Consider the following 136,195-nt stretch of genomic DNA (forward strand, 5'->3'; position numbering starts at 1 on the left):
TTCAGCTTCCAGCCTGGATGAGTATATCAACAAGTGTGTTGATATTTTTGTACCAAAGAGAACAATCTGGATGTTTCCAAAGTAGAAACCATGGTTGAACCAGGAGATCAATGCTCCACTGTAGTCTTAGACTACAGCATTCAAATCATAAATACAAAATAATCTGCAGATGCTGGGGTCAAAGCAACACTCACAACATGCTGAAGGAACTCAGCAGGTCGGGCAACGAAGGGTTCCGGCCCGAAACGTCGACCGATCTTTTCCACTGATGCTGCCCGATCTGCTGAGTTCCTCCAGCGTGTTGTGAGTGTAACGTTCAAATCAGCTGACCCTGACCTTAACAAGAAATTGAGATGTAATCTCCATAAAACTATCAGATGCCAATACCAACCCAAAATTGAGCCCCAAACCAGCCATCAATTGTGGCAGGGCTTACGGCTTTGTCACGGAGAGGGAGAGGCTAGATTGATGTTTTTATTAGGCTTCTCTCTCTCTCTTTATTAACTCCCAGCTAGAGTAGCGAGAATGGATCCCAGGTTGGTGGTATGCTCCTCATGCAAGATGCATCATCTGCGATAAGTGCATCTGGCTGCAGCTCCTTCCAGACCATGTTAGGTAACTGCAGCTGGATGACCTATGGCTTATTTGTTAGAATGAGGAGATGTTAGATAGGAGCTACAGAGAGGTAATCACACTTACAGGAGGCAGATAGCTGGGTGACTATTCGGAAAAGGAAGGGGACGAGGCAGATAGTGCAAAGTAGCTCTCTGGCTGCTTCCTTCAATAACAAGTTGGATACTTTGGGGGGGGGGTTGTTGGGTGAGGGAGGAAACAATTTAGGAGGGGAAAGCCACAGATACCAGGTCTCTGGTACGGAGTCTGGCTATGGGGCAAAGAGGAGAACAAAGGTGATAGGGAGTTCAATAGTTAGGAAAACAGACAGGAGATTCTGTGGAGGTGTAAGAGACCCTCACTTGGTATGTTGCCTCTCGGGTGTCAGGGTCAGGGATGTCTCAGATCAGGTCCACAACATCCTAAAGGGGGAGAGTGTGCAGCCAGATGTTCTGGTAATTATTGGTACTAACAACATCATTCAAGTTCAATTTATTGTCATTCAACTATATACATGTACAGTTGAAATGTGTACAAATGTACACTTGCCAAATGAAAAAACTTTAGTTTGGACCAAAGTTCACAACACAGTATATGTAACACACACACACACACACACACACACACACACAAAGGGTAAAAATAGGATGATATAGCAGTTGAATGTGTGGTCGAAGAATTGGGTTACGGAGGTCAGGGTTTTAAATTGGTAGATCTTTGGGAACTGTTCTGGGGAAGATACTGTATGTGTTGCACAAAAGGGATAGTTAACACTTGGACTCAAGGGGGACTAATATCCTGCAGTTGCATTAGAGCTGTTGGGGAGGTAAAACTAGATTGGCAAGAAGATGGGAACCAGAGAGATAGGTCAGAGATGGAGCAATCACTCTATTGGAAGTATTCTATAGACAACAAGCCCCCTCCCCTACCCTCCGAGACACATATCATATTAGCACATCGGGAGACAGATTTTGGAAAAATGGCAAAGATGTTGTCATGGGTAACTTCAAGTTCCCTAATATTAAATGGCACCTAATTAATGCAAAAGGTATAGATGGGGTGGAATTTGTTAGTTGTGTCCAGGAAGGATTCCTGACACAATATCTAGACAGGCCAATAGAGGAGAGGCCATGCTGGATCTGGTACTAGACAATGAACCTAGTCAGGTGACAGATCTCTTGGTTGGTGTGCATTTCAGAGAGAGTGACCACAACTAACTCCCTGATCTTTAGCATGGCCCCGGTTAGTGATTACAGCAATTGGTATGGGGAATTATTTAATTACGGGATAGCAAATTATAATGCTACTAGGCAGGTACTTGGAAGCGTAAATTGGGAATAGGTTTACTCAAGGAAGTGTACAATGGAAACATAGGACTTGTTTAGGGAGAACATGTTTTGGTGTTCTGGATACGTTTATCCATCTGAGGTAGGGAAAGGATGGCAGTAAGAAGGAACTATATTTGACAAGAGATATGGAACACCTAGTCAAAAGGAAGAAAGAATTATACTTAAGGTTTAAGAAGCAAGGATCATACAGGGCTCCAGAGAGATGTAAGGTAGCCTGGAAGGAATTTAGAAATGGGTTTAAGAGAGCCAGCAGGGGACATAAGAATGCCTTGGCAAGAAGAAAAGCCCTAAGGTATTCTACATGTACAATATGTGAAGAACAAGAGGGTGACTAGAGTGAGGGTAGGACTGATCAGGGATGTAGGAAGAAACTCGGTTGGTGTTGGAGAAGACGGGCGAGGTTCCTAATGAATGTTTTCGTATTTATCAGTGAGAGGGACCTTGACCTTGACAAATGTGAGGTCAGCAAAGAAGACGCTAGTGTGCTGGAACATGTCAATGAAGAGGATGTAGTGTAAATTTTGAAAAACACCAGAATAGATAAGTCCCCAGGGCTGGATGAGACACACCACAGGTTAATACAGGAGGCAAGGAAAAAGGTTGCTGCATCTTTGGCGAAGATCTTTGCATCCTCACTGGCCATGGAGTAGTACTAGAAGATTGGAGATGGGCAAATGTTATTCTTTTGTTCAAGAAAGGTAATAGGGATAATCCTGGGAGGTATAGTCTTGCGTCAGTGGTAGGCAAACTATTGGAAAGCATTCTTAGAGACAGGATTTACGAGTATTTGGAGAAGCATAGTCCAATTAGAGATAGTCAGCATGGCTTTGTGAGGGGCAGATTGTGGCTACTGAGTCTGAATTCTTGGAGTGACAAAACAAATTGAAGGTAAAGCTGTGTATGTGGTGTATACAGGTTTCAGTGAGGCACTTCGCCTGGACCCGACCTTTCTGATTTGGCACAACAAACCTCGGGTCTTCCTCACTCTCGGCGATGAGCCCACTGCCTCGTCTCGGTTCTCCCACATTGAATCGCCTCCAAGTCCACAGGGAAATCACAGACCATTGCTTGCGATGATCATTTACTAGAGAAAGAGAGACTAACAAAGTATTTAGTTTTCCTTGTTTCATCGGCCACCAGCGATAAGTCACAGATTCACCAGCACCATCTTAAAGCAGAAAGCAGGGTTAATGGCAGGATTCTTAGCAACTGGCGAAAGAGAGGGATCTTGGGGTCCATGTGCATAGATCCCTCAAAAGTTGCTGCGCAAGTTGATGGTGTATGGGGGCGTTTGTCTTTATTGTTTTGGGAATTAAGTTCAAGAGCTGCAAGGTTATGTTGCATCTCTATAAAACTGGTTAGACCACACTCAGAATATTGTGTTCCATTCTCGCTCCCTTATTATAGGAAGGATATGGAAGATTTACAGAGAGTGCAGAGGAGATTTACCAGGATGCTGCCTGGATTAGAGAGCATAAACAAGCTAGGATGTTTCTCTTTGGAGTACTGGGTAATGACAGATGACTTGATAAGAGGCATAGATAGAGTGGGTAGCCCAAGACTTTTTCCCAGTGTGGAAACAGGATAATTTTAAGGGGATTGGAGGAAAGTATAGGTGGAATGTCAGAAGTTTGTACAGAGAGGGGAAGGTGCATTCAACGTGCTGCTAATGGTGGTGGTGTTAGAGACAGATACATCTGGGACATTTAAGAGGCATTCAGGACATTAAGAGAAAATGGAGGCGATAAAGGAGGAACGGGTTAGTTTTATCTTAGTAGGTTAAAAGGCTGGTGGGCCTGTACTGTTTTAAACTAAAATTGGACATTATCAATTACAGCAGCACGTCACTTCCCAATTATCTTAACACACTCTAATCTTGTTTCGTACATGAGGGAATTAGTATGTCACCATCCACCCCAACAGCCTCTGGTACACCTAAAGCTCAACTCAGTCATTGTTGTGGACACACAATCATTCTTACAGAGAGTGAACCCATGGATGACGTCTGGCCCGGAGAGTGTCCTGTGTGGTTCAGCTGGGAAGTTCATCACTGTTCTACTTCCTCGCAAAGCTAAAGAAATTTGGCATGATCCCATTGACCCTCACTAATTTTTAACAATGCACCAAAGAAAGCATTCTATCTAAAATAACATATGATTTGGTATGGTAACTGCTCTGCCTGTGACTGCAAGAAACAGCAGAGTTGTGTACACATCATGGAAAACAGCCTCTCCTCCATGGACAAGAGAAAATCTGCAGATGCTGGCAATCCGAACAACACTCACAAAATGCTGGAGTAAATCAGCAGGCCAGGCAGCATCTATGGAAAAAAGTACAGTCGACATTTCAGGACGAAACCCTTCGGCAGGACTGGAGAAAAAAAAAGCCGAGGAATAGATTTGAAAGGTGGGGGGAGGGGAGAGAGAAACCCCAGGCGAGAGGTGAAACTTGGAGGGGGAGCGATGAAGCAAAGAGCTAGAAAGTTGATTGGTGAAAGACACAGAAGGCCATGGAGGAAAGAAGAAATGGGGGCTGGGGGGGGCGAGGTGGAAAGGAGCACCAGAGGGAGGTGATGGGCGGACAAGGAGATAACAAGACAAAGAGACAAGGGGGTGGGAAATGGTGAAGGGATGGGGGGAGGCATTATCAGAAGTTTGAGATTTCAATGTTCATGCCATCAGGTTGGAGGCTACCCAGATGCAATATAAGGTCTTATTCCTCCAACCTAAGTGTGGCCTCATTCCGACAGTGGAGGCCATGGATGGACATATCGGAATGGGAAGTAGAATTAACACGGGTGGCCACTGGGAGATCCCGCTTGTTCTGGCAGATGGAGCATAGATGCTCAGCGAAGCGGTCTCCCGATCTACGTCGGGTCTCACCGATATACAAGAGGCCACACCGGGAGCACTGAACCCAGTATATGATCCCAACAGACCCACAGGTGAAGTGTCGCCTCACCTGGAAGGACTGTTTGGGGTCCTGGATGGTAGCGAGGGAGGAAGTGCAGGAGCAGTTGTAGCACTTGTTCCGCTTGCAAGGATAAGTACCAGAAGGGAGATCAGTGGGGAGGGACAAATGGACAAGGGAGTCGCGTAGGGAGTGATCCCTGTGGAAAGCAGAAAGTGGGCGGGGGGGTATGGTGGGTGGGAAAGATGTGTTTCGTAGTGGGATCCAGTTGGAGGAGGCGGAAGTTTCGGAGAATTATGCGCTGAATGCGAAGGGGGTGGTAGGTGAAGACAAGAGGAACCACCATGGACTGTCGATACTTCTCATTGACTGGGTACAGCAGCAAGCATAATCATAGATCTTACCTACCCTGAACACTCCCTCTTCCCCCTCCCCCTCCCCAATGCAAAAGCTTGAAAGCACGTACCACAAGGCTCAAGAACAGCTTCCACTCCGCTGTTATTGAGGGCTCTCTTGTACAAATATCCACATTATGATCTTTACCTGCACTGCACTTTGTCTGTAGCTGTTGTAATTTATTCTGCAATTATTATTTTACCTGGTACTGTACTACCTGGATGTACTGTGTGATGATTTGATCTGTACGAACGGTGTGCAAGAAAAGCTTTTCACTGTGCCTTGGTGCATGTGACAATAATAAGCCAATTCCAATTGCACCCAGGAGTGAATTGAAATAGTTTAGGCCAGAGAAGTAACAAAATACGATAGTGACGTTAAGGAGGCGTTTACAGAGACATGATAATATGCCGAGAATGGAAGGATATGGATCAGATAAGATTTAATTTAATATGCATCATGGTAGGCACAGACATTGTGGACCTGTTCCTATGCTGTATTGTTATATTTTCTCTTTCCCTCTACAGTCTGAAGTCACTTTAATTCAGTGTTTATGAATGAAAACAGCCTGCATGTGATTCCCAGTTGGGGCAGCTTGGTTGCTGTCCGAGACTCTCCAATTGGTGGACAGAGCTGTGCAACATCCTCTCTTCCCCCCTTCTACTTCCGCCGCACTCCTGTCAACATGGCTGCCGCTCCCCAGCAGGAGCCCCTCGAGGAAGAATTAACCTGCCCTGTTTGCTTGGAGGTTTTCACTGACCCTGTTATCCTCAGCTGCAGACACAGCTTCTGCCGAGCCTGCGTAGAGAAGGTGTGGAAGGAGCCTGACTCTGGCATTTACGCCTGTCCGCAGTGTCGAACAGGTTCCACGGTTCGGCCTGCCTTGGAGAAGAACTTCCAACTGGCAAACATCGTGGAGAGGTACATGGCTCTGGAGATCTCCAAGGACGCCGTTCCCTGCAGTTACTGCACTAACAAGAAGCGCTCCGCCGTGAAGAGCTGCCTTCAGTGTCAAGTGTCCATGTGTTCCACGCATCACGAGTTACATAGCAATGCAATGCTGAAGAGTCACCCTCTCACAGATCCCACGGCAGACACGGCGATGGAGAAATGCACCGTACACCAGAAGCCACTGGAGATCTACTGCAAGGATGATGCCGTCTGTGTCTGCACTTTCTGCGCTCTGCTAGGAAGCCACAAAGGTCATGAAGTCATCAGAATCAGCGAGGCAGTGAGCGAGCTGAGAGTACGTGTACGCGAGTGAAAGTGTACTGCTTATTACTTCAATATTGTCTTTTACAAGTTGGAATGACCGTGTTTCTGGTGTTCTCTGTTAGAATAATTTGGAAGAACAGCAGGAGAAGCTCAGGGTCAGTTCTGACACTTCACAGGCTGTTCTGAAAGATCTTCAGAAAGAGAAACAAGACGCCTTGGTGAGCAAATCGGTTGTTTTTGGGATATAAAATTAAATTTCAAACTTGCATGGTGTTGGCATCTGACAGAGTTTTACTATTACCTTTGAGTCAGAAGGTTTTCATGAGCCTTTCTCTATATGCTCAAGACCATGATCTCAAAATGAAGCGGCAAAGTAAAACCCCCTATTCTCTTCCACATGGGTATAGATAATCCCACCACAGTTCTAAAGAATACTACACCACTTGAAATGTCAGATGGCTTGGTGAGCTGAAAATCTGATTATCCAGCGCACTCAGAACTTTAATGATGTCTGACTTGCAGATCTTCCAGATTTTTGGATGTCATTTTTATTAGTACTCCCAACACACTATTAGTTGATTTTTTTAAGCTATTACATTTTACTGTATTAGAATAAGTTTCCAGAGAATCAGGTAAATTCAAAGGTAACACAGGAGCCAGGGCTCCAGTGAGTGGAATGAGAGTGTGGGAACCAGTGCCTCAGTACATGAGAAGGGAGTGCTGTAAATATAACCTGATAAGCCAAAATCCAAATCATCAGGATTTCCAAATCAACAGCATAGAGATTATCAGGGTGTATTATAATATCTGTGGAGAGGAAAGAAAATAGGTTGTTGACTTGAACTGGTGAAACTTTGTTCCTCCACAGATGCTGCCTGATATGTTGAGTATGTGTTTTTTTTTTCAATTTTGCAAAATCTACAGTTGTGTGCTTTATGATGATGGAAGTTTTCTTCTGCATTTAATTCCACCATTTTGTTAGAATTAATAGAAAAGGTATTTATAGTAGGTTCTGGTAATCTTGGAAAATTCCAAGGGCATTTGCTTCACTGTTTTACTTCAGCCAGTTAGTTCCTTGTATAGTGCAGTAAACAAGAGAACCGGTGTGTGTACAGTAATTGTTCACAAACAGTAATGAGTTAATTACTGGATAATCTGCTTGGACATTGATTGAAAGAAATATTGACCAGATCATTAGAATGTTTGCTTTAATCTGTAGTAATGTGTCCCCATGTGAGAATATACCAGGACCAGTACAACATTCCCTCTCAACTAGGGGTGTAGGCCTACAGTTAATTGCCCCACTGGAGCCAGTAAGTTACCAATACCATAATGAACTGTGAGTACGGGATCTCGATTGTGCAATCACTCATATTTCCTTTATGAAGGAATCCATGGAGAAGAAGAAAGTAAACATTGAGAAGAAGTACAAGGCACTCAGGCAGCAGATTGAAGAAGAGGAGAGGGAAGCTTATGAACAGTTGGATGAGGAGCTGATTCGTGTAATGTCAGAGATTGATGGCAGGATCCTCGCTCTCCAGAATTTGATGAAGGAATTTGAAGAATCTATTGCCCACCTCAAAGATCTTTCAAAGAAGAATGAAGACATCCTGTTTATTGAGGTAATGGGAAAATACTTTAATGATTACAATTAAAGTTGACTGATTACATTGGATTACTTTATTCCTTGTTAGCATATGTTTCCATTGTGTAGAATAGTGAGTAGTTTGTTGTAATGCTAGCCTGATTGTGTGTAATTTTTATCTTCCAATTAATGCGTAAACTTTTCCTTGTGAACAGTGGTGACTGATAACCAATTTATTTGTCTCAGCACTCAAACAGTAGCCAGTTGTGAGCTGAGGCAAGGCGAAGACGAAGTGACTGCAGATGCCAGAAGGACTCACTGGGACAATTGACATCTGTGGTGGCATGAGGTGTAAATTGGAGATTTGGTGTCAGAAGGGAGAGGGAACAGGAAAGGCTGCCAGTATGAGGAGGGGAGGGGAGAGGAGAGGTAGGGGTGTTATTGGGACGGAGTCTGGTTGGTGATGAGTGGAGCCAGAAGGGCAAGTGATCATGGGCAGAATGGACGGAAGCTATCTTCCTCAGCCCTCAGTGGCCTCTGCGCTGCCCAGCTGCCTATCCGCGGTTGGATTCTGGATGGATCCTTCCATTTAAGTACAGTATTAGGAAAGCTGGTGCTGAAATTTGCAGCTCCCCCAGCATACTGGGTTTGGCAGATGGGCTTATTAATGTCAACGTGTACTGAGGTGCAGTTGTCAACTTTGTTTTGCATGCCGTCTGTACAGATCATTTCATCACATCACTACATCACAGTCGTACAAGGGAAAAGCAGTAACAAATACAAATACAGTGTTACAGTTACAGTGATCTCTTCTTCCTTTTAAATAGTCTGAGGAACAACATGTATTTGAACGCATGGTGGCTGTTTTGAAATCAAAACTGTGGCTTCTTTCCACTGTAATCTGTGGCTTCATCACTGCCATAACAAATCTGTTTTGTTTCCTTTTCCCAACCATTTCCTATACAGTATGGAATCCTGTTCATGCTCTACCACCACCCCCACTGTCTATCTCTCATTGCATTATGCTTAAAATCTCTGTACATCCTGTTTACAGACAACTGTCAAAGGAGGAGCTTAGTGTTATAGTTTAAAATTCCTTTCTTTATCACTTTAATTCCTTAATAATGTCTTCTCCATCCCACTGCCATTAATGTTTGACATTCCTTTGAAGCACTTTGGCACCTTCTTTATGCTGAGGTATGTCATGGGTAAATGTGTGGTGACTGTTCTAACACTGATGGCCACACTTTAGGATGACCTTCCCTCTTCATATTCTATTTTACTTGCATCTGGTGGTGGTTTCGGTGCACTCAACGCCGTGGCCTGGGTTCGATTCCTAGTCAGAGAACACCACGTTTATGGGCAGCGTGGTAGAGCAGTGATTAGCTTAACACTCCTGCGCTGCTAGTGACCCTGACTTCATTCTGCAAGTAGTTTGTACCCTGTGGCCTCTTGGACGTCCTCCGGGTGCTCCAGTTTCCCAAGACGTACGGGTTGATAGGTTAATCGGGCCAGAAGGGCCTGTTACCGTGTTGTATCTTCAAGTAATATAAAAATGTTTTCTGTTTCTTGTTTCAGGAATTTAACTCTGTTTCTAAACGGTAAGTAGCAATTCGTTTCATAATATTCAGTAACTCGATACTTATCACTAACTAATCTGCTATTTTGTAGGGAAATGTAGCGTTTGATCCTGTGAAGTGTATCTCAGGTGCTTATGACATAAATGTAGTGACCCATAGCGGTTGCAATTAACTCAGAGTTGACCAATTGCAAGCTGCAGTTCATTGCCATAAAGCCGTCCTGTGTATAAATGCGTTTCTATCAATGTTCTAGCAGTTTGATGAGATAAAGCTCACGTTGTCTGGTTGTTCGTGCTGTTTATATTTTGTAATGAACTGTGTTTTGAATGTGCTGTAGTAACAGGTAAAGGAGGTGACGGGATTGGGGGGGTATACAATTTGGTTAGTTCTCTACTAGTATCACTGTGTAATGGTGGTTGCAAAATAATATGTTTGATTCTCACCCCATCTGACACCTTAAACATTCCTTCCATTCACTACCTGCAATGGCTGCGGTAGATGCCATGTACAAAATGCACGGCAGTTGCTCACCTAGACTGTGCTGACAACCTCTTCACAAACCCAGGGCAGCATGCCAGCAGGTTTCCCTCCAAGTCACAATCCAACCATACTTGAAATTGTATTGAATATCAAAAGATCAGCGAATGCTGGATATATGAAATGAAAGCAGGAAATGTCAGAAAAGCTCCCTACGTCAGTCAGCACCCATGCAAGGAAAAGTGGCAGAAAATTAATGATAAATGTAAATCTGTAAAACTGCATTTGTTGTATCTTTCCACAGATGTGCCTGACTTGCTGAGTTTTCCAAATGTTTTCTGTCTCCATTTTGGAAATGTTTTGCTGTTCCTTCAACATCTTATTCCTGGAACTCATTCATGGGAACACCTTCATGAGAAACTCCTTAGTAGTTCGAGAAGCAGACTTCACCACTGACTTTTCAAGGGCATTTAGGGAGGGGTAATTAATGCTTGCCTTGGCAGGGCTGTCCACAGGTGGTATACTGATATCTGCACCTGGACTTTGGAACAAGAGTTCCGGGTTCGAATCCAGCCAGCTCCTTGCACACTTTCCATCTGTGCTGGGTTGAGCATCAGCTAACAACTTGGCCTCATAAAAAAGACAAACGCTAAAGAAACAGCAAGGTTACCGCCCGATGCGCCAAACTAGGTGTGGAGAGGAACTTGGCAGAGCTGTCCAAATCTTCGGGATTGATTATAAGCATTTGAAAGGCTGTATTGTTTTCCTTGTTCCAGAGGCTGGCTTCACATTTTATATTCTAGGCGTTGACCCTTCTGTCTACAATACAAGGTTTGACATCTGTGTTCTGCTGCCTGTAATATGAGCAAAATGTATGGTACTCATTCCTTATTCTAATGACTGATCCAGGCACAGCCATCTTTACCAAACAATAGTATTATGAAGCAGCGTGGCGTAGAAGTAGACGTTATGCCAGTCAGTCTCACAAACATTAAAATAGATACCCCAAGTTTAGTAAGAGAAGTAGAATTATGTTTTTTGGCTAACAATACAAATATTGTTCACTTAAGATCTTGACAGACTCCTTTTGAATAAATGAGGTATGCTGCTTGTCACTGATGGGTTTCAAGTGAAGCTAAGACTAGTTGAGATGGATTTGAGAAATTTAAGCTTCCAATTTGCCAAAATACGTAACATTTTTCTGGGATTAATTCTGCATAGGAACCTCCTCAGTTTTTACGAGATGCAAGATCCTGCAGATGGTGGAGCCTGGAGCAAAACACCAAATACTGGGTGAACTCAGCAGGTCAGGCAGCAACTGTGGAGGGAGATGGGCAGTCAATGTTTTGAGTTTGGACTGCTGAGTTCTACCAGTATAGTTGAAGGGTCTTGACCCAAAATGCTCATTGTTCAGATGCTGCCTGACTCACTGAGTCCCGCCTGGAATTTGTTTTTTCCTTTGGATTTTATACCCAATCTCAGATTTGACAAATAATATTGTTGTGGCTTGATGGAAATGTTTGTTTTTTCTGAAATTGAGACAATTTTTAAATAAATCTTTGCATAGTAACACTCCGGCCGTAATATTTGACTCGTTTTATCATTACAGCCACACTTCATGCTGTTTTTGCAACATTTATTTTCAGGTTCAAGGATGTCTCGTTGCCATTTATACCCACAGCTTATACTTCAGGTGAGATGCAAATAACGGACCCAAAACCATGCACAGATAAGGGACCTGAAGAGGTGAAGGACAGAGAAATGATGATCAGGCTGTGTAAGTACTCTACAAAAATCATTTATTTAAGCATCTTGCTGTAGGACATCATCTAGTTGATAAACTTTGCTTCCATTTGTCATATATTTTGATTGCACTTCTTTGCCAATATTGTTCATTTGCATCCCGTTTTGCTGCTCCACAGTAGTAGAGCAGAAGGCAGCCACTGGAGACTTCTGCATTTTGCTCCAGTTTCCATAATTTCTGCATGATGATAATGCAGAGTCACGCGGCATTGAAACAGGTTTTTCATTGGGCAAGGTAAGACCATTAGAAATGGGGCAGAATTAGGCCATTCAGCCTGTCAGTGTGTGAAGATGAGGAACCTCACTGTCTCCCCGATGACCTAATCTGCGGGAAGTGCACTAAGTTGAAACTGCTGATAGACCAGATCAAAGACATGGAAGAGTATTGGAATATACTCGGGATCATCCAAGGTGCTGAGCTTATCATAGATGAGAGTTTTAGTGAGGCGGTTACACCTAAGCTACAGGCAGTGGATAGATGGATGACCACCATCGATCCGTAACCTGCATCTAAGGAGTGTCGGCAGGCAGTGCAAGGTTCCTCAGTGGCTATTCTGCTTAATAATATGTGTTGTTGGGAGGTGGGGAAAATGATCTTTCAGAGTCCAGCAGCTCTAGCCAGGTCAGTGACTCTGTGCTCAGCTCTGAGGCAAAGATGGGAATGGTAAGTCAGGCAAAGCAATAGTGATGGAAGACTTGACAGTGGGGGGTGGGGGGAGGGTTTGCAGACGGGCATTTCTCTGGCAGCAATCGAGACTCCAGGGTGGTGTGATGCTGCCCTGAGGCCAGGGTCAAGGCTATCCGGCAGCAGGAAAGGACATTCTGAGAGGGGAGTGTGAGCAGCCAAACGTTGTGGTCAGTATACTTGGGAATGAGGTCCTGAAGCTCGATAAATTAAAGAACAGGACTTCCAGGGTTGTAATCTCAGGATTACTACCTGTGCCACATACTGATGAGGTGAGAAATACATAGTGCAGATCAATACATGGCTGAGGGTCTGGTGCAAGAGGGAAGGCTTCAGATTTATGGTTGGCTGGACTTTTTTCCAGGGTAGTGGAACCTGTGCCAACAAGATGTTCTCCAGCTGCACTGGAAGGAAAGCGATATTCCCGCTGAGAGGTTTGCTAGTGCGACCTGGGAGGGCTCAAACTAGAGTGGCGGGGAATGGGAATGGCTGCAGCAGGTAGTAGCATTAAGGGCAAGAACGATGATGTGACAAGTAAGACTGAGGAAGGACGGTAAGGGACTTGGTGGGACTGGGGAACTAAAATGTGTTTGTTTCAACAGCGGAGTAAATTGGTTAAGGGAGATAAATTTGGAGCAACCTCCCCCCCCCCCCCCACGCCCCCCACTGTCAAATTTGGTTCAGTACATGGAACTACGATGTTGTTGCCATTACAGAAGCGTGGTTGTGTGAGGGACAGGACAGGCAGCCCAATGTTCCTGGGTTTCCTTGTTTTAGACATGATAGAAAATGGAGTAAAAGATGAAGGGGTTGACTACTGATAAGGAACAATGTCACAGCAGTACTAAGGGAAGACATTCACAGGCAATTTGGGTGAAGCTTAGAAATAGGATCATGGCAATAATACTGATGCGGTGAAACAGGCCTCCCCAGTGGCCATGGAGAGGTGGAGGAGCAAATATTTCCCATATCTGTTTTCTGTACTCCTATTGTAGGGGACTGTAGGACCGGAGGGCACAGCCTCAGAATAAAAGGATGTCCCTTTAGAATGGAGATGAGGAGGAATTTCTTTAGCCAGAGAGTGGTGAACCTGTGGAATTCATTGCCACAGACGGCTGTGAGAGGCTGTGGAGGCCAAGTCATTGGGTGTATTTGAAGTGGAGGTTCATAGATTCTTAATCAGCGAGGGCATCAAGGGTATGGGAGGGACACGAACTCCATGTGGAGAGCACTGGAAGTCAGGATTGAACGCTGTGAAGTTGCAGCTCCGCTAGCTGTATCATTGTGCTGCCCTTTCCCTGGTACCCATGGAGACATGGATTAGGAACAGCAACTTGTACGTAAATCAATCTCTGAGTAGTGGGAGGCATTAAAGAACGATATTGAAGGTGTTAAGAGTAAGCATATTTCCACAAAGGAGGAGGGTCAGAGAGGCGTGTGGGAGCTCTGATGCATAGAGAAAGAGGCGATGAAAGAAAGTGAAGGCCTGGATTGATTATCAGAGTGCAGTGAAAAGGAGAATGTAGAAAGCACAACAAACATACTAGTGAGTAAAATTTCATAAAATGAAAGTGATGAAAGAGCAAGAGGACAACTAAGGAAAAAGCAGACCAAAAAGGTAACCAGATTGTGGAGTCCGATGAATATGTTGGGCCTGTTTTTGACAAAAGAATGGGATGATAGCAGTGTTGTATAAGATGAATGGCTAAGCTAAAGTGGAAACCCAAGTGTGGTAGAGAAGGAAATTGTAGAGTCTGACTACAATTCTTCAGTTCCTTCCAACTAGAGGAATGGTACTAGAGCATTGGATGACTGCAAATGCTACAAAAGACAGGTGGAGATAGACTGATTACAGGCCAGTTAGTTTAACTTTTATCGACCAAGTTATTATAATCCATGGTGACTCAATGACACTTGTTGTCACTAAACTAGGTGGGATTGTGAAATGTGAGGAGGATACAGAGAGGCTTTGAGTTGAGCCAGTGTGTAGATATATGCTAGCTGCAATACAAGGGAGATTAAAGGAAAGGTGGGCTATCATTTAAATGGTGATAAATTGGAAAATGTTGATGATCAACGGGATTTGGCTGTCCTATAAGCCCTTCACTGAAAGCAAACATGCAGATGCAGGCAAGTGGACAAGACAAATGGTGTGCAATGCACACAAAGTGCTGGGGGAACTCAGCAAAGTCAGTCAGCATTGACGCCGGCTGATTTGCTGTGTTCCTCCAGCATTTTGCGCACGGTGCTCGAGATTTCTAGCATTTGCAGAACTCCTTCACTGAGTACTGGAACCAGGATGTCTGGCTGTATAATATGAAGTCTTAATGAGATGATACAAGATATTGTGTACAATTTTCAGCAAAGGATGTAATTGCCATTGAGGAAGTGCAGCAAGATTCACCAGATTAGCTGTTGGAAAGGTAGGATTTTTTGAGGACAGTTTGGGCTAACTAGCTATGTATTTGTCAGCGTTTAGAAAAAAAATAAAGGAGATCTGCAGAATTCTGACAGGGCAGAAACTAGAGGGCACAGGTTTAAGCTAAGAGAGGTCATGTATAAAGGGGACTTGATGGTGGGTGGTGGATAATGGGAAACAAGATGCCAGAGGAAGTGGTAGAGATGGGGACAGGTGCATGGGTAGGAAAGGTATCTGTCCCAAATGGAACTGGCTTTGGTAGGCAGTTTGGTCAGCATGGACAAGTTTGGCTGAAGGGCCTAATTTCATGCTATACAACTCTTTTGAGGATGACGCTAACTTCTCCTGTCATTCACAGATGGACAAACACCAACTCTGGATCCAGACACAGCTAATCCCTACCTTGTCCTAACAGACAATAACAGAACAGTGTCTGCGTCGAGCCAGATACAGTTGTTTCAGAGAAGTGCACAAAGATTTGATCGATGGCCTCAAGTGCTTGGTACTGAGTGTGTGAGCTGTGGCCGATCCTATTGGGAGGTAGAGATCAGGGAGGGAGGTGGAGCCTGGAGCGTTGGAGTTTGCTACACAAGCATTAACAGAAAGGGGGAGGGGGATGATTGTCTGCTGGGATTTAACAACAAATCCTGGTGCATCCATTCTGGGCCATATGTTCTTTCAAGCCTACACAATGGGAAAAAGATTGCAGAGTTTCCTGGAAATCCCTCCACGGTGGGAGTTTTTGTGGATTTTGAAGATGGAGTTATCTCCTTTTACAGTGTGTTGGGCAGTAAAATAACCTTGTTGTACACCTTCCAGGGAACATTCTCTGAACCTCTTTGCCCGGCACTGCGGCTTCGAACTGGTGTCACTCTGTCCTTGTCTGCCCTGAAGTAATTTGTGTCAGGGCTACTGTGTAACTTAAATGTCCCACCATATCATTACTTTCTCCAAAAAAACATCTGCAAAACACCAACTTTCATCTCAAAGATCCAAACCTTCTGACCATTTAGCTTTCTCTGTCCGAGACACAGACCATTACAGCCAGGTGCAGCTTGAAGAACTAGTCGACACAAGAGCTTTGGGTCTTTGAAATCCATCTGTACTCCTGAGCTGCATTTCACTCAGTGATTTTGGAAGTCAGCTTCTTGTGGAAGGATCTCCATTCTCTTCACCATGGTTTCACTGAGCAGTACTTTCCAACTGAAACATTTGTACTACACAATTGGTCCCATTCTTAATGGCTGTCTCAATGCTTGTTAAGATCTGAAGTTGTTTTTCCAGTTTCAATACTTCTCTATGATACCCTTATGAACACATTGTGAATTTAAAATATCTGTTGTTTGAGCAGTTTGAAATACAGTATAATTGGATCTTTGAAGGGGAGGCCTGAGTGTGGTGGTTAGTTCCAATGATATGTGGCCTGTCTTTGTTAAAGGAACTTGTTACATACACCTGTTAGGGTGCATTCTCCAGATACCTTATAAGGTAACCATAGCCTTCAGCCAGGAGCAGATGTCGTCAGGTGATTCCCAGCCTTCACCGAGTGTTTCGACCCTTAACCACGACACTCTCCAGTTAGTGGGCCGGCAGTGATGGCCAAATCACTGCCCATCTGCTCCTGGCTTCCAGCTTCTCTCCTCTTGCCTACTCCAAATCCAACAAGAGGCTCGTTCTGCCTCTTCTCCCCTCCTACGAGCTGCTTGTTTTTTGCTCCTTTCACCCAGGCCCAGTATCTAAGAATTAATATCTAAGAATTGTCTTCATTTGGTTTGTATCTCAGTGTTTTACTTCATATTTTGCATCGTATGTTATTGGTCAAGCAAATCAAATGATTCACTTGCAATTGTTTGTCGATTCCAGGCAGGCAGGGGAAAGAGACAGGGTCCTGTTCAGTATCTGGAGCAATCGCATTTATTCTGTCTGTCCCATTTATTAGTCATTTTAAAAGGAAGATAATTAGTCAGATATGTTTTTGTGGTTAGTTATTTGCTGTGTACTTCCGTTTATGTATGTTTCTTTGAAATTTGATTACTGCTTTCACCTCAGTCCAGATGGCTAAATTTAATTGCATATTTGTGTTATCTCAAATACAAAATAATCACAGCAAAGGTGAGCTACCCCATATGTTGCATCTATAAAGTAATATTTCAGATCATATGAAATTTGTTTGTCAAAAGTCTTTTCTAGAATAAAGGTAATTTTGCTTTCATTTGTGAATGACGAGGTGAATTTCCTGTGTTGCTGATGACCCCTGCCCTTTCTATAACAGCAGGTGTAACCACACCAACAGACACAATGTAAAGACACTTGTATGGGTGTCTCATTACTGAGAAAGAATCTTCTCATAAGGAATCTGGCTTCACATTTAGAGTAATTACTATTTATTTCTTGAATGTACTGACTGTGATTGTGAAAATGAATAAGAAAGTAAAACTTTGTGCACTTGTGAAATCTTAATTCAAACAATGTGAGAACTTCCCACAAAGGTTAAGAGAAAGAAACATTTAAGCTGAGTTATATTGTCGACAGCATAGAAAGATGCCATAAAATCTAAATGGTTGATGCTGTCACTCATATGTTTACGTGAGATTCCTGTCTGTCTAGCTACTGTTTCTTTCCCTTCCACATACCCACCCTTAAATTTCCTTTTGCATTTTAAACATGACTTGTTACATACATTGAGTTACACATTTCAACCTTTCTACCTGAAGAAGTTTCTTCATTTAGTTTGTACAATTTCTTCATTTTCCCCTTGACTTTCCCTTCTTTCTACTTCCCCTTTCAAGTAGTTCAAAACGTTGATTAGATCTTTTCTCAGTCTTTTAACCTTGTAATTGTATCCTCTCGATCCTGATATTGTCTCAAAATCTAATGCTTTTAATAATATGGTGCCTAGGAATGTCTGCGATTTACCAGATATACTCTAAACAAGCTTTGAAACAGTTTTTACCTCTAGAAGCAATACCTGGTTTGTATTTTTTTTTCAAATCTTGTAGCTATATTTAGTAATTTGTGAATACTTATTCTATCCATTCTTATAACGCATTCAGTTATCAACTATCTCGTCAACATAACTGCCTTTTACTACCAGATTACCCCAATCAAAACAAAAGTAAGCAGTCATGCTGTGCACTACTGGGTCAAGTTGGGACACCTTGATAGTTTATTTAATGTCAGACCTTGCCAAATGAGATTGGTAATACTTTGTAAAGATGCCTTTTTCTCCATTTTTATTTTTTCTTAGCTCTTCTTCCAATCCACTGATTATGAATTGGGACGGTACAAGAAGTGGAAATAAGTTAATAAGCACTTGTTAAATTTGTAGGATTGTACCTTTCCTTCTGTATATCCTGTATTTGTGCCTGGACAAGATCTTTTAATGAATTGTTGGCTTAATAAAACCCCTCCAAAATAAAAGGCAAGTTTTGATTTTGTCTGGACAAGTCTGCATGAAGTTGATCCTTAGCTTTTGCAAGAATATTTTGTAAGGTTCTTCTGACTAGAATTATGGGATAAGTAGACCTCATGGCTCCCTCTCCAGTTCTATCATCTTGTCATGCACACGTATGTAATTCTTTCATTCTTTCTTCTATGTATTTCTTGAAATGTATATACCAAACCTTGCTGCTTTCTGGGGCTGAAGTGACTTTGTCCAGTTGTTGTGCGTTTTCATACCAATAAAATGCAGGAATTTATTATTCATTAGCACAACCACGTGATGAAAACATGACTTGGTCAAATTAGCCTCTGTTAGTTCTTGAAAACTGTTTTCCAATTAAAGCACCGCAGTCAAGAATGAGGCACTTAGCAGCAGAGGCACAGTACGAACTTGGAAGCTGACAGTTCAGTCTATTTGTTTGCCTTTTGTAGTTTGAAGCTTGAATCCAAAATCTGACTTTGTTAATTCTAATGTAGCTCAGCTCAAGACCGCAGAGACAGTATTGATCCTAGGCACTCTATCTTATAATAGGGAAACCATGTTGTCGTGCGAATTAAGTCACTGGAGAAAATTACTGGTAAATACAAAGCAGTTGCTTTATTGGACAAAACAAGGTACACCAGACATCATATGGAGACACTTTTGGTTGAAAGGTCTGCTAGCCAAAGTGGGGCTCGATATTTTATGTGCTAAACAAAGGACAATTTCATATTTACAATGTATACAATGCTTTCTTTGAAACTACACACAAACTTCACACCTTCCTATTTGCATCCACACCACAGACATCTAAATGAATTTTAATAAGTGTTATCTGGGATTCACGGCTTTCAGGAACACATTGTTCAGAGGTGCACTCTAAATTAAATCCACAACACATATTCAGACGTGAAGACTGGTCGCCAAAGTCAGTTGCTAAATGTAAATATGCTAAAGCCAAAAACCACTCTTAACAGTCCCTGCTCTTGGCCTTTCCCGTTAAATTTGTATCGGGAAAGGCCACCCTTAAGGGCAGCAGAAATGCCCTGCTTCGGATTTCCGCCCCTATTACTTTATGTACATCTACATCTACCCTGGCATCCCTAATGGCTACCTACAGAATGCTGAGCAGAGCGATTGTTGCAGAAATTTGAACAAGTCTTTAGAAGTGTGGCTTCGTTCGTATTCCTGTTGGCTGTTTCCCTGCTGGCCAATTGCAGTTTAATCACATTCCTTGTCTTCACCCCTTCATGCTCTGGTAGCTAAAACTCTCTCTTTCCAGGGGCACCAGCAAGGTAAATGTATCAGGCTCACAGGCCCTCTCATCAATGTACAGGAAGGGTTGGGGTGGTCTCTAACTGAATGACTGCAAGGACCTCTCCCCGGAGGCACCCCCTTCTGAACTGTCCAGTCGATCGTTGGCCTGACCATTCGATGGGGGGGGGGGTGACTGCCTTCATTCGGTGTGTGTGCAATCTTTCTCAGTCTGTCATGCCATCGAAGTTTTGGAACCTGCTGTCTCTGCTTAACTCAAATCCCTCCCCATCTATTTTCCCCAAAATCTTTTCTATTCTACGCTATTCAACTAATCATCTACTTTAAGCAACCAGCCTTCATTACAGAGTACCAGTACCATCACAATTTAGGGTGGTATTCATGGGTTTCTGTCATGCTTTCGGTGTCTTTTGCCTTTCTGTTTACTATGGGTCTGTTCCCATCAACTGTGGCCGGCTGGTGCTCATCTCTTAGGTTCTATGTAATCATGCAGTTACTGGGTACACTTGATCGCTGCTGGGTCTGTGGGAGCAACAAGAAGTTGAATCGTACGGTCTAACCTGAGTCCAGTGACTCCACTGGCTGCCCTGCTGAGTCTGCACACAGACACAAGCGTCACTTGTTAAAAGTACCATCTGGGAGCACACCCTGCCCTTTCAGTCTGCATCTCCATGGACTGGTAACCCCGCTGTGGGAGGACTCTCTCCTTTCCCTCCAGCTCTCTCTGATCAGCAATGTGCTGCTGCTGGTTTACTTGAACCCCTCAACACTAAGTTGGTACAGAGGTCTTTCACATATTGGGTCATTTTACCCCTGGAAGTCCCAGGCTCACCGCAACCCACAATTACCCCAGAAGGGAGTTGTATTACTCGCCCCATTCGGGAGTTGTATTACTCGCCCCAGAAGGGAGTTGTATTACTCGCCCCATTTGGGAGTTGTATTACTGGCCCCATAAGGGAGTCGTATTATTCGCCCCAGAAGGGAGTTGTATCACTCGCCCCATTCGGGAGTTACATAGAAACATAGAAAATAGGTGCAGGAGTAGGCCATTCGGCCCTTCGAGCCTGCACCGCCATTTATTATGATCATGGCTGATCATCCAACTCAGAACCCCGCCCCAGCCTTCCCTCCATACCCCCTGACCCCCTTAGCCACAAGGACCATATCTAACTCCCTCTTAAATATAGCCAATGAACTGGCCTCAACTGTTTCCTGTGGCAGAGAATTCCACAGATTCACCACTCTCTGTGTGAAGAAGTTTTTCCTAATCTCGGTCCTAAAAGGCTTCCCCTCTATCCTCAAACTGTGGCCCCTCGTTCTGGACTTCCCCAACATCGGGAACAATCTTCCTGCATCTAGCCTGTCCAATCCCTTTAGGATCTTATATGTTTCAATCAGATCCCCCCTCAATCTTCTAAATTCCAACGAGTACAAGCCCAGTTCATCCAGTCTTTCTTCATATGAAAGTCCTGCCATCCCAAGAATCAATCTGGTGAACCTTCCTTGTACTCCCTCTATGGCAAGGATGTCTTTCCTCAGATTAGGGGACCAAAACTGCACACAATACTCCAGGTGTGGTCTCACCAAGGCCTTGTACAACTGCAGTAGTACCTCCCTGCTCCTGTACTCGAATCCTCTCGCTATAAATGCCAGCATACCATTCGCCTTTTTCACCGCCTGCTGTACCTGCATGCCCACTTTCAATGACTGGTGTATAATGACACCCAGGTCTCGTTGCACCTCCCCTTTTCCTAATTGGCCACCATTCAGATAATAATCTGTTTTCCTATTTTTGCCACCAAAGTGGATAACTTCACATTTATCCACATTAAATTGCATCTGCCATGAATTTGCCCACTCACCCAACCTATCCAAGTCACCCTGCATCCTCTTAGCATCCTCCTCACAGCTAACACTGCCACCCAGCTTCGTGTCATCCGCAAACTTGGAGATGCTGCATTTAATTCCCTCATCCAAGTCATTAATATATATTGTAAACAACTGGGGTCCCAGCACTGAGCCTTGCGGTACCCCACTAGTCACCGCCTGTCATTCTGAAAAGGTCCCGTTTATTCCCACTCTTTGCTTCCTGTCTGCTAACCAACTCTCCACCCACACCAATACCTTACCCCCAATACCGTGTGCTTTAAGTTTGCACACTGATCTCCTGTGTGGGACCTTGACAAAACCCTTCTGAAAATCCAAATATACCACATCCACTGGTTCTCCCCTATCCACTCTACTAGTTACATTCTCAAAAAATTCTATGAGATTCGTCAGACATGATTTTCCTTTCACAAATCCATGCTGACATTGTCCGATCATTTCACCGCTTTCCAAATGTGCTGTTATCACATCTTTGATAACTGACTCCAGCAGTTTCCCCACCACCGACGTTAGGCTAACCGGTCTATAATTCCCCGGTTTCTCTCTCCCTCCTTTTTTAAAAAGTGGAGTTACATTAGCCACCCTCCAATCCTCAGGAACTAGTCCAGAATCTAACGAGTTTTGAAAAATTATCACTAATGCATCCACTATTTCTTGGGCTACTTCCTTAAGCACCCTGGGATGCAGACCATCTGGCCCTGGGGATTTATCTGCCTTCAATCCCTTCAATTTACCTAACACCACTTCCCTACTAACATGTATTTCGCTCAGTTCCTCCATCTCACTGGACCCTCTGTCCCCTACTATTTCTGGAAGATTATTTATGTCCTCCTTAGTGAAGACAGAACCAAAGTAATTATTCAATTGGTCTGCCATGTCCTTGCTCCCCATAATCAATTCACCTGTTTCTGTCTGCAGGGGACCTACATTTGTCTTTACCAGTCTTTTCCTTTTTACATATCTATAAAAGCTTTTACAGTCTGTTTTTATGTTTCCTGCCAGTTTTCTCTCATAATCTTTTTTTCCCTTCCTAATTAAGCCCTTTGTCCTCCTCTGCTGAACTCTGAATTTCTCCCAGTCCTCAGGTGAGCCACTTTCTCTGGCTAATTTGTATGCTTCTTCTTTGGAATTGATACTATCCCTAATTTCTCTTGTCAGCCACGGGTGCACTACCTTCCTTGATTTATTCTTTTGCCAAACTGGGATGAACAATTGTTGTAGTTCATCCATGCAACCTTTAAATGCTTGCCATTGCATATCCACCGTCAATCCTTTAAGTGTCATTTGCCAGTCTATCTTAGCTAATTCACGTCTTATACCTTCAAAGTTACCCCTCTTTAAGTTCAGAACCTTTGTTTCTGAATTAACTAAGTCACTCTCCATCTTAATGAAGAATTCCACCATATTATGGTCACTCTTACCCAAGGGGCCTCTCACGACAAGATTGCTAATTAACCCTTCCCCATTGCTCAAAACCCAGTCCAGAATAGCCTGCTCTCTAGTTGGTTCCTCGACATGTTGGTTCAAAAAACCATCCCGCATGCATTCCAAGAAATCTTCTTCCTCAGCACCTTTACCAATTTGGTTCACCCAATCTACATGTAGATTGAAGTCACCCATTATAACTGCTGTTCCTTTATTGCACACATTTCTAATTTCCTGTTTAATACCATCTCCGACCTCACTACTACTGTTAGGTGGCCTGTACACAACTCCCACCAGCGTTTTCTGCCCCTTAGTGTTACGCAGCTCTACCCATATCGATTCCACATCTTCCCGGCTTATGTCCTTCCTTTCTATTGCGTTAATCTCTTCTTTAACCAGCAACGCCACCCCACCTCCCCTTCCTTCATGTCTATCCCTCCTGAATATTGAATATCCCTGAATGTTGAGCTCCCATCCCTGGTCACCCTGGAGCCATGTCTCTGTGATCCCAACTATATCATAATCATTAATAACAATCTGCACTTTCAATTCATCCACCTTATTACGAATGCTCCTTGCATTGACACACAAAGCCTTCAGGCGCTCTTTTACAACTCTCTTAGCCCTTATACAATTATGCTGAAAAGTAGCCCTTTTTCATGCTTGCCCTGGATTTGTTGGCCTGCCACTTTTACTTTTCTCCATAGTACTTTTTGTTTCTGTCTCTCTGCACTGGTTCCCATCCCCCTGTAGTGAACTAACCTCCTCACGCCTAGCCTCTTTAATTTGATTCCCACCCCCCAACCATTCTAGTTTAAAGTCACCTCAGTAGCCCTCGCTAATCTCCCTGCCAGGATATTTGTCCCCCTAGGATTCAAGTGCAACCCGTCCTTTTTGTACAGGTCACGCCTGCGCCAAAAGAGGTCCCAATGATCCAAAAATTTGAATCCCTGCCCCCTGCTCCAATCCCTCAGCCACGCATTTATCCTCCACCTCATCGCATTCCTACTCTCACTGTCGCGAGGCACAGGCAGTAATCCCAGATTACTACCTTTGCGGTCCTTTTTCTCAACTCCCTTCCTAGCTCCCTATATTCTCCTTTCAGGACCTCATCCCTTTTCCTACCTATGTCATTGGTACCTATATGTACCACGACCTCCGGCTCCTCACCCTCCTACTTCAGGATATCTTGGACACGATCAGAAATATCCCGGACCCTGGCACCAGGGAGGCAAACTACCATCCGGGTCTCTGGACTGCGTCCACAGAATCGCCTATCTGACCCCCTTACTATCGAGTCCCCTATCACAACTGCCCTCCTCTTCCTTGCCCTACCCTTCTGAGCTACAGGGCCGGACTCTGTGCCGGAGGCACGGCCACTGTCGCTTCCCCCGGGTAAGCTGTCCCCCCCAACAGTACTCAAACAGGAGTACCTGTTGTTAAGGGGCACAGCCACCGGGGTACTCCCTATTACCTGACTTTTCCCCTTCCCCCTCCTAACCGTGTCCCACTTGTCTGCCTCCCGTGGCCCCGGCGTGACCACCTGCCTGCAACTCCTCTCTAGGTATCACTCGCCCCAGAAGGGAGTTGTATTACTCGCCCCATAAGGGAGTTGTATTACTCGCCCCAGAAGGGGGTTGTATTACTCGCCCCATAAGGGAGTTGTATCACTCACCCCAGAAGGGAGTTGTATCGCTCGTCCATCAATAATTCTCAGGAGTTGAGACCTGGCGTGCAGTGTGAGGCTGTTAGCATACTCATCAGGATTCATGGTAATACATCAACACATGTCAGCTGTAGCTTTGGCTAAGGCATTCTTGATTGTTCAGTTCATCCTTTCTACCATTGCTGAACTCTTGGGGTGGTAGGATACATGAAACTGTTGTCCAATCCCTAACACATTTCCTCTATCGCTTTCCCTGTGAAATCTGCTCCCTGATCCAAGTCCACCTGGACTGTGGCTCCCCACCTTGGGAGGATTTCCTGAACTAGATTCCGTGCAGCGGTGCTGCCGGTGCAGTCCCTTGCTGGGAAATCCTCTACACACTCGGTGAAGTGATCCATAATTACTAGACAGTAGCTTTTCTCCCTGCTTTGTGGCAGGGGCTCCGTGAAGTTCATCTGGACGTTTTCCCAGGGTCCCCTCGGCTGTGGCTCATCTGCCAGCTGTAGCTTTCTGCCCTTACCAGGGTTATGCTGGGCACAAATGACACAACAATGACAGGATTTCTCAACATCCCTGGGCACTACCAGTCCAGCTTTGCCTTCCCTGATGCATCACCCCCTGATACAACTTGAGTAGTATCTGCCTAATATATTGTGGGGCCACCACAACCTCTTCCTCCCCGTGGGTCCATAAGACCATGAGACACAGAAGCAGAATTAGGCCATTTGGCCCATCGAGTCTGCTCCACCATTCAATCATGGCTGATCCTTTTCTCCTCTCCTCAGCCTCACTCGCCAGCCTTCTCACCATAACCTTTGATGTGGTGTCCAGTGAAGAACCCATTAAGCTTTGCCTTGCATACACCCAATGACCACAAATTCACCACACTCTGGCTAAAGAAATTTTTCTACATCTCTGTTTTAAATGGATACCTCTCTACCCTGAGGCTGTGCCCTCTTGTCCTAGACTCCCCTACTATTGGAAACAGCATTTCCACATTTACCATGTCTAGGCCTTTCAGCATTCGAAAGGTTTCAATGAGATCACCCACTCATCCTTCTAAGTTCCAGCGAGTACAGACCCAGAGCCATCAAATGTTTCTCGTATGATAACCCTTTCATTCCTGGAATCATCCTTACGAACCTCCTCTTCCTACACACTTGCAATATTCATTGTCTCTTGGTTCTCTGCTGTTTCTTCGCCGTGATGAAATTACGACTGTAATTGAATAGACTCATTGCCCTCCTCGCTCACCGTAAGCTGACAGGGTGGGACATGAAGCTAATTGCTGAACGCCTGTCATCTGACACGTCCTTCCTCCCCTGGGATAGTGTAGCCCAGGCACCGTACGGACTGATTTTAAACCCTCGTCTCGCAGTTTCTCTGAAACACTGGCTACCTCCCCTAAATGACCTGCTTCATTCTCCGAAGCAATTAGTAGATCATCTACATATTATAAACTGGTCGACTGTAAGGCGTTACATTGAGTTTTTTCAAAACCTTATGAAAAATGGCTGAGCTATTGTGGGAGTCTGGTCCATGTTCTCTGCCGAAGGCAAACCGGTCTTGGGACTCAGGTGCTAAGGGGAGACCCCAAAATCCATTGGCGATATCAAGGACTGATACAGGCATCCAGGATTATTGCAGACCTCACCACAAAGGGATGAAACATCGGCGCGGTCTTTTTAAGGATGGCATAGTCTATCGGGCTAGCTGGTGGTGTCATGGCATCAGCACTGGACTTCAGGGCGGATGGTCCTGAGTTCAAACCCAGCCAGGTCCCAACCTGGGCAGCGGCAGTGTCTGCGTGTTAGGAATCTACTTCCGTATCATTGCCATGGAAACCTTATATGACTGAACAACATAGGCCAGTTGATTTAGTTCCTTTTCCACACCCTGAACTGTGTCAGTTTTACTGCTTATGGGGTTTATGGTCCCCCCCCCCCCACTATTTTAACTGGGTTTATCATCACTCGACCACAGTCTAGCCACACTCCACACTGCTGGGAACTGCTGACAGGCGTCATCCTGGCTCCAGTCTCTGATGATCGGGTCAGTTGTGGCTGTGCTGTCCAGATTGTGTATTCTATTGGCTGTACGTGTTCGCTGCCCCTGAATAGACCATATTATTTCTCCGTTTTCCAGTAACTGCGACTGGCTTCTTTCTGCTTTCACTGTTTCCCCTCTTACCCGCCCCCCCCCCAATATAAATAGCCTGTCCGGTTGTTGGCAAGGGTGGGTCAGTTATCGATACAGATGCCCCTGTGTCCACTAACATATCGCATTGCCATCCCCCTAACAACGCCGTTGTGTACATCCGCGGGTCACCAGCGCTGGCAGTGGGTGCTGCCGCCACATCTTTTTCTGACCGAGAAGCCGTCTTCACCATCTCTCTGATCTGATCGCCAGTCAGATTGGACAGACTAGGCGCTGATGGGGGTGAGATATTGCACGCGAGCGGTGATTTACATCAGTTCCCACCCACCCCCTCCCTTTTTTCGGACACTTTCTCCAACCGTGTCCCAATTGGCCACAGCTGTAGTATATCAAACTCCTGGTCCGGCAGTCCCTTGCTCACTGGCACACAAAGCAAACCCTCTGTGATGTCACGGCAGCTGCATCTCTATAGCTACTTAATGATTTCTCTTGTACTTTCTTTGGTCTAGCTCACTGGCCCATGAAACTATTGCAGAGTAGGCCGACCCCACTGCTATCCCCAAATTAAAAACTTCCTCGTCACCCCTCCGTGAATTATCCAACCCTCGTATGCTCGATATTTACGTTCTGCATAATCCATGGCTGTCTTGTCAGCTTTTTGAATCACCGCTATTATCGTTCCCCAGTTACTCTCACCTCCCCCCAGTCACTGCCTCACTTCCCCTTTAAAAGAGCGATATCTTTCTTCATTACTGTACTGGCATTCCCGGTAGTCGCCCAGGTACCATCCCGCACCCCCTAGCCCATCCTGTCCCACATATTCCTCGGGCACTTTGCTTTCACCAACACCTGTATATCTTTAGGGTGCATCTGGTGAATTTCAACCATTTCCTCGAGCTTACGCCAGAATTCCAAATTCCCACATGCGACTTTAAGTGAGGGCAACTCTGACAAAGTGCTCTGTTTCTCCCCGGGGGTGAAGGGCTTATGAATAGTCGTATTTAGGGTCAAGGTCTGGCTCAGATCATCAGGGTTCTCAACCTGACGTTGCCTGACCACAGTGGGTGCCATCTTGACAGAAATATCTGGGTAAAACCGCTCCCTGAAATATAGAACATAGAATAGTACAGCATAGTACAGGCCCTTCGGCCCACAATGTTGTGCCGACCCTTAAACCCTGCCTCCCATATATTTCCCCCACCTTAAATTCCTCCATATATCTGCCTAGTAGTCTCTTAAATGTCACTAGTGTATCTGCCTCCACCACTGACTCAGGCAGTGCATTCCACGCACCAACCACTCTCTGAGTAAAAAACCTTCCTCTAATATCCCCTTTGAACTTCCCACCCCTTACCTTAAAGCCATGTCCTCTTGTATTGAGCAGTGGTGCCCTGGGGAAGAGGCGCTGGCTATCCACTCTATCTATTCCTCTTAATATCTTGTATACCTCTATCATGTCTCCTCGCATCCTCTTTCTCTCCAAAGAGTAAGGCCCTAGCTCCCTTAATCTCTGATCATAATGCATACTCTCTAAACCACGCAGCATCCTGGTAAATCTCCTCTGTAGCCTTTCCAATGCTTCCACATCCTTCCTATAGTGAGGCGATCAGAACTGGACGCAATACTCCAAGTGTGGCCTAACCAGAGTTTTATAGAGCTGCATCATTACCCGTGACTCTTAAAATCTATCCCTCGACTTATGAAAGATAACACCCCATAAGCTTTCTTAACTCCCCTATCTACCTGTGAGGCAACTTTCAGGGATCTGTGGACATGTACCCCCAGATCCCTCTGCTCCTCCACACTACCAAGTATCCTGCCATTTACTTTGTACTTTGCCTTGGAGTTTGTCCTTCCAAAGTGTACCACCTCACACTTCTCCGGGTTGAACTCCATCTGCCACTTCTCAGCCCACTCCTACATCCTATCAATGTCTCTCTGCAATCTTTGACAATCCTCTACACTATCCACAACACCACCATCTTGTTGTCCGCAAACTTGCCAACCCACCCTTCTACCCCCACATCCAGGTCATTAATAAAAATCACGAAAAGTAGAGGTCCCAGAACCAATCCTTGTGGGACACCACTAGTCACAACCCTCCAATCTGAATGTACTCCTTCCACCACGACCCTCTGCTTTCTGCAGGCAAGCCAATTCTGAATCCACCTGGCCAAACTTCCCTGGATCCCATGCCTTCTGACTTTCTGAATAAGCCTACTGTGTGGAACCTTGTCAAATGCCTTACTAAAATCCATGTAGATCACATCCACTGCACTACCCTTATATATATGCCTGGTCACCTCCTCAAAGAACTCTATCAAGCTTGTTAGACACGATCTGCCCTTCACAAAACCATGCTGACTGTCCCTGATCAGACCATGATTCTCTAAATGCCCATAGATCCTATCTCTAAGAATCTTTTCCAACAGCTTTCCCACCACAGACGTAAGGCTCACTGGTCTATTATTACCCAGACTATCCCTACTACCTTTTTTGAACAAGGGGACAACATTCGCCTCCCTCCAATCCTCTGGTACCATTCCCATGGACAACAAGGACATAAAGATCCTAGCCAGAGGCTCAGCAATCTCTTCCCTCACCTCATGGAGCAGCCTGGGGAATATCCCGTCAGGCCCCGGGGACTTATCCGTCCTAATGTATATTAATGACTCCAACACCTCCTCTCCCTTAATATCAACATGCTCCAGAACATCAATCTCACTCATATTGTCCTCACCATCATCAAGTTCCCTCCCATTGGGGAATATCGAAGAAGAGTATTAATTGAGGACCTCACTCACTTCCACAGCCTCCAGGAACATCTTCCCACCTTTATCTCTAATCGGTCCTACCTTCACTCCTGTCATCATTTTTTTCTTCACATAATTGAAGAATGCCTTGGGGTTTTCCTTTACCCTTCTCGCCAAGGTCTTCTCATGTCCCCTTCTTGCTCTCCTCAGCCCTTTCTTAAGCTTCTTTCTTGCTACCCTATTTGTACTCAATAGACCCATCTGATCCTTGCTTCCTAAACCTCATGTATGCTGCCTTCTTCCACCTGACTAGATTTTCCACCTCACTTGTCACCCATGGTTCCTTCACCCTACCATTCTTTATCTTCCTCACTGGGACAAATTTATCCCTTACATCCTGCAAGAGATCTCTAAACATCGACCACATGTCCATAGTACATTTCCCTGCAAAAACATCACCCCAATTCACACCCGCAAGTTCTAGCCTTATAGCCTCATAACTTGTCCTTCCCCAATTAAAAATTTTCCTGTCCTCTCTGATTCTATCCTCTTCCATGATAATGGGAGGAGAAGATGGCGGCGTGACACACCTCACAGCAGCCACTCCAGTGGTGATGTCTGTTATTTTTCAAGTAGGGTGCCATGCACAATCCTGATTTGATAGAGACAGACGTGAGAGCACGGAGGAACATCTGGTGAAACTTCTGAAATGCCTGCTTTGCTGCTGCTGCAACTGTGTGGTCCAGAATCTCTAGAGGAGAAGGCCCCGAATCCTCGGCTTTGCTTGTCGCTCAGCGGCCGGGGCAGGGTCAAAGTGCTCGGCAGAGGATGGTGCTCGGAGAGGCTGTGTCGGAGGGGCTAGTCGGAGGCTCGAAGTTTTCAGACAGACTCAGAGTCCGCTGCGGTCGGGTGCTTCCAATGGTGCTGCATCGGCAAGTTGGCAGCGCTTGGAGGTTCATGGCGGGAAGAGTTCCTCCCTCCTGCCACCTGTGTGGGATGATGAGTCTATCGGGACTTTGAGACTTTTTTTTACCGTGCCCATGGTCTGCTCTTTATCAAATTATGGTATTGCTTTGCACTGTTGTAACTATATGTTATAATTATGTGGTTTTGTCAGTTTTAGTCTTGGTTTGTCCTGTGTTTTCTTGTGATATCATTCTGGAGGAACGTTGTATCGTTTTTTAATGCATGCATATCTAAATGACAATAAACGAGGACTGAGTGTCCTCATAATCTAATCTAATCTAATGGTAAAGGCCAGGGAGCGGTGGTCACTGTCCCCCAGATGCTCGCCCACTGAGAGATCTGTGACCTGACCCGGTTCGTTACCTAATACTAGATCTAGTATGGCATTCCCCCTAGTTGACCTGTCAACATATTGTGACAGGAATCCATCCTGGACACACTTAACAAATTCTGCCCCATCTGAACCATTGGAACTAATCAGGTGCCAATAAATATTAGGGAAGTTAAAGTCATCCATGGTAACAACCCTGTTATTTTTGCACCTTTCCAAAATCTGCCTCCCAATCTGCTCCTCGGTATCTCTGCTGCTACAAGGGGGCCTATAGAATACCCCCAACAGAGTAACTGCTCCCTTCCTGTTCCTGACTTCCACTCATACTGACTCAAAAGAGGATCCTGCTACATTACCCACCCTTTCTGTAGCTGTAATAGTATCCCTGACCAGTAATGCCACCCCTCCTCCCCTTTCCCCCCCTCTCTATCCCTTTTAAAGCACTGAAATCCAGGAATATTGAGAATCCATTCCTGCCCTGCTGCCAGCCAAGTCTCTGTAATGGCCACTACTTCATAATTCCAAGTATGTATCCAAGCTCTCAGTTCATCACCTTTGTTCCTGATGCTTCTTGCATTGAAGTACACGCACTTTAGCCCTTCTACCTTACTACCTTTACACCCTTTATTCTGCTTCTCTTTCCTCAAAGCCTCTTTGTATGTTAGATTTGGCTTTACTCCATGCACTTCTTCCACTGCTCTATCGCTCCGGGTCCCATCCCCCTTCCAAATTAGTTTAAACCCTCCCGAACCATGTTAGCAAACCTACCTGCAAGGATATTGCTCCCCCTCGAGTTCAGGTGCAACCCATCCAATCTGTACAGGTCCCACCTTCCCCAGAAGAGATCCCAATGATCCAAAAATCTAAAACCCTGCTCCCCGCACCACAATTCCCACGCTGCTCAACCATGACAGGTACCAATTAAACAGCACATACTTGAAACCATAGAGTATGTACTCCACAATTTGCCACTTCTGAGCATCCGAACTCACGATGCCTGCTGTATTCCCATAAATCTAACTGTTACACCAAGGCACACACACCCTCTCGCAAATTGTGTCTGCTAAAATGCAGCCCCTGGAACGACTACGCACGCCCCTTCACCCCCACTGGCGTCTCGAACCTTCAATAACAACCCTTCGCAACTGTTGGCTCTGTCTCACCAAGTTAACACACAAAGCTTCGTCTCTTACATAAATACGCACGCACGCGCAGCTGCTTTTATATTTGCCAGTTCAGCTCTCTGTGTTCGTGATACCTCGTGTTCCCGTGTACCACCAGCCCAAACAGATCCAAAGGCGAGCAGTAATTTTTAAAAACACTCACCCACTTAGTCTGCTAAAATCGCTGGCCACACGATGGGTCGCATGAAGGTACCTCACTTCTGACACCAAATGTTGCCTGAATGAAATCATTGGAGAAAAGTACTGGTGGATACAAAGCAGCTTCTTTATTTGACAAAACAAGGTACAGCAGACATCATATAGAGATACTTTCGGTCGAAAGGTCTCACTGGCCCAACATGGGGTTGAATATTTTATGTGCTAAACATCAAAGGACAATTCCATATTTACAGTGTATCTACAATGCTTTCTTTGAAACTACACACACATTTCATACCTCCCGATTCACATCCACACCACAGACATCCAAACAAATTTTAATCAACATTGTCTGGTCTAGAATTCACAGGTTTTAGGAACCCGTTGTTCAGAGCTGCACTCCAGATTAAATCCACAACACATATTCAGACAAATTAAATCCACAATACATATTCAGACAAATTAAATCCACAATACATATTCAGACAAATTAAATCCACAACACATATTCAGACAAATTAAATCCACAATACATATTCAGACAAATTAAATCCACAACACATATTCAGACAAATTAAATACACAATACATATTCAGACAAATTAAATCCACAACACATATTCAGACAAATTAAATCCACAATACATATTCAGACAAATTAAATCCACAATACATATTCAGACAAATTAAATCCACAACACATATTCAGACAAATTAAATACACAATACATATTCAGACAAATTAAATCCACAACACATATTCAGACAAATTAAATCCACAACACATATTCAGACAAATTAAATCCACAATACATATTCAGACAAATTAAATCCACAATACATATTCAGACAAATTAAATCCGCAATACATATTCAGACAAATTAAATCCACAACACATATTCAGGCAAATTAAATCACCAATACATATTCAGACGTGAAGACTGGGAGCCAAAGTACTTTGCTAAATGTGAACCTGCTAAACCCACTAATCGCTCTAACAACCGTATTTCCCTAGTTTTCCCTTAATGTTGTTGAAATGCAATTGGTTGCTGACCAAGATACTTGTACTTAAATAGAGCCTCCTGCAGCATCTGACTGTGCATTGGGTGAGGTACTTGTGCTGAAGGATGTCGCAATATAAATCATGCATTAGGCAGGTTGGGATCCACAGCCAAAAGTGAAGTGACTATTTAAACAATTTTGGCGATCACACTTGGAGATAAATATTGCCTTCAACAATAGAATTGCTCTGCCCTTCAGATGATATATATGGCTATTCAATTCTCTAGACAACTGTCACCACGTGAAAGTGTCCTGTAACTCATATTAGCAACATCTGCGGAGAAGGGAGGAAGCACCAGCGTCTACCTTAAGACCTTTGAATTTGCCTAGCATTTTTCCCCCATTACTACCTCACAAGCATCATTTTCCAGTGCTGCAACATCAACTCTCACCTCCCTTTTACTCTTCATATAATTGAAAAAAAAACTTAGTATCCTGCTTTATATTATTGGCTAGTTTGCCCTCATATTTCATCATTTCCCTTCTTATAGCTTTTTTTAGTTGTCTTTTGTTGGATTTTAAAAGCTTCTCAGTCATCCTTCCCACTCACTTATGCTACCTTATATGCTCTTTCCTTGGCTTTTATGCCGTCCTTAACCTCCCTTGTCAGCCACAGTTGCCTAACCCTGCCATTTGAGAACAGCTTCTGTGGGACATGTCTTTACAACTCCTCCCTTGGAGGGTCAGACACCCTGAGCCAATAGGCTGGTCCTGGACTTATTTCATAATTTACTGGCATAATTTACATACTACCATTTAACTATTTATGGTTCTATTACTATTTATTATTTATGGTGCAACTGTAACGAAAACCAATTTTCCCCGGGATCAATAAAGTATGACTATGACTATGACTATCCTGCACCTTGTGAACTATTCCCAGAAACCTCAGCCATCTCTGCTCTGCCCTCATCCCCACCAATATCCTCCTTCAATCCACCTGGGCAAGCCCCTCTGTCATGCCTCTGTAGTTCCCTTTATTCCATTGCGATACTGATACATGTGACTTGTGCTTCTCCCTCTCAAATTGTAGTATGAATTCAATCATATGATCACTGCCTCCTAAGGGTTCCTTTACATGAAACCCCCTAATAAAACCGGGGTTATTACACAACATCCAATCTAAGATAGCCTTTCCCTGAGTAGGCTCAAGCACAAACTGCTCTAAAAAGCCATCTCGTAGGCACTCAACAAATTGCAATCTGACACCAACCTGATTTTCCCAAACCCATTACAATTGTGACCTTACCTTTATTACATGCATTTTCCAGCTCCCTTTGCAATCTCAGCCCCACATCTTGGCTATCTTTTGGAGGCCTATATGTGATTCACATAATGGTTTTTTCACCCTTGCAGTTTTCTTAACTGCACCTACAAAGATTCAACATTTTCTGACCCTATGTCACCTCTTTCTAAAGATGTAATTCCATCTCTTACCGACAGAGTCACACCACCGTCTGTACCTTCCTGCCTGTCCTCTCGATACAAAGTACATCCTTTGATATTAAGCTCCCAACTATAACCTTCTTTCAGTTGCAACTCAGTGATGCCCCCAACGTCACACCAACCAGTCTGTAATTGTGCCATGAGTTCGTCCACCTTATTCCGAATGCTACGTATATTTAAATACAGCACCTACAGTCCTGCATTATTTTCCCTTTTAAGTTTTGCTTCTGTGGTATAATTTAACTCTTCGCTCTGTCTGTAGTTGTACTCAATCATTAGCTTGTCCTTCCTTACATTGATATTACATTTTACATCATCTACCTGTAAACCTACTGGCTCATCCTCAACTCTATCATTCTGGTTCCCAACCCCTGCTATATTAGTTCAAACCACTCCCAACAGCTCTGGCAAACCTGTCCACAAGGATATTGGTCTCCCTTAGATTCAAGTGCAATCCGTCCCTTTTGTACAGGTCACACCTGCCCCAGAAGAGGTCCTAATGATCCATAAATCTGAATCCCTGTCCCCTTCTCCAACTTTTCAGCCACATATTTATCTGCCACCTCAATCTATTCCTATCCACCCTGCCGCATGGCACAGGCAACAATCGCAAGATTACTACTCTTGATGTCCTACTTCTCAGCTTCCTTCCCAACTGTCTTCTGTTTTCACTTTTTTCTACCTCTGTCATTGATACCCATATGTACCACGACCTCTGGCTGCTCACCTTCACTTTTCAGAATATTGTGGATGCATTTAGAAACATTGCAGACCCTGGTACCTGGGAGGCAAACTACCAACTGTGTTTCTTTTCTCCTCCACAGAATCATCTATCTGTCCCCCTATCTATAGAGTCCTCTGTTATTGCTGCCATCCTCTTTAGTTCCCTACTTTTCTGCGCCACAGGGCCAGACTTGTGCCAGAGGCACGGCCACTGTTGATTCCGTTGTCCCCCCCCCCCAACAGTACTCAGAATGGATTACTTATTGTTGAGGGGGACGGCCACAGGGGTGCTCTCCACTATCTGATGTTCTTCCTTCCCTCTCCAGACAGTCACCTATTTATCTGTCTCCTGTAGCCTTGGGGTGACTACCTGCCCGTAGCTCCTGTCTATCACTGCTTCACTTTCCCTAACAAGCCGACGGTCATCGAGCTGCTGCTCCAGTTCCCTTACACGGTGTCTGAGGAGCTGCAGCTCGATGCACCTGCTGCAAATGTGGCCACTGGGGAGGCTGGTAGTCTCATGGAAAAGAATACTGGCTCTGTAGACAGACCCCCATTCTCTCAAGAGTTAAATAAGAAAAAAGAAATCAGAAATAGGGAATGAACTTGCCTCCGCCTGTTCTCACCCAAGTCCTGCTGAGCCAAAGGCTTACCACTCAGATTCAGACCATTTTCACGATGACCGCTCTGCTAGACCGCACCCCTCTTTTACAGAGACTGGGTTTTTAAAGCTCTTCCCCGTACGCGGGGGTTGCTTCTACTGCTTCTACGCAGTACCCCAATCAAAGACTTTCCCCAATCAGTAAAGCTGATCAACACCTCCACCTACCAACCCACCTCTCCACTGCCCCCACCACCAGTATTTTCTCGTTTCCTGTCAGAGTCACCTTATGTGTGGATACTTCAATACAAGCTATCTAATGTATTTATATTTATTGTCTTTACTACTGTGCTCTTTATCTTATTGTGTTTTTGTGCTGCATCATATCTGCACTAACATTTATTTCGTTCTGCTTTACACTTGTGTATTGGGAGTGACCTTAAACAATCTTGGATCTTGACTTGAATAAGCTAAATAGTGATCTGGATGCATGTCGCATGTCGCTAGGAAACGACCAGCCATCATTAGCTTGAAAAGACAAAGTAAGATTTATGAATTAAAACAATGAAGGCAGACCCAGGAGCTAGTCTTGTGACTCTTCGCTGCACTCCAGTGTAAGGGGTTCAAAACTTCCCTGGTGGTCTATCAGTAGTGCAATCAGTCACGTCGAGTATGATCTTCTCCTGAGGGGTTCTCCTGGTCCTCGAGTGACCATAGCGGTTGTCTGTTGCTGGGTCCTCGGGCGGCAGTAGAGGCTGATCCAGGATCCACATAACCAGAACGTTAAGGTGGATTCCCTTAAAGGAGAAAGCCTGTGTGTGACCTTGTTTAACGTGGGGAGGCAGATGCACGGGCAGCCGCCTTGACAGGTCGGCATCAGGGTCTACGGTCTACTGGCGTGGAATGCCAGACTTCCTCCGCCTTCACTGCCCTGACCTTGAACGCCTAACGATCGAATGCGGGACCGTTCTATTTAGCAAGGGAGTTCGCCCCTGTAATCCTAACCGCAGTTGTCATCCCACCAGCAGCCGATAATAGTCAAGTGCTTGAGATACTGATGCCGTCACCAAACAGAAACAGTCCACTCCGATGCATTTCGTATCATGGTTGGGGATTTCAATCAGGCTGTGTGCTTAGCCCCTCGCTCTACTCGCTTTACACTTATGACTGTGAGGCTAAGCACAGCTCCAATGCTGTATTTAAGTTTGCAGATGACTGCATGGTTGTCATGACAGCAACCTCTCATTCAGTGTTAGCAAGACCAAGGAGCTGATTATTGACTTCAGGAGGAGGAAACCAGAGATTTGTGAGGCAGTCCTCATCGGAGGATCAGAAGTGGAGGGGTCAGTAATTTCAAATTCCTCGGGGTTTTCATTTCTGAGGACCTGTCCTGGCTCCAGCATATAAGTGCAATTAACGGCAGTGCTTCTTCTTCCTTAGGACCCCCCTCCCCACCCCCCCACCGACCTTAGCGCCACGGGTGATCATGGAGGGAGTGCAATCGGTGGAAACGTGCGTAATCCCAATCACCGACATTGAGACGGGTTCCCTTAGGGTGGTCTGTCGTGATGACGTAATACGTGAAGTTCTTTTACCGGGATTTTTCAGTTCCGTGTTTAGATTACAATAAATGAGTTGTTACGTTTTTGCTTAAACACCTCATGTCGTTCATTTGCGAAAACCTACACTGGCTGCTCTAGGATGATTCCAGAGCTAGTGAGCACGTCGGCCAACACAGTCACTTTGGAACTGCCGGAGTTTTGGGAGCAAAATGCCTTTGCTTGGTTTGTACAAGCCGAGGTCCAATTCGCGCTGACAGAAATCTCCTCCAGCAACGCCACTTCTATGTGGTAACGTCACTCAGCAGCGAGAGTGGCCAGTCTACTCGAACACCCCCCCACCAACCCGCACCCGAACACGATAAATACCGATCGCTGGAAACTCACCTTTCACTCCCCCTTTCCCTGCCTCAAAGCTGGCTAGCAAAGTTCCCAACACACGGATACTTGAAGCTGCGAAGCAGGTGATGCCGGGTCTGTAACTCTTGTCACGTTCCCTTTGGTGCGAACGCTAGGAAGTGCCGGCCGCCTTGCAGCTTAACAGTGCCAGCGCATCGGGACATCAGGGGTCTGTGGACACTGTGGGTTTCAGCTGCCAGGGCTGTCTACTGTTCATTACAGACTCCCTATCAGGGCGATGCTTCTTGTGTGACGCGGGTGCTCAAGTGAGTGTGCTGTCGGCAAAAAGAAGGCAAAGAGCAACAAAACCTCGCTGGAGGCCGCCAACAGCAGCAAGACACAGACTGACGGGCACGATGGGTGCCTGTCTGCCTTCGCTGGACAATGTTACACGTGGGAGTTCGTCCTGGCTAAAGCGGCTGGACCTCTGCTCGGTGCAGGTTTCCTGTGGCCCGAAGTAGTGTCGATTGATCTTAACAACTGCTGGCTTGTGATGTCAAGGACATCGGGTCGTTACCCTGACCCCCGCGCCCCAGTGAGTTTCCCACAACGACTCTGTCAAATGCATGTGAGTTTACTGACTGCTGGGCGAATGTCCAAATGTCACCAAGACCACATTCTCCACCACAGTCACAAAACATGGGGTTGAGCACCACATTTCCAGAACTAGCCCGCCAGTCTGCGCCCGCGTGCATAGACTGGGCCCAGAAATGCTGGCAACCGTGAAGGCTGAGTTTGCCAATGTGCAAAGACTCGGCATTGTACATCGGTTGGATAGCCCCTGGGATTCACCCCTCCATATGGTCCCCAAGTCTGAGGGTGGTTGCCGCCCACGTGGTGATCAATGACACTTCAACGAGGTCTGCACTCTCGACCTTTGCCTGGTCCCACACAAAATTTTCTGGCACGTTTCGTTGGAAAGTTATTTTTTTCCTTAGTCAACTTAGGGGCTACAAGCAGGTGCCTGTGTGCTCGGAGGACATTCCCAAATCGGCTGTGAGAACCCCGTTTGGCCTCTTTGAGTTTCTGCAAATATTATCGCGCTAAAATGCAGCGCAGGCTTTCCAATGACTAATGGACTCTCTACTAAAACACTTCAACTTTCTTTTTGTTTACCCAGATGACATACTTGTCAATGCATCCAAATCTGAACATGTATCCCATCTCTGCACACTTTTCGAACACTTAAGCCAATACAGGTGATTATTAACTCTGCTAAATGCCAGTTTGGGTTGTCGCCCATTAACTTTTTCAGCCATCGCATCTGCACAGAAGATGTGAAACCGCTCCCATCAAAACTAGCCACCATTATGGATTTCCCACCGCACCGCACCAGTAAAAAAAACTACAGGAGTGTTTAGACATGGTGAATTTCTGTCTCTGTCGCATTCCGCGAGCTGCTACCCCTGTATAATGCGCTTGAAGGCAATTCTCCTAATCACATGCTTGACTGGTCATCAGGGCATTTGATGATACCAAATGAGCTCTTCCCTTCACGACCCTACTGGCACACCCGCACCTCAATGCACCTATAGCCATTACCACTGACTCTTCAGACTATGCTCTGGGCGTTGTATACGAACTGTTGCTGAGAGGCGTGTGACAGCCGCTCGCCTTCTTCAGTCGGTAGCTCTGTCTTGCCAAAAGGAAGTACAGAATGTTTGACCGTGAGCTTTTTGGTCTCTATGAATGTATTTTGCTAGATTGTCTTAAACCGGCCCAGCAAGATTTGGAGGATTCCGCTACTATGCCCCAGCTGTCCCAACTTGACGCTGAGCACACTAACACACCTATGGACGAATTCCAGACAGGCTCCCAATGCCAGTTTCAGTGAATTCTGGGGGGCCTGTAATGTAATCGGTGCAAACATACATCATTCACAGCCGCCAACATTGAGATGGGGTTCACTTTGAGAGGCTGGTCTGACGTGACGACGTATTACGTGAAGTTCTCCTACCGTGCTTTTTGTGTTCAGTGTTTGGAGCACAATAAATGAATCGTTATGGTTTCCCTTAATCATAAAACGCCTTACACCGTTTTATTTGTGAAAACCTACAATCCCAGCAGGAACAAAGCACAGATGGCAAAACTCCAGTTGGAGTCATTCTCAGGAACTCAGGAACTCCACTGTGACAAGGTGACCATCTTCATGGTGTTCACCATTTGCCGAAAAGTCACACACACACACACACACACACACACACACATCATGCTGGAGGAACGCAGCATGTCAGGCAGCATCGATGGAGGTGAATAAATAGCCAATCTTTCTAGCAGCGACCCTCCATCGGGACTGGAAAGGACGGGAGCTGAAGCTAGAATAAAGTGGAGGGAGGTAGAGGAGTACAAGCGGGCAGGTGATGGGTGAGTGGAGGAATGGTGGGAGGGTGATGAAGCAAAAAGCTGGAAGAGGGTCGGTGGAAGAGATTAGGGATTGAAGGAGGACAGGGGACCATGGAAGAGGAGAACCAGAGTGAGGTGCTGAGCAGATGAAGAGAAAGGGTGGGGGAGTAACCAGAATGAGGGATGGAAAATGAGAGGAGGCGGGGGAAGAAATTAATGTTCGTGCCATCCAGTTGGAAGCTACCCTGACAGAATATGAGATGTTGCTCCTTCAAGTTGACTTCATCGTGACAGTAGAGGAAGCCACGGACAGACATGTTGGAATGGGAAAGGGAATAGAATTGAAATGGCTAGCCGCCAGAGATCTTGCATTTTGTGGCAGGCAGAGTGATAGTGCTTGACAATGCAGTCCCTTATCTGCATCGGGTCTCTCCGCTGGAGAGGAGCACCAGATGCAGTAAATATCCTCAACAGGCTTGCAGGTGAAGTGTCGACTCACCTGGAAGGACTGTTTGTGCTCTGAATGGTGGTGAAGGAAGAGGTTTAAGGGCAGGTGTAGCACTTGTTCTGTTTGCAGAGATGGTTTCCTACAGAACATGGAGAGGAGGAAGGATGGGAAAGGAGAAGGAAAGATAGGCTTAGTGGTAGGATCAAGGTACATATTTCTCTTCCCCTCCTGTCTACTACACTTAGAGGTCAAACTCAAGTTGGTAGAGCAACACCTCATATTCCATCTGGGAATTATCCAACCTGATGGCATGAGCATCTATTTCTCTAACTTCCAGTTATGTAAATCTCCCTCCCTCCTTCTCTCTTTCTATTCCCTCATGCTGATAACTCTCTCACCCCTTTCCTTCTCAACTGCCCATCACCTCCCTCGAGTGCCCCTCCTTCCCTTTCATCTATGGTCCAATGCCCTCTCCAATCAGATTCCCCTTTCTCCAATCCTTTACGTCTTATCACCTCTCAGCTTCTCACTTCACGCCCTCTCTTCCCCCTCAGCTGGTCTCACCTATCACCTGCCAGCTTGTCCCCCTTCCCCTTCCCTATTTTTATTCCGGTTCTGCCCTCTTCCTTTCCAGTCCTGATGAAAGGTCTCAGCTGCAACTTCCACCATTCCTCCCCATAGATTCTGCCATCTACCGAGTTCCTCCATTTCGTCTGCCTTGCTCAAGATTTCCAACGTCTGCGTTTATCACGTGAAGTCACTTTGTGTGAGTTACAATGTTCAAGATGACTTTCATACTGAGGGCAGGTGGGACTAGCGAAGGGATAAGGTTGGGAAACAGCGAAGACACTAGAGTCCGGTCTGGGGTGGGGTGGGGTGGGGATCGGGGTCAGGGGGCTACTGCACAGGGTCGAAGTAAGCTGCAGAAAGTTGTAAAAATAGTCGGCTCCATCATGGGCACATACTTACTGTAATTCAGTTTTTTTTTCATATTTATCATGTATTGCATTGTACTGCCGCCGTAGTTAATAAGTTTCACGACATAAACCGGGGATATTAAACCCGATTCTGAAGGCTATGAGGCGGAGCGACTTGAGGAAACCTCGCCTCCAGCAGTCGCAGTGAAGGCCGGAACGCACACCCGCGGTCACGGCTGCCGGGGGATCTCTAATTGGACGTGCAGGGATGAGCCGGAGAGTGAGCACCTGGTGAGGCTGTTTGGCCAGTTGCCTTTCGCTACCGCCGCTGCCCCAACCCCGGGCCTGCTTCAGCTCCCGCGGGGTGGGGTGGTCTCGTTACCCCTCACTCCTGCCGGCCCCGGTTACCCCTCACTCCTGCCGGCCCCGGTTACCCCTCACTCCTGCCGGCCCCGGGCCCGATTCAGCTCCCGCGGGGTGGGGTGGTCTCGTTACCCCTCACTCCTGCCGGCCCCGGGCCTGCTTCAGCTCCCGCGGGGTGGGGTGGTCTCGTTACCCCTCACTCCTGCCGGCCCCGGTTACCCCTCACTCCTGCCGGCCCCGGGCCTGCTTCAGCTCCCGCGGGGTGGGGTGGTCTCGTTACCCCTCACTCCTGCCGGCCCCGGTTACCCCTCACTCCTGCCGGCCCCGGGCCTGCTTCAGCTCCCGCGGGGTGGGGTGGTCTCGTTACCCCTCACTCCTGCCGGCCCCGGGCCCGATTCAGCTCCCGCGGGGTGGGGTGGTCTCGTTACCCCTCACTCCTGCCGGCCCCGGTTACCCCTCACTCCTGCCGGCCCCGGGCCCGCTTCAGCTCCCGCGGGGTGGGGTGGTCTCGTTACCCCTCACTCCTGCCGGCCCCGGGCCCGATTCAGCTCCCGCGGGGTGGGGTGGTCTCGTTACCCCTCACTCCTGCCGGCCCCGGTTACCCCTCACTCCTGCCGGCCCCGGTTACCCCTCACTCCTGCCGGCCCCGGTTACCCCTCACTCCTGCCGGCCCCGGGCCTGATTCAGCTCCCGCGGGGTGGGGTGGGCTCGTTACCCCTCACTCCTGCCGGCCCCGGGCCTGATTCAGCTCCCGCGGGGTGGGGTGGTCTCGTTACCCCTCACTCCTGCCGGCCCCGGGCCCGATTCAGCTCCCGCGGGGTGGGGTGGGCTCGTTACCCCTCACTCCTGCCGGCCCCGGGCCCGATTCAGCTCCCGCGGGGTGGGGTGGGCTCGTTACCCCTCACTCCTGCCGGCCCCGGGCCCGATTCAGCTCCCGCGGGGTGGGGTGGGCTCGTTACCCCTCACTCCTGCCGGCCCCGGGCCCGCTTCAGCTCCCGCGGGGTGGGGTGGGCTCGTTACCCCTCACTCCTGCCGGCCCCGGGCCCGATTCAGCTCCCGCGGGGCGGGGTGGTCTCGTTACCCCTCACTCCTGCCGGCCCCGGGCCCGATTCAGCTCCCGCGGGGTGGGGTGGGCTCGTTACCCCTCACTCCTGCCGGCCCCGGGCCCGATTCAGCTCCCGCGGGGTGGGGTGGGCTCGTTACCCCTCACTCCTGCCGGCCCCGGGCCCGATTCAGCTCCCGCGGGGTGGGGTGGTCTCGTTACCCCTCACTCCTGCCGGCCCCGGGCCCGATTCAGCTCCCGCGGGGCGGGGTGGTCTCGTTACCCCTCACTCCTGCCGGCCCCGGGCCCGATTCAGCTCCCGCGGGGTGGGGTGGGCTCGTTACCCCTCACTCCTGCCGGCCCCGGGCCCGCTTCAGCTCCCGCGGGGTGGGGTGGTCTCGTTACCCCTCACTCCTGCCGGCCCCGGTTACCCCTCACTCCTGCCGGCCCCGGGCCTGATTCAGCTCCCGCGGGGTGGGGTGGTCTCGTTACCCCTCACTCCTGCCGGCCCCGGTTACCCCTCACTCCTGCCGGCCCCGGGCCCGCTTCAGCTCCCGTGGGGTGGGGTGGGCTCGTTACCCCTCACTCCTGCCGGCCCCGGGCCTGATTCAGCTCCCGCGGGGTGGGGTGGTCTCGTTACCCCTCACTCCTGCCGGCCCCGGTTACCCCTCACTCCTGCCGGCCCCGGGCCCGCTTCAGCTCCCGTGGGGTGGGGTGGGCTCGTTACCCCTCACTCCTGCCGGCCCCGGTTACCCCTCACTCCTGCCGGCCCCGGTTACCCCTCACTCCTGCCGGCCCCGGGCCCGATTCAGCTCCCGCGGGGTGGGGTGGGCTCGTTACCCCTCACTCCTGCCGGCCCCGGGCCCGATTCAGCTCCCGCGGGGTGGGGTGGGCTCGTTACCCCTCACTCCTGCCGGCCCCGGGCCCGATTCAGCTCCCGCGGGGTGGGGTGGGCTCGTTACCCCTCACTCCTGCCGGCCCCGGGCCCGATTCAGCTCCCGCGGGGTGGGGTGGGCTCGTTACCCCTCACTCCTGCCGGCCCCGGGCCCGATTCAGCTCCCGCGGGGTGGGGTGGGGTGGGGTGGTCTCGTTACCCCTCACTCCTGCCGGGAAGACATTTCCTTTACCAACACCACTCCCCCCTCCCCCCCCCCCCCCCAGAGGCCCTGTGAATTACATTCAGGACTGCAATTATAGGGTGACTTTAGAAGTTACAATTTTAGCTGGGGGGGGTTAAATTTCCACAATGATTGCAAATCAGTTGACTTAGTCATTAGTAACACCAACAATCCAGCATCCTTGATGCTTAGATGATGCTGGATTTGCTAATTTTCTGGACCATTTTAATCTCACATTTAAAAAAATGATTTAAAAAGTAATAGAAAACTGAGGTGACTTTAAAGCGAGTGGGAATTAGAACCAACGAGATTCAGCTAAAAGTACTCAAACATACAGGCACACCAGACCTATGCTTTGGATTGTGGGAAAAGTAATATTTCTATCTTGACCCAATTCCCTGCCACACAATTGGCGTGAATGCTGAGTTCATTTGGAGAATTCTTGGGAGAATCTCTTGTGCGCAGTTTTAGTTAAATCCCGATTTAGAGCTTTTTAAATTCATAGAGACCTGCTGCAATTATCTTAATTCCTGAACTGTTCTTGTTTCTGTTTTTCAGACTATGTGCTTACATGGCCTTCTCCACAGGATCCAGCCAGCTGTTAGGTACTGGCAGTTCTCCAAACAAGTGAGAGACTATGCTACACATACAGGGTCTTGCCAATGCATTCACTCTTGGTTCTCAACAGCCAGCATTCTCAGTCATTCTGGGAAATTTTCACTGGACTTCCTCCTGATCCCAAAGAGAAAATTCCACTTTTCGTCCTCTGTGGATACAGAGGGCAATTTACATCCTGTAGGAAAACATTCTGGAAAATTGAAAGCAGATGCTTCTCACGTAGAGAATACAGTTGAGCCCCTTCTGAATCTGGGATTTACCCAGGTTCAAGTGAAGAAACTGCTTGAACTAAGTTCTAGAACTGCTGCACAGGTTCCGCTGAAGGCTCACCCTGTGCTCTGCCTACTTTACAGCCTTGGTTTAAGGCCAGGCGGCATTTTAAAGGTCTTGGAGAAATGCCCCGAACTGGGTAGAATAAAGGACCATCAGCTGCAGTCACGCATTGACAACCTGCGGAAGCGTGGACTCGATGAAGGTTGGTGCCAGTTTCTCTTTCAGATCTTTATGCAGTGGACTGGACGTGGATCTGCTGTTAATGGTGCTCATACTGACCTTTCAGAAATTTGTGGGATCTGCAATGTGGACATCCTCTCTCCAACAGAATTTGCCATTTGCAAATTTCCTTGAGGTGCCTTTAATGCCCAGCAACAAACATAGAGGCAATCAATTTTCCAAAGCTTTTATCTTTCAAGTGAAAACAGTTGAACACTTGCTATTCACCACTTACCATGGTGCTGCCCAACAGTTGGCTCCAAGTTAGTTTTAATTTTATTTGAAAAATGTTCTACACGGCTTCTTTGGCTCAAGTTCTACCCCAATTTATTTGCAACATTAAGGGTGCTACAGAAATGCAAGTTGTTGCTGCAGTACTTACGGCACAGAGGGAAACTATCCTCTCCTCAGAGATCCCGTCAGTCTTCTTGCACTTGTTCCATGAACCAGTCCTTCTGTTGAGGGACATCATTTCAACTGCTCGTTATTGTCCCAGTTTTCAGTTGCTCTCTGGTTAAAGCTTCTTCTGATTTTGCTATTGCATTTATTAGTGCCTGATGTGTTATGGAACATTGATAACATTGGTAACTGATAACTGGGTAAGATCTGAACAGTTCTAGTGTCCGCATAGACAGGATATAAAGGTACTGGAGAATGTGCAAAAGATATATACAAGAATAATAATCGAGTTCTTATCTCTTTGCTGGAGGAAATATTTAAGTGGGAGAACAAAAAACTTGTAACATCTGTTAACACCCAACAGATGACTCTTATTCTGAAAGAATAGTACACATCTGTTCCCACTGAGATATATTTTTACCTCCTTTATGCAGCATACTAAGACTAGGGCTGTTCACATCACACCTGGCCAAGTGTAAATAGTATTCTATTCATGTTTAACAAACTTTATCTATGCTGCTTCTTTACAAATTATGATTTGTTTTACAGTTTCTTAACCTGTATCTCTACTTTTTACATTTGTGTATCTATACCAAATTCTTCCAGTCATCTATGCAATTCAGGCTTTTAATTTTCAAGAAGTAACTTACTACAAATCTGTGATAAAATTGAATTTGGAATTCTTAGAAACTTATATAATCCAGATTTCCTTTCTTCAATTAATTCTATGTAGCAAAATATTCAATTAAGAGAATTGAAAGTGAGTTGCATCTTCTACATTGCAAGTTCAGTGCTTACCTATTGGAAATAGTTGAACTGTACAGCTGGGTGCTGTAATACAGTGCAGAGAATGTAAGGCAGAAATAGGTTAGTAGATTAATTAGTCATGTGACTTGGTTTGTGCAGGCTCATTTGGACAGAAAGGCCTGTTTGCTTAAACCAGTGTTTCCCAAGCATTGTTCTTACTGACTCTCCTCTTAAGCACAATATAATTTCCAGTGTCCCCATAGAGTAAAAGCATGTCTATCATATGCTAACATGAGAAAAATAATTCTGCTTTAAATTTTTATTTGTCTTTAAGCCTAGTTTACACAGTACCTGTGCGCTGTACAGCAGCTTTGACATAATGTGATCCTTGAGCTAGGTGGTTTTTAGCAAGAGTTGAAATATCTAGTTCAAGTTGTGACAGCAAAACCCTTAAGTCCCCACATGTAACAATGTCTAAGCGGTTTCTGTTTTTTGTGAGCATGTTATTCACTGTGCTGAAGCCTCTTTCAACAAGGTAGGAGAATGGAAATGCAATGAAGAGCAGTTTGGCTCCTCTCCAAAGAGCAGGAAACTGCATATAACTTTTGTATTCCACAAAAGCCGACAATTTTGAAAAGCATATTTGCTTCTTCAACATTCTCAATTTTGATACTTTCTTCTTGCAAGCTCTCTTCCTGTTTTTCCACCTTGCAAAGAAATGGGTTAATTACCCAGTCCAGAATTTCCAGATCATTCAAATCCTTGAATTCATTCTGAAAATCCTTCTTCAGTGACTGCAGGTGTAAGCAGTCTAACAAATCACTGTCTGTGAAAGAGTGCAATACTTTCCATGCAAGAAAACTGAGAACATTCTTCTCCCAATATTTCACTTACACATTTCCAATTTTCTGATAAAAGTGGACACTGCACTTTTTGCCTGAATTAAATTGAAATTCTCACCTTGCAGTTTCATATTTAGTGTTCATTTTGTCATACAGCTCAGCGAGGTATGTCACATCTCCACATAGAAGTTCAACCTCATTTCCCAAGCTCTTGTCAGTTTTGAGCAAAAATTCAATGTGTCAAAAAGATCAAAGAAACTTTTTAAGCACTTTGACAGCCAACACAGTGTGTGAAGAAGCATTCAAACTCTTCTCCTTATCTTGTCATAACTGGTGAAATATTCTGCATTTAATAGTTGGAAAAGTTTATGAAGGGGTTCACTTTTGTAAAAAGTTAAAAACAAATATCAACAGAATCAATCTATGCCAAGCTCAAAATGTATATTGAGGATAAAAATATTCCAATTAGGAACATAATTTCTTGTGCAACAGATGGAGCACCATATATGATAGTTTGCCATGGTGGTTTAGTGTCATTCATGAAAAAAGAAATCCAATCTGTTTGCAATCCATCATCAACATCTCGCAGCCAAAGAACTCAACCAGCAACTTTTTTCAAGCTGAACAGAGTGGGTTGGAGAACTAAAGTGACCAGGCAACTGGAGACTCAAGATCACCCTTTTGGACTGAAGGCTGTCACCCAATCTCACCCATTGAAGAGACCGTACTGGGGATGGAATGTAGTGTATGAGATAGGAAGAGGTACAAGTGAATCACTAACCTTCAGAGGAGTGTTTTGGTCCCTGGTCAGTGAAAAGGAAAGGAGTAAAAAGATAGGTGTCACATCTGCAGTTGTATGGGAAGGTTCTGCAAGAAGAGAGTGAGTGAGTGAATGAATCAGGAATTGTAGGTAGGTAGGGGGTGAATACTCCTTGTAAGAGGTGAAACCTGTGCCTGGTGGTTGCATCCTGTTGAAGATGTGAAATTACAGAGGATGATCTATTGATAATGGAGTGGAGTAGGATGGAAGCTGTGAGATAGGAAGGAGCAAATGCAGAATTTGGGAAATAACAGACACAGAGTTAAGCACCCTGTCAACTATGGTGGAGAGAAACCCTGATCTAGGGGAAAGAAAGACATCACTGGTGTGGAACTTTGCTTCAAAATTTAGGTGGCTTACAACCAGGAGGAAATTCTGGGTTAATGCACATCAGGCACACCCCCTCCATGACCTACTGAATAAGCAGCAGAGCAACCTTTCAAATTGGCTCATTCAGCTCTGCTATCACAAGGATCGTTACAGAAAATCTTTCCTACCAAATGCAATAAACATATACAACAGTTCATCTCTTTGCAACAGGAGAACATTCATTATTGTATGAGTCTTTTATTGTTTCATTTATTATCGCACATGGTAAATTATTAGTGTATATTATTCTGTAGTTTATTATTAGTTACTATTATTGCCAAGTTTTTTTTTAAATATTGCTGCCGTAATGAAGTAATTCCCACTCAGAATCAAAACAGTACTCTATTACTATCTGAACTCCACCTCTGGTTCCTGAGTGAGATTTTCATTATGCATTCTTTTTGCAGAGAGACTGCAATGGGTCTTGGTGCATCACCCACAGATTCTGAATCTTTCAGCAAAGCAAGTGAACAACACTGTGCGCTTCTTCAAGGAGAAGTGTATTTTCACAGTACAACAGATCACAGAAATTCTCCAAACTTCACCCAATGTTCTGTTTGAAAACTTTGAAGAACTGGAATACAAATTCCAGGTACAGCAATGAGCACCATGTGTGGGAGTGGATTTTTTTTGTATCTGGTGTACATTACTAAAAATATTTTGAAGATCGTTTTGTGGCCTATTCTTTTAAAAACATTTCAGATTTGATGTTTGTAGAAACTTGTAACATGCCAAGGGAATATTTAATTGTTGCAGTAAAAAAAGTTGTAATTAGTGCACCTATTAATACATTTGAAACTTCAAATTTTAATTCTTGAGGTATTATATTTTGATTGGAACAGGCATGCATTAAAAATTGACATTATAGTTATTGCTGCTTAAAAAATAATCCACCAAATGTCATAAATTCATCTAATTGCTGTTTATTTTTTACTTCTTATTGGAGTAGGAAGACAAAATGATCCCTTCTGTTTGAGACTTCTTGGAAAGTTTGGGAATTGCTAATTTTTTAACAATAACTTGTGATATAAAAACAGATTTACTTACCAACATAGACAAAATCTGTTTCAATTTTACCATTGTGGGGAAATATTCCTGAGTCAAGATTTTGGCCATCTTTTTGTTTGGTGAGTAATGTCATTTTGGTAGTGTCCAGGAAGAATTTTGGTCTTCAGTTTTGTTGTCTTGGTGAACATACTACTCAGTCTATTTAACAGTGCATGTTAGCAGTGAAGGGATGCCAGTCATGATCTAATACTGATCAGTGCATTGATGTGAACCCAGGCTGATGAACAAAATTCTTTCTTCTATGAACTCCAACAATCCTGATTTATTTTCCAAATGGTGTAAATATACATTATAGTTCAATTTAACAATTCTAAAAGCAAATAAGTCATTACAAATGCAAATATCATACCAACTTCTGAAACTTTACAAGGATTAGACTTGATAGTAGAATGGAGAAAGCCAAGAAGAAATCTGATGAGGAGCTTAAAACTTAAAATAATTTGCATTGGGGAAAAACTCTTTCCTCAGTGATTATTAAATCTTTATTATTTCCTTCTGATGGCAGTTGTTAATCTAACTAGCCTGTAGTTTGCTTTCTTTCTCATTGAATTTTATATGAAATCAATAGAAATACGTAGCATTGCTCTTCTGATTTTGTAAAAAATGTCAAATGTCCATAATTGCTGCTTACTTATTAACCTTTCCGTGTTTCATTAGCTTCACTTTTCATCTCATTTCACAGTTCGCATATTTCCGAATGGGACTAAAACAAGCAGCAATAGTGAAATCTGGAATTTTCCAGACGTCATTAGAAGAACTAAAACAGCGCCTTATCTTCTTAGAACGTCTTGGGCATTACCAAACTCCAGATAAGAAGGGTCAGACTCTGATCATAAACCCCAAACCAAAAGACATATTCACCACTACTGAAGATTACTTTTTGGCTAAAGTGGCTATGTCATCTTGGGAAGAGTTTGATACTTTTAAGAAGCTCCTGAAGTGTGAGGAGATGGAAGAAAGAGAACTTGGGCACCAGGAAGACAGTAGTACATCTGAGGAACTGTCTGACAGCGAGGAGGATGAGGAACTTTTTCCAGAAAATTAATGAAGGCTTCATCAGAATAAAATTGTGTTTATTGAAATATGGCTAACAGTGGAAATAAACCAGTATTACAATAAAAATGAATTGGTTTAATACCGATGCAGAAGGATGTATCAGAGATAGTTAAACTCTTTGATAAGCATAGGCCTTTGAGCGTGCCCTACCAATTGTTCCTACTCCTAACATTTTCCTGATCGATCCCATTTACCATCAGACCAGAACAACTCTTACTCTTGAATAGGTTGAATGACTTCCAACTCTCCAGGATAAAGTATTTCAAATGTTCATTACCCCAGAAGAAATTCCCCATTTTCATTTCAATTAGGCAATCTGAGTACAAATTTCTGTGGCACTTACCAGCTAGAGTTGGTCAAGCTGAAAACACTCATTTATTCCAGTTCTCTGGAATCTGTAAGATAAGCCTTTGCCAATACCAATATTACAACAACTGCATGAACTATGTCCAAATAGCTGCAGAGATTTAAAGTACAAGAATTGCCCATTTTCATCGAAGTGCAACTACAGTTCCATAATTGTGAACTCTCCAAATCAGTGCAAGCTGTTCATTCAATAACTGTGGCACAATCTCACTCATTTGGCTGAAATAGGATTCATCTCCAATCACGTGCTGTAACGGAGACTGAAATATGGTTGAATCAGATTGGTGCTTTCACAGATGACTTCAACTGACAAATGGGTAAAAGGCAGATGCAACTGCAAATCATTACAATTTTTTTTTATATATATATATATATATATATATATATATAGACCACTAAATACAAACACATGTAATTTAAGGACAGAGATACAGTTTTAATAATACCTGAACCTTTCAAAACAATATAGAATATTACAATTTATGTAATTTTGATGTTCCATTACTACTAGCATTATGTTTGGCAAATTTAGGATAATGGTGAAAATAGTTATTGCCAGACTAGTCAAGAAGATAGAATTTGAAGTTGTAGCTCAGCTGTGCACACTATTTAAGTAAGATAGTGTAACAGGTGACCAGTGGTGACAGAAGTGTGTGGCAACCCCACATGGTGGTAGATTCATCATTTTTACTTCTTCCATTTGAAATTAGTTGCATTTAAGAACATTTCCAAAGTGGCTGTTACAAATCACAGTGAACCAGCAGCCACTCCAAAAAGGGAGAAACAAGGTGCATAGGAACTGGTCCACTCCAAGGCTCAAGTGGTCAGATGAACCAAAAACAGTCATGCTTGTACAAAACAAATACTAAGATTTAAATGTATGATCACAGTGTCTGTTACCATGTCCACCACTAGTGCTGGGTTACACTTCTAAATTTTCAAGTACCTTGGGTACTTATGGCATGTAAGTTTCCATAAAATAAATATAAAACAACCAGAGGATCTTGATGGTGAAAAGACAGCCAGAAGGATAATTTTTCCATTGTAATAAAATTATTAAAAAGGACTGTGTACATATGTTCACATCAGCTTAGCATATTTTTGTTATACTGAAACAACAAAAAAGTGCTATGTGAGCCAAGTGCAATTAAATATACTATTCATCTGGAAAGAAAAGTATGATGAAGAGTTTTATGTTACAATAAAGACCAAATCCTTGTGTATACTCTGTCACATCTGATCAGGGAAACAGTTCAACTATGGCAAATTTACAACAGTGTGCAGAGGTAAGGGCAAGGAGAAAGTGGTTAGCAAGAATGGCATCAAATTCTGAAATGTACAACAATACTATGCTATTAGAATTTATTGCCATTATTTTAACAAGTATTTTAAAATATTAATCAAATGATTTACATTGCCAGTAAGGAAAAGGTCCACTGATGCACGATCCATAGCCAGAGAGAGTTGCATCCTTTAAGTTTCTAAGATAGTCTCTTCATATTCACCATCTGTTGTATTTTTAAAAATAACCTTAAGGGCCCCAAATTTAACAGGGATTTCTACCATCTGTGTTGGATGGAGTAGATCATGGTGGTCCTATAACTGCCTCAGGTCCCAAGGATAGAAAAGTTACAATTTTTGGACAAAGTGCATAATATAAGTAGGATTTGACAAAATCCCAGCCACCACACCTCATTACTCAATTTCAACTCACACAGCTGTCTAGGATGGCTGCCGCAAAACAGTAGTTGTTTAAGTTTTGAAAATTATATTAGCCACATTAGATCCTACTTTCCCCAGCAGTTACTCCTTTCACAGGAATAATGGGAAGCCTACTGTTTCTAATATATTTAAAGTACACACTGTGCAGACCTTAAAAAATGTTAAAACTGAGTTGCAAATGCAGCCACCCATGTCCTGGTTTGGTGTGGAAGAATTTCTTCAGTCCTGGCTATTCTACAAAGTCAGACTGCAACTCTGCTGGAGATGGCAGTGTTTCAGGCACTGTGTTCTCATCATTTTTGTAAAGACCACAGTGCAAGTGTTCAGCATGGAGGTTATCTGCAGAGCAAAACTTGTCAGCTCTTGCTTCATTCTCAGCGCTAGCAACATTCAGAGGGGGAATGAATGACCCGTGGTCGTCTCCAGCCATAGCACAGCAGCTTGTAGGTCCTGTTTGCAAACAGTACAACGGGTGAATTAGATATTAACAAGTTTTACTTCCTCACAAGCGTGATGGCCATTGCATACTCATAGCACTTAAATTCCTCAAGGAGCAGTTTCATTGTTTGCTATGTATTTCTGGGTGGTGGTGTGAAAGGAACAAGCTCTTCCACTTCGGCTGGGATGAATGTTGTTGGCTGCAGTTAGCAGCTCTAATTGACTTTCAGCTTGGAAATTTTTCAGCCATCAGAGTGAGCTGCTGAACACAGAATAAAGAGTGACAGGTTTCACCATTCTATGGCCAAGCCAAACCCAATCCCACTTAGCATCATTAAAATATTCTGTTTAGGAATTAATTCAATGTTCATATCTTCGTAATTTTAACTTTTCATTAATTTGAATGGATTTTAAATGAACTAAACTCTGAAAAACACTTAGTTTTGACAGGAATACAAGTCTCTGACCCCTGCTCTGTCTTCAATCATAGCCTGCCTCGAGCATTCCATGTCTAAACCACCTGAAATCCTGCTGACTGACTCTGCAGTACTCAGGCCCAGCATGGTTGTACCTTGTCTTTGCATCAAGTGAGTGGGACTCTCAGCCACCCAAGCCCAGTGCAATGTGACTCACTGAGTTGTTTAAAGATTTTGTCTGAGGGAGAAATGGAAGACCAAGAGCAAAACACACCTTCACATTAAGATAGAAAATAAATTCCACATTATGCCAAATAAATGTATGTAAAATTGTCAGATTATAGCTGTTACCCTGTAGATTATCATTAATTGTGATTTTTGTGTCTGCTTCTTAAAAGACAAGTTGCAATTATTCAACTTGAGTTTACGGGCTGACAATTTTAACATTCCACATACTACTGAATAATTTTAGAACCCCCCTAAATGTAAATATCAAACTACTTAAAGGCAATAACAGAATAACAATTAAGCTAATATTACTCTTCCCTGACAAGAACAAAAAAAGCATCTTTTGTTAAGTAGTGAACTTACCCACCCAAGATTATAGGTGAGTATAATATATCCGTAAAGGCAAACTATCTAAGGAATAACAATGAGATCCCAGATTTTCACATAATTAAGACTCCAGGTGTGATCTTAAACTGTGGAAAGTAGCAAGGCTGTATCAATCAGCATAGTCTTTGATTTTGTGAATGGACAAGGGAACAGACAAGTTAAAAAGTCAAACAGGAGGAAATCTGCAGATGCTGGAAATTCAAGCGACACACACAAAATGCTGGTGAACGCAGCAGGCCAGGCAGCATCAATAGGAAGAGGTACAACGCAAAAAAAAATGCTGGTGAAAAGCAGTCCTGACGAAGGGTCTCGGCCTGAAACGTCGACTGTACCTCTTCCTAGAGATGCTGCCTGGCCTGCTGCGTTCACCAGCATTTTGTGTGTGTTAGTTAAAAAGTCAGTCTGGGTTTCCTGAGATGCCCTTCATAGTAAAGTAACAGGTTAGCATTTACTGTTTGAATGCCCCTTTAGTGAGACATTCAGGAGCTGCAACTAACACAACACAATCGGAAAGATAAAGTGATGATGATTTCTTTCTCAGCATTCGCAAATCATTGCCCAAATCTGAATTTCCCTTTGTGTGAAAAGTAACTTTGTATCCCATGTTAAAACTCTGATATTTTCTGCACAGCAACACACACAAAATGAGGCTACCCAGACAGAATACAAGATGTTGCTCCCTGAGGGTGGCCTCATCTTAGCACAAGAGGTGGCTGAGGATCGATGTTGGAACGGGAATGTGAATTGGAATTAAATTGCTTGGGCTCTGGGAAGTTCTGCTTGTGATGGATGGAGCGGAGTTGTTTGATGAAATGGATCTCACCAATGTAGAGGAGGCTGCACAGGGAGCACTGGACTCAAAGGACAACCCCAGCAGATTTACAGGTGAAGTGCTACCTCATTTGGAAGGACTGTTTGGGACCCTGAATAGAAGTGAGGGAGCAGGTGTAGCACTTAGACTGCTTGCAGGGATGAGTGCTGGGAGGGAGACTAATGGGGGGGACGACAAATGGACAGGGAATTGCAGAGGGAGCAATCTCTGTGGAAAGTGGAGAGGGAGGGGAAAGGTAATTATAATTTTGGAGATGGTGAAGGTTGCATAGGACAATGTGTTGGATGTGGAGGCTGATGGGGTGGTAAGGACAAGAGGGCCTCTATCACTGTTAAGGCAGTGGGAAGATGGGGTGAGCACAGATGCTTGGGAAATGGAAGCGATGTGGGGTATGGGCAGCATCAATAGTGGAGGGAGGGAAACCCCATTCTTTGAAGAAAGAGGACAGCTCTGATGTCCTGGAACAGAAAGCCTCATCCTGGGAACCGATGCAGCGGAGGCAAAGGAACGTTTTTTTCCTCAAGAGATGGGGTAGGAAGAGGTATAGTCAAGATCTGTGAAAATCAGTAGGTTTATAAAAGATATCAGTTGAAAGCTTATCTCCAGAGATGGAGACAGAGAAATTGAGAAAGGGGAGGGAGGTGTCAGAGATGGACCAGGTGAATTTAAGGGCAGGATAGAAGTTAGAGGTAAAGTTGATGAAATTGATGAGGTCAGCATGGGTGTGTGAAGCCGTCATCAATGTAGCGTTGGAAGAGATGTGGAGTATTACTGGGGAAAGCTTCGAACATAGACTGTGTTCTACGTAGTTAATGAAGAGGCAGGCATAGCTGGGGCCCCAGCAGGTTTTCACGGCTACCCCTCGAGAATGGAGAAAGTGGGAGCAGCCAAAGGAAAAACTGTTGAGGGTGAGGACCAGTTCTGCCAGACAGAGGAGGGAGGTGGTGGACCGGAACTGATTGATTCTTTTGTCAAGAAAAGAGTGGAGAGGTTTGGGGCCTTCTTGTTGGGATACATTTTCTCTAGCTCTTGTTCAAAGCTAACTACGTGAAAAAGTGCAGCATTAACTTCTTCCATCTCAATGCCTTTCCCTCAACTAGGTAAGCAACAGCATAAAGTAGTTACAGCACATTCATCAAAGAGGTTCTTTTAGAACAATCAGTCAGTCCCCTTTCCTTGCTTCTATTTTTCCATAAACTTGAAAATGTTCTACCTTTATCTACAAATCCATAAGACCATAGGATATAGGAGTAGAATTAGGCCATTTGGCCCATCAAATCCAATTCATGTCAATCATATTCACGTGAATCCAATTCCCTTATGCAGACCACCGTATCAATCAATCACTGCATTCCAGATCAGAACCACTGAGGATAAGGTTTTCTTTGATGTCAGATCTTGAAACAATCACTTCAAATCTGTCTCCCCTTTACTTTGCCAATGGAAACACTATCTATCCAGTTACCTGACTCAAGCCCAAATTTTAATTTTCTTTGCTTTAAGGAGAACCAGGGATTCTCAGACGTAACTTTCTTGCTTTTACATCTATTAATGCAGCCAGGTTTGAGGGATGGTTTATTAACTGTCCTGCAATTTTCAAAGATTTATGCACATTTACAGTGCCTATAAAAAGTATTCACCACACCCTCCCCCTGAAATATTCATGTTTTATTGTTTTACAACATTGAATTACAGTGGATCGTTTGGCTTGTTTCGGTACTGATCAACAGAAGACGACTTTCATGTCAAAGTGAAGACAGATCCCTACAAAGTGATCTAATTACAAATATGAAACACAAAATAATTGATTGCATACATATTCACCTCCTTCAAGTTAGTATTTAGTAGATGCACCCTTGGCAGCAATTATTGCTTTGAGTCTGTGTGGATAGGTCTTTATCAGCTTTTAACATCTAGACACTACAATTTCTCCCCCCGTTCTTTACAAAACTGCTCAAGCTCTGTCAGATTGCACAGGGATCGCAAGTGAACAACCCCTTTCAAGCTGAGCCACAAATTCTCAATTGGATTGAGGTCTGGACTCTGACTTGGGCACTCCAGAACATTAACTTTGTTATTTTTAAGCCATTCCTGTGTAGCTTTGGCTTTATGCTTGAGGTCATTGTCCACCTGAAAAACAAGTTTTCTCCCAAGTCGCAGTTCTCTTGCAGACTGCATCAGGTTTTCCTCAAGGATTTCCCTGTATTTTGCTGCATTCATTTTACCCTCTACCTTCACAAGCCTTCCAGGGCCTGCTGCAGTGAAGCATCCCCACAGCATGAAGCAGTCACCATCATACTTCACAGCTGGAATGGCCTGTTTTTGATGATGTGTGGTGTTTGGTTTATGCCAAACATAGCATTTAGTCTGATTGTCTAAAAGCTCAATTTTGGTTTCACCAGATCATACAACCTTTTTCCAGCTGACTTGAGACTCCCACATGCCTTCTGGCAGACTCTAGCCGAGATTTCATGTGAGTTTTTCCTCAACAGTGGCTTTCTCTTTGTCACTCTCCCATAAATCTGCGACTGGTGAAGCACCTGGGCAACAGTTGTTGTATGTGCAGTCTCTCCCATCTCAGCCACTGAAGCTTGTAACTCCTCCAGAGTTGTCATAGATCTCTTAGTGGCCTCCCTCACGAGTCCCCTTCTTGCACAGTCACTCAGTTTTTGAGGACAGCCTGCTCTAAGCAGATTTACAGCTGTGCCATATTCTTTCCATTTCTTGATGATTGACTTAACTGTACTCTGAGATATTCAGTGACTCGGAAAATTTCTTTTACCCATCTCCTGACTTGTGCTTTTCAATAACCTTTTTACAGAGCTGCTTGGAGTGTTCTTTTGTCTTTGTTGTGCAGTTTTTGCCAGGATACTGACTCACCAGCAGTTGGACCTTCTAGATACAGGTGTATTCCTATGACAATCAATTGAAATACCTTGACTGCACATGGTGATCTCCATTTAACTAATTACATGACTTTAAAACCAATTGGCTAATAATAATTTGGTATGTCATATTAAAGGGGACAAATACTAATGCAATCAATTATTGTGTTTTATATTTGTAATTAATTTAGATGACTTTGTAGAGATCTGTTTGACATGAAAGAGTCTTTTTCTGTTGATCAGTGTCAAAAAAGCCAAATTAAATCCACTGTGATTCAATGTTGTAAAACAGTAAGACATGAAAACTTCTTGGGGGGGGGGGTGGGGGGGGAGAGAAATACTCTTTATGGGCACTCTACATCCAGCTCTCTCTGATCCTGCACTCATTTTTGAACCAACTTAAGCATCAGCATTCCTTAACACTGCTTTCCCCGAAGGCTGAACATGTAAAATAAAAGGAAATGTAAAGTAGTAAAGTAATCAGATGTACCCAAGGGCAAAATGTCCAAAATAAAATTGAAGAAAAATGTTTGCAGAAAATTCCACAAAAGAAAAAAAAAGGCACCATTATTCAAAGTTGGGAGAAAAGCTTCACAAGGATCTAAATTTTAAATAAAGCAAAAAAAAAAAAAAAAAAAAAATTTGTATAACCCTGAAAAATCTGAAGTAATGCACAAAATGCTTGATGACTCAGTGGGTCAGATAGCACTGAAGGAAGGAAATGGATACTTGACCTTTTAGATCATTTCCCTTCATCAGGATCAATCTGAGTTCCTTCTGCATTTTGAGGGTTACTGTAAAGAATGACACTGCAAGAATAAAATAACCCACCTGAGTGATCCACCTTAGGTTGTCAGGATGCACAGCGGCAAACTCAGCCCTTAATTCACGTACGATGAATATTTTGGAACGATGAATTAAAAATGAAAACTCACTGACTTCATCCTGGAATTACTTTTGGACATACTCCCATCCCAAGAAAAAAGCCATCAAGTAGGTTATTGGGTTTGCCCAGTTCATGGCTGTATTTAAAACATCAGGTTTCATACTCACTTTCTTTGGCAGAATACACTTCCTCCCAGGTGTAGAGAGACAGATTGACTGGCTGTGTCACCCAGGGGTTCTTCATTAGTTCTTCCAAAGTCAGACGGAGGCAAGGCTCAGGCTGCAGCATAGCTGATACCAGGTTCATAAAATCTACAGAAGAGGAACATAGAAGTTGAGCTGGCTGAAAGAGACATTTACATTTCTCTTAGTTCATATTCAACATTCATCATTTATTGTTGAGTGCACTGATCAGTGCCAATATAGTACTTTGTACAGTTTATACAATTTGGGTTATTATTGTCATATGATCAAGGCACAATGAAAAATCTTGTCTTGCATACAGATCAATTCATTTCCGAATACAGTGCTACAGTACAGAGAGAGTGCAGAACAGATAGTCAGTAAGGTGCAAGTTCACAATAAAAGGTAAATTGTGAGGTCAAAAGTCTATCTTACTGCACTAGGAACCATTCAATAGCCTTATTGTAGGATCAAAGCTGTCCTTGAGGCCGATGGTACGTGCTTTTAGGCTTTTGTATCTACTGCTTGATTGGAATGGGGAGAAAAATAAAATGTCCAGGGTGGGATCTTTGATGATGCTGGCTGTATTACTGTAATAATGAGAAGCGTAGACAGAGTCCACAGATCGAAAGTTGGTTTTGTGATGTGCTGAACAGTGTCCACAACACCCTAGTTTCTTGTGGTCATGGCAAAGCAGTTGCCATACCAAGTCATAATAAGTCTGGACAGGATGCTTTCTCTGGTGTAGCATTAAAAATTGGTGAGGGTCAAAGAGGACATGGCAAATTTCTTTAGCCTCTTGAGGTTGTAGAGCTTTCTTGGCTGTGTCTTCTATGCGGTTGGACTGGACAGGCTATTGATGTTCTCTCTTAACCCAAGGACCACTGATATAAATAAAGCACCACACCTCATCCTGTAGTCAATGACTAGCTCTTCTGGTTTGCTGACATTGTCATGACACCACGTCATTAGGCTCTCTACCTCCTTCCTGAAATCAGACTCATCTTTATTTGAGATATGGCCCACTACAGTAGTATGAACTGCGATGGAGTTAGTGCAGAATTTGATCACACTGTAGCGGGTACATGGGGAGTAATGGATTGAGGATACTAGTGTTGTGGGCACTAGTATTGAGAATAATTGTGGTGGAGGTGTTGTTGCCTATCCTTACTGATAGTGGTCTGTTGGTCAGGAAGTCAAGGATCGAGTTGCAAAGGGAGGTGTTGAGTCTCAGGCTTAGGTGTTTGGAGATGAGTGTGATTGGAAGTATAGTATTGAAGATTGAGCTCTAGTCAATAAACAACAGTCTAATAATAGGCATCTTTACTGTGCAGATGCTCCAGAGATGAGTGCAAGGCCAGTGAGATGTTGCCTGCCATAGGCTTGTTTTGGCAGTAGGCAAATTGTAGCGGGTTGAGGTTTTCTGTAGACCGAATGTAAGATATGTGCCTCTCAAAGCACTTCCTGATGGTAGATGTCAGAGCCACTGGGTGGTAGTCATACCTGATGCTCTATTGGTCATTTTTAAATACTGCAAGATCTCCTTCAGTGTTACTTCCAAGTAATAAATAAATAAATAGGCATCCGTTAGTCTCGTGAGACCATGGATTTGTGCCTTGGAAGGTTTTCAGGTCACAGGCCTGGGCAAGGTTGTATGGAAGACCAGCAGTTGCCCATGCTGGAAGTCTCCGCTCTCCATGCCACCAATGTTGTTCAAGGGAAGGGCACTAGGGCCGATACAGCTTGGCACCGGTGTCGTTGCAGAGCAGTGTGGTTAAGTGCCTTGCTCAAGGACACAACACACTGCCTCAGCTGAGGCTCGAACTAGTAGCTCAGGGGTATGTGGTTTTATGATAATTGATTCTGTCTTTTATGAGGATGAAACATGCAACTGTGAAAATGCAAGGAAAAAGTATGAGAGGAAATATTTGTACATCTAATGAATAAGAGATTGTGTGAAGAACTGAAGAAATGCAACAGAGAACAGAGGCTGAAGTTTCCTTTGAAAGATCAATGAGGAAAAATGATTAGGATGGTGTGAAAGTGTGATGTTATTCTTAATACCACATCAAATTTTACTACATAAAATAATCAAGAGAAACTGCTCAGTAGGTAATGTCAGTTTTTATAGTACTTGTCAAGGCTGTGGTACTAAGTACACATGGAAAATGGAAAAGGAAAAATGGAATAGCAACAAGAAAAAGATGATTAAACATAGTCGGGGGGGAGAAGCACGAAGTTTGGGGTTGATTTCTGTTCGTAAACAACTACTGATTGAATGAATCAATTTAAATTGGCACAACAGAATTATTGTTGAAAGGTAGTCAGTAAATAATAACATTTCCAAGCATTAGAAAAATGCTATTAAAAATAAATTAAAAGCAGAATGCCAAATGCAAGGACTCTGAAAGTAAATAAAAGAAGTGGAGGAAAGACAGGCCAGAAAGCAATAGGTCCTCCATTCTCCCACTGTAAATGAAAAAGCATTATTGCAATGTGTACACTTCTTACATTACTCTCAGGCTCAGCAGTCAGAACAGATTTTGGCATCTTCATTCTGAATTATAAATGGGTGTGTTAGTTGTACATTTGACATTTAAATGTTTAGATATACAGTATTTTACCATTGGAGGCTTGGAAAGGTGGTCTTAGCACAGCTGCTACTGTCTCTTCCACATCACTGAATGGATTCTCTGCGAAGACCAGGGTATACAAGGTCACTCCCAGGGACCACATCTCCAACTCAGATCCAGAATACCTAGACACGGGTAAAAAGAACATGAGATTAATTTATCAGGGAGAAAACTGCTATTACTTCAAGTTTAGAGATATTTGAATGTAGAAAAAACCCCAGCTCGCCAATGGGCAACACACTATAGCTCACAGGAGTAATATGCATCAATCCAATGAAAGAATTCATCACATGAAAGCTTCACTTGCAGTGCACATTGCAAGCACTTATCTTTTTCTCTCGTATTTTCTATTTCATGGAATTCTTCCAAGTATGCTTTCATTTTACTTAGTGAGAATTTATTGTCATAGGTAATTAATTACATGGTACAAGCATATATGAAGATTTTTAATAAGTATTCTGCTAGTAAATATGTCCCTTGTGTTAACTGTGCTCATCTGTGTTTATATGTAGAATTAACCAGAATACAAGAGATGGACCATAAAAATCAGGGTGATCTCGTAACTCAGCATCACCTTCCTCCATTAACACCATACCCTTTCATTGCTCAATATCCAAACCCCATCTAACCTTTGCCTTTGATAGTGATTATCTCTTAATGGAGATTCTTATCCTCATTACAGTTGAATGACCAACCCCTTACTTTGACACTTATGATTCCTGATTCCAGACATCTCATTTAGGGCAAAGATATTGTATTTACCCCATTAAGCTGCATAAGTGTAAATGAGATCATCCCTCATATTTGTAAACTCTAAGCAGGATAGGCTCAGTCTGCTTAATCTTTAGTAGGCCTTCCCCAGAACCTCTTCTGTTTAGTTTAGCCATGAACTTTGTTTGATACACTGGTAGAAAAACAAACTGGTTAACATATTTTAACATGTTCTATTAAAATAACACTGAAATATACCACCTATTTGTGATACATTCATTGAGTAAAAGAATAAAAGGAATAAATTAAGGCTTTCCACCGACAACTTAGAAATTAGAATTGTGGTGTGCATGCATGCATTTTTAAAAAATATATAAAAATAGTTAAAATAAGTGCGCAAATGCAGAAATAAAAAAAGGAGGAGGTATTGTTCATAGGTTCAATGTACATTTAGGAATCGGATGGCAGAGGGGAAGAAGCTGTTCCTGAATCACTGAGTGCGTTGTGTGCCTTCAGGCTTCTGTACCTCCTTCCCAACAGTAACAAAGAGAAGAGGACACGTCCTGAGTGATGGGGGTTCTTAAAGGAGGACGCCACCTTTCTAAGGCACCACTCCTTGAAGATGTCTTGGGTACTAACCAAAAGTTGTAATGTTAGAAAGTTCTACCTGCGGAGGGATGAAAACAAGGTTTACCGATTAAAAAAGAGATTTTGAAAGAAAAAACAACGCAATGCGAGGATGGGGCAGTCTGGACACAGGACAGACAAGGAGAGAAACGCAGCAACGATTAGAAGTTGAAGACATATAATGAAAGAAGGAACACTGTTCAGTTTTGAAATGCATAAAGAGAAACACTTATTAGAAAAACAAGACTTTATCGGTATCTACAGATGCGACAGTATGTTAATAGGAGGGTTAAAAATGTAACCAAGGCAAGTACGTGTCTGATAGAGATATTTAGAAAAGCATATAATTCAGACAACGGTAGTAGAATCATTTCAAGCATGCATAAGGGTTTGTCAAATCTTAAAACACATTCAATTTCATACATTAAAACAAAATGGGAGAAGGAAGGAGGGATAATTACATCTGAGGAAGAATGGACAACAGTATGGAGGTATCAATGGGCATGTACCGGTTCACAGAAATGGAGGGAGTTTGGATGGAAAAACTTGATAAGATATTTTATTACACCCTCTCAGAAATCCCATTATTATAGTAACCTCCCTGTTTGCTGGAGAAATTGTGGAAATCAAAATGCAAACCATTATCATATTTTCTGGGATTGCCTTGTTATCAAAGACTATTGGAGTGGGATACACAATGCCCTACAAGACATTTTTAAATGTGAAATATATTTAAAAATTAGAAAGTAAGACCATATATTTTGGGTATGTACCTCAAGAATGGTTGAAAAGAGATAAATATTTAATGAATATACTGCTGGTGGCTGGTAAAAAGATTCTTACCAGGAAACGGTTATCACAGGAGAGCCCAACTTTAGACACATGGATGGAAATTACAATGGACATTTACAAAATGGAGAAGATAACAGCATCTGTTAATCATAAGTTGGAACAATTTGATTCATACTGGGAAAAATGGTTCAACTACACAACACCTCATAGGCCTGATTTTATTCTCACAAATCAATGAATATGTTGTATATATAAAAAAAAATCACTCCCTACTTGTACAGTTTTCTCCTTTTGTTTGTTCTTTCTTTCTTCTTTTCTATGGGTGTATACATCAGATAAATATTATGTGGAGATTTGTGGCAAATATGATTATATGATATATATGTATAATATCTGAAATACATCTTTTGGAAATGTTTGTTTGATGATGAACTTCAATAAAAAATAAATTACAAAAAAAAAGTTGAAGACATGAACTATTAAGAGTGTAATTAGTAGTGAGCATCTTTACCCTAACTAACTTGAAACCCTCAGGGTGAAACCCCTGGAGGAGAGACAATAGAGATAAAAGATTTATTGAAGCTATGGCTCTAACACGCAGCAGCTTTAATGAGACAATATCAGCAGAGACCAGTGTCCAAAATCCCTACCGTGTAGTCGCGAATTAGTCCTGCGAAATCATACCAAGGCATTTGGACAAGTTTTGTGCACGTCTGTGAATTGACTTTCTGTGGATGATCAACAATTTCATTCCAACCACCAAGAAACCTGATGGTGAGCCACCCAAGATGAAGCACCAGTGCAGGAATGAAATGTGTGATGATGCAGAGCATTTAATATGGTTGGATGTACAAGCTTAATTAGTTAGAGAAATTGGAGTTACAAAGGTTTCTCTAATGAATATCACAGATTCTAATTAAAAAGGAATTTGTTGTGGTTTGATATCCAAGATTTGAAACCTAAATAGAATGTTTGAATTTGGAATTGTTCATATTGTAAATATTTTGTACACTTTTTTCTTACAACCAATACGTTATTTCCAGAAGTGTGTGGTTTCTATTCACTGCCTCCTTTCGATACCTAGAGCCTTCCGATGGCCTATTGGCACCTAGTGTAATTTGATTTTCTCAAAAGTCTGCGACAACTAGTCACACATGATAAGACTGGTGCTGCACAAGTACCCATGATGGAGCTGACTAATTTTACAAGTTTCTCCAACTTTCATACTTCAACCTTCTGCAGCAGCACCCCCACACCCGCCCAGCCCTGCCCATACCAGATGGTGATGCAGTCAGACAGAATGCTCTTCACAGTATATTTGTAGAAGTTGTAGTGTTTTAGTTGACAAACCAAATCTCCTCAAACTCCTAATGAAATGTAGCTGCCGTCTTGCCTTCTTTATAGCTGCGTCAATATATTACATCCAGGTTAGGTCCTCAGAGATATTGACACCCAGAAACTTGAAATTGCTCACTCTCTCCACCCTGGTCCCTCTGAGCATTGGTTTGTGTTCCCTTGTCTTACCCTTCCTGAAGCCCACAATCAGCTCTTTGGTCTTGCTAACGTTGAGTGCAAGGTGGTTGCTGCGACGCAACTCCACTAACTGGTATATCTCACTCCTGTATGCTCTTTTGTAACAATGTGAAGCTTTGCCAAATGGTTGCCTTAACAGCAACCTCAGGGTTGATGGGATTTAAGCTATTCCTAGCCGCACTGTCATGGTTGTAGAGAGAGTAGAACAGTGGGCTGTGGTGTGCCAGTGTTGACTGTCAGCAAGGTGGAGGTGTTATTTCCAATCTGCACAGATTGTGGTCTTCTGGTTAGGAAAGAGGACCAGTTACAGAGAGAGGTACAGAGGCCTGGGTTCTGTAGCTTTTCGATCAGGACTGTAAGAATGATGGTGTTAATTGATGAGCTATAGTCAATGAACAGCATCCTGACATGTGTATTTGCATCGTCCAGGAGATTCAAGGCCACATGGAAAGCCACTGAGATTGCATCTGCTGTTCATCTATTGTTGCGATAGGCTAACTGCAGTAGGTGCAAGTCCTTCCTGAGACAGGTGTTGAGTCCAGCTATGACCGACTTCTCAAAGCATTTCATCACTGTAGATGTGAGTGCTACTGGACGATAGTCATTGAGGCAGCTTACACTGCTCTTTTTGGGCACTGGTATAATTGTCGCCCTTTTGAAGCAGGTGGGAACTTCAATGAGATTGAAAATGTCTGAATACCCCCGCCAGTTGGCTGCCACAGGCTTCCAGAGCCATATCAGGTGCTCCACTGGGCCCTGCTGCCTTGCGAGGGTTCACCCTCTTGAAAGGCAGCCTGACACTGGTCTCGGAGACAGATCACAGGGTCATCATATGCTGCAAGGATCCTCACAGCTGTGGTTTTATTCCCCCTTTCAAAGCGAGCATAAAAGGTGTTGAGTTCATCTGGAGGCAAAGCATCACTGCCATTCATGGGTTTTGCTTTGTAGGAAGTAATGGCCTGCAAACCCTGCCAGAGTCGATGTACATTTGACGTCATCTCTAACCTCTCTCGGAATTGTTTCTTGGCTCTTGAAATAGCCCTCCACAAGTCATACCCGGTTTCCTTATACAGATCTGGGTCACCAGACTTAAATGCCACAGATCTAGCCCTCAGCAGACTACAAACCTTCTGGTTCATCCATGGCTTTAGGTTTGGGAATATGCAGCAAGTTGTTGTAGGCATACACTCATCCACACAGGGTTTAAATGAAATCAAAGACAACTGTGACATACTCATCCAGACTCGCAGATGACTCCCTGAATATAATTCAGTCCACTGATTCAAAGCAGTCCTATAAGCACTCTTGTGCTTCCCTAGTTCAGACCTTCTTGGTCCCCGCTGCTGGTGCTGCAGTCTTCAGTCTCTGCCTTACTCAGGAGTACAGCCAGGTGATCAGACTTACCAAAGTGTGGGTGTGGGATTGCTCTGTAGGCACTCTTGATCTTAGTGTAACAGTGGTCCAGTGTGTTATTTCCTCTGGTACTGCAGGTGATTTGTTGATAATAATCATTTACTGACTTTATCACGCTGGCCTAGTTAAAATCCCCCAAATGATGGGGAAGGCTTCAAGATATGCTGTTTCATGCCTGTTGATTACATCGCTCAGATCGTGTAGAGCCTGTTTGACATTGGCCTGAGGTGGAATGTACACTGCCACCAAAATGATTGCTGAAATCTCCTGCGGCAGTTAAAATGGCCAGAAGTATTCCAGGTCAGGTGAGCAATATTGGAGTGTCACCAACATATTAGTACACCAGAAGCAGTTGAACAAGAGGCATACACCTCCAGTTCTGCTTTTGACAGACTCACCCACCTATCTTGATGATGTGTTGTGAACCTACTCAGATTGCTGCGTCTGGCACGGAAGAGGTTAACCAAGGTTCCGCGTTCCTAATGCCTCTCTGATACAGTACCCTAGATCTAACATTATCAATTTTATTTGCTGGAGACTGTACGATTGCCAGCAAGATAGGTGGTATTGGGAGTTTAAAAATTCATTAAAAAACAAAGAAACAACAAAAAAAAACATATCATCAGACCAGCATGATGACCCCACTTCCACCGGCAGCTTCTTAAAGGGGCAGTATGCCGGCCACAGTCAAGTTCTGATGCGTTTTAAGCAGCAATATATTGTTCAATCATATTATAACTTCATCACTGACTATACAAATCTTAGATATAGTTATGGTTCTCATCCATAGCAGGCTAAAACGAGAATATTTGATCATTTCCATCATTTTCAACCATTTTAGGTTATCTGTGTTTGGCGCCCCAGAAGTGAATGTTAGCATGTTAACATTAGCATGTTAAATCAGGTAGGAGCACATTTTATAAAAAAAAAGCTATAATCAATAGAAGTTATTTATAAATGCCATTATGTGTTATATAGTATAAACTAGTATTTCAGGATGCAAATAGTGGGAACTGAAACTCTAGATAGAAGGAAGAACAGTGTTCTAAATCTTTCACAATACACATTTATCAAAAATATGTGGGAAAAGCAGTTTCCACAGAAGAAAAATCATTTACAAAATGCAGGTCTATTGAGCCAATATGGAGATGCATTAATGTCAACAGCAGATTTCATTGGCTAAATCCTCCTCGCAGTAAGCAGTTTAGTAGGCAAATAGGTAGGAACCATAAATTAAGGTGCAGGATAGGAAGTTTAAAAGACCTTCAGAGTTCAATACTCACGGGTTTCCCATCAGCACCTCTGGAGAGCAGTATTCAATTGTTCCATAAAACGTACGAAAAACTTTCCCAGGCTCCAAATTCACAGCTGAGCCAAAGTCTATAAGCTTAATGGTGAAATTCTCATCAATAATGACATTCTCATCCTTGATATCCCGATGCAGAATGCGCTTACTGTGCAGGTAATCCACAGCGGCCACGATCTGCAACATACAGACCCACACACATCTTAGCCATGTGTAAAAGCAGAACAAAGCAATTGATCAAAATATAGGAAAGAATCCATACCTATCTATTGAGAAATCACAATTAAAAAGTAAGCTTTAGAAAGAATACATAAATCACATTGAAAACATTGATATTTACATCAGTTTTTTTTTTAAAAATGGAATAACCTTAAATAGCTCTTTATGATTTTTATAAATGACAGCGAGGAAGAGAAATGGTAGGTAATGAGTTTGCAGATGATGTGAAGGATGGCGGTGTTTTACAGAAGGTGTACAAGATTGTTGTTGGTTACAACAGAAAAATTGATAGGATGCAGAGCTGGACTGAGAAGTGCCAGATTGAGTTTAATCTGGAACAGTGTGAAGTGATACACTCTGGAAGGTCAAACCTGAAGGCAGAGTATACGATTAATGGCAGGACTCTCAGCACTGTAGAGGAACAGAGGGATTTTGGAGTCCACGTCCTTAGATCCCTCAAAGTTGCCACAAAAGCGAGGGAGTGGTTAAAGAGACATATGGTGTGCTGGCCTTCAATAGTCAGGAGATTGAGCTGAAGGACTGCAAGTTAATACTGCGGCTCTAAAACTCTAGTTGAACTACTTGAAGTATTATGTTCAGTTCTGGTCCCCTCAGTGCAGAGATCGACTAGAATGCTGTTTGGATTAGAGACCGTGGCTTATGAGGACAAGTTGAGCGAGTTACTGGTTTTCTCTTTGGAGTGAAGCGGGATGAAAGGTGACTTGATAGAGGTGAACAAGTTGATTTGGAATAGATAGAGTGGACAGCCAGACACTTTCCACTCAGGGACACAATTTTAAGGTTTACAGTGACTGAGTAGTGGGTGTGTGGAACATGCTGCCAGTGATGGTGGTAGAAGCAGATACATTAGAAGTACTTAATAGATTCTCGGATAGGCACATGGATGAAAGAAAAATAGAGTGGCACAACAGGCTATCCTGACAGCTCCTCTAAAACCTGTGACTTCTACCACCAGAACAAGAGAATCAGAATAAAAATTACTGACATATGTCATAAAATTTGTTTTATGGCAGCAGTGCAGTGCACAACATAAAAATTACTATAAGTAAAACAAATAAATTGTGCAAAAGAGGGATAGAAGGGTAATGTTTACGGGTTCATCCGACCATTGAGTAACCTAATGGTGGAAGGGAAGAAGCTGTTCCTAAAATGCTGAATGTGGACCTTCAGGCTCCTGTACTTACTCCCTAATGGTAGTAATGAGTTGAAGACATGTCCAGGATGGTGAGGGTCCTTAATGAATGCTGCCTTCTTGAAGCACTTCCTTTTGAAGACTTCTTTAATGGTGGGGAGGGTTACGTCCGTGATGGAGTTTGCTGAGTCTCCAACTCTTTACAAACAAGAGAAAAATCTACATGTTGCTTGCAAAAATCCAAGCAACATGCACAAGATGTTGGAGGAACTCAGCAGGCCAGGCAGCATCTGGTTCTGCTGAAGGGTCTCTGCCCAAAACATCGACTACACTTTTCCATAGTTGCTGAATTAGTTCCAGCACTATGTTGCCATAACTCTTTGCAGTCTCTTGTGGTACTGTGTATTGGAGCATTCATACCAGGCAGTAATCCAACCAGTCAGAATGCTCTCTATGATAAAGTCTTTGGTGACATACCAAATATCCTCAAACTGCCAATGACGTATAGCAGGCTGGCATGCCTTCTTCATGATTGCATCAATGCTTTGGACCCAGGATAGATCCTCAGATGTTGATGCCCATGAACTTGAAGCAGCTCACACTATCCACCACTGACCTCTCAGTGAGTGTGTTCTCCTGACTTCCTTTCCAGAAGTCCACAATCAATTCCTTGGTCCTGTTGACATTTAGTGCAAGGTTATTATTGTGACATCAATGACCAACTGCTCCATCTCACCCCTGTACACCACCTCATTGCCATCAGAGAATCTGCAAACAACTGTTGTGTTATCGGCAAATTTATAGATGACATCTGATGAGTCTAGCCACACAGTCATTAGTGTAGAGAGAGCAGAGCAGAAGGCTAAACACACTCCTTGAGGTGCACCTAAGCTATTAGTGAGGAGATTTTATTACCAATCCACACTGATTGCAGTCTCCCAGTGAGATAAAGTTGCAGCAGGAGGTACAGAAAGTCAGGTTTTGAGGCTCGTTGATTACTAGTGAGGGGATGACAGTGTTGAAAATAAAGCAGTCTGACAAATCATTGCTGTTGTTTAGGTGCTCCAAGCTGAGTGAAGAGCCAGTAAGATTGTGTCCACTGTAAATTTGCTTTGGCTATAGGCAAATTTCAGCAGGTCTAGATCCATACTGAGGCACAAGTTAATTCTGGCCATGGCCAACTTCTGATAATATTTCATCACAGTAGATGTGAGTGCCACCAGGCAATAGTCATTCAGCCTGCCCTTCTTGGATTAGATTATGAGGACACTCAGTCCTCATTTATTATAATTTAGAAATGCATGCATTAAAAAAATGATACAATGTTCCTCCGGTATGATATCACAGAAACACAAGACAGACCAAGACTAAAACTGACAAAAACCACATAATTATAACATATTGTTACAACAGTGCAAAGCAATACCGTAATTTGATAAGAGCAGACCATGGGCACGGTAAAAAAAAAGTCTCAAAGTCCCGATAGCCCCAACATCTCATGCAGATGGTAGAAGGGAGAAACTCTCCCTGTCATGAGCTTCCAGCACCACAAACTTGCCGATGCAGCATCCTGGAGGCACCCGACCACAGTCCGACTCAGAGACCGTCCAAAAACTTCGAGCCTCCGACCGGCCCTCTGACACCGAGCACCATCTCTGCTGAGCGCTTCGACCCTGGCCCCGGCCGCCAATCAACAGGCAAAGCCGAGGATTTGGGGCCTTCCCCTCCAGAGATTTCAGATCACACAGTAGCAGCAGCAGCAAAACAGGCATTTCAGAAGTTTCACCAGATGTTCCTCCGTGCTCTCACGTCTGCCTCCATCAAATCAGAATTGGGGCATTGATAATGATTGATATGCTTTTGAAGCAGCTAGAAACTTCTGACTGCAGCAGTGAGAAGTTGAAGATGTCCTTGAACACTCCAGCCAACTGGTTGGCACAGAGAAGCAGGTGCAAGGAAATACCACCAGACTTGGAATCACACAGCCCGTCCTTCATCAATCAGTCTAAATCTAGGCTTTCTTGCCCAACTGCACAATGGAAGAACAATTGCAGCTTCAGGATGGCTCACCATCACCTTTTTAAGGGTAATTAGAGATGTGCAATTAATGTAGTGATATCGAAATCCCAGAAATCAAATTTTAATAACTTGAACAATTTAAAACTAGTGCAGAAAGAGAAAAAACATAGTAATTACATCTTCCTTGATGGAAGTCCACAATCAATTCCTTGATCTTATTAACATCGAGTGCAAGTTGCTGTTGCAACACCACTCAACCAGCTGATCTGTCTCACACCTCATCACCATCCGAAATTCTGCCCATGCTTGGCTCACGGTAAATTTATAGATTATTTTAGAGTTGTGCCTAGACATACAGCTGTGGGTGCAAAGAGAGTAGAGCAGTAGGCTAAGCATGCAGCCTTGAGGTGCACCTGTGTTGATTGTCAGCGAGGAGATGTTATTTCCAATCTGCACTGACTGTGGTCTTTCAAGGAGGAAGTCAAGGATCCAGTTGCAGAGGTCCAGGTTTTGGAGGTTGTTGATTAGTGCTGAGGGTATGATGATGTTGAACGCTGAGCTGCAATGAATAAACAGCAGTCTGACATGGGTATTGTTATTGTCCAGGTGATCAAAGGCAGAGTGGAAAGCCAATGAGATTGCATCTGCTGTAAATCTATCGTGGCAACAGGCAAGTTGCAGCAGGTCCAGCTCTTTGCTTAGGCGGGAGTTGATTCTGGTCACGACCAATCTCTCAAAATACTTCATCACAGTATAAGCCAGTGCAACATAGACAGGTCAATCTGCTCTTCTTGGACACTGATATGATTGTCGCCTTTTTGAAGCAGGTGGGAGCCTCTGACCGCAGCAGAGATTAATGTCCTTAAAAACCTGTGCCAACCAACTGGTAGAAGTGTTCAAGAGCCCGGCCAGGTACACCATCAGGGCCTGACGCCTGGTTTGCAAGGTTTAACCCTCTTAAAAGGTGTTCTGACATCAGGGTCACCAGATGCTGCAGGGATTCGCACAAGTATAGTTTTATTCTCCCTTTCAAAGTGCATAAAAGGTGTTGAACGCATCTGGGAGTGAAGTTTCTCAGCCATTTGTTAGGTTTCATTTTGCAGGAAGTAATGTCCTGCAAACCCTGTCACTGCCGAATCCATCTCCAACTTCAAGTGGAATTGTTTTTCGCTCTTAAAATTTCCTTCCAGAGGTCATACCTGGATTACTTGTACTGTTCTGGATGACCAGTCTTCAATACCACAGATCTCACCCTCAGCTGATTATAAACCTCCTGGTTCATCCATGGCTTTTTGTTTGGGCGTGTCTAGTTATGTTCTTGAAGGCTCATCCACACAAGTCTTGATAAAGTCGGTGACAATGGTGGCGTTTTTAATTCAGACTGACCACCTCATCTTCTTGGTCCTCACCACTGGCGTTGTGGTCTTTAGTCTCTGCCTGTACACTGGGAGTAGAAATACAGCCAGAGATGGCATGGTAAGTGTTTTTAAAATGGTAGTACAACAGCACTCAAGTGTGTTGGCTCCTCAGGTTCCACAGGTGTTATGTTGGTGGTTGTTATTCAGAGACTTCAGGCTGGCCTGGTTGAAATCCCCTGCAATTACAGGGAAGGCATCAGGGTGTGCTGTTTCATGACTGATGATCACAGTGCTCATCTCTTCAGTGCCTACCTGCCATTGGCCAGAGGTGGAATGTACATTACTACCAGGATGACTGGAAAACTCCCTCGGCAGATAAAGCAGATGACACTTAACTGCAGGATATTCCAGGTCGGGTGAGCAGAGACAGAAACGCCTTGTCTGTGTACCATGATGAGTTGATCTTAAGCATACCCCAACCTCTACCTTTAGAAAATTCAGATGTCCTGTCTTTGCAGTGAAATCCTCAAACTGCAGCACTGTGTCCAAAAATGATGGGAGTGAGCCACACGTTCTGTGGAGCAAAGCACACAGCAGTCCCTGATGTCCCGCAGGTACTGCAATCTTGTTCTGAGGTCTTCAATTTTATTTTCCAGAGACTGTACATTAGCCAGCAGGGTAGTCAGGAGCTGGGGGGGGGGGGGGGGGGGGTGTCTAAGGCCTCTGCATTCCAATCATACTTGTAGCACAACTCACCCTCTGTTTTCTTAACGGGGAATTGCACTCATGACCCGAGTTTGCCATCCAGGGTCTGCTGATTTTGAGGATCGATAGTTTTTTTTTTTAAATGTCATAAAACAAAGTTGCTTACTGCAGAACCCATGGCTGTGATTGTTCATTTGGGCTGTAGTAGTTGTAAACTGGAATATCTGATGATTCCCATTGGAGCAGCACACAGAGTTGCCACTTATCGGCACCATCTTACACATTGATATCTTATCCACTGATTACCTTTTCCCATGATTGCAGATCTCAGGTATTGTAACATAGACCCATTTCGCCAGTGGACTTGGGTACAGAGAGAGTCTAAACCTTCAGGTTCCTTAATTTTCTGTCTTGGCAAAAAGCTGTTTAGTTACCCTAAAGGCTATGCGAAGCTCAAAGTTACACAAAGTTCTCCAATTTCTGCAGGTGCTTATTCCAGTGAGGATGTACCACAGTGAAGTTCATTGGCTTAGGCTGAATTGATTCCACAGCAGTTAAGCATTGGAACATTGTCATATAGAGAACCCTTATCATAGTGCTGTAACACAAGGCCAGTACAAAGATTTCAATCTTGGATCAATGTGCTCCCTTATCTCGATTTTGCAGCTATCTGGTTGCCCTTGCAGACTAAATTGGGCAGCAGGACAACAGAAATTGTGATTTCTATTAATATACATTTGGTAAAAATATGTAGAACTGTAATGCTGGTCATCTAACATTTTTTTCTCATTACCTGTCTGAATATGAAGCTGGATAAGGGTTCATCCAAGTCTGGCTGCTGGTCAATGAATTCAAAGAGGTCCAGACCAGTTCCATGTTTCTCCATCACTAGTTGAAAAAAATTCAGATTCTCAAACACATCAAGTACCTGCAGAGATTATAAAGAAACATAATTGAATTTGCAACTCTTGTGACAATTCCACTAAGCAACATCGAAAGAAATCATTTTGCACACTGCGACCCACATTCAAGTAACACAAGAACACTGTGCTTACAATAACAAATATCACATGAGCACTTGGTCACGAGAAAGAAGAGCGGCATGGCTATTCAATACATGCACATAACTTTAAGCAGCTGCAAAATATCACAGAAACACAGAGATCACCACCTATTTTCATAAAGGAGGATGCAAGGAATATGGCATCATTAGCATCTTTCACCAGAAGGGACCCTCGCTCGTTTATCTGGATTTAATTAAAGGTGTTTGCATATTGATACTTACCAGTCAGAACTTGGCACAAGACACCCCAAGCCAAAACAGTGAAATGTTAAAAGGGCTAATGGAAAAAAAACACTGACCTTAATTATGTTGGGATGGTTGAGTCTTGCTAGAATTGCAATTTCCTGACTCACTCTGCCTAGGTCCACGTCATCAACCCAACAGTCCTCAACAATCTTGTCCTTTCGAATAAACTTCACCACAACCTGAAAATACAGAACACACTGATACTGTACAATCACAAATATAGTTAAGCATTTTTAAAAATATATTAGCAGTCATTGTTGGTAGCAAACTGAGCTATAAATGTCGTGTTGCAATGTTCTTTGTATGTTGGAGGTGCTGGGAGATTTGGAAAGCAAAAGAGCGAACTGTATGATATTAATCTTCAAGAAATGACATCAATCCCTCATCATCTCCTTGTGCAGGGTTGAAGCAATATTTATAAATTGGTGTGAAAGAAGCAAAAGCCACCATACAGCCCTTTTCAGAGATGGAAATATCTTTGAGATGAACTCCTCCAATGTGTCAAGGGCAGTATATGATTTATTGTTTGATCTGTGTTACTGCAATCAAAGGCAAAAAGGATTCGATTTAACACTGATGCATTAATGGCAACCTGGTTCAGAGGCTTCATCCTTGTCGCTAGGTCTCCATGTCCCTTCTCCAGCTTTGCATTCCTTTTGCCAATCAACTTTCCAGCTCTTAGCTCCATCCCTTCCCCCTCCTGTCTTCTCCTATCAGTTCTGATCTCCCCCTCCCCCTCTCAAATCTCTTACTATCTCTTCTTTCAGTTAGTCCTGACGAAGGGTCTTGGCCCAAAACGTCGACTGTACCTCTTCCTAGAGATGCTGCCTGACCTGCTGCTTTCCACCAGCATTTTGTGTGTGTTGCTTGAATTTCCAGCATCTGCAGATTTCCTCGTGTTTGAGGTCTCAAATGAGTTGCTTATTTGAGACCATTTTTCTTCCTTGCATGCTAACATTTGTCATCACTGGTAAAGCAAAAGGATTAGGGCCATAAAGGGTTCTTTAAAATGACAGAGTGAGCTATTGGATCAGAAACACCTGATGGATAGACACAGAATACTGAACAGCTGGAAAGGTGCAGGAAGAATGATATTTGACAGCATCAATGACCGCTCCCACTGAACTACTTAAGTTACTAGTGGCCATCTACATAACCAAATTTAGCCAGGTGGAAAGTTATATTGTTTTTGAAGTGGCAGCACACCAAGTTACAGCAGCTTCTTTGAGTTACTTTCTGGATCGTAACTATATCTGCTGTGTGTGACTTTATGTACTGTGTTCTCCAGAAGAATAATGTTTTGTTTAGCTCTATATGTGTATGGTTGAATGGCAATTAAATTGAACTTGATAGACGACAAATGAGCTTCCAGGAAAGATATTCTGCCAAAATGAACAAAATTCTGATGATTACAACAAATCAACCTTATAATACATACGATTCAAAATCAACCTCCTCCTCACCCAATATCCATAAATTTTCAGCCATCATAATAAAAAACCTAACCAGCTATTTGTCAACACTATTTCCAAGAAAATCAAGATGTTTTGTCCTCATCACAGTACATCCACTAAATCAGCAAATCCACTACACCCCAGGAATCAAACTGAGAACCCCTTGTTTTCAAAGAATAGGATTTCCCTTTCTCCACAAATTGATGCTGCCCTCACATCTCCTCCATTTTCTACCACACCACCAGCACAACAGGGATAGAGTTTCCCTTGTCCTCGCCGACCACCCTACATGCCTCCAAATTCAGCACATCAATCTCCGTAATGTCTGCCCCCCACACTCCACAGGGATCAGTCTCTCAATGACTCTCTTGTCCACATGTCCCTCTTCATTGATCTCCCTGTTTGCACATATCCCTGCCTCTTCACCTGTAAATCTGCTGGGGTCATCTACTGTATCTGGTGCTTCCAGGGTGGCCTCCTCTGCACCAGTGAGACCTGACGTAGATTGGCACTTTTGCTCCAAATGCCATAACAGGCTGGATTTCCTGGTGGCCACCCATTTCTGTTCTACTTCCCATTCCCATTTTGCTCCATGGCCAACATTACTGCCATGATGAGGCCACTCACAGGTTGGAGGAGCAACATCTCATTCTGTCTGGATAGCCTCAAACCTGACAGTATGAACATCGATTTCTCCAACTTCTGCTAATTTCTCCCCCCTCCTCCTCTTTCTATTCCCCATTCTGGCTCACCTCTTAGCCCTTCGCTTCTCCTCACCACCTTCTGGTCCCACCTCCTCCCTTTTCTCCCAGGGTCCAATCTACTCTCCTATCAGAACCTTTTTCAGCCCTTTATCTTTTCCGCTTATCTCCCCAGTTTCACATCTATCACCTGCCAGTTTGTACTCCTTCCCCTTCCCCCACCTCCTTATTCTGGCTTCTTCCCCTTTCCTTTCTAGTTCTGAATGATGTTCTTAGCCCGAAACATCAACTGATTATTCCTCTCCACAGATGCTGCCTTTGTGTGTTTTGCTCTGGATTTCCAGCATCTGGAAGTCACTCCTGCTATTCAGCTCCTTTAACAAGTTGATTCATGGTATGAATGGCACATCTCATCCACAAGACTATACATCTTTCTTACTAAATACTGTTGTTTAAAAGTTCACAACTGATTAGAACTGCATGACTATTCACTAAAGTTTATTGGATTTCTTGACGATTCGAACTATCCAACCATACTGATCATAACATTATGCAAGGGAATTAACCATTCAATCTAACAGATATTTTAAAGAGTTAATTTAAATTTCTTCATAAACCTGCATATTATTCCTCTCAAAGCAAATAGCCATTTTATTTCTTAAGGTTAAAACTGAAGTTATTTGATCACCTCATCCAGATTTTAAAAGCATACTATGAACTTACCTCAGGTTTTTCTGCATAATAGAACTGTGCACATATCCATTATTACTTTGAATTATTCAGTAAGATCAATAACTCATTGTTCGTAAAACTTTTATTTACATGACTTAAAATAATGAAAACTAAAGCAAATGAGCTTTATATATTCAAGTCGGAAATCAAGCTGTCTATACCTCTTCTTGGCTAACTTTTTGACGTGCTGTCCACACAAAGCCAAAAGCTCCCTTCCCTAGTGGGCTGACAGTGGTATAGTACTCAGAGTATTCTCCTTCACAAGCTTCCATTGTCTCAACATCTTCTGAGTACTTCAAACCATGCGACTTAGCAGTTTCCATTATAACCTATAAAGAACGACAACCCACAACAATACATAAATCTTTTAGCACAAACATTGGGTTTAATAATTACTATTTGGTAGTACCCCCTTAGCTTCACTCAAAACTGTTGTCTCACCAATGAGATAGAACATAGAAAACCCACAGCACAATACAGTCCCTTCGGCCCATAATGCTGCCAAACATGTCCTTACCTTAGAAATTACCTAGAATTACCTATAGCCCTCTACTTTTCTAAGCTCTATGTACCTATTCGAGTCTGTTAAAAAAACCCTATCGTGTCCACATACCAGGAAAATATTAAAATGTGGTTATAGTTCCTCTCTCAGGTGGACACAAAATATCACATGGAAAAGGGAAAGGGGGAAGAGTTGTACCCTGACATACTGAAACTAAATACATGATTAGAAAATCTGAAAATTGATAAACAGTATGGATCACAAGGGCCAATTAATAAATTCATAAATTACTTGGTCTACATCAAGTGCACCTTAGGTTGCTGAGAGGGGATCTGGTATTTTAAGACGTAAAACTTTAGGGCACAGTAGAAAGACAGAATCTGTTCCCTTTGACAAGAAGGGTTAAGAATGAAGGTAAAAAAAACAAAAATCGACATAAAAATAATAAAAACAATGAGTGGATAGGATCTGGAATGCACTGCCATGGGGGCATAAGAAGCAGATTCAGTCAAGATAATCCAGGAACAAAACTTAGAGGGCAATGGAAGGAGGACAAAGGACTGTCACAACCAAAACTGCACTGTTACTGGCAGGATGAGCCGAATGAACTACAGTTCTGTGATCTGCTTGTTTTTAATATTACTATCAACAAACTGGCCACCCTGATCCCTACATCTCTGAAGGGACTTCATTGCTTATAAAATGAAGTGGGATAATATACAATTCTAAAAGTGGGAAACTATTTTCTAGAAAAAAATTGGAAATAGAATTTAAGCATTCATGTTTGACACCAGGGTGATTAGTCAATTGTAAGAATATTGCGTAAACTAAATAGAGTTGAAAATAGTATACAAAATAATTTAACAGTACAGATTGTCAGAGCTTATAGATGTATCTAAAAAGGAAATTGAAGTAATAATCTTTAAGTGGCTGAGATAATGCAATTAATAATGAGCAATAGAAAGAAAGTGAGAAAGGAACTAAAACAATACCAGGTGAACTAATGGAACAAAAGATTTGATTCCCTGGAGCTGACAGTCTACATTTGAATTTATAAACAAATTGGTGCAGAGATAACATACAATTGCTGTGAACTTCCAAAACTCATTCTGTTCTAGTAAACTATCTGAATTATAAAATCACAAACAGACTATCACAATTCATAAGCAGGAGTGCTAAAGCAGGGAACTATAGGCTAAAATTGTCAGAGAAATTAAATCCACTATATTGAAGCAGTAACAGTATGTTTGTAAAATCATAACAGAACTAGATGGACTCAGCATTTGAGAAAGGGAAAAGGTGTTTGACAAGTTCATTAGAATTCATTAAGAATGTAACTAGCAGGGCGACTTAAGGGAGACCAGCAGACATCGTACCAAAAGCAGTAACAATAATAACAAGCAGTATTATATTGCTGTGAGTTACTAAAGTCAGGCCTATACAGGCAGGCATCTCCCAATCTCCAGTCAGCTAACAAAAGTCATCTGCCACTCATTTCCAACTCATCACCTGCAGCCTATTTAAACCAGGCTGCCATTCACAGTTCTTGTTCACCCACTGAACCAGCCAGCCTCAATCAGTAGCTCCTAGCTTTCAGTAATCTCGTTGCCATGGTGTTTAGTATTTATTCCCTCTCATTTTGTGGCCCCAGTGGCTTGTTATTTTCGCAGTCTATTACTGACATTATTATTCCTCACTGAATTGTCTCTGCTGCTCTACTCTTGGGTCAAACGTCCTCTGTTTCCTGACAGGATGGGTGAACCAACAACTAACCTTCAGGAAGTTGTCTGCTGACATGAGTACATGATCCAGAAGCAGCAGGAAACCATTGGTTTTCTTCTTGCCACTCTCAATCAGCTGTGTCTTGTTACAGCAACCCCATGCCAGTCAATCTCCTCCCTCAGAGCCCCGGATTCCAGTGGTCGAAAGCTTCAACCTGCTGCCACAACTTCCATTCTGTATGTCGTACACTTTGAGCTCCAACCAACTCTATATTCTATGGATTGAGCCAAGACTGCCTTTGTCATCTCTCTTTTGACTGGGTGAGCTCCAACATGGGCCACTACTAACTGGGACAATAAAACCACCATTTGCAATAAATAAGAGGAACTCAACAGAGAAATAAACCAGGAAATCATAGGCTTGTGAATCTGACATCAGTAGTGGGAACGTTATGAGAAGGTACTCTGAGAGACCAGATATACAAGTATTTGGATTTAGACTGATTATGGATTGTCAGCATAGCTATGCGTGTGGTAGGTCATGTCTAACTAATCTTAAGAGTTTTTTGAGGAAGTTACCAGGAAAGTTGATGAAGGCAAGGCGGTGGATGTTCTCTACATGGTGTTTAGTAAGTCATTTGACAAGGTCCCACATGGGAGTTTGGTCAAGAAGGTTCAGTCGCTTAACATTCAAGATGAGGTAGTAAATTGGATTAGACATTAGCTTTGTGGGAGAAGCCAGAGTGTTGTAGTAGATGGTTGCTCCCCTGACTGGAGGCCTTTGACTAGTACAGTGCCACCAGGATCAGTGCTTGCTCCGTTGTTGTTTGCCATTTATATCAATGATGTGGTTACCTAGATCAGCAAATTTACAGATGACACCAAGATTGGGAGTGTAGTGGCTATAATGGCTTGTAGCAGGATCTGGACTAGGTGGGAAAATAGGCTGGAAGAAAAAAAAAAAAAAAGAAAGCAGGTGTAACTTAATACAGCCAAATGTGAGGTCTTGCACTTTGGTAGGACCAACCAAGGTAGGTCTTACATAGTGAATGGTAGGGCACTGAGAAGTGTGGTAGGACAAAGGGATCTGGGAATACAGGTCCATGATTCATTGAAAGTGGTGCAAACAGGTAGATAGGGTCGTAAAGAAATTTTATCGCACATTGGCCTTTATATATCAAAGTACCAAGTACAGGAGTTGGAATGGTATATTGACATTGTACAAGACATTGGTGAGGACCAGTTTGAAGTATCATGTGTAGTTTTGGTCACCAACCTGCAGGAAAGATGTAAACAAAGTTGAAAAGAGTACAGAGAAAATTTACAAGGAAGTTGCGAAGTCTGGAGGACCCAAGTTATAAGAGTGAATAGGTTAGGATTTAATTCCTTGGAATGTAGAAGATTGAGAGGAAATTTGATTGAGGTATATAACATTACGAAAGGTATAGATAGGGTAAACACAGCAGGCATTTTTCCCCCACTGAGGATGGGTAGGACTACAACTAGAGGTCTGAGTTAAGGCTGAAAGGTCAAAAATTTAAGGGGAACATGAGGAGAAACTTCTTCGCACAGAGGGTTATGAGTGTGAAACAAGCTGCCAGCACAAGTGGTGCATGCAAGCTCAATTTTAACGTTTAAGAGAAGTTTGGATAGGTACATGGATGATCAGTGTAAGGATGGCTATGGTCCTGGTGCAGGTCTATGGAACCAGGCAGCTTAAATGGTTCGGCATGACTAGATGGGCTGCAGAACCTGATTCTGAGCTGCATTTTTCTATGACTCAGTGAAATGTGCCAGGATTTTAACCATCTGGGAAATGGAAGGGATACAAAGAGCTACCGGTGCTGCCTTTGACAAGTAAAGGAGGTGAAATGCAGATGGAACCCGATTTGTACCTTAATTCTGTATACCCACCATTGCTCAAAAATCTGCCAATTTCAGCATTATTTGTGTTTAATTTTTACTTGGGATGACGACCACTGCTTTTGTGGGATAGTTTTATTTTCTCAGGTCATTCCTTGCACAAGAAGTACTTTCTAATCTCTCTTAAGTAGCTCCAATTTTAAGTCATTTCCACATGACTTCCTACCAACAGAAAATAGCTCTTTAGTCCATCAATTCTTTACAAAAGCCGATAACTTTCAACTCTCATTCCTCCAGCATTTTGTGTTGCAAAACATTTAAACAGACCTCCCTTAACATTCTATATTCTAGCAACACAAATCTGATTTACACAACCTTTCCTTACTTATGAAGTCCTGATAGTACACTGATGAACTCAGTTATACACTGTATAGTTAAAAATTACAGTTCACTATACTTATACTAATTTGCCACAGGGAAGAAAATAGAATGCAAGGTCTATTCATTGGAACAGGAGTGAATGTATTCAAACAGGAAATTTGTTCTTTAGAAAATCCAAATCACAAGATACAGTTAGTTACATACAAATCAGTGGTAGAAAACTTGGGAAAAAAATAATTGGAATAAAGAAGTTACTTGATTTTTTAATCAATTTTATATATGTGATCATTTGTAGTACTCTACAACTGCTCAACAACACTCAATCAATGCTACCAGCACCAGCCTCAATTCTTGTTAACTTTTCATACAAATCTCCACAGCAGTATTGATGTGCTTGGATTAAACAATATATCATGGACTAAAATGCTTCAAGTAAGATCAACATAGATCAGTTCTGTTCACATGACTAACCTCTCCCAGGCTAAAAGAATGCTCTGCAGATAGAGGTGTGCTATTCAGAGTGGACATCAAAAGATTCTTCAGTGCAGCCTCTCTCCGACTCTGTGTATGATCCCGCATTACCCACACACAATATAAATTTCCTCCATCTTGCAACTGTAGACGTTTGACCTGAAACACAATACCTGGGGCAAGAAGATGCAGATTGCTGAAAAAGTTATCCACATTACTTTATTCATCTCTCAATCTATCACAGACATACATTTCCAACACAGCAACCTGGGAATGAATCAAATGCATGTTGAATCCAAATCTAAAGTGGAATGCATGGATTTGGTTGTTGGATGTTGTTTTTCTAAGGTGAATGATTTAACTAAGTGCATATTCATCACTGGGACATTCCTACACTGCAATCATCCAGTACTGTATAACTAATTCCCATTCTTCCTGAGAAATAACTCCACTACTTCTCATTAAAACATCTACACTTCCTCAAGTAAACTCAGTATACATAGCAATTAATTTCAACTGATTGTTAACCATGTGAAGAAATTGGCCCTACTTGAATTTCATCCTGCACCTATTATCACTTTAGATTTACTTTACTCTTTCCATTAAGCACCTTATTTGGACATGAAGTTGTACATTGGAAGACCGTAGCCCTGGCTTAGATAGCCAGGATGAAGACAGACACAAAGATCAGTGTTTGTGATAGTGAGGAGAGTAACCTTCAAATAATGAACAATATTGATCAGCTTGTTAGATGGGTAGAGAAACAGAACTTGGAATTTAAACCTGAAAATTCTAAGGAGATATTTATGGGAGGAGTAATAAAGCTAGGTCAAAATAATAGGACCATGAAAGGAGTTGAACGCAGGGACCTTGGTGTGCATGTCCAAGAATCTCTGAAGGCATCAAACTAGGGTAGATAAAGCATTTAAGGCAGTAAGCAAGATAAATACTTGCTTCATTAGCTTGGGCATAAAATACAAGAACAGAGAATAGACAGTACAATATAAAACATAAGGTCATAGCTAGAGTGCTGTGCACAGTTCTGTCTATCACACTCAAGGAAGATGTGATTGCACTGGAGGTGGTGCAGAGAATAGTCACCAAGACGAGACTCTACCGGACAGCAAGCCTTGATAATGGGTACTGGAAAACAAGGGTAGACTTTGACAAAGGCTGTAGCAACATCTTTAAACTTAGCACCATAAGTGAGCTTGATCCTTACTCATCATCCAGACAGCTACTCCACACCGGAATCACTGCCAGTATTTCTCCTGTTAAGTCACTGAAACCAGCTGTACCAATTGTGTCTTAAGTAACTCACTAAATAGATTTCATAAGCCTTGTGGACAGAATTTACATGCTGTGCACAGTTTAATTACTCTCACTTAAATTGCACAAAAGTGAAAAATGAAGTGGTTCAGACAGGTACACTATCAACATCAAAAAGGCACTTAGACAGGACAGGGTTTAGAGGGGTATCAGTCAAACATGCATAAATGGGATTTGCTTAGATGGACAACTTGGTCTGCATGGACAGTTTGGGCTGAAGGGCCTGTGTCCATGCTGTATGACTATGTTGCCTTTGGTGAGCTGTTTCAGTTTTGGGTGAAACTGAATAACAGGGGTGATTGATAAGTTCGTGGCCTAAGATAGGAGTCAATTTTAGAAAACCTAGCACATTTATTTTTCAACATAGTCCCCTTCTACATTTACACACTTAGTCCAGCGGTCGTGGAGCATACGGATCTTGGACCTCCAGAAAGTGCCCACAGCAGGGGTGATTGATAAGTTTGTGGCCTAAGGTAGAAGGAGATGAATTATACAGCTCTCGTTACATGCACATGCAGTTCAACTCTGAGTGAGTATGCAGAAAGTTTGAAGTTAATAACTCATCTCCTTCAATTTCCCAGATGCATGGTGTTCTTATCTCTACATGTTTAGTTACAATCTGCCAAGTGACTTATCGAACTATTTGAATCAGTTGAACACAAGAAATAGTGCAAACTGGATACAAGATTGTTATGCACACATACACCAATACTTCCACCTAACCACAAGTCCAGTTCATATAAACAAACTTGTATGTTAGGCTTTGTAATAATAAGAATATTAAGTTTTATAATAAGCATATGTACAATGTTCAATATAACTGATTCCTTTAATGTGATCTAAATAAGTAGTTTAAGATAAAGTCAAAGGTCAGTTTAATTGGCTTTACAAGTTGTGTAAAGAAAACTTCAAGAATGATAAAAACCATGAAACGACACTCTTAAATCTATAACAGGGCAATTTAAATGTGAAGCATGTGAACTTTTCTCAGAACATAATCAATATAATTGCCTCATTTTACAAAATGGAAATACCACAATACAAGAATGTATCAAAGCTTCATATTTACTCTTGAAGATCACTAGTATATACATAATTTACACAGGGAATCTGACAATAAACAGGCATTGCTTTAAAAAAAGTACTAATTTTAGGACTTGGGTATGAACCATATTTGATGTTAAAATTACTTACATAGTCTAGAACCATCCCTGTGATAGCAATTTCCACTAAAGTTTCCCTCATTAATTTCATATTTGGGCCTCAAGGAAGCCTTTCCGTTCCAATAGCTCTGGGATTTTGGTGTTGATGTTGCATGTCCCTCCATTTCATCCTTACTTCCTGTCAATTCCAGACAAGGACTGTGCCACATTGGGAGCTTGCTGGGACTTATTTCACGATTACAGGGGTGCCCCTGACTGTAAATTGATCCTTCAGGCAGAACACCAGTCATCCTTGGACAAGCAGAGAATCGATCTGATGCTCCCATGCACTGCCTAGTTAATTTTTTACTTTGGTAATTGCAAGATGCATCAACTTCCTTCAGAAAAATCATTTTGTTTTGTTCAGGTTCTGATTCAAGATCTGAATCAATTGTATAAGGTGATGGAGTCCTGAGAAGTTCTGAGGTAGTGCAAGAAGTGCCAGACTGATCTACAGAAATAACTTCAGAGTCGCTGCTGAGCTCTAGATCTTTAAGACCATAAAGAATTGGGTTGACATCAACCTCTGGCTGGTTTGCAATCTTTGTGCCACATTGCTCATGTTTCCTTCCAGATGGGTTTATTTGAGCATTTAATCCAACATAAGTAATTGCTACATGGCTTTCTTCGTAGCCATTGCGTTGCTCATTGTGGTTTTCAGACGGCATACGAGGTGTATAAAAGACTTGTTGCCATGTAGTTTCATCATTAGTTATGCCCACTTCATTACATTTACTGGGAGGACAATTACAATGCATGATTTTATCTTCGTCAGGTTTCAGGTGAATTCTGCATGTACATGTGCCACCTCCAGGCAACTTTTCATCCAGGGTAGGAGTCCCTGGAGGATTGCAGATATTGCCATACTGTTGAATAAAATTGCCATCTTGATTTGAAAAGGGTGATTTATCTCCTGACATACTGGTTTGGCGATGGCATATCGGCAAAAGATGTGCACCCACTCCTTCATGACAGGATACTGCGAAAGCCTCTGAGACTGGACAATGTTGACACACAGCAACAGAGCACTGTGGCACAGTGAAGTCCCTTGAATCCAAATGTTCCTTGGTCTCCTCACTATTTACTTCTTCACTTTGAGATACAAATCTGTCTGTACCTTTTGAAGCAACTGCTGTAATAGATGACAACAGAATGCTGTTTTCTTTTATGGGTTGAAGTTGGTTAGCCTGGATAATCATTTCACTTGTGTCATCACTCTCTGGCCTGAAATGACAAATTGCAATATAAATGGGTGCATATGTAGAACAATAACATTACCTTAACATTGAAGTTATCATTCAACATTGTAATGTTTAATAAAATGATGAGTGGAAAATTTCACAAAGCCATTGACCTAATTTGACTGGTTGTGTGGGGAGGGTTAAAATTTTCCCTTTGACTTCTGCAAATAAACAATGTTTCCAAATGCTTCTGATAGAATCATTAACAACTGCATAAAAATGGCATCTGCACACAAGGAAATGAACGTTCATCCCACAAAAATAGATGCTCTCAACAGTCTTGCTGGTAGTATAAATAAAGGGGTTGCTTGGAAGTTAGTGAAGTACCAAAGTGCTCTTAAATAAATGAAATACACCATATAAGCCTGGAAAATTGCATTCCTTTCCCAGGCCATACCTTTAGTTTCAGAATAACTACAAACAAAATTTAAGAGAATAAAGTTCTGATATTTATCCTCAAACCCAACCATCTGAATTTGCAAACTCCTAGAAAATTTACACACCTATAGTCGATCCATGAAAATACTTCAATCAACATACATACAGAATAATCAACATAAATATTCTTCAAATCCAATTTTTTGAAAATAAACTAAAAAGTAACTTAAATGTATTGACAATCTATTCCGTTTTCATTTCAACTTAACTGAGGATCACTAACTTTATACAACTAGAATGAACGTCACTATTACAGTTTCACAATAGCATTGAAGGAGCTCTCCGTTTCTGGAGTCCATACTGTGGTTATAGCACTGATTGTCAAATTTAGCATACCAGTTCTCCACTTCACTTCGCATAATCATTGTGAAGTTATTTTCCATAACTCACTTCCCCTCTGTGAAGCTACAGAAATATCAGTGACTTTAAAATACTCCTAATTTGTCACTAAATGAGACATAAATTATTTCAGAAGCTTAAGATGAACAGGTAATCTTATGTGGTTGACTGTATTAAACTAAATCCAGAAATGCCATGAACATTTTACAATCTTGGCTTTACAGTGAGCTTTTGCTCACACATCAGATCCTTTTACCTTTTGAAAAGAGTCAAGGTGACTTTTGGAGAAGACATGGTGGAAGGCAGGCTACCATCACTATTTTGCCTTGAATTGGTTCCAGTAAATATTGGGACACTTGGTCCTGCACAACAGTGTTTTTCCTGTTTTAGAAGAGCTTGATTTCCAGGAGCAAACTGGCTTGGATCTAAATTAGAAACCATACATTGCAAGAACAAAAAAAAATATAATTCTAGGTTAACAGCACACAAAATGATTGTTCCTTACACAGATAAGTTAAGAACCCAAGTCAAAGCGGATAACAAATATTTACTTCCTGATGTAATCCATGTACATTTCTTTTACATTGCGAAAGTATTCCTGAAAAAAGATAATGCAATCATACATAGTTCCTATTTTCTTAGTTAACCTGTGCAAACTAGTTTACCTGTGATAATATCCATTAGAATATATCATTTTTCTAATAATGCTCATGAGAGAATTGTGTTGCCATTGAGAACTAGCGTTCAAGTATTTTTATACACTACATTTAAGAAAGAATGGATGACCAGAGTGTATTTTTCGACACAGGGACGGACACACCGACACACGGCATAAAAGCATCCAGATAGAGTTAACAGGTTCAGACCAAACAACAAAATGGAGAAGGAATGTGATCCAAGTGAATTTGACAATTGGTGCCAGATGGTGTGGTTTGAGTATCTCAGAAACTGCTGATTGCCTGGGAATTTCACATACAACTGTCTCGAGAATTTTCAGAGGATGGTGCAAAAAGAGAAAAAAAAAATCCAGTGATCAACAGTTCTGTGGGTGAAAACAGCTTGTTAATGAGAGGTCAGAAGGAGAAGGGCTGGAGAAGGAGAAGGAAAATGGCTGGATTGGTCAGAACGGAAAGGGGACAGCAACTCAAATAACTACGCTTTACAATTCTGAATGTACAGCATGTCAAACCTTGAAGTGGATGGGTTATAGCAGCAGAAGACCACACCAGGATCCACTCCTGTATCTAATAATAGTTCAGATCTAAACAATTATTTGGGTACTTAATGAACAATATATTTTATACTCAATTAAAACAAAAGAGCTTGCACTACTCTTTTAACAACTTGTAAATCCCCAAGTTCTTTGCATACAATGAAAAACTTTTTGAAAGTAACTATTGGAATGTAGAAGTGCAATGACCAATTTGCATACAGCAAGATTTAACTGAAAGCAATGCAATAAATCCAAAGTGCATGCTTTTAATCATATTGGTAAGGGATATATATTAGGGAAGCTCTAAAGAGAACTCATCTCCTCTTAAGGAATTATGCTGGATATATTTACATGCACCTGGATGCCCGAGTTTAATACCTCATCCAAAAGACAGTTTGGCATACCCTTAGAACATCACCAATGCATTATCCTTGGGTTTTCTTACAAGGGAGCTTGAAACTGAGTACACAAAAGAGTTTTGGTCACTAAATTTATTTTTTGGAAGATAGGTGGGACTGATAAGCTGTACTAAGGTTTTAATATTTTGTATTCCTTAAATACAAATTTAAAAGAAAGTGCTCAAATATCAACACAGACACGAGGAAAGCTCAAATATCAATATACATACAATCCAGAAAATGATTTAGCACATCTAAACTTTACTCCAACATAAAAAAAGGCCCCTTTCTTTCCTCCCTCCCCCAACCCTAAACAGTGGACTGTACCTTTTCTTGTTGTGCCAGATACTGCAAGGGGATTATTAGACATCTTGATGTCATCACCAAGCAGGTTTATGCCATCTGCACCATTGTGGTCTTCTATACATATAACCCAAAGAAGCAGACCAAAAGATGAACCACAAAGAAAAAAAAAGACTATCAGTTTGTAAGGAGCAAAAGCATTTCTATGTATTAAAAAAAATTATCTATTGGAAACAAAATGAGCAAGAATTTTACCCTGTCAGTTGTACTTTCTCAGATTCCCAGTGCATGCATTGTACAAGATTCTCAATTGGTGTCAATATATTCAATACACACAAAAAAATCTAACATACACTAGTCAAAAGCAACAACAATGAACAATACCTTTTCTCCACTTAAAGCTTATGAATAAAAAGTGAATCTTATCAGAAGATTTTTATTCTGCAAGCACTTCCCTAATGCAGTTTAGATTTCTGTTGCTGAAATCTGATTAAAGAAAGTTTCAACCTTTGAACACAGACCAGATTCAAAACACCCAGCCATCAGAATAACTCAAGAGAAAAACAGTAGTATTTTTGTGTCACAAAATGTGGAGTTTAAAACTACTTGCAACTCACTAACTTCCATGAAACCTCATGATCCCACTAAGGAGCACCAGGCCAGTGTCTCCCACACCATCACCAACTTTATCAGCTCAGGGGATCTCCCATCCACTGCTACCAACCTTATAGTTCCCACACCCTGCACTTCCCGTTTCTACCTCCTACACAAGATCCACAAAAATGCCTGCCCAGGTAGACCTATTGTCTCAGCTTGCTCCTGCCCCCCGAACTTATTTCTGCATACCTCAACACTCACTGTTTTATCCCCCTTGTTCAATCCCTTCCCACCTATGTTCGTGACACTTCTCACACTCTGAATTTTTTCAGTGATTTTAAGTTCCCTGGTCCCCACCACTTTATTTTCACCATGGATGTCCAGTCCTTATATACCTCCATTCCCACCAGGAAGGTCTCAAAGCTCTCCACTTCTTTTTGGATTCCAGACCTAACCAGTTCCCCTCTACCACCACTCTGCTCCGTCTAGCGGAATTAGTCCTTACTCTTAATAATTTCTCCTTTGGCTCCTCCCACTTCCTCCAAACTAAAGGTGTAGCCATGGGCACCCGAATGGGTCCCAGCAATGCCTGCCTTTTTGTTGGCTTTGTGGAACAATCCATGTTCCAAGCCAATACTGGTATCTATCCCCCTCTTTTCCTTTGCTACATCAATGACTTCATTGGCGCTGCTTCCTGCACGCATGCTGAGGTCGTTGACTTCATTAACTTTGCCTCCAACTTTCTAATCTTTCTGTCTCTATCTCTGGAGACACCTTATCTACTGATGTCTACTATAAGCCTACAGACTCTCACAGCTACCTGGACTATTCCTCTTCCCGCCCTGTCTCTAGCAAAAATGCCACCCCCTTCTCGCAATTCCTCCGTCTCCGCCGCATCTACTCTCAGGATGGGGCTTTTCATTCCAGGACAAAGGAGATGTCTTCCTTTTTTAAAGAAAGGGGCTTCCCTTCCTCCACCATCAACTCTGCTTTCAAACGCATCTCTCCCATTTCATGCACATCTGCTGTCACCCCATCCTCTCACCACCCCACTAGGAATAGGGTTCCCCTTGTCCTCACCTACCACCCCACCACACTTTGGGTCCAACATATAATTCTCTGTAACTTCCGCCACCTCCAACAGGATCCCACCACCAAGCACATCTTTCCCTCCCCCCTCTCTGCTTTCTGCAGGGATCGCTCCCTACGCGACTCCCTTGTCCATTCAGCCCCCCCATCCCTTCCCACCGATCTCCCTCCCGGCACTTATCCTTGTAAGTGGAACAAGTGCTACACATGCCCTTACACTTCCTCCCTCATCACCATTCAGGGCCCCAGACAGTCCTCCCAGGTGAGGCGACACTTCACCTGTGAGTCGGCTGGGGTGATATACTGCATCCGTTGCTCCCGGTGCGGTCTTCTATATGTTGATGAGACCCGACACAGACTTGGAGATCGTTTCGCTGAACACCTACGCTCTGTCCGCCAGAGAAAGTGGGATCTCCCAGTGGCCACACATTTTAATTTCATGTCCCATTTCCACTCTGATATGTCTATCCACGGCCTCCTCTACTGTCAAGATGAAGCCACACTCAGATTGGAGGAACACCACCTTATATTCCGTCTGGGTAGCCTCCAACCTAATGGCATGAATATTGACTTCTCTAACTTCCGTTAATGCCCCTCCTCCCCCTCGTACCCCATCCCTTATTTATTTAAATATATTTTTTAAAGTATATTTTTTATTTTCCCCCCTCTTTTTTCTCCCTCTGTCCCTCTCACTATAACTCCTTGCCTGCTCTCCACCCTCCGGGCTCCCCTCCCCACTTTTCTTTCTCCCCAGGCTTCCTGTCCCATGATCCTCTCCCTTCTCCAACCTGGTACCCCTTTTGCCAATCAACTTTCCAGCTCTTAGATCCACCCCTCCCCTCCTGTCTTCTCCTATCATTTCAGATCTTCTCCTCCCCCTCCCACTTTCAAATCTCTTACTATCTCTTCTTTCAGTTAGTCCTGACGAAGGGTCCCGGCCCGAAACGTCGACTGTACCTCTTCCTATAGATGCTGCCTGGCCTGCTGTGTTCACCAGCATTTTGTGTGTGTTGCTACGTAATGCAATATCAGTTTAATTGAAAGAGGCAGAATAACCAGATGCAAATATTACTGTCTTGTTCAGATGCAAATATTACTGTCTTGCATGATAGTACAAGTCTGATTCAATTTGTAGATTCACCAGATCTTTACTACACTGTAGTTTATGCAGTATTTGGCCTTACCCTGTATAACAGTATTTACCCTGTTATAAGTCAATATATTTACAACAGCAAGGGAGGCAAGGTTATGAATTGAGATGCACAATAGTATGAAACACAATTTGGGAAAGTTTCTTGACCTGTTTAAAATATGACTCCAGCAAATATTTAAGATCAGATGTACTCTCGATGTATTTTGCTGTATTTTTCCTTTTAGACATATTTACCTTCCATCAAAGTTCTTGAAACAATGGCCCAGCTCAAAGTTCAAACTAGCTATTTTACTGTAAATAATCATGCATATTTTGCAAAGCATCTTTTGCAGAACATGCTGTTTATTAACTGAAACAGGGTTCTAACAGCACTTATACAGAAAAACTGTTAGACAATGGAATAAAATTCTGAATATGGAGCCAAAGGGGCATTCTTCAAATGATGAAAATAGAATTTCATTACAGAATTCGTGATAAAAACCAGGATGATTACGTGTTCCAAGTCCATCCACAATTAGTCTATAACCGACAAGGAGAATAACACAAACCAATGGCAACAGCAAATACTAAAGACACAGAAAACACTCAGTACCTCAATTTAAACCCCCTAACACCTTATAAACATACAAAACTCTGAAATCCCACTTCCTTTAATGCCCAATTACTTTAACTATATAAATTAACTTGGCCTAGTCAAGTTAATGCCTTTAATTTATTAAGGCAGCGGGTTTCCTAGTTGCACCAAGCCATTCAATTTAGAAATGTTGACATTTTCTCATTAAGCTTAAAGAAACAATTTGTCAGAGAAAAGTCATCTCCCTGACAGTGGTGTCAAGAAAACAACCTCTCCCTCAATGTCGCAAAAACAAAGGAGCTGGTTGGGGATTACAGAAGGAATGGAGACGGGCTAACCCCTATTGACATCAATGGATCTGGGGTTGAGAGGGCAAACAGCTTCAAGTTCCTCGGCATCCATATCACCGAGGACCTCACATGGTCTGTACACACCAGCTGTATGGTGATAAAGGCACAACAGCACCTCTTTCACCTCAGACGGTTGAGGAAGTTTGGTATGGGCCCCCAAATCCTAAGAACTTTCTACGGGGGCACAACAGAGAGCATCCGGACTGGCTGCTTCACTGCCTGGTATGGGAACTGTACTTCCCTTAATTGCAGGACTCTGCAGAGAGTGATGCAGACAGCCCAGCACATCTGTAGTTGTAAACTTCCCATGATTCAGGACATTTACAAGGACAGGTGTGTAAAAAGGGCCTGTAGGATCACTGGGGACCCAAGCCATCCCAACCACAATCTATTCCAGCTGCTACCATCCAGGAAGCAGTACTGCAGCATAAGAGCCAGGACCAACAGGCTCCGGGACAGCTTCTTCCACCAGGCCACCAGACTGATGAACTCACACCGACTTGAGTGTACTCTATATTACATTGGCTGTTCTATTTGTTATAAATTATTATAAATTACTATGATTGCACATTGAGATGAAGATGCAAAGATTTTTACCCATGTATGGAATAAAGGATGCAAGGAATAAAGTGAAATCAATATCATTATTGCTGTACCTTCTCACTTCTATATCTAGCTACTATTCCAACTAGTGTACTAATTACAGTAGCAAACCTGCATCAGGGCAACGGCTGCAATTATTTAAACTAGACAGACAAAAATCAAATGAAATGTCCCACTGTAATATTCAACATACCTGGCATATTGTCAGATAGCACTGTGTAATTACGACACCCTCCTTCACTTGCCTCACCTTTACAACACAATTCTATTTCATCTTCCAAAGGAGGTAATGGTAGAAAGCCATCATCTATTGGGTCCATGTAGTCATAGAAACCAGGAATTAAAAAGGTAATGTTCTAAAAAAAAAAAGTTTCAATCTCAGAACAATTCAAATAGTGTTTCTATTACTATGTAATCATTTAGTATTTATTATCTAGGTTTGTACTGAAATACCATATTCTGGGTTAATATTACTGCCCATTACGGTTTTAAAAAAATTTAAATTGGAAAACACCACGCAACTGAGCATAAAGCGGAAAATTTCAATATAGTAGAGCTAGAACTATGTCCTGGATTTAAAAAAAATTAGAGCTACAAAGAAATTTCCAGGTGAAATTCTTCAACGAATATGAAGCTGCTTGTTTTATTATAGTCAAGATACAGAAAACACCCACAACATTAAGAGTTCAAACTTGTATATACACAGGCATAGGAAAAAATATATATTGAACATGAAGGTAACTAACTATTTTTTTTATGTTTATGCTTATCAATAAAGCTAAATTAAATCAATAGACAAATCAGAATAAGAAATATAGCAACACACATAAAAGTTGCTGGTGAATGCAGCAGGCCAGGCAGCATCTCTAGGAAGAGGTGCAGTCGACGTTTTAGGCCGAGACCCTTCGTCAGGACTAACTGAAGGAAGAGTGATAAGGGATTTGAAAGTTGGAGGGGGAGGGGGAGATCCAAAATGATAGGAGGAGACAGGAGGGAGGGATGGAGCCAAGAGCTGGACAGGTGATAGGCAAAAGGGATACGAGAGGATCATGGGACAGGAGGTCCGGGAAGAAAGACGGGGGTGGGGGGGACCCAGAGGATGGGCAAGGGGTATATTCAGAGGGACAGAGGGAGAAAAAGTAGAGTGCCAGAAAGAATGAGTGTATAAAAATAAGTAACAGATGGGGTACGAGGGGGAGGTGGGGCATTAGCGGAAGTTAGAGAAGTCAATGTTCCTGCCATCAGGTTGGAGGCTACCCAGACGGAATATAAGGTGTTGTTGAAAGCAGGATCTCCCAGTGGCCACACATTTTAATTCCGCATCCCATTCCCATTCTGACATGTCTATCCACGGCCTCCTCTATTGTAAAGATGAAGTACATCGACTTCTCTAACTTCCGCTAATGCCCCACCTCCCCCTCGTACCCCATCTGTTACTTATTTTTATACACACATTCTTTCTCTCTCTCCTTTTTCTCCCTCTGTCCCTCTGAATATACCTCTTGCCCATTCTCTGGGTGCCCCCCCCCCGTCTTTCTTCCTGGACCTCCTGTCCCATGATCCTCTTGTATCCCCTTTTGCCAATCACCTGCCCGGCTCTTGGCTCCATCCCACCGCCTCCTGTCTTCTCCTATCATTTTGGATCTCCCCCTCCAACTTTCAAATCCCTTACTCACTCTTCCTTCAGTTAGTCCTGACGAAGGGTCTCGGCCTGAAATGTCGACTGCACCTCTTCCTAGAGATGCTGCCTGGCCTGCTGCGTTCACCAGCAACTTTTCTGTGTGTTGCTTGAATTTCCAGCATCTGCAGAATTCCTGTTGTTTGCGATAATAAATATAGGACAGGTTGCAATGACGATAGACAATGATCAAGAGTTGGGCTAGCTTTGGGCTCAAATTTCCATGGGGGAGGAGAACTAGGCTTCCTTACCATTTCTTTCCTTCTTCTACATTCGCAACCCAAATATCATTTTTCAGGCTAACTTGGTCTTCAGTCAGCAAGATTCCACTAAGCAACACCAGGCCAACCTCAGAAAATTCAATCAGAAAGAAGGCATGCTCCAATAAAGGGATAATGGACATAGTACACATGAATGATTTCATAAGATGTTGAGGTTAGAAGCTAAACAGAAGATTAAGCAGAAAAACCAGAACAGAACATACCAAGAAATGTGCCAGGCGATATGGTGTGGTACACTACAAGTGCATAGAAAGCATTTAGCCCATCAGGAAGGGCAGTTTGAACCACTCTGGTTATCTCCTCTTGAGCTCTCTCATTAACAAGGCATTTTTGCCCACAGAACTGCTACTCATTGGATTTTTTTTGTTTTTATTCTTTGCACCATTCTTTGTGAACTCTAGAGATTTACTTTTGAGATACTGTAACCACCCTGTCTGGCACCAGCAATCATTTCATGGTCAAAGTCACTTAGATCACACTTATTCCCTATTCTTATGTGTGATCTGAACAACAAATGAACCTCTTGACAATATCTACATGCTTTCATGCATGCAGTTGCTGCCATAATTAGCTGATTAGATATTTGCATTAATGAGGTGTACAGGTGTACCTAATAAAGTGCACTGAGTACTACTTGCAGTTCTGGACAGATAAAACATGAGAAAATAAAATTCATTCAAATATTAGTACTAGTGAAGGACTAAATTAGGAGTTAAATTAAGAAGAGAATTTAATAATGGTTAAAAAAAAAGTAAAAATAGGTTTGGAAAGGTAAACCATAAGAACAAGTCTGTTGTATGGTGACACAAAGGAAGAATCAATAAGAACAAAACTTTTTCCAGTTATTGCAATGCACAGGCATTCTCTCACTTAAGCCTCCATTGGATGGATATGACTGCAACTGGTTCATCTTGTTCACTCCCGTTCAGAGAATCACCATCACTGTACACCCACCCAGCCACCATTTCCTGACAATTGTTCTGAAACCAAACTTAATTGTTTGTCATTTTGATATTATATCTGACTGCTTTAAGCCATGGAAAAATGCTATGAACATTTCTAACACCTCTTCCTCCACACTTTGTTACTTCCTATATGACCTTCCTCAGTCTATGTCCCATAAAGCCCAGGTGTTCTAACACCAAACGATTATCATGCAAATGAATACAAAAAATTTCTATCCATCTCTCATGCTGTGAATTGAAGATAAGCTGGCCAATAGCAAAAAGAGACAAGGCATAAAACTGTCTTTTTCTGGTTGATTAAGACATAATGAGTATTGTGCCACAGAGTTCAGTGCTGGTTCTTAACTTTCACAATTTATGAATGACTTGGAATAAAGGGACCAAAGGCATGGTTGCTACTTCAATAATCAAGGAAGAGAAGGTGAAGAGACACAAGACGACAACAAAGGGATACAGACAAGTTAAATGAATGAGCAAAGTTGTGGCAAATGAAGTTTGTGGGAAAAAGTGAAATTGGTCAGGAAATTAAATTATGAGATTGCATAGCTCTCTTGGTGCCCTTGGATGTTTCTCATATTTCCTTATGGCATGGGAAACATTTCAGTCAACTCTGTGCTGGCCCTCAGCAGTACCAATCTCATTCTGCCACTCATTTCTAGTAACTTACATTTTCTCACGTAACCATCCATTCTACCCTGATTCGCTAACTGCATAACTGCACCAGGAACAGTCAATTAACCTTCTAACCAGCATGCTTTTGGGAAACTGGAGCATCTGTAAGAATCCCATGATGTCACAGACAACATGTGTGAATCCCACACATGAAGCACCAGAAGACTGGATTGCGCCAGAGTCAATGAAACTGTGGAGCAGTAGCTCTGCCATTAAGCCATACTGCTGCCTCGTGTAATTTGAAAAAAGGGCAAGATGCAGCTGCAGTAAGTAATTGGAAAGGCCAACAAAGCATTATAATTGAATATAAAAGTAGACAAGTTATGCTCCAGTTTTTGTAAAGTTTTGGTAAGCCCACAGCTAAAGTACATGTACAATTGTAGTCTTCCCAAGGAGGAATATTAACGCTCTGGAAACAATTAAGAGGAAATTTACTACACTGGTACAAGGCAATTGTTTCCTCAAGGAAAAGTTGGACAGTATAGGTTTTTATCCACTGAAATTTAAAAGAGTAGGAGCTGCCTCAATTGCAATGTTTAAGGTCCCAAAGGGTCTCAACAGGATTGATATGGATGCAGATGTTTCCTCTGGTGGGAGAATTAAGAAAGATAGGTCATTATTTAAAATGAAAGGGTCACCTATTTAAGACAGAAATGGGGTACAATTTAAAAATATCCACAGTGATTTTTTCAAACAATTGTGGAAACAGTGTTGGAATATTTTTAGGGCAAAGGAAGATGAACAAGGTGATAATAGAAACATAGAAAATAGGTGGAGTAGGCCATTCGGCCCTTCGAGCCTGCTCCGCCATTTATTATAATCATGGCTGATCATCCAACTCAGAACCCCGCCCCAGCCTTCCCTCCATACCCCCTGATCCCCGTAGCCACAAGGGCCATATCTAACTCCCTCTTAAATATAGCCAATGAACTGGCCTCAACTGTTTCCTGTGGCAGAGAATTCCACAGATTCACCACTCTCTGTGTGAAGAAGTTTTTCCTAATCTCGGTCCTAAAAGGCTTCCTCTTTATCCTCAAACCGTGACCCCTCATTCTGGACTTCCCCAACATCGGGAACAATCTTCCTGCATCTAGCCTGTCCAATCCCTTTAGGATTTTATACGTTTCAATCAGATCCCCCCTCAATCTTCTAAATTCCAACGAGTACAAGCCCAGTTCATCCAGTCTTTCTTCATATGAAAGTCCTGCCATCCCAGGAATCACTCTGGTGATAATAGGTCATCATAAGTAGACAGGAATGGAGAGTTGAGATTACATTCAGTTCAGCTATGCCTTAAATGGCAGAGCCAGTTTGAAGGGAGTGGTCTCCTCCCATGTGAGTGATACATGCTAATATGTCTGTATGCTACATTAGTTCCTGTTTTAGCAAGGCCTCAATATCAAAATTTGAGGAACTGCTGAAATCCTCTTTTTACAAATCCTTCATGATGGCTTGCTCTCTCCCAAATTTTTCAGCCTTATAACCTCCAATATTACTGCACTTCTCAAAGTCTGGAGTCTTACTATTTTTTAATTGCTTCATTATAGGTGATTCTGCTTCAGTTTAAGGTCTCAAGGTCCTGAATTCTTTCCATGCTTCCCTTTCTCTTCAGACACTTCCTAAAAGATACAGCTTTGGCACTTCTACCCTCCAAGTGATATGACATCAATTTGTGTTTGATAATTTTCTATGAAATGTTAATTTAATGTGCCGTATAAATGAAAGTGTTGCTAGGATTAAGTAGATTCCCTAACAAGTGCAAGCTCAATTGCCCTAGTATCTCACTAACCCTTTCAGCAGCTTACCTTGCCCAACAACTGTGCTTTCTTATAGCCAAACAACATAAGAGCAAAGTTATTATTCAAACTGTGGATTGCTCCATCCGGCAGAAGAGTGATCAGTCCACTGATGGTAGTAAAAACCCACAAAACTCCAGAGAAAACGGTCTCTTGGTCTTTGATTGCTTGATTCACATCATCCTGAGATCCTGCTGAGAACAAAGACAGTCATTAAAATACAAAGTAAATTAGCAATAGAAATTTATCATGAGTGTTAGCTGCACTCATTGAAAGCATCTGTTTTCTAATAGCAGAAACTCTCATGGATGGGTTACAAAGGACCTAAATAAGAAATTTCTCTCTCAGTTCCATTTGATAGAAGTTAATGTGAAGACTGCAACTCTGTTCTGAAACTCATTTTATCATACCCAAAAGAAATGAAAACAAGTTTAAAAAAAGTGAAACAGATCAAAAATTTAAAGAAGAAACAGGAGACACAGAAAAATGAATGGACAAAATGTCATTAAAAAGATGACAAGAAATTGAAAAAACCACTGGGAAGAATTAAGCACAATTTACTTTCAAGGCATAGTACTAAAATGCATTCTCCCCCTCCACAAAAAAACTGGTTCAACAACATTCAGAGGGAATTATTGCAGATCTGAGAGAGAACGGAAATAGGACTAATTGTCTAGATCAATTAAAGAACTGTCACAATTACAGTGGGATGAAAAATCTCCTTCATTATTCATAGACTCATAGGAGAGAGATGAATTGTACTTCTTTTATTCCAGTCCTGATGAAGGGTCTTGGCCTGAAATGTATTGAGGTGAATTGGAATGCAAAAACTAAAATCCCATTATGAATAAATAAAATTAGAATCGACATGTTAGCTCTTTGCACTTCACAAACAATTTACTATCCAGTCACATAAAACTACTGTTTTAATGTAGCAAGTAAATAAGGCTGATTCTCAACGGCCTCCTTCCTGTCACTTCTAATAACATCACACATTTGTCAACCCCTTCTGTTTTTCAGAAAATTGTGATTGAGTGATATGGCCACAAGTACACATTAATCTTTGTATATATTATTCAGCAATGGCCAGAAACTCATCCAGCTATTTAACAGGCTGCAGCAAATACAGTTTCACTGCATAAACTGACAATTTGTTCCTTAAGTCAATAACTTTCCAAGATGTAAGCTCGGGGCTTTAAATCTATTTCTGTGCTTACGTCAAATAACAGAAAAAATGAAAATGCGAAGAAAACTCAACAGGTCAGCTAGCTTTCAAAGAGAAAATACTTATGAAAATACCATTCCTCACTCAGTTATTGCCTGGCCTGACCTACAAAGTATTTACAATATATCGTTTCATTTTCTGCATTTAATGACTTGTACTAGTCCTCCATAAACTATGCAATTAATCTATCCACATGGACCAATTCTGCATTATTCTGAAGATCTCAAATAAAATTCACTAATTTTATTTTTTCTAGTTCTTTAACTGAATTGTGTTGATAGAAATTAAAATAAAATTCTTCAAATGTTCACTTTAAAAAATCTTTCTTATTTTAGAGAAACACTGAGCAATTTTAAGTAATCTTGAGAATAAAACACACAGCAAGACAGTATGACCAATGTAGCCTAACCATGGCCATATTTTTCCACTTTTAAAAAAATGTTTTGGATTTGGATTAAATTAGCTTGTTAATACATCACAATATTAAAAAAAGCTTACTCGTCTACCAACATTCAAATCACTAAATGTAGATTTATATAACCTATGATGTTTGTCAAGTGCAGCCCATCTTTTCCAGTGGTTCCAATTGGAAATCAAAGCAGATAAGTGAATGGATTGGTGGAGATGATAGGAGTGGACAGGATAGGATTGAAAGGAATGTGAAAGCAGTAGCTGAGTCAGAAGGTTTACAAAGGTTTGGACCTAACCTGCATTAACTTTCAGCTACTACAAGCAATCAGCTTAATAAAATAGTAAGTATATTTTTCCTAAACCACAGAAGTCACAAATAAGAGAATGTTATTCATAGTTTCAGCATTTGATGGGTCTCTAGTTCTGTGATCTGATTTTAAGAGACCCTACAACATTGACATTTCAGAGAAAACTAAAGACTACTTACATTAAAGAACAATCAGAAATAAGATTCAAATGAAATTTGCAAGTACAAATGCTCCCCAGATTACTATGGAAACTCACACACATAAGTGAGCTGACTTCAAAAAAAAAAAAAAAAAAATTCCCAATGCATCGTTAAGAAATTCTGAAACAAGTTAAGCTTCCATAATTTTATAGCAGGTCAGGTGAATCAACTGATTTGGAGTTGGACCATGAGGTTGTAGCCTGACATACAGCTGTATGTTACTGAGGCACAGGCCATATTTTTTTGGTGAGAATTAATAGATTGAGCTGCTGCCAGCTGTATTGGGATAGATTTGCTGGCTGCTACAAGGCTGCAGGCATCTTCTGGTGGGAACAAGGCATATTTCTGCATGCTTTTCCCCCACCCCACCAGCATATCATCTTCCCTTCCGGCCCCTAAGCTTCTACAATCAGGGATTGGGTCTGAGAAGAGCTGGGGATGCTGAGCATACTCACTCAAGTCAATAAGACTTTCTGGCTGTCACCTTTCCAGGTGTGCTCACTCTCTTATCTCAGCAGTCTCTGTGATCCGCTGTTTTTATTCATTTGCTGCTAGGAAAATTTGAGATGCAAGTAGTTTTCAGGAATAGAACCCTTTCATAACCTGGGGACTGCCTATACAAACCAGCAGCAATCAAATAAATTCTTTAGTAAGATATAGTTCAGAATAACTACCTATGTCACTACTGAGCACTACCACTTAAAATGTGGGAATAGTTTTAAAATCAAAAGGGAAGCTATCTTTCTACCTTGCTTCGTAGATGCTGTGACCTGCTGTATTCCCTACAGCTTTTGTCTTTGTTTCAGATTAAGTATCTGTTCACTTTGTTTGCTGACAAATTTTACAGCGCAGCTTCAAAAATAAAACGCTTTTTTTTTTATTGCTTTTCATACTACTTCTGCAACAATAAATTCCGCCATGACGAAGCACCTATCAGCTTGGGTAAGCACAAGTCACTTCATTCTTATTGTCTTGTTTACTCCACCAAGAGTCAGTCTATAAAGCACAATACGTACCAAAGAGCTTTTTATACTTTACCTGCTACCTGAATACAATTCTGAATGTCAGTGTCGTGTTTCTCTGGGATTTTAAGGCTGAGTTTAATACTGAGAGGAAAAGTGTTGCCATCTTTAGCTCTGCCAACAGCTCGCTGAATTTTCAAATTCTGAAAGAGAAACACTAGAAAGTGAAAAAAAAATCACCCAGCATTTCATCCATTTCAGAAGCACCAGTGTCTCCAAGTCCTGTTGTTTTCCCATCATTGTTGAGAATTTACAGTATTTTCCCTAGTATTTTTTAACGAGCTATCAATTTAAGGATACCCAAGTGTTAACTTGGTATTGCCACCTTTAACTGTAACAACTGTAATGATGAACAAAATATTTCTCAGACAAAAAAAATTCTGGAGCGAAATTGCAAAGTGTGGAGTAATTTAGAGGGCTAAGCAGCATCTGTGGAAGTCAATATTTTGGGATGAGACCCTGCATGTCCTTATGTAGGGTATTGACTCAAAATTCATCAGATGCCATTCGGCCTGCTGATCTCCTGGCAGTTTTTTTTTGCTCCAGATTACAGCATTTGCAATCTCTTTTGTCTACAGAGAAGTTTTGTTTACTTTATACAATCTCCACATTTTTCTCAGCCAGGTAGTCAAGGGAAGGACCAAGTTGCGCATCTTAAATGAGCACTTCTAGGATTTGGTTAAATTCTAGCTACATGCAAAACACCTGCAAGATGTAAATATGATCTGCATATTTTCTGAAGAGATTCACTCATACTAATTGTTGAAAAATTACAGGATAAAAACCAAACAGTTTATGATCAATCATTTTTAATACAAAAAATCATTTGCAGATGTGTGATCTCAAAGCAACAGGGGGAATAAAGATTACCTCAATTAGAAGTGAAGGACAGAAAAACTGAACACTTATTGGACAGTTAGATGGTGGGAAAAAGATCAACTGGTAAATTATGTGAGCAGTAGGGTAAGATCTTATGCATTTACAGTTTCAAAATAACCATGCCAGATGAAAAATGAGGGATAACAATGCAAATCACACTTATTTTACATTTCAGAGGGATTTCTTAGTCTAAATCTGAGTCTGACCTTAAATCTTATTCCATTACATTCACATTCAACAGTTTCAAACCTTTGGTATCTTCTTACACAATGCGGGTATCTTTACTGAAGGTATGACATCAGTTATTGAAAAACCAACAATCTCTTCTTCAGTTGCGTAACCATGGAGATAGGCAAACGGTCTGTCACATGATAAAATTCTGCCCTAAATAAAGAAACGTTAAATTTTACTCTTAAATAATCCCAAAACTAATGCAAAATGCAGCACATGCACGCCCATAAGCTACAATGCAATAAACTTAAGAATCCAGCATGCAAAGGAGTTCACTGACCAACAGATTTTGCAGACTTTTCAATACTTATTGGATGCTATACAGTACGGTAATAGCTTTGCCAATGAACCTAGTAAGTTTCAAGGATGCATAAAAATTGGAGTTCTGGCGTGGTTTAGCAGAGCATGGAAAGTGGGACCCTGGTTGAGTGAGAAAACAAAGCAATCAATATTTCTGAAAAGCAGATTATCGGAATTATGCTGTATATAGTGAAGCTAGATAGCGGGAAAAAACAAACAAAAAGTGAAAAATTAGAGATAAACTAATCAGAACACCATCAGTTTCTACAAATTGAAGGGCAATTAGGAAAAGAGAAAATAAATGTTCAATGAATGGGGAAAGAGAAACAAGCTGATGGCAAAATGTTTTTCCTGCATTTTCTGTATTATTTTATGAATTACTGTTTTGAAACCCACAGCAGCCAATTTACATGCACCAAAATATCTTGTATACAGGAAATGAAATACAGTAAATTCATTATGATTTCAGTTCCAAATCATGGATTAACAGATTTTTACAGACAATTGGATGTCATCCTTTTATTTATACATTTTACTCCAATTTAAGCTGTTACATAGTAATACATTTCCCAATAAACTCAAATGGACTATAGGAACCATGGCCCTTTTGTGTCAATGGGAATGTAGACGCTAGAGACAGGGGTCAGACCTTCATGATTTTCACACTTTAATTTGATTATTTAACTGTAATCAGTACCCTGTTTGTGGTCAGCAACTTTACATTCTTCAGTGTTATCATTTCAGAGGACCTGTTCTGGGCCCAGCACGCACATGCAATTATGAAGAAAGCACAGTAGCACCTCTACTTCTATAGGAATTTATGAAGATTTGGCACGACATCTAAAACTTCGACAAACTTCTATAGATGTGTGATGGAGAGTATACTGACTAGCTGCATCACAGCTTGGTATGGAAGCAGTAATACTCTTGAACACAAAATCCTACGGGTAAAACGTCTCCACCATTGAGCACATCTAAACAGAGTTTGTCACAGGAAAGCAGCAATCATCTTCAACCCGTCGACCATCAGGCTCTTGAACCAAAGGGGATAACTCCACTCAACTTGCCCCATTATTGCTCCACAACCAATGGACTCACTTTCAAGGATTCTGCATCTCATGTTCTCAATATTTAATACTTATTTATCTTTCCTTTTGTATTTGCACAGTTTGCTGACTCTTGCACACTGGTTGTCCATCTGTTGGTGGACTCTTTCATTGATTCTATTATGGTTATTGGATTTATTGAATATGCCCACAAGAAAATACATCTTAGGGTTGTATCTGGAGGCTCTGAGGAAGGACTGTACTCCAACATCATTACATACACCAGCAAGATAGGATACCTGGTTGAGTGGTGCTGCAACAACCTCTTGCTCAATGTCAGTAAAACTAAGGAGCTGATTTCTGACTTCAGGAAGGGCAAGGAGAGCAAATATGTGCCAGTTTACATTGGGGGAAAATCGGCAGTAGAGAGACAACAGCTTTCAATTCCTGGTCTTTAACAAATTAGGTGACCTGTCCTGGGCCCAGTATTGAGACATAATCACAAAGGCGGCACAACGGCAAATTTACTTTTTTTGGGGTTCAGTTAGTTTGGTATGCCACCGAATACTCTAACAGAAGCACTGGTGCAAGTATCCTGACTGGTTGCATCACAGAGAATAAAGCAAATTTATCAACAAAGTATTGTATCCATATGCCATCAGAGATTCATTTTCTGTGGGCATTCACAGTAGGTACAAGGAGACGTAATAGAATCAAGGATAAACGACACACAAAGATGACAAATTGTGCAAATACAAATGCAATAATAATAAATATAATATATAATACTGAGAACATGAGTTGTAGGGTTCTTGAAATTGAGTCAATAGGTTGAGAAACAGTTCAGTGTTGAGGCAAGTGAAGTAATTCACGCTGGTTCAGAGCCTGATAGTTGAAGGGTAATAACTGCTCCTTAATCTGGTCATGTGAGACTCCAGGCTCCTGTACCTACTCCCAGATGGCAGCAGCAAAAAAGGAGCATGGCCTGGATGGTGGGGGTCCTAGTCGATGAATTCTGTTTTCTTGCGGAAAATCTCCCTGTAGATGTGCTCAATGGAAAGGGAGATTTCCTGTGATGGACTGGGCTGTATTCGCTACTTTCTGTAGGCTTTTTTGCTCATGGGCATTGGTGTTTCCATACCAGGCTGTGATGCAAGCAATCAGGATACTCTCCTCAGTGCATTATGGAAGTTTGTTAAAGTTTTAGGAGACTTGTCAAATTCCTAAGAAAGCAAAGGTGCTGGTGTGCCTTCTTTGTAATATCACTTACATGCTGGTCCCAAAACAGATCCTCTGAAATTATAAAACAACGAAATTTAAACTTACTGTACCTCTCCACCTCCAATCCCCTGTTGAGGACTGCCTCATGGATCTCCAGTTTCCTCCTGCAGTATTCAATAATCAGCTCTTTGGTTCTGCTGACGTTGAATGAGTATAAAGTGAGTAGAGCAGGGGGCTAACCACACAGCCTTGTGGTGCATCTGTGCTGATGGTGATTGTGGAAATGTTGCTGCCAATCTGAACTGACTGGAGTCTGCAACTGAGGAAATTGAGAATGCAGTTGCACAAGGAAGTATCTGGGCCTAGGACCAGGAACTTGTTAATTAGTTTTGATGAGATATGATAGTGTTGAATGCAGAGCTGTAGTCAGTGAAGAACAGTGTTTTCAAGGCTCAGTGAAGAGCCTATGAAATGGCATCTGCTTTTGACCAGTTATTCCTCGGGAATTCTATGTTTCATGATCAACCTCTCAAAGCACTTCATCACAGTGGATATACAAATGTTGCTGGACTATGGTCATGGAAGCAGGTTAGCACATTCTTCTTGAAATTAGAGATGTCAGTAAACACTTCAGCCAGTTGATTAGCATCGTGGTCTGGTTCATCAAATTATAAGAAACTGCAAAGTGTAGTGGACTCAGTCCAGTATATCCCAGGCACATCTCTCCTCACCATCACTGGTATCTACTGAAACTCCTGCCCCAAGAAGGTAACATCATCCAGGCCATGCTATTTTCTCACTGCTGCCATCAGGCAAAGGAACAGAAACCTGAAGTCCCACATCCCCAGGTTCAGCATCATGTTTATTATCACTGTCTCCTATGATGTGAAATTTGTTGTCTTGTGGCAGCAGTGCAGTGCAAAGACACAATTACTATAAATTACAAATAGTGCAAAACAAAAAAAAAAAAAATGAAATTCAACAACCAATCTGTATGTTCCTAGTCATTACCTCAGTATAGCATCACTATGACTACTAGCATTACAATGGAATTATTTTTTGTTTGAATAGTGTTCCTTCTTGTTAAAAAAAAAAGTGTATAATTTATGTTGAATATGTTTTCCTTAGGAATTATGCTTATATGATGCTCTGTATATTTTTGTTGAAAAAGACAATAAACTCTGATTTTGATATGATAGGAAATACACAATGAACGGTGGGGCCATGGGGAGTATTGGGGAACAGAGGGACCCCATGTACAGGTTTGATATGATAGGAAATACACAATATACAGGTTTACAGATGTCAGAAAGTAGAAGCAGACAGATAAGGAGATGAAGGCATCATACAGAATACTTGCCTTCATTTTCCAAAGCACAGAGCAGACGGGTTATGGTACAACCTCCTCCAGTCTACAACCCTCCAAGAAGTCTATGCTTATCCATCTTGCACATCTGAATTTTAATCATTCCATGAAGGTATGAATGCCTTCTGTTATCCAGGTCCTAAGTTATGGAATATCCACCCTTTGATAAAAATATCAAAGTTTATCACTAAATCACATCAGCAAATGTGAGAGCATTTTATGAAAAGTTTAACTGAAGAAATATTTTTGGGAGAAAACAAAAATAGAAAGCTTAAGGGTCAGAATTCCATCAGTTAGGATCCCAACAATAGAAGTTATAATTGCTAATGATGGAGTGATTAAAGCCAGAATGTGCAAGAGGCCAGAAACAGAGGAATATAGATTTTATTACTAATAGTGATCCACATTTCAATGGGCTATCATGTTTCTCTACTCACCAGCAATCTGGTTTCATTGCCCTCATTTGCTTTGGGGTATTTAATAAATCAATGGAAGTGTATAAATTAAATTGGTGTTGATCAATCCTACAGCATTCTGTGGCACATTACAACATGTAACCACTGTATGTTGAAATTAAGCTGAAAACTTACAGTGTTTGCAAATGTGACAGAAGCAGTAAGTCGCTCCACAGGTTCCATCACCACAACACAGCACTCTCTCTCTTCACCAGCCATGCGCTTCATCCACAATGACACTGGTATCTGTACTCCACCCTTGCCAATAACATCAATCTGGGGATTATAAATGTAAATCACAATGAGAAAAAAAAAAGGATAACTATTACAGGAATGCAGTTTACTTAGTGCAATTTAATTAGTTAATTTCATCCCTTTTTACTAATCCATTTCATTCTCTTTATGTTAACCTGCAGTGATGTTTGTTAAATCAACACGAGCTCAAATGAATATTTTTCTCTTATCATAACCCATCTTCATCCCTATCAAATGAAAATGAAAGACACTCTTAAAAGAAACTAGTTTCAGTGATTAAAATATTGGACTCTGTTCAGTACAGTAAAGACTTCCAGTTATTTTCACACTCAGTGTGAAAATTGTTACATGAATGTCCCAAGTACAGTGCTCATTCTGCAGAAATCCCACAGCTTGTTAAGGCCTGATCATACCTCTTGCATTGCACTGCTAGGCTTTGGTCATGTTGTCTGTAGAGACCCAACATAAATTAATTTTCCTGTTCCCATAATCAGCCCTTCCAGCTTTGATATTACCAAAGGATCTATTCAAACAGCTCTTCTGAAATAATTTGCATCATTCACCGTGAAATAAATTTATTACTGTCAACAGCACTTTAGAAGTATTGAGTTGGGGTGAAGACATGAGTGAACACATCTAATAAATGTATTGATATGACCACATACCACTTTTCCAGAGACAGTCACAACTTGTCCATCAACTTCTGGATGTTCTTCGTACAGGGCTTCTTCCAGCCCATGAATGGAATTTGATATGAATGAAGATAATTTCTGACCAATCAGTTCTTTGCTACTATAACATAGCAGCTTACAAGCCATGTCATTAGCCACCAGTATCTGTTGTGGCATAAAGAATGACAACTGGGCATCAAAATTACAAGCTCTACCATACAGTAAAAGTAAACTTATTGATATACTCCCAGGAATGTCATATGGCACCAAGGGGAATGGATAAAAATCACATTATTTTCTTTTATTCTCAGAATAATTATTCTACTAGATCAATAAAAGAAGTTATGGATAAGAAGTTACTTCATTGATTTTAAAACAAGCTAGATTAAATTGTATTAAAACTTTACAGTATTTCAGCAAACAATTCCAACTTGGTCTGTACAACTGTGTGTTAGATGCATGAAAGCAAGGAAAATCAGAACTATAATATTGAATGCTGCCTATCTAGCCTTTAAAAAATTTGCAGTAAGAGCTAAACAATCAAAATGTTACCTCATACCTCTGTAGTCAAGCCGTCTATTGTCAGTATGGCTTTGTTAGGATTCCGTACTGTAGTGGGGAGAGTTGAATTGTTGTCACCTCCTAAAAGATTCCAAAGGTTGCTTGATACATTTGAGGCCGGCTCAGGGCAAGAGAAGGAACCACTAAGATTTGGCAAGAGAAGATTTTGAGAAGCCACAGAAGAATAACAGTAGGAGTTCAGAGAATCACCTGTTGGAATAATAGGAAAGGTCAAGCCGAAATCAGTCTTTTTTGTTTTCATATTTTCTAACATTTTTCTCCCCAATTTATTGTTACGAGGACTGGAGTCTCGGCCAATATGTACAACTTGATCCTCAACCTGCAAGATGTTAATTTGTTGATCTATCACTATTCCTCCAATAGCAGATAGGGCGCTCATGACATGCCCCTCTAGAACAAATGAAAGCATCCTGTAAGCCCAATATTTTCCAAAGGCTGGGATGCATAGCAAGAACACAGCAAAGATCTTTACAGATCATCACATAGGCAACACTACACATAAAAGTAAAATATTGTGTGGATTTTCCTAATGCATATTAATATAACAATCAGCATTTCAATTCCTTTCTTTTCAAATCTTTTTATTGTTATATTATACAAAAGAAATAACATGAGTACATTGAAGTAACAACACTTACAATGTCTCAAAAAAGACATTATCTTAAAGATTGAAAAAATTTTTGTGATAACAAAAAAAAACCCCACTAAGCAGAAAAAGTGAGGGAAAAAAAAACATTAGGTGTACAACCCCGGAGTCATGCGTCATACAAAAAGCTTCTAAAAATAAACATCAAACCGCCAGCAAGAAAATACACTAAAAAATTTACAATTCGATCATGGAAAAAATTAATTAGCTCAAATAATAATAACGAGCAAATAAGCCCCATCTTTTCTCAAAATCAAATAAAGGTTCAAAGGTTCGACTTCTAATTTTCTCCAAACTAAGACATAGCATCACTTGAGAGAACCATTGTGACGAAGTGGGAGCTGATGTATCCTTCCACTTCAACAAAATGGCCCTCCTAGCTATCAATGTAACAAATGCAATAACATGTTGGTCAGACACAGAAATACGATGAATAGGAATTATTCCAAAAAGTACAGTTAATTTATTAGGTTGTAGATTAATTTTAAGTGCTTTAGAAATTGTTGAAAAAAACTGACTTCCAGAACTGTTCCAATATAGAACACGACCAAAACATTTGTGTCAGTGTAGCTATCTCAGTTTTACATCTATCGCAATGACTATCAACATTAGAAAAGATTTTAGAAAGTCTCTCCTTCGTCAAATGATAACGATGTACAATTTTAAACTGAATCAATGAGTAGCTAGCACAAATTGAAGAAGAGTTAACCAACGTCAAAATCCACATCCAATCCTCCATCATAAAAGTCAAATTGAGTTCCTTTCCCCAATCCTGTTTAATCTTAGATAAAGGACGCTTACCCTATTGTAATAATAAATTATAAATTCTTCCAATAGAACCCTTGATCGAAGGATTCATACTCATAATAGTATCTAACAGGTCAGCCTCAAATATGCAAGGAAAATTACTTAAATATTTTTGTAAAAAATGTCTAACTTGAAGGTATTGCAGAAAGTGTGAGTATGAAAGAGAATATTTATCAATTAATTGTTCAAAAGGCATCAATCTATCTTCTTTAAATAAATCCAAAAAAGAATTAATACCTTCATTTTTCCAAAGTAAAAAAATGATCATCTGAACATTTGACTGAGAGAAGAAGATAAGGGGATTTGTTCCTTTAATTTACTACTTGGCTTGTTTCTTTTTTTAATCAGCTAATTGATAGTTTTTTTCCTACTAATAGGGCTATATATGAGGGTTATGATATTATTAATCAGTCTTTTTGAAAATTCAGCTGGGTCAAATATACTAATAATTATTTTTCTGTTTTATTATAACATTTTATAATTGAATTTAAAGTTTTTTAAGGGAATTAATATTAAACTTGAAGATGGCGCTGGTTTTTCTCTCTAAGAGATAACATTATTTTGGTTCTTTCTTGTTTATTAGTTGATGGAATGCAAATACCTTTTTTTGCTGAGACTTTATTGTCTTTTTTTTACAAGGTCACTCTACTTTTTTACTAATTGGGGGGAGGGAAAGAAAACACAAACAGAGCAGTCAGTAGCTTTGAACTCTATTATAGATTGCTTGCCTTTTTCGGGCTTCCGGGTGTGGGTGGGTGGGTTTAGAGTTAGCAGTTTTTTCCCCATTGGGTGGCTCTGGAGCATGTGCGTTTTTTTTTAATGTGGTTATATTCCTCATCACCGCAATTTTTGATCATCCGGTATTGGTATGTGCTCTGCACATGTATAAAGTAGAATAAAGTTATAGTATGGTATTTAAACAGATTAATATAATAAATTGGAATGTACGTGGTTGGAATCATCCTATTAAATGAAAAAAGACTTTTAAAATTATTAACCGATTCCAACCTGATACAATTTTTGCTCAAGAGACACATATCAGGGAGGGAGATCAAAACAGATTTTTTGGATGGTGGAATGGTTCGCAATTCCACTCTACTTCTCAGAGTAAAACAAAAGGCATGTCTATTTTTATTAAACCTAATATATTTATACAAGAGGATATTGAATCAGATCTTAATGGTAGATTTTTAATTGTTAAAGATACGATCTGTAACAGAAAAGTGGTTTTGGTTAATTTGTATGGTCCTAACTTAGATGATCCTTCTTTTTTTAAAAAAGGTATTTGCTTTACTGTCTGATTTAAATGAATATATGCTGATAATGGGCAGGGATTTTAACTGCTGCTTAAATCCTATGATTGATAAGAGCTCAACCAATCAGCGACTTCCAAATTGATCCGCGTCATTTATTAATTCCTTTTTGATTGATTTTGGGTTGATTGATTTGTGGAGGTATCTCCATCCCGATAATAGAAAATATTCTTTCTTCTCACGTTTATAAAAAATATTTGAGGATCGATTATATTATAATCGATCCCCACTTCTTGCCTAGTGTTAAAACTTGCGAATATGACGCTATTGCTATATCTGATCATGCGCCTCTGAGTTTGTATTTTCAATTTGATGATGTCATTCTTGTCCGCCCACCTTGGCGCATGTCCCAGACATTATTGCAAAACTTTGACTTAGTCAGTTTTTTTGAAACCCAGATAAAAGAACTTTTTCTTTTTAATAATATAGGGGGTATGTCTAAATTAATTATATGGGATACATTTAAAGCATTTTTACATGGTCAGATTATTTCTTATTCAGCTAAACTTAAAAAACAGACTAAAGTAGAATTTCAAAACAAATTAAAGATTTATATAATATCTATGCAATTTCCCCCAATACTGATTTATTTAAACAAAGGGTGGAACTTCAATCACAATATAACCTGTTATTAACTCATCCCATTGAAGGATACTTGCTTTAGTTAAAGAGCCAATTTTATATGTTTGGAGATAAAAATAATAAACTGCTTGCATCTCAATTAAGAATGGCTGCAGCCAAAAGGCAAATCATGAAAATTTGTAGGAGAGATGGTACCTTGGCTCAGGAATATGAAGAAATTCATAAGATTTTTCAAGATTTTTATGCTGAACTTTATAAATCTCAAAGTCCATTAGATTCCTCTGAAATGAAAGCTTTTTTATGAAAGATTGTTTTTCCTAAAATCTCGGCTGAGGATCAAAAAACTCTTGATGCTCAAATCACTGAAGCCGAAATTCATAAAACTATTTTTTCAATGCAATCTGGTAAGTCCCCAGGACTTGATGGCTATCCTGTAGAATTTTATAGAAAATTTGGTAAGTTGCTTTCTCTGTATATGTTGGAAATGTTTAAGGATTCTTTTGTGAAAGGTGACTTGCCCTCTACTTTTTAATGAGGCTTCTATTTCTTTAATTCTTAAAAAAGATAAAGATCCCACTGACTGTGCTTCATATAAACCCATTTCATTACTGAATGTCGACACTAAGATTCTGTCAAAGATAATAGCCAATCAGTTGGAGAATATTTTGGGTAAGATTATTTTTAAAGATCAAACAGGCTTTATAAAGGGTCGCTATTCTTTTTCAAATGTTCAGAGACTATCTAACATTATATATTCGTCCTCTTTTAAAATTCCACAATGTGTTGTATCTTTGGATGCTGAAAAATCGTTCAATTGAGTCGAACGGAAATATTTATCCAATGTTTTAGAGAAATTTGGCTTTGGTGCTAATTTTAATAATTGGATTAAAATGATATATAAAGTCCCTATTGCTACTGTTGTCACTAACAATTGTACGTCTCCTTTTTTTCAGCTTTCACGAGGGACAAGGCAAGGCTGTCCATTAAGTCCTTTGTTGTTTAATTTAATATTAGATCCCCTTGCTATTGCTCTTCGTGAGGCTAAAAATATCTATGGGATTTTGTGAATGAGACCATGCATAAGATCTCTCTTTATGCTGATGATTTATTGGTTTATATATCTAATTCTGACAAATCTATTCCTGCCTTGCTAAAATTATTTAATGAATTTGGAGGTTTTTCAGGATATAAAATAAATTTTAGTAAAAGTGAATTGTTTCCCTTAAATGATTCTGTCTCTATATATGATAATACTCCTTTTAAAGTCACAGATTCTTTTAGATATTTAGGTATTATAATTACTAAAAAGTAAGGATCTTTATAAAGCCGATTTTCTTCCTTTAGTAGACTCTATGAAGTATTTATTTAGTAGATGGAGTCCATTTACATTTTCACTTGTTGGTCATATTCATATAGTTAAAGTGATGATTTTACCAAAATTTTTATATTTATTTCAGAATATTCCTGTTTTTTTGACTAGGAAGTTTTTTTGATCGGATTGATTCTATTATTTTATCTTTTATTTGGAATAATAAAATACCAACAATTAGTAAATGTCACTTACAAAAATTGAAAAAGGATGGAGGTTTTGCTTTGCCTAATCTAAGAATGTATTATTGGGCTGTTAATCTGCGATACATGTCTTTTTGGTTATATTGGGTTGATAACAGTGATCGGCCAATTTGGGTAGACCTGGAACTGAAAGTTGTAAAACAGTTTTATTTAACCCGTTATTGGGAGCTGCTTTACCTATGCAATTAGCTAAAGTTGTTAATTTAAACCTATATCCTGTGATTAAGTATTCTTTACAAATTTGGCTCCAGTTCCGCAATTTTTTTAATCTTAAAAAATTTAAACTTTGTAGTTTAATTTATCAAAATTTCTTTTTTAAGCCTTCTTTGAGTGATCCAATTTTTTTTACTTTGGAAAAATAAAGGTATTAATTCTTTTTTGGATTTATTTAAAGCAGCACTTCAATTCCTTTAAATTTATTGCAACTGGAGTCAAATCTATGCTCATCCAACCAAACAGCATTCCTGCACACTATTACAAAATAAAGCCCACCTGTAAATGACTCTAAATTCCAGTATGTTCCTGCAACTATCTTCTGGAGGGCAGGTCTCACCGTTCGTGGAAATGTTTTGCTGAGGTCAAATGAATCATTTAGTTTCCTCTTAACTCCAAGCACAGCTGCCCTTGACCTCTTGCCATTTTCCAAACTATCATATGGAGAAAAGGCTTTGCCTCTGCTATCCAAGAAGCCCAGTGTAGAATCCATCTTTTTAGCACCAGCACTTTTTCCAGAGGTTATTTAAGCATTCACCTGAGGAAAGTAAGCACAAGCAAAGACAAATTAAAATAGTGCAGATATATGCAAAACCAAAGCAGAAAATGCTTGAAGTACTCAGATCAGGAAATATTTACAGAGACAAAAAATGCTTTTAAAGATAGATGATTGTCATTAGGAGTTCCTTACAGTTCCTTAGAAACATATTTGCATTAATATTTGGGGGTTGTGGGCAATACCAAAAAGACAGATATTCATTGTCAGAGGTAGCAATACATATTCCACATCCTCACTCAAAAATCAGTAGGTAAACCATTATTTAAATTCAAAGCTAGAAATCATTTACCTCCAGAAATGAGAAGAGCATTGCAAAACCCCTAAGTGCTGGAGGAACTCAGCAGGTTAGGCAGCATCTATGGAAATGAATAAGCAGTCGACATTTCAGGCAAGACTCTTCATTAGGGCGTTTCGGGTCGTTTCTGACTTCATCCCCCCCTTCCCCACCCACCTGACTTCACCTTTCACCTTTTAGTTTGTGTTCCTTCCCCTCCCCCCACCTTATTCTGGTGTCTTCCCCCTTCCTTTCCAGTTCTGAGAAAGGTCTCAGCTCAAAATGTGGACTGTTTATTCATTTCCTGCTGAGTTCCTCCAGGTAGGTTGGTGTGTGTGTCCAGATTTCCGGGATTTGCAGAATCTCGTGTTTAAGATAGCAACATCTCAACTTTTTAAACCTGTCACATAAAAAGGTAGCTAACATTCTCCTCAGAATACAAGCCATGAGAATGTACTACAATCAGCAGTAGGGCAGGGAGTGGTCGCAGAATCAATATCCAATCTTATCTGCTCTACTCAGGAGACAAGATGAAAGCTTGCTTCAATCAGCTGTATTCCATCACATCTGCAACTTCACCTGCTAAATTTAAATCTACTTCCTTCACAGACCTCTTGGTCAAATGTCCCAACATTAACAAATTTCTAACTTTGTTTAATAATGCTAGACAGATCTACTGCAAAAGTTCAGAGCTTAAAAAAAAGCCTATTGTTGTTACTTCCCTTCTTTCACGCCCTATCTGCCCTATTGCGCCATCGTCAATAAGGATCAACTTCAGTGACTAGTCTGTGATTAGTCTACTGTGTAGTCAGGCAGGGAATGGCAAGTCACTGTCAACAATGACCATCCTGCTGTAACAGACGTTGATCCAATAACTGTTACAGGATAGGAGCTCACTAGGACAAGCGGCCTAACAGCCAAGACAACGGTTAGGGCAGGGATTGAAAATTAACCCTGGCATTTCTCTACATCCTGCCTTGTTTGGGCCAACCTTCTTGCTATCTTTGCTCTTGCCCTCTGCTTTCCCTTCACAACCCTTCCATGCTCTCCTGCTCCAAGGTAAAATCTCCATATGCTGATGCTCAGTACAGTTCTTCAGTATAGAGCTCTGCCTGGGCACGTCAAAAGGTGGATGTTGCCTCCAGCACCTGCCTGGATAAAGCAGATTCTATTCTTCATCCTTGCAGCAGACCCATCTCCCCTCCTTTCTTCTCAATTTCATCAGTCTCTGCCCTACTCTGGCTTTTTTTCTGCTCAGCCGTTAGCCTCATCAGTCCCCAAAGCCAGCTTCCCTCAGGGTCAGGCTAGACTGGACTGATGGCAGAAGACTTGGGCCTGCATGAACTCATTCAGCATACCGATGCACAAATGGCTCCAATGATGTCAGTTCAGAGGGAATGTGAAAAATTGTTCTCAAATCGGGTTGTCCACTGAAATTCCTGGCCTTTTTTGAGATAAAAGCATATGTCATTATCTTATACCCAACTACACAATAACATGCAGGTCATTATTTCAAAATAGGCTCCGCAACAGATTCAACTTCAGGTCAAATCATTTTCAAGCAAGCTTTTATCAATACCTGATAATTCTCTCAGTCTTTCTTGCTACAATACTGTACCTCATCTCCAACAAACTTCTTACTCAAATGGAACTAATTCAGAGGACTAACGAAAAACTGTTCAACCCATGTCATATCCATTGGAGATTCATCCCATCCTCAGTAACTGAGCTGCAGCATGCGAATAACACCCGTATTTGCACACAAATGGAGAGCCATCATCCATTCACTCACAGAACCATACAAGAGAATGGGTCTTGTCCTTTACCCACCTACCTGTTGTACAACACTGCCATCTGATAATAAAGTTCATGAGGACCCTGGATCACACACCACTTTCCATATCTCATGTTGAAGATGAAATTTACTATCACCATCAGTGAACCAACAGAACCGTAAGTTTTATTAAGGTAAGAATTCTGAAGATCAAGACACCAAACCTAGAACAAGACCAATCAGTGATTCCAGAATTTCTATAGACTTTTTGGACTTGGAAGAGTCCTTAAAATATGATTCCAGGGAATATCTAGCATATAACCATTCAAAATGAATGAGTAGGTGACAGCGAGAGCTGAGTCAACGCTTCAAGAGGACACATAAGCCCAAAGTAAAAAAGCAGAAGTACATCAACCCGTTAACCTTCCTATCAAGCATATCCTGCTCCCCTCTGACAGAAGCTGCAGGTTCCGCGTAGCCTCATAGGCCAACTTCGAGTCTATGGAAACCGGGGTGCAAGCAAGTCGCCCCCAACCCTGAGGAGGCGTGCCAGACGATCCGGGTGGGGTAGGCACTCAAGCTAGGAGTCGGAGAGGGGCACTCGAGGCCTTGGTCAACACGGCACAGCAGCCAGTAGGAGTGTACCAGATGAACGAGGATGGGTTGGACACAGACGAGCCAACAGCCAGCCCAGGCAAGTCGAGATAGATGCACGACCCAGGGCGGCGAGTTATAGTTCAGGTTCTTTTATATGATCAGCCCCAGGGCAACACGTAGATAACCAGGCAGCCAGTACTACCCTTTGCTTTGCTTGCATCTCTAACCTACCTGCCGTTATTTCCCCTCACACTCAAAACCGCCATAACCCACTCAGGTCCCGCGCTTCACCGCCAAATTCCCCCTTAAACCATTGGCTCCTCGCCACGACTGACAGCCTTCCTCACCAATGGAGCATGGAGACTGTGGAGTGCGCCGCGGTCAGCAAATGAATAGCCTCTGAAGGCGGGACTTGTGGTAAGGGCCGTTTGCTTGGCGACGAGCGCGTGGTTCCTGTAACCATGGGCACGGGGAAGGCGGGGCAAGCGAGGTTAAAGGGGATATCGATCTTGACCTCTGGTCGTGGGGTACAGGGGTTTTTTATAGAATATGACGAATAAACAGGAATAGGATACTAGGATGGTCAAAGATGGGAGGGTGAAGTGTAGGTGTGTGTGTGTGTGGATTTAGAATGTATGTCTAGTGCACATTCTGGAGCAGAGGGTGGCGGTAATGCAGCTGGATGCCAACCGCCGTAAAACAAGATACAGACAGAGCCCTCTGGTCGTGGAATACAGGGGCTTGAGTAGAGCAGGAGAGCATGACAATACAAAACCACAGACTGACAGCTTAGGAGAAACTCACAAATAGAGTTCAACTGAAGGTACTGACAGAAGTTTGGCGGATTGTGAAAGACGGCTGAGGGCTGATTGGCTGAACTGCTGGGCCTTGATGCGTGAATGTGGTTTGGGACTTGTTGAGGGAAAGAGAGTGGGGAAAGAATGGGAATTGCTGGGAGGGGGTCTTGTGGGTCCAGTAATGGCGGACAAGATGGGGGGGGGGTTGAGGGAGAGAAAGTGGAGAAGGAGTGGGATAGGGATTTGGGATCAGAGGTAGGCAGCTAGGGAGAGATGGATTATTGTGAAGGGAGAAATAAAGGGAATGAGGAGATAGTGAGGGGACGGATGAATGAAAACCGAGACAAAGAGAATAAAAGAATAAGAAATGACAGTGGAGAAAGCTCTGAAAGTGAGGAAGATGAACAAGTTCAGAGAGAAAGTGTTCTCATAATTAGGTTTAATGAGAAGGCTCAGGGACATATGAAGAAAATTAACCCGTTTGTGCTAACAACAACTCTGGCAAATAAGATAGGGGAAATAGTATTTGCAAAAGTCCTTAATAATGGCAACTTATTGGTAAGATGTGCGAATGAGACACAACTTGAGAAAGCACTCAAGCTAAAAGAGATAGGAAAATGCAAGGTGGAATACACTGGGAGGGTGGGAGCACAAAATAGTGGTTGTAAAGGAGTGATCACGGGGATACCAATGAGTATAAATATGGAGGAGTTAAAGAGGAATATCAAAGGAGGGAAAGTAATGAATGTTCAAAGACTGAAAACAACAAAGGAGGGAGTGAAAAAGGAAAGTGAATCTGTATTGATTGAATTTGAAGAAGAAAGAGTGCCAAGGAAGGTGTTCCTGGGTTTCATGAGTTACCCAGTAAGGGTGTATGTGCCAAAGCCATTATTTGTCAAAGGTTTGGACACATAGCTAAAAACTGTAAAAGGCAGAGGAGATGTGCTAGTTGTGGGGGTGATCATGAATATGGAAAGTGCGGAACATGAGTTCAACCAAAATGCTACAGTTGTGGAGGAGCTCATAATGTGGCATATAGTGGGTGTGAGGTTATGAGACGGGAGAATAAAATTCAAGAAATAAAAGTGAAAAGAAAGATCACTTATGCAGAAGCTGTAAGAATGTCAAGAGAACAGAATAACGCTCCTAATGAACAGGGAACAATAGGGATACGAGAGTTGCAACAAAGAACAAATGACAGGATTTATGTAGACAAAAAGGCTCTAGTAACATTCATTGCAGGAGTGATTAATAGTACGGCTGAGGTAAAGTCAAAAAGTGACAAAATTCAGCTGGTGGTAAAAGCAGCAGTAAACCATTTAGGGTTAGTAGGACTGACATGGGAGGAAGTGAGGGAGAACCTCACTAATCAGTCAAGCCAGGAAGTGTCATGTGTTGGTTAATACTAATTATGGTGATTCTTTTACAATGGAATGCAAGGAGCTTACTGGCCAATAGCCAGGAATTCAAGCACTTTATTAAAGAAATGGTTGTAAAACCGGATGTAGTGTGTATTCAGGAAACTTGGTTGAAACCAACTTTAGACTTTGTGGTATATGGGTATACAATGATAAGGAAAGGTAGAAATCTAGGGGGAGGAGGGGGCTGTGCTATGTTAATCAAGCAAGTATACCACATAGTGTACTGGAAAAAGGAGATGATCAGGAATACATAGTGGTGGAAGTGTGGGAGAGAGGGGAGGGAGTGGTTATGATTAACTACTACAATCCATGTAAGAGGTTGGATTTGGACAGCCTATTAAAGATACAAGGACAAAACAGACATTAAGTAGTGTGGTGTGCAGATTTCAATGCTCATAGCACAATATGGGGGGATCAGATTACAGATCCAAATGGGAAGGTAATTGAAGATTTGATGGAAGAGAGGGATTTGGTGTGTATGAATGATGGTAGAGGTACAAGGATAGACATAACAACAGGAACTGAGTCAGTGTTAGATATTACGTTAGTGCCTAATACCTTGGCTGGTGTTAGTAACTGGGGAGTTTGGACTGCTTCAGCAGTAGGCAGTGATCACTACCCAGTTTTGTGTTCAGTGGGTGAAAGAGTTGAAGTAAGACCAGTTGACGGAATCCCAAAGTGGGTGTTTGGAAAAGCAGATTGGGGTAAGTTCCAGAAGTTGAGTGAAGAAGCATTGACAAAGATTGACATTTCTGTACCCAGGAGTAAAAATAGGATAAGTAGGAAACTGGTACCATGGTGGACAGAGGGATGTTGTCAGGCTGTAAAAAAACAGAAATAGAGCATTCAGGCTAGTTAAAAGAACCCATAATATGCAGCATTTGGTTCAATATAAGAAAGCACAGGCAGTGGTGAGAAGAACTATACGTCAAGCTAAAAGGGCAAGTTGGAGGAGTTTTTGCAACAAAATAGGAAGGACAACACCTGTGGGAGAGGTATTGGGAATGATTAAGAGGATGGGAGGAGATGGAAGGGAATGGGAATATCCAGTAATGATATCTGAGGAGGAAACTGCAGTCTCCAGTAGGGATAAGGCTGAGATCATGGCCAAGTCATTTGTGCAGAATACACAGTTCAGAAAATTTGTCTGAAGAAGGGAGAAGGAGAAGGGAATGAGTCAACACCCAGGTGTGTTAAACAGGGGGGAAGGAACAGATGATATAATTGATGATCTATTTACGTTAGCAGAAATGGTGAGAGCAATAAAGAGATCGAGACCAACCTCCCCAGGGAAAGATCTGACATGCTCTATGATGCTAAAAAATCTAGGAGAAGGAGCGCTCTTGAAGTTGCTGCATTTTTATAACAGAGTGTGGGAGGAGGAAAGATTACCAAGTGCATGGAAAGAAGCAGTAGTAACTCCAATAAGGAAACCTGGCAAGGATCCATCAAAACCCACTAGCTACAGACCAATAGCATTAACATCAAATATATGTAAGGTAATGGAAAGGATGATAACAGAAAGGTTGTCGTATGAGCTTAAGAAGAGGGCAATGCTGGCAAGTTATCAGAGTGGTTTTAGAAAGGGAAGGAATTCCATGGACTCAGTGATAAGATTAGAGACTGAAATAAGGAAGGCCCAGGCAAATAAAGAATCGGTAATTGCAGTGTTTTTTGACATTGAAAAAGCCTATGATATGATGTGGAAGGAAGGATTATTAATTAAACTGCACAAGATGGGGGTTGGTGGGAGAGTTTTTAATTGGATTAAAGATTTTTTGTTTGGTAGAAAAATTCAAGTTCGGATTGGATCAGAATTGTCAAAACAGTACATAGTGGGAAATGGCACACCTCGAGGTAGCGTGATTAGCCTGTTACTTTTCATCATTATGATCAATGATGTCTTCAAAAAGGTATCAGTGGATATAGGTAGATCACTGTTTGCGGATGATGGGGCCTTGTGGAAAAGAGGCAGGGACATGGAGCATATAATCAGGAAACTACAAGAAGCAATTGATGAAGTGGTGGAGTGGGGTTATGATTAGGGATGTAGATTTTCAGTAGAAAAAACTCAAACTGTATTTTTTACCAGGAAAAGAATTGAGGTAGGGAAGAAGTTAAGGATGTATGGGATTGAATAAGAGAGGGTTGGATCATTTAAATTTCTGGGAGTTATATTTGATTCACGATTAACATGGGCAGACCATATCAGGAAAGTTGAGGAGAAATGTAAAAAAGTAATAAATGTGATGAGATGTTTGACTGGTAGGGAATGGGGAGCAAGTTGTTCAGCTTTGAAGAGAATGTATGTGGCTTTAGTAAGATCTGTATTGGATTATGGAAATATAGTATATGGATCAGCAGCTAGGTCTCTTGTAAGGAAACTGGATGTGATTCAGGCTCAGGTTTTGAGAGTGTGCAGTGGGGCTTTTAAAACATCACCAGTGTCAGCCCTACAGGTAGAAATGGGAATAATGCCTTTGGAACTAAGAAGGATGCAACTGATGGCAAACTACTGGGCTAACTTGCAGGGGCACAATGATTCTCACCCTGCTAAAGGAGTGTTGCAGGAGTGCTGGGAAAATGGGAGGTTTCAGAGGGATACTTTTAGTCGGGTAGGGAATGATATTGCTAAAGAATGTGAAGTGTTTGATCTAAGGATAAGTCCTTCAGTAGTTTATCCGGTTGTAGCTCCGTGGAAGCTTGTATGGCCTAACATAGACTGGCATTTGTTAGAGGTAAAAAGGAAAGGAAGATATAAAACTGATTTGGTAAATGCATTTAACTGTCATGTGATGGAAAAGTATAGTGATTATACTCACATTTATACGGATGGTCCGAAGGAACCTGAAACAGGAGTGACAGGGTTTGGGGTGGTTATAGCAGCAAAAGAAATTGGAATCAGCAGAAGAACATCTAATAAGTTAGGGGTGTTTACAGTGGAGGTGCTGACAGTGTTGGTTGTGTTGCAATGGGTGCAGAAAGCCAGACAAGTCAAAGCATTGATATGCTCAGATTCATCCTCAGTTCTAGCAAGTTTAAGGCCTTTTCACACAAACAGTCGGCAAGATGTACTTTATGAAGTCCTTCAGTTAGTTACAAGGATTGCAAATCAGGGAGGTCAGGTAAAATTTCTATGGGTTCCAGCACATGTAGGGGTGAAGTGGAATGAGAGGGTGGATGAGTTGGCAAAGAGGGCGTTAAAGAAGGAAAACATAGAAATGCACATTAGTATCAGTAAAGCAGAGGTTAAGTGTGTAATCTGGGGAAAAATCAACCAAATGTGGCAAGAAAGATGGGACAGGGTGGGGAAAGGGAGGCATTTATATCAAATACAGCAGAGTGTTGCAGGTGCTAGGGTAGGAAGTGGATACAGAAGAGAGGAAACTGTGTGGACTAGGTTAAGGCTGGGGCATTGTGCATTAAACAAAACATTGAAAATGATAGGGAAACACCAGACAAGATTGTGTGAGGAATGTCAGGAAGAGGAGTCAGTAGAACATGTAGTTCTGAGTTGCAGCAAGTATGGGATACAGAGAGAGATGATGAGAATTAAACTAAGGGAATTGGGGGTGCAGGAATTCACATTAAAAGGGTTGCTGGGCATGGGTGAGAGAGCACAAGTCCGGGTATTTTTAGCTTTCTTAAGGGGTACAGGGGTTTTTTATAGGATATGACGAATAAACAGGAATAGGGTACTAGGATGGCCAAAGATGGGAGGATGAAGTATAGGTTAGGGTATGTGTGTGTGTGTGTGTGTGTGTGTGTGTGTGTGTGTGTGTGTGTGTGTGTGTGTGTGTGCGAGATTGGGTGAAGGGGTTTAGAATGTAAATCTATTGCACATTCCGGAGCAGAAGGTGGCGGTAATGCACCATTAAGCTGGGTGCCAACAGCCGTAAAACAAGACACAGACAGACAGACCGACCTCCGATCGTGAGCAATATCGCTGTGGCGAATTTATCTTTCTTTGTTTTTACAGGTAAAATATTGAATTATCACAAACACTTGAGTTTCCCAAATTACATGTTTTCCCTCACAACACGCTGGAGGAACTCAGCAGGTTGGGCAGCATCCATGGGAACGATGAGTCGACGTTTCGGGCCAGAACCCTTCGTCAGGACTGTAGGGGGAAGGGGAGGGTGGAAAGGAGAAGGCTGGTAGGTTCAAGATGGAAAACCAGTAAGGGGAAAGATAAAGGGGTGGGGGAAGGGAAGCAGGCAGGAAAGGTGAAGAAGGAATAGGGGAAAGCACAATGGGTAGTAGAAGGAGGTGGAACCATGAGGGAGGTGATAGGCAGCTGGGGGAGGGGGCAGAGTGAAATAGGGATAAAGGAAGGGAGGGGGAGGGAAATACCGGAAGTTGGAGAATTCTATGTTCATACCAAGGGGCTGGAGACTACCTAGACGGTATATGAGGTGTTGTTCCTCCAACCTGAGTTTAGCCTCATCATGGCAGTAGAGGAGACCATGTATGGACATAACCGAATGGGAATGTGAAGCAGAGTTGAATTGGGTGGCAACTGGGAGATCTTGTCTGTTGTGGTGGACGGAGCGGAGGTGCTCAACAAAGCGGTCCCCCAATCTATGTCAGGTTTCACCGATGGAGAGGAGGCCACACCGGGAGCATCGGATGCAATAGATGACCCCAACAGACTCACAAGTGAAGTATTGCCTCACCTGGAAGGACTGTTTGGGGTGCTGAATGGTGGCAAGAGAGGAGGTGTAGGGACAGGTGTAGCACTTACGCTTACAGGGGTAAGTGCCGGGTGGGAGGTCCGTTGGGAGGGACCAATCCCTGCGGAAGGCGGAGAGGGGTGGAGAGGGAAAGATGTGCTTAGTGGTGGGGTCCTGTTGAAGGTGGCGGAAGTTGCGGAGGATGATTTACTGGATCCGGAGGCTGGTGGGGTGGTAGGTGAGGACAAGGGGAACTCTGTCCCTGTTGTGGTGGCGGGAGGATGGGGTGAGGGCCGAAGTGCGGGAAATGGAGGAGATGCGGGTGAGGGCATCATTGATGACGGCAGAAGGGAAACCACGATCCTTAAAGAAAGAGGGCATTTGAGATGTCCTGGAATGGAAAGCCTCATCCTGGGAGCAGATGCGGCGGAGACGGAGGAACTGGGAATAGGGAATGGCATTCTTGCATGTGGCGGGGTGGGAAGAAGTATAGTCGAGGTAGTTATGAGAGTCAGTGGGCTTGTAGAAGATGTCAGTGGACAGTCTGTCTCCAGAGATGGAGACTGAGAGATCGAGAAAGGGGAGAGAAGTGTCCGAGATAGACCAAGTGAATTTGAGGGCTGGGTGGAAGTTAGAAGTAAAGTCGATGAAATTCATGAGCTCAGCATGGGTGCAGGAAGCAGCACCAATGTAGTCGTCAATGTAGCGAAGGAAAAGTTGGGGAGCAGTGCCAGAATAGGTTTGGAGCACAGACTGTTCCACATAACCAACAAAGAGGCAGGCATAGCTACACCCTTGGTCTGAAGAAAGTGGGAAGAGCCAAAAGAGAAACTATTAAGTGTGGGTACCAGTTCTGCCAACCGGAGGAAGGTACTGGTGGTGGGGAACTGGTGAGGTCTGTTGTCCAGAGAGTAGCGGAGGGCTTTGAGCCCTTCTTAATGGGGAATGGAGGTGCATAAGGATTGGACATCCATAGTGAAAAGGGGCCTCTGCCCCTTCCCTCTTCAGTCCTGACGAAGGGTTCTGGCCCGAAATGTTGACTGATCATTTCCACGGATGCTGCCCGACCTGCTGAGTTCTTCCAGCGTGTTGTGAATGTTGTTTTGACCCCAGCATCTACGTTTTCCCTTGAACTTCTACAATGTTCCACAAGGCAATCTGCAGATGCTGGAAATCCAAAGCAACACACACAAAATGCTGAAGGAACTAGCAAGTCAGGTAGCATCTGTGGAAATGAACAAACAGACGGTGTTTCAGGCCGAAACCCTTCTTCAGAACTGGAAAGGAAGGGGGGAAACGCCAGAATAAAAAGTTGGGGAAGGGAAGGAGGGATAGCTGGAAGGCAGACATCCCACCCTGCAAAAACTCATTTCAGGGAGGTCTCAACCTCACAGCAGTCTGTGTCAATGAATTTGTTAATTTTGCAAGACATCAGATTCACAAGTGCTTTGTGAGACAGCTGACTTCTGAATTCTGTCTTAATGCGATTCATCAACTGGCAAATGTTAGTAGTTTGGCACCAGTCCTTCAAGGTTAGTTGAGACATAATCCAGGACTCACCTCAACATGTCTTTTACAGTCATTTAACCCACCAAGGGCAATAGAAAAGTCACTGTTGTAAACAGTGCAGCGAGCAACACTGTCATTATTTTTGACCCCCTATTAGGCAGGGGTACACTTTATTGTAGTCTGGGGTGAAGTACGTTTTATATTTTCATTTTTGGGACACTCTACCATGGTGCTGTAGGATACTAAACTGAATTGATGGACAATGAAAGAGAGAGAGGTTGACTGTAAAGCCTGCCCACAGAGAAAACTGATAGGTCTACTTAGCACAAAGAGAGACCAATCAGGATGCTCCCTCCCTCTCCCTCTCCAAAAAATCGATTTCCGGGATATTGTATATAATTTGCAGGCATCAGGGAGCCGCTATCAATATGTGGGAGACTCCCGGATCTTCCGGGAGAGGTGGGATGTCTGGGAAGTGACAGGTGAAGCCAGGTGGGTGGGAAAGGTAAAGGGCTGGAGAAGAATGAATCTGATAAGAGAGGAGAATGGACCATAAGAGAAAAGGAAAGATTTGGGGATATGGGGAGGTAATAGCCAGGTGAGAAGAGGTAAGAGGCCTGAGTGATAGGAGGGATTTTTTTTTACCGGAAGTTGAAATTGATAATTATGCCATCATGTTGGAGGCTACCCAGACAAAATATAAGGTGTTGCTCCAAGACCCTGAGGGTGGCCTCATCGTGGCACAAGAGAAGGCCATAGACCAACATGTCAGAATGGGAATGGGATCTAGAATTAAAATGTTGGGATACCGGGAAGTTCCCCTTTAGCTGGATGAAGTGGAGATGCTCGTTGAAACAGTCCCCTAATTTAAGATGAGTCTCTCCAATGTAGAGGGTGCTGCATCGGGATAACCGGATATAATAGTCGATCCCAGCAGATTTGCAGGTGAAGAACTGTTTGGGGCCCTGAATGGAGGAGAACGGGCAGGTGTAGCACTTCGGCCATTTGCAGGGATAAGTGCCGGGAGGGAGAATAGTGGCGAGGGAAGAATGGATAAGAGCAGTCACTGTGGACAGTAGAGAGTGGGGGAGGTAAAGATGTGCTTAGTGGTAGGATACCTTTGGAGATGGCAGAGGTTGCAGAGAGTGATGTGTTGGCTGTGGAGGCTCATGGGTGGTAGGTAAGGGTTCGAGGGACTCTATCACTGTTTAGGTGGCGGGGAGATGGAGTAAGTGCAGATGTCCAGGAAATGGAGGAGATGCGGGTGAGGACAGCCGCAATGTTCAATAGGATAAAGCTTACTGTTTCTCAACTTTAATTTATCCCCACTTGTCCAATTCCTTTAATGCTTTTAACCCACAGGAACAATACAGACTATTTTGAACATTTTCATTTGATCTTTTACTCAACAGGGAGGTCCACAACTCTTGTGCAAAGACATGTTACCAGGCTGTACTTTAGCAGTCTGCCGGATTGTGGATGACTTGCTGTAATTTCAGTTCTGTGGGTGTTGAGGTAGTTGGTGAAGACGATGTAGAACCTCTAGATACTGCCACTGCTGGATTCAGCTTCCGTAAGCTCCCAATGAATGAAGGTGAGATTCTGTATGCCAACATTGATGCTCTGTTCCATAGTAGTAGGCAGCCATCTATCCCAGGGGATCATGGGTTTGCACCTCTGGTGGACTGTGTCCTCTCCAGTGCGCAAGCCTGGGTGGGAAGATTTGAAGAACCGGCCATTGCCCATGCAGCAGGTTCCCCCTCTCCACGTCACTGATGTACCCAAGGGAAGGGCAAGTGCCAACACAGCTTGGCACCAGTGTTGTCACAGAGGTTGCCAGAGTGAAGTTATAAACAGCATCAAACTGCCTTAGGGACCCCAGCTCCAGATTTCTTCCTCGGGGTTTACTCTTGAAGCCTTTCACATGGGTGGGTATGGCCACAAGGCAGCGGAGGTTTAAAATCAGAGTTTTCCTTCTAGGCGGGCTGGCGTACAGGGCTGACGAGCCCCACCTGCCGGAAGCAACTGGCTTTGAGGCGCCGGTGGTCCGCCTTTGCCCTTTCTCTTGTCAGTAGAAACAATTCTGCCTAGTAGCTAAGCCACACATGAAGGCCAAGAGTTGGACTTGGTTGTCAGAGGCTGTTAGAGCCGCACACGATTTGGAGCACTTTATAGGTAGTGGGAGCTTATCCCCACTACCACCCCTTATCTCTGTCCCATATCATAGACTAATATAGCATGGAAAAGGGCTGTTTTGTCCAACTCAGTATGCTGACCACAGTACCCACCAGCCTAGTCTCATTAGCCTGTTTGGTCCATATCCCTCTAAACTCCTCCTATCTATGGACTTAACAAAATGTCTTTTAAATGTTATTAATAGAAGAATGAGCTGCAATAACTAATATTCAAAATAAATCAAAATGCTGGAAATAGTCAGCAATTCAGGCCACATTACGGGAAGAGAAACAGAGTACCAGAATGTGCTTGATAAGGTGGGAAGTAATGGCACAAATTTTAATTAGGCAATGGACTGCCTCTCTAATGGTAAATAACAACATCCAAATTAATCAAAATCTACATAAGACTAAACTGAAAATACCAGAAATTCTGTACCAAACATCTGGCATTTTTCTGTGTAAGCACCACCTGTGTTGGAACTCTCAAGCAAACATAGAACTTATAAGCTTGTTGTCAATATATTACTTGGATTTTATCAATTCTCTTCCAACAATAATGAGGTGCAGCAGCAGCTGACAAATTTGCTATTGTTCCTCAGCACTTACAAGGTTAATCAGGATCTTGGTTGCTGAAGCTGGCACAGTTAAAAGTCCAATCAGTTCCTTGGACAGGAATGGTTGCAAAGAGCAAAATAAATATTAATTAATTTACATTATTTTCTATTGTGTTTAATTAAATGGTTTTAATTTATTTTAAAATAATTTTTATTTTTCAGTTGCTCACAGATGGCTTTACATGTTTCTGAATCCCATTCTATTATGCAGCTCTTGTCATTCAATCCACCCATAATGCCATGTATCATCAGGTACAAGCTCTTCACCTCCCTTTGCAATAACACCAACTCATTACATGAAAGCTGTTGTGGTCTTTAGTTCCATTTTACCTTTTGCTGATTTCAGGGCTGCAACAAAAGACAGTTTTTCCTCCCTATCAGCATCTAAATCAACCCTAACAGCCCTTGAATTCCAATACTCTTCCACATTTTTTGTCCCTATTATTTTCCTCTTTTCCTCAATTACACTGCCTAGCATATTTAGAGTATACTTTTTATTTTTCTTTCCTCTGATCCTGAATGCTCAGTCCTCACAGATGCCTCATTTTCATTCACTTTCTTCCATATCTTAATGAATTCTGAGACTAAGTTGTAAGGATAATGGGGTTGTCAGAGTAGCGGATTTTTAACTTTCTAATGTAGAATGGGACTGCCACAGTGCTAAGGGTTTAGATAGGCTGGAGTGCGTTCCTCAGACAAATTATAGAAGGCTCTAGTTGGGAGAGGACAGAGCTTGACTAACCCCTGGGAAATAGGGCAGAACAAGTAGTGACTGAGGTGTCAACAGGGGAGCACTTTGGGATTAGTGACCACAGTTATATTAATTTAAAGTTAGTTATGGAAAGGGATAAATCTTGTCCACAAGATAAAGTTCTAAATTGGGGCAAGGCAAATGTTAACAGTATTAGACAGGAATTTGCAAGTGATGATAGGAGTAGGTTGTTTATGGGCAAAGGGATGTCTGGCAAGTGAGAGACTTCTGAAAGTGAGATAAGAACTTGAGGTATTGTTCTTGTTGGAATGAAGGGCAAGGCTGACAGGACAGGACTGGGGAATCCTGGATGATGAGGGATGTTGAGACCCTGGTCAGGAAAAAGAAGGAGGCATGGGTCAGCTACAGTTAGCTCGGGTCATGTGAATCCCCAGAGGAGTGAAAGGGATGCAAGAGAAAACTTAAGAAGGAAGTCTGAGGGGCAAAAGGGGCAAGGGATAGTTTTAACAGGGAAGACGAAGGAGAATCTGAGAGATTCTATTAGTATATTAAGTTTAAAAAAAGAGTAAATAAAGAATGAATAGGGCCCCTCATAGGCCAAAGTGGACATCTTTGTGTGGAGTCACAGGAGATTTGTGAGGTCCTCCATGAATATCTCTGTTCTTTCCTCAGTTGTTATCATGGAAAAGGACATGAAAACTTCCAAACTTGAGATTGTTAGATTAGATTATGAGGACACAGTCCTCGTTTATTGTCATTTAGAAATGCCTGCATTAAAAAATGATACAACGTTCCTCCAGAATGATATCACAAGAAAAAAAGAAAAAAAAAACACAGGACAAACCAAGACTAAAACTGACAAAACCACATAGTTATAACATATATTTACAACAGTGCAAAGCAATACCATAATTTGATAAAGAGCAGACCATGGGCATGGTAAAAAAAAGTCTCAAAGTCCCGATAGACTCATCATCCCACGCAGGCGGCAGAAGGGAGGAACTCTCCCCGCCATGAACCTCCAAGCGCCGCCAACTTGCCGATGCAGCACCATTGGAAGCACCCGACCGCAGCGGACTCTGAGTCCGTCTGAAAACTTCGAGCCTCCGACTAGCCCCTCCGACACAGCCTCTCCGAGCACCATCCTCTGCCGAGCACTTTGACCCTGCCCCAGCCGCCGAGTGACAAGCAAAGCAGAGGACTCGGGGCCTTCTCCTCCGGAGATTCTGGATCACACAGTAGCAGCAGCAGTGAAGCAGGCATTTCAGAAATTTCACCAGATGTTCCTCTGTGCTCTCACGTCCGTCTCCATCAAATCAGGATTGTTCACGGCACCCTACTTGACAAATAACAGACATCACCACCGGAGTGGCCGCTGCGAGCTGCGTTGCGCTGCCATTTTCTCCTCCCGCCATTAATGAGGATTTCTTGGGAATAGTCCACATTACAGCAGAGTAAGTGCTGGATATCTTAAAACAGTATGTAGGAAGATAAATCTCTACATGCAAAAACACTGGGAAGTTAGAAAAGAAACTGCAGAAGCTCTGGCAACAATGATCTATAGTGGCAGCTGAAGTGCTGGAAGACTGGACAGGAATTAATGTTGTGTTGCAAAGTAAAACCATTGGAGTCTTCCTTGTCTGTGTTTGCATCATCACTAGTCAGGTGCTGGAAGACTGGAGGGTAGTAAATATTGTGTCTTTACTTAAGAAGGGCTAGAAGGAAAAACCTGGGAGTTATAGACCAGTAAGCCTAACATCTGTGGTAGGTAAGCTAGGGGAGGGGATTCTGAAGGATAAGTTATATACACATCTGGAAAGACAAGTTGATCAGCTTTGAATGAGGTGATCATGTCTCATGAACTTGATTTGAGATTTTGAAAAAGTAATTGATAAGGACGATGAAGATAGAGGGGTTGATACAGTCTATATGGACTTGAGTAAGACCTATGGTAAGCTTTTACATGGCAGCCTGTTTGATCGCATGGGATTGTGGGAGAACCAACTGATTGGTCACACAGTTGACTTGATGGTAGGAGACAGAGGATGATGGTGAAAGGTTATTTTTCATACTGGAGGTCTTTGACTACTTGTGTACCCCAGAGGTCAGTGCTAGGCCTGTTGTGATTTGTCATCTGTATCAATGACTTGGATGAGAATGCACTAGGTGTGATTAGTAAGTTTACAATTAACACTAAAATAGGTGGTGTTGTAAACAGTGAAGATGGTTATCAAGATTTTGATCAGCTAGGTAAGCGGAATGGAATGGCAAATAGAGTTTAATCAGGTAAATATGAGGTGTTGCATTCTGCAAAGACAAATCAGGGTAGGACTTCAATCACAAACATGAGAAAATCTGCAGAAGCTGGAAATCCAAGCAGCACACACACAATGCTGGAGGAACTCATCAGGCCAAGCAGTATCTATGGAAAAGAGTAAGCAGTCAACATTTCAGGCCAAGACACTTCAGCAGACTGGACGCTGATTAGGTTAGGGTTAATTGTGGTTGCCACGGGTGGCTCAAAGGGCCAGAAGGTCCTCCTCAGCAAACTATTGCTGAATAAATAAATAAGTAGGCTGGGACTTTATTCATTGGAACATAGGAGAGTGAGGGTGACAAAATCCCACCATTATCACAACCATACTTCCTCCAACTCTGACTTATTTAATGAACTCCATTCCATTCTCTCAATTCCTCTGCCTTTGACACATTTGCTCCAATGGCGAGACTTTTCTCTCAGATACCTCTGCAATGACTTTGCTTTTTTGAACAATGGTTTCACCTCTACCATAATTCACAGAACCCTTGACTGTATTTCATGTACTTCCTGCAACTCAGCTCTCAATTCCTCCTCCTAGACAGAGCTCTCCTGGTCTTCACCTTCCACCCCACAAGCCTTTGCATTCATTCTTCACAATTTACAGTAAATCCAAAAAGATACCACCACCAGGCATAACTTCCGTTCCCCTACCCCATCAGGGTGCTCAAGAGACCATTGCCTTCCCCTTTTAGGATTTTGAAGAGATTGCATTCTTCGCATCTCACAGACCCAGGTAAAGGGAATGGTTCCTTCAATATTCTGAAAGGGTGTGGCACTTTTCCATGCAGCACAGGAGATACAATTCCTGTCATTTCACTACTATCCTTCCCACCATCCAGTGATCCAAAGTGTCCCGTCTAGATCGCAGGGATGCAATCTCAGTGGCTCTCCATTCGACCTTGGATCACCTGGACAACAGCAATACCTATGTCAGGCTGATGTTAAGTGACTACAGCTCAGCATTCAACACCATCATACCCTCAGTACTAATCAACAAACTCCAAAATATTGGTCTCTGTACCTCCCTTTGCAATTGGATTGTTGAGTTCCTCATCGAGAAACTAAGGTCGGTGCAGATCAGAAATAACATCTCCTCCTCACTGACAATCAACATTGGCATACCTCAAGGATGCGTGCTTAGCTCACTGCTCTACTCTGTGGCTAGAAACAGCGCAAATGCCATCTGTGAATCTGCTGATGACACCACTATTGTTGGCAGAATTTCGGATGGTGATGAGGAGGCGTACAAGAGTGAGATAGATCAGCTGATTGAGTGGTGTTGTAGCAACAACCTTGCACTCAGTGTCGGTAAGACCAAGGAATTGATTGTGGACTTTAGGAAGGGGAAATCAAGGAAACACACACCACGCTCCATCAAGGGATCAGCAGTGGAAAGGTGAATAGTTTCAAGTTCCTGAATGTCAACATCTCCGAGGATCTATCTTGAAGCCAACATATTGATGCGTTACAAAGAAGGCATGACAGCAACTATATTTTACTTGGAGTTTGTGGAGACTTGGTATGTCACCAAAGACTCTTGCAAATTTCCGCAGACGTACTGTGAAGAGAATTCTAACTGTTTGCATCACCATCTGGTATGGAGGGGCCACTGCACAGGATCGGAAAAAGCAGCAGAAAGTTGCAAAATCAGCCAGCTCCATCATGGGCACCAGCCTCCCCAGCATCAAGGACACCTTCAATAGACAATGCCTCACAAAGATGGCATCCATCATTAAGGATGCCCATCGCACAGGACATGCCCTCTTCTCATTGCTACCATGAAGGAAGAGGGACAGGAGCCTGAAGAAACATACTTAATGTTTTAGGAACTCTGCCATTAGATTACGAATGAGCAATGAACCCATGTATACTAACTCACTTTTTTTTTGCTCTCTTTTTGCACTAATTATTTAATTTAGTTTTTTATTTATATATTTCTTATTGTAATTTAATAGTGTTTATTATTATGTATCGTAATTTACTGCTGCCGCAAAACAACAAATTTTGTGACATATGGCAGTGATATGTAAACACAAAATAATCTGCAGATGCTGGGGTCAAAGCAACAGTCACAACACACTGAAGGAACTCAGCAGGTCGGGCAGCATCCGTGGAAATGATCAGTCGACGTTTCCACGGATGCTGCCCGACCTGCTGAGTTCCTCCAGCGTGTTGTGAGTGTGGCAGTGATATTAAACCTGATTCTTATTTTGAATCCCTCTAAGTGAAGCAGCGTTCACCTGTTTCTTTTGGTCTGGTGTACCTCATTCACTGCTCACAATGGTCACCACTATATTGGAGAGAATTGATGAATGCATTCAGTCTGCAGGGCTTATCCTTTTCCCATTCTGACAGGTCTCTGGCTGCTTGCTCTTTCGTAACAAGGCCTTCCGTAAGTTTGAGAAATGGCACCTCATTTTCTTTCTGCAGCCTCCAGGACTCATTATTGATCTTGACATCTTTAGTTAACTTGTTTTCCTGTTTAGATCAGAACAGGTGGGTAGTAATTAGATCATCCATCTGTAATAATGGCTCAATTCTTCCCTCTCCATTTGCATGCCTAGCCTAGTCTAGTCTACATTCTCTACAGTCTGTATTCACAGCTTGAACATGCCTTAATTCATATTTTCTCTCTCACAGTCCTCACCTCCCAACTCTCATTTCTTTGTATGTGTTCTCTCTAAATGCCCCAATCAATCTATCAACCAGATCATGTCATCAACAGGTTATCCCCACAATAACCTTGACAGCACTGGATCAGAGACATTCCAATTATCCCTTTCCCCCATCCTTTCCAGTGTTCTAGTTCCAACAGACAGTCTTCAAATGGAAATGTTAACTTTGTTTGTCAATCCACTGATAGTTTCTAACCCGATACTTTCACACATTCAACGTTTTAGGAAGAGCTTCTCCCCCTCTGCCACCAGATTTCTGAACAGACAATGAACTCGATCTCACTATTTTTTTTGCTCTCCCTTTTTGCGTGACTTATTTAATTACATGTATATTTTTGTATTGTAATTTATAGGATTTTTTTATGTATTGCAATGTACTCCTGCCACAAAAATATTTCATGACATATGCCAGAGATACTGGAGTGTTCCTCACATTTTTTGTTTTATTTCAGGTTCACTGCATCTACATTATTTTGAAATTAGGGATTAGCTCATTTCAGCAGCACGTTGACACAGATCAGTTGGGCTGAAAAGCCTGGTTCTGTGCTGTATAACTTTTTGACTCTTGACTCCATTTACCCTTGTTGTTCAAGACTACAGCACTTAGCTGGAAATTCACAGTGGCATACCTTGCACTTGTATCAGCAGAGAGCATGATCTGCTATAGAAAGAGGTCAATTAGTAAGGATGTGTAGAGGGTTCAAAGGAAGATTCATGAGAAGATTGTTAAAGCTGAGAATTTTAGCTATGTCATGAAATTGGCTAGACTGTGCCATTTGGAAAAATGGAGATAAAAGGGAGATTTGACTGAGATATAAGTGATGAGGTCTAGCCAGAGTGAAAAGTAAGGATGTGTTTCTCTATGCAGAGGTATTAATTATTTTTAAAAAAGTAGTGGAACAGATACACAATGTTAAATGAGCAGTAGTTACTGCAGTTCACATTGGCTTTGGAAGGACTCAACCAAACCAGTGCACATTGCAAGCCTTTTCTTTTGGGCCTCAGCGCAGAAAATACTGTGAAGAGGCAACAAGCTAGTTTAACCACCTCCACAATTTATGTCCTTATGTTGTAAGGAAAGACATTTGCAAAGAATATGAAAGTATTTTGGCCCATGGCACTGTGCTGATGAACCCCTGTAGAGCTGGAATATTTGACTTCCAGCAACCACAGTCATCTCCTATCTCAATGCTCCAAAACCTTTGTGCCCTATCTGCAAGGTAGGTGTCAAGTGGAGATTTCTCTCTCCTCTATCAGCTTCCTTCTCTTGCCACAGCTTTAAGCCTGCGATGGAAGAGATTTCCATTCGTTTGTCAGCTACTGTATACTTTATTTCTTCTCTTTTTAAACTCTTGTGCTGGAGATTCCAGCTCTTTTGCTAAATATGGCTGTGTCATTTTCTTAGAACACGCAACAGTGATATCCGAAAGGACTTTCGAAGGCAAAGGGAATGCTGAATTAATGCTGCCAAGTAAAAAATAAAGACACTCATATATATCTTATAAGTACATAATGCAAAGAGGAAAACAGAGAGAAAAAATTGATGTTTGTAAACGAATAATTTCTATGATCTTCACTGGAGGAGGAAGGTACAGCTATTTACGAGGAAGAGTAAAATTGATTGGATACGATGAACATACAGAGGTTTAGATGTTCCACATCATTAAAAATGGATAAATTGTGAAGTGCAAATAAATAAAGGGCAGCATAGAACATAAGAATGACATGCTAGAACTCTTAAGACTACAAAAGATCCAAGGGAATTTTGTCAGAGATGTAAATTTTATTTATGACAAGAAGTTGGTGAGACTTGTTTGGAACAATGGAGACAAAGAGGTGATTTACAAAATTATGAGGACAGTATGACCCTGCAGGGGTGCCTTCCCTAAATTTTCTGTTTTGATTGGCAGTTCACTGACTGGAGGCGGAAACCTTTGTCACGTTTAAGGCAAACA

General features: G+C 42.2%; 3 protein-coding genes and 1 long non-coding RNA gene across 10 annotated transcripts; 2 read left to right on the plus strand and 2 right to left on the minus strand.

The window, feature by feature from the left end:
- The first annotated feature begins 5,855 nt into the window (after window positions 1-5,855).
- Window positions 5,856-18,483, plus strand: LOC140196488 (E3 ubiquitin-protein ligase TRIM11-like). Its single transcript, XM_072255786.1, has 6 exons — window positions 5,856-6,513; window positions 6,605-6,700; window positions 7,871-8,104; window positions 9,646-9,668; window positions 11,771-11,901; window positions 15,390-18,483. Exons 1-6 carry the CDS (start codon window positions 5,953-5,955, stop codon window positions 15,926-15,928), a joined length of 1,584 nt encoding a protein of 527 aa, XP_072111887.1. The 5' UTR covers window positions 5,856-5,952; the 3' UTR covers window positions 15,929-18,483.
- Window positions 18,484-20,165: 1,682 nt separating this feature from the next.
- Window positions 20,166-38,063, minus strand: LOC140195985 (uncharacterized). The gene is made up of 3 exons (XR_011885588.1): window positions 38,014-38,063; window positions 32,239-32,313; window positions 20,166-20,249 (listed from the first exon to the last, which is right to left on the minus strand). It is a non-coding gene; the product is annotated as an uncharacterized lncRNA (long non-coding RNA).
- A 3,312-nt stretch (window positions 38,064-41,375) lies between these two features.
- Window positions 41,376-51,423, plus strand: mterf4 (mitochondrial transcription termination factor 4). Of its 3 annotated transcripts, XM_072255793.1 has the most exons (5): window positions 41,377-41,582; window positions 41,842-42,024; window positions 44,815-45,349; window positions 48,951-49,135; window positions 50,294-51,423. In XM_072255793.1, the coding sequence occupies exons 3-5, from the start codon at window positions 44,818-44,820 to the stop codon at window positions 50,654-50,656; spliced, it is 1,080 nt and encodes a 359-aa protein (XP_072111894.1). In that variant the 5' UTR covers window positions 41,377-41,582; window positions 41,842-42,024; window positions 44,815-44,817; the 3' UTR covers window positions 50,657-51,423. The 3 variants fall into 3 exon arrangements, with proteins under 3 accessions (XP_072111896.1, XP_072111894.1, XP_072111893.1); XM_072255795.1 differs by lacking the exon at window positions 41,842-42,024 and having other exon boundaries at window positions 41,376-41,582; XM_072255792.1 differs by lacking the exons at window positions 41,377-41,582; window positions 41,842-42,024 and adding an exon at window positions 44,178-44,713.
- Window positions 49,942-117,661, minus strand: pask (PAS domain containing serine/threonine kinase). 5 transcript variants are annotated; one of them, XM_072255789.1, is made up of 20 exons: window positions 117,574-117,661; window positions 114,418-114,676; window positions 108,983-109,194; window positions 108,418-108,588; window positions 107,633-107,773; window positions 103,128-103,262; window positions 102,016-102,142; window positions 98,843-99,024; window positions 93,635-93,797; window positions 89,100-89,192; window positions 87,418-87,586; window positions 85,136-86,367; window positions 82,613-82,785; window positions 77,836-78,003; window positions 74,841-74,966; window positions 74,272-74,406; window positions 68,002-68,201; window positions 61,634-61,767; window positions 58,995-59,138; window positions 49,942-53,205 (listed from the first exon to the last, which is right to left on the minus strand). In XM_072255789.1, the coding sequence occupies exons 2-20, from the start codon at window positions 114,629-114,631 to the stop codon at window positions 52,985-52,987; spliced, it is 4,140 nt and encodes a 1,379-aa protein (XP_072111890.1). In that variant the 5' UTR covers window positions 114,632-114,676; window positions 117,574-117,661; the 3' UTR covers window positions 49,942-52,984. The 5 variants fall into 5 exon arrangements, with proteins under 5 accessions (XP_072111890.1, XP_072111888.1, XP_072111889.1 ...); XM_072255787.1 differs by having other exon boundaries at window positions 98,843-99,027; XM_072255788.1 differs by lacking the exon at window positions 117,574-117,661 and adding an exon at window positions 116,806-116,842 and having other exon boundaries at window positions 98,843-99,027.
- Between the last annotated feature and the right edge of the window lie 18,534 nt (window positions 117,662-136,195).

This window comes from Mobula birostris, chromosome 4, assembly GCF_030028105.1.
Source record: "Mobula birostris isolate sMobBir1 chromosome 4, sMobBir1.hap1, whole genome shotgun sequence".
In the NCBI taxonomy this organism is placed as follows: domain Eukaryota; kingdom Metazoa; phylum Chordata; class Chondrichthyes; order Myliobatiformes; family Myliobatidae; genus Mobula; species Mobula birostris.

Coding starts and splice junctions, on each gene's coding strand:
- mterf4 (XM_072255792.1), top strand. CDS start 44,675: ATGCTGAGTTCATTTGGAGAATTCTTGGGAGAATCTCTT. Junction 44,714..44,814: donor AATTCTTGGGAGAATCTCTT/GTGCGCAGTTTT, acceptor TCTGTTTTTCAG/ACTATGTGCTTACATGGCCT. Junction 49,136..50,293: donor AACTGGAATACAAATTCCAG/GTACAGCAATGA, acceptor CTCATTTCACAG/TTCGCATATTTCCGAATGGG.
- LOC140196488 (XM_072255786.1), top strand. CDS start 5,953: ATGGCTGCCGCTCCCCAGCAGGAGCCCCTCGAGGAAGAATTAACCTGC. Junction 6,701..7,870: donor AAGAGAAACAAGACGCCTTG/GTGAGCAAATCG, acceptor TCCTTTATGAAG/GAATCCATGGAGAAGAAGAA. Junction 11,902..15,389: donor AGAAATGATGATCAGGCTGT/GTAAGTACTCTA, acceptor TGTCATTCACAG/ATGGACAAACACCAACTCTG.
- pask (XM_072255787.1), bottom strand. CDS start 114,631: ATGGATTCTACACTGGGCTTCTTGGATAGCAGAGGCAAAGCCTTTTCT. Junction 99,028..102,015: donor GAATTGTATTCAGGTAGCAG/GTAAAGTATAAA, acceptor CTTTGTTCTCAG/CAGGATCTCAGGATGATGTG. Junction 82,786..85,135: donor CAGGGATGGTTCTAGACTAT/GTAAGTAATTTT, acceptor TTCTTGCCCCAG/GTATTGTGTTTCAGGTCAAA.